The 144,179-nt window shown below is 33.3% G+C and overlaps 1 protein-coding gene across 1 annotated transcript; it reads left to right on the top strand.

Annotated features, from left to right (window-relative positions):
- The first annotated feature begins 38,722 nt into the window (after nucleotides 1-38,722).
- On the top strand, nucleotides 38,723-140,273 carry LOC118184471 (thyrostimulin beta-5 subunit-like). The gene is made up of 3 exons (XM_035354144.2): nucleotides 38,723-38,988; nucleotides 122,604-122,822; nucleotides 128,610-140,273. The coding sequence occupies exons 2-3, from the start codon at nucleotides 122,604-122,606 to the stop codon at nucleotides 128,871-128,873; spliced, it is 483 nt and encodes a 160-aa protein (XP_035210035.1). The 5' UTR covers nucleotides 38,723-38,988; the 3' UTR covers nucleotides 128,874-140,273.
- The last annotated feature ends 3,906 nt before the right edge of the window (nucleotides 140,274-144,179 follow it).

Here is a 144,179-nt window from a genome sequence, read left to right as displayed (position 1 = left end):
TCACAGAATCATCTTTAATCATGTGCTGCTTGCTGCGATATCCCATTGAAATTCCAGTCCATAACATAATGTTTGCCACTTCAGAATACATGATGTTCTATAAACCTTTGGGCTTCATTCAGCATGTCTCGGTTCCACCAGAACCTTGTATACTTATTAATGATTCTAAGACTAACCTGAACTCAATGTGCAAGAGGTTAATCTAAGATAATCTAACTGAAATTTCAACGTGGCCACTTTAAACTTAACGTTCTGCATTGGGCGGTTGATGGATCACAAACACTTGATAATCCGGCATACAATTCCATCATGTGAAAACTTCAGTGCTCCGTACTGACAGATATTGTCTTACCAAAGTGACATTGCAAATATAGGTGTAACAGTTATACAGATCCCTCTTCGTTTCCGCTTGGGTACTGTAGCAATGTAGACGGTGTTTGAAGGGCTGGACCTCTTGCTCAAACGGCTGTAGTATAAGATACTTGTCCACTCTCATCGGCATCCGCAATTTACAACCACTCAGATTTAACTATGCGTTGTAAAATTGCTGATTCCATTGCATGCGTAATATTTGGACCCCAATTTACACTATTGCATTGTTCTTGCGATGAAAGAGAAACAAGTGTCTGAAATATTTGGAAGATCTAGTCACAACGGCGCCAGTTTTATTCTTGGTCACTTGTGTGGCGGACGACGTCACATACTGTGCGCTTCAGGCATATTTTGATTCTGAAGTAACTTATACACTAAAAATGCAATGTGACACTGCTATTTCTATTTGCGCTGTACACAAAATGTAATATGTTAAATTAAAGATAATTAGGTGATTGTAAGTAATTTTTATTTAAATAGATAAAAGTGAAATAAATTTTTGCTTCCTCCAAATTTCCCTTTGGGACCCTGCTCGGGGTTGAGACCAGCATTTTCGACAGTTTAGGAAACGTTAATGTTAACTCTTGGATGTTAGAAAAAATATAATGTGGACAACATTTGACTTATGTAGGGCGTATTAAATTATAAACATTCTTTGCTGCACTTCATTTAATCGTATTTCCTCGAATTCTTTTAATTTAATTAACCAAATCTTCAAAGCAAGCTTAAAATGATATCTAAAACTGCAAATTTTTAAATTAAATATCCTTGTCAATTTTTGTTGTACTGTACTCAAACTTTTTATAATTTTATTTTTTTTATAATGAATATAAAAATTTCCCAAATGTAAGCATAGGAAATGGGAAACCGCATTTGAAAGTTCGATTTCGTTATTTGCCCAACTTTTTTTTAAATTTGCCATTGCCAAACCATGAATACTTTCACTGCTGTAATTAAAACACTTCTGTAATTAGAAGCATATGACTACGACAAACGACTTCGAAAATAAAGCCCGGGAAGGGCTTTTAAGCCGCCTAAGGAGGTGGTTTTATATATATTATATATATATATAACCATCTCCTTAACCGGCCTTCTTATATATATATATATATATATGAACCTCCTCCGTATATATATATATATATATATATAAACCTCCTCCGTGTATATATATATATAATATCTATATACTGACGCACAAAATTAAACCTTTCCCCATATATCTCGAGAAATACTGGATAGAAATAAATGAAATTGGATATGGTTATAGTTTATTTTGTGGCAATATACATCATTTGGATCATTTGATATGGGACAAAGAGGGCGAGAATTAAATACAGATTCAATTTGAACAATTAGAGTAAAAAATTCTTCATAAATTAAAATTGTTTTTCCCACCACACTTTAAATCGCTCTTAATTCTCTATGAACACCCACAAAATTTCTGCCATTATCACTTAAAATATCTGAGGGTTTACCTCGCCTGGCAATAAAGCGTTTAAGTGCTGCTATAAATGTTGCACTTGTTAAATCATTTACAATTTCAAAGTGCAAGGTCTTCGTAGTGAAACATACAAAAATACATACAAATACTTTTCTTACCTGTTTACTTCTACCTACAAAATGTTTTACCACAGATGGACCACAAAAATCGAGTCCTGTTTTAGCAAAAACTCTTGATACGGTCACTCTCGCAGCTGATAAATCAGCCATCTGTTGCTGCACAGACCTAGAATTTACCTTTTTACAAATCATACAATTAAATATAATTTTTCTAATTAAATTTCTTGCAGAAACAATCCAAAATTTACTCCTTATAACTGATAGGGTTGTTTCAGCACCTGCATGAAAATAAAGAACATGAAAATGATTAATCACAACTACAGTAAAATTATGCTTAGTTGGCAGAATCATAGGATGTTTTCTCATTTCACTTAAGTCACTGTTTTTCAATCTGCCACCCACTCTGAGTACTCCATCATGATCTAAAAATGAACACAAATTCAAGAGTTTACTACTATTAGGAATAGGAGCACCCTTTTCTAAGCAGTGGATTTCTGTCACAAATGAAGTCCTTTGAACGTTTTTCACAATACACAATAACGCACTTTCTAGTGCGTTATTGTGAACCAGTGAACTTTCTAGTTCACTGGTTGTCAACGTTCCGCGTGTAGCATGCAATGGATGCTTGATGTTATGCAAGAATCTTTTGCACCAAACCACTACTCTTAGCAATTTGTTGTAAGATGAACAATTACTGATGACATCTAATGCATCATAAGTGTTACTAAGTGCACATATTTCGCTTACTGCTGGTGGTTTTAATTCGCGAAGATACAGTTCTTCGGACTCCTCAGGGATATCATCTTGGCACTTAGTCATCACAGGTTGAAGAAGAAATGGGGGACCAAGTCACCACAGTTCACACAGTTGAAGTTTGACCCGATCAGCACCTCTGGATATGAGATCCGCAGGGTTCTGTTTAAATGGGACGTGATGCCACTGTCGCACCTCCGTCATTTCTTGAACCACCGCAACTCGATTAGCAACAAACGTTTTCATACAACAGGGCTCCTTTTTCAGCCAAGCCAAGACTATCGAAGAGTCACTCTGTAGAACTGCAGCTGCTAATGGAAAATTTGTGAACTCATCTATAGCAAGTTGACGTAATGTTCTCATGGCTAAAAAAGGTGCACTTACTGTGCCATAGGTGACCGTGTTCAACTCAAAAGTCTTAACTGGACCATTAACTGACTCTTTCCACAAAATTCTCTGTAGCTGCCGTTGAGTAGGATGAATCGATATCATTCGGTACATCTTTTTGATATCCGCTGTAAAAGCATAAAAGCATAAATATGTTTTCAGAAACGTACCATAATTGAAAACAAGTCCTCTTGAATTACACCACCATTATACTGAATTGAATTCAGTGAATTACCTTTTGACGTTGCAGTTGAAGCATTGAACACTACTCTCAAAGGTGTCGAACTTTTCTCAGGGCGATAAATACCAAGGTGTGGAATATAATATTTACCCCTTTGCTCATCTTCATCTTTCACTTCAGTCATGTGACCTAGTTCACTGTATTCATGTAGAAAATCAGAGTACAATAATAAGTAATTTTCATCCTTACTTAAACAAGTCCACAACGAGTTCAACCTCTTAAGCGCGATTTGTTTCGAATTCCCTAAACACATTGGATCTTCCTTAAACGGTATCTTGACTACATATTTTCCGGTTTCAGTCCTGTAATAGTTTTTGAGAAAATGCTGTTCACAAATTTCTGCTTCTTTACTCTTAGAAATCTCAGACTCTCTTTCTACGTTTTCGATTTCCCAAAACTCTCTTACTGCTCTTTCTAACTCCAAATTACCTGTAATAACCCCACAATGTAATTTACTTTCCCCTTTAGCAGGAAGAGTCCCACTTACAACATAGCCGAAAACACTATTTTGTAATCTTAAATTTGAATACTGAAGGGAAATTTGACCTGGTTTTAAAAGCTCATAGAAATGTTCTGCACCTATCAGAAATTCAATTGGGCCTGGCTCAAAAAATTTGTCATCTGCTAAATTGATATTATCTAAAGATGAAACATTAATTTCAAAAAGCCTAGAGGGTGTATATTCTGTTATTTTAGGGACCACCAAAAAATTTAAACCTAAATCAAAACTCTTGCCTCTATTTAAAATAGTTGCACTAACTCTAGATTTTATATTCAAAGACAAATTATTTATTCCTGAAACAGAAATGTTAGTATTTTCTCCCTTTAATTGAAGCAAATCTGCTAAAATTTTGCTCATGAAATTTGAATTAGCGTCGACATCTAACCAACCTCTAACCCTAAAAAAGTTACCCGATGCATCGTTAATTAAACAAACAAAAGTGCTGAGTAAGACAGCTTTTAATTCATTCGCGAGATTGCCCGTTGTTAATAATAAATTTTGATCAGTACTCGTTTTAGCTTGCAGAGGTTCAAATGATGGAGCCGAGGCGTCCAAATTCGAAGGAATATTTTTATTTTCATGACCCACCACCTGCTCAACTATGTCTTTGTTTATTTTTTGTTCACGAGGGAGAGTCACGTGATGTTTCCTTTTACAAATACCGCAAGAGAATTTATTGCCGCAATTAATCACCTTATGATTTCCCAAACAGTTGAAACATAGCTGTTTCGATTTCACTAGCCCAACTCTATCGCTAACTGTCATGGTTTTATATACAGGACATTTGTTCAAAGGATGAATTTCATTGCATGATAAAATACATTTCGAATTTTTTACATCAGTTAGAAAAACCTTTGACATATTTTTAGGATAACTGTTTTTATTACTCAACCTAGAATTATCCACTACAGGTTTCCCCTTTGATGTATAATATAAATCTACCTCCAGTGCCAATTCTACAGGTTTAAACCAAGAATTTCCTTGCCTTACATTTATAAAACACATAACCTCTTTATCAAGTGTTTGACATATTTTATCAGAAACCATTAATTGTTTTAATGTTTCAATGTCATTTACCTTTCTCATTTTCAAATAATAATCCCAACTCGTGGTTAATCTAGACGCGCACTGCACGTAAGTTTCATTCGTCATTCGTTGTGTCTTCCTAAAATTTTCTATAAAAATTTGGGGGGATGGTTCGAATTCTCTTAGCACTATTTCTTTAACCTTCGAATAATCTCCTAATTCGTCGTCTTTAATGTATGTAATAATATTTGTGTCTTTATCTACCAACAAATTTAGAAGAATTTCCGATTTAAATTTCTCTGGAACACTTTTTGAAATGAACGCCCTTTCTAATGATGAAAAGAAATAATCCCAACCTTCCGGTCTAATTGGAATTTTAGTTGTTAATGTGCGTATACATTTAATAAGAGAGTCAAGAGATTCTAAATTTTCTCTTTTCTCATATTCTATGAGGTTTTCACTCTTTGATTCTGCTCGCAACTTCGTCAGTTCTAGTTCTGATTTCGCTCGTTCCCTTTTCAATTTCTCAAGTTCGAGCAATCGGTTCTCGTCACTTTTCCTTTCGTCGATAATATTATTAGCTATACCTTCAACTAGTACAGGATCCTTCTTATAGCTTTCACTTTTTAAAATTATATCAGTTAAATCTGATATAGGTTTCGCTTCTGAAATGTCTAAACTCAGCTCTACAGCAATACGCTGATAATCTTCTTTTTTGCACTTTTAAACATTTTGAATCTACTTTTTCAATTACACAGTTATTACAATTAAGGCCACTTACCTTCTATTTAAGAGAAATCCACAAGTTTTTCTTCCACCACACTTCTCTTACGACTCTGATACATATTCGAGCTCCAGCTCGTTAAGGACCAACAATGGGCCCGTCAATAGCTCAGTAAAACTCAAAAGTAAATAAATCACTTTACACAAAAACTCAAAAATGGACTGAATACCAAAATTTATTAATTGCTCAAAAAGCCGCATAGTTAGTTCACATCTCTCGGCGGCGTCTCAGAACACACTCAAAAAACTCAATACAAGTGGCCGCCAGATGGCGCTGTAAAGACATCAGCGTCATCGTTTTAGACACAAATATTACATATTTTTCACAGATGGCGCCTCTGGCGTCAACAGGTCCAAATAGATATTTTTGTTGAATCGAAATTTTTCGCAATTACAATAATTCTTTACTTCGTATTATCAGGTTCAATGTTCCTTCTAACCTTCTTCGGGAACATGCAAGGACCTGACTCGGAACAGAGAGCTTACTAAAGCTATGTTCAGAACTGTGGGAAGTAAACAGGATACAAAAGAAGGGTATACAAAACCATTTTATTTTTCTCTATTTACAATGACTTCCGTATTTCGGAATACACCGACCCGCTACTTGGGGTCAAAACGTAAAAGTATAAAAATAAAACTAAACTCTAATTTAACTTTAGAAAAATAAACGTGGAAGATTGGCCTTATATTAACAGGAAGCGTATGTAGTACAGAGAACTGTGAACACTACAATACGTTTAAATTTATCAAGAGGATTAAAACCTCTGGCCTGGAAGGCAAACAGCAACTGCGTAACTTCTAAGGTAAGCGGCCTGCTTCGACTCACTGCTTCCTCTCTCTCGCTTGGCAAAAAGCCACAACTTAAATACTTGGCGTTCGCCAGACAAACTTTGCATAAAAACCTTAACGCTTATAATTCTGGCCGGAAGTAGAAAATAAGAAGTGATAGTAAAGTTTTAAAATAAAATAAACGTTAGTAAAACTTAAGATCCTTACATACTTCCCGCCAGAGTTAATTAGTTTGAAACTGAGGTCTAAAACGACCTTGTTGAAAACGTTTAGCTCTAGAATCTAACGCGAGGCCAATCTTTTACAAATATTTTTCGCTAGAAACTAGAAATTTAAAAAAAAAAATTGTTTTTACATAATCAGCTCCATGGACAATCATTTTTCATCTGTACTGCATCTAAACAGGAGCTTTTATTCAATTCTGGTTCCTTCCAGAGATCTGGAAGGAAAACTAGTTTAATGAAATGTTACACAATGAAATGGCAAGTAACATGTATAATTATATTTCTCTTAACATTCTTATTTCATTCATGACTATTTTAATTATCTCTCCCCGTGCTCTCTGACATGTGTTGTAAAAGAACACCAAACACGAATGTGTTTATGTCTATGTGTTCCACACTTCCTCCTACAATCAAAACACTAACGTGTTAAATTTCAACATAACAAGACCTCTTAACACACCCTAATTTCAACTCTAAACCCTGAGGTACTATTCTGAAAGTGTCTAACTCTAAAGTGTAGCGTCAGAGAGCCTAACTACATCATTCAACCTTTAACACATATTCGCCATGCTTTAGTCTTTTTACAGTCACACGAATAAAAAAATTTTAACATTCACTTTTACCATATCACGGTATTTCTTAACATTTAAAATAACAGTTCACATTGTATATAAGAACATATCAACATGCCGTTAATTTTACACATTTGAAAACATACATTAGTAGTACATTGTTAACTTCTATTCTTTTCAAAGCAAGTGCCAATTCTTTCTACATTGAAATACTACATTTCAAAAAGTCTTTCAGACTAAAACTTCTCTCTTGCTAGAATGTTTTAAATAAAATTTATACAATAACTTTTTTCAATATTTAAGTCTTTACACAACGCTATTATACATCAACTTTAGTTTTACGCGCGAGTAATTGAAAAACATAATACCAAAATCGGTAACAACTCATTTCTCGCCCTTTTGGCGATAAAGGTAGACATCGCATGAGGTGAAACTTCTTGAAATCTGCCACTTGCAGTAAGAATGAAAGATTAACTTAAGTTTGCAAAGTAACATAAAATTTTACTTATCTTTGTGATATTCGGACATCCTTTTCTGGGCCAGTCCTTAAAGGTATTGCAGATATTGGTTTGATTTATCCTCCTTCTTGTACGGGCTCGCCCTTCAGTGCCTTCCTCTGGAAGCTTCCTTTTTTCACCAGTTCGGTTACCCTTGAATACCTTCTTTTTCTCCTCTGCTTGTGGTCTTGGCCGTTTGATGGCAGCTGGTCTTGGCGGAACCGGGAACCTTCTTTCGTGTTCTTGCTTGGACCTCGTTGCTGGCCGTTCAAATTTGCACATTGCCACCTTTACAGTATTACCTTCTTCATCTATTTTTATTCTGGATAGGGCATCTGCTACGATATTTTCCTTTCCGGGGGTATGCTTGATTACCAGATTATATTCTTTTAGCTTGAGTGCCCATCTTATTAAACTTGGGGATAAGTTTTTCTCTGAGTACAATCTAGTTACCGCCGCATGATCAGAATACACTGTTATTGGCGCCTTTCCAAAATAGACTCGGAACTTTTGCACTGCTAACAGAACTGCAAGTGCCTCTCTCTCGGTCGCGGAATAATTTCTTTGTGTTTGATTTAAAGTTCGACTAAAAAATGCCACGGCATGCTGATTTTGCGAAAGTACCGCTCCTACCGCATAATCCGAAGCATCCGCTGAAATTTTTAAATTCTCATCCTTTTCAGGAAATTTCAACACAGGGGCTTGCGTTAATGCTTGTTTTAATTTTTCGAAAGCACTATTGGCTTCGGCCGTCCACGAGAATCTTTCCTTTTTCCTTTTTAATTTTAACAATGGCTCAGCGATAGCCTCAAAATCTTTTATAAAGGACCTATAATATGAACAAAGTCCTAGAAAAGAAGAGAGCTTCTTTGCCGTGTTTGGAGTCGGATACTTTTGCACAGCGATTATTTTTTATTCGTCTGTCTCGATTTCTTTTTGAGATATTTTGTAACCTAAATATTTTAATTCAGGGGCTGCAAATTTGCACTTTTCAACATTAACTTTTAGAGCGGCCTTATTTAATAAAGAAAACACCTGTCTTAAATCCTATACATGTTGGTCGAGATTATCACTAGTAATAATGATATCGTCTAAATAGATAAATGTGAACTTTCCAAGAACAGGTCTTAACACAATATCCATGCATCGCTGAAATGTTGCTGGGGCCCCTGAAAGGCCAAACGGCATACGCAAAAATGCATAAGTGCCAGACTTGGTTATAAAAGCAGTCTTAGGCACGTCCTCAGGCCTAACCCCTATTTGAAAATAACCAGTCGTTAAGTCTAAAGTCGTCATAAATTTGGTTGATTTTATGTTCCTTAGAATTTCTTCTATGATCGGTAACGGATATACCAGATATTTAGTTATGGAGTTTAATTTACGGTAATCAATCGCGAATCTCCACCTTTTCGGATGTGTCAAAGGATAGTCAATTTTTTTCTTACATAAAACCACCGGGCTAGCATAACTACTTGAGATGGGCGTTATGATCTTTTTACGTAGCATATCGGTAATATGCCATTCTATAATTTTTTCCTTATTCTTATCATACCGGTATGGTTTTTGACGAACTTTCATTGCATCTCCGGTGTCAATACTATGGTTAGTAACCTGAGTAAATCCTGGAATATCACTAAATAACGAAGCAAATTCACTTACCACTTGTCGGATTCTTCCTTGCTCGTCATTAGGGAGGTGGTCAAGTTTTAACATCGGCGGTTTAGCCTTTTCTGCACGCACTGGTTTCATTGTCAGCTTAAGGGACGCTTCATTAAAATCCAGTGTTGCTTGTGCGTCTGAAAGGAAATCTATTCCTAAGATTATATGTGCTTGCAGATTCTTTACTATAAAAAACATCACCTTTACTTGTTCGTCCTTGATACGGATATACAACGGTACTTTACCTATGCACTTACATTTTTCACCTTGCGCCGCTAACACTGTCGTATTATCCGAATTATATATGCGGTATTTGCAAAAATACTTCTTAAAAAAAACTTCTGCCACACAGGAACACTGCGCGCCTGTATCCAGGAGTGCGGTGGCTGGGATATTATTCACCAACACTTCAATCTTCGGAAGAGTCAAATTTTTCACCATTACTGTATTTAACTTGTAGGAAGAGGGGTTTTCGTGGCCTTCGGATTTCCGCACCCTCCCGTCAGCAGAAATCCGTTTTAGTTTAAATCCTTTTTTGTTTCCATGCTTTCCTTCTTTTTCCACTGGCCTTGAGACTTTTTTCCTGGGTTGCTATTGAACTCTCGACGTTCGCCGGCTGTTTTTGAATGCTCGGGTTTCCTTGCCCACTGATTCGCTTTTTCTCCGTAGCCGTGTGCTTGACTTTGCTGTAGTCTTGGCGTACCAAATTGGTTTCGCTGTTGATATTGGCGTTTTCGTTCGACGTCCGCCGTTCTTCTACTTTCAAACTGGATTGCTAGCTCAAATAACTTTTCCAGTGTAGTCGGATTTCTTAATTCAATAAAGTCTTGCACTTGGGGCAGTAACCTCGGCAAAATCACTTGAATTATTTCAGGATCCGGACGGTTTCCATACAAGAGCTTGAAGACGTGAATTTTTCTTAAAATAAAGCTTGAGAGGTTTTCGATTTTTTGTTGATATATACTAAAAAGTTCCGTTTTTAATTTCGCACGATTCCTTACAACAGGGAAGGCTTTTAGTAGGGCAGTCTTGAAATTCTCGTAAGTATAGGTGGGACTTCCTGCTTGACCCAAGAGACTTCTGCCTATACATTTGAACCAGTTAAGCGCTTGGCCCCTCAAAGCGCTGGTAGCTAAGGTAACTTTTTGAAACTCGTGCACGGGGTAGAGCATGAAGTGGTCATCCAATTTTTCCAAAAAACTGGTTACCGGTGAGTTTCCATTAAATGTTGCTTCTGGTTTCATCGAAGCGCGCATGGTCTGGACGATGTAACCAAATCCTTCCAGGGCGGCAGCTGGCATTTCTGGATTCTGAGCCGTTTCTGCAGGCAGCTCAGGTTCTTCTTGAAACTCGGCCATGGTTATTCTTCTTCGTTGGGCGCCACTATCAGGTTCAATGTTCCTTCTAACCTTCTTCGGGAACATGCAAGGACCCGACTCGGAACAGAGAGCTTACTAAAGCTATGTTCAGAACTGTGGGAAGTAAACAGGATAAAAAAGAAGGGTATACAAAACCCTTTATTTTTCTCTATATACAATAACTTCCGTACTTCGGAATACACTGACCCGCCACTTGGGGTCTAACGTAAAAGTATAAAAATAAAACTAAACTCTAATTTAACTTTAGAATAATACGCGTAGAAGATTGGCCTTATAATAACAGGAAGCGTATGTAGCACAGAGACTGTGAACACTACAATACGTTTAATTTATCAAGAGAATTAAAACCTCTGGCCTGGAAGGCAAACAGCAACTGCGTAACTTCTAAGGTAAGCGGCCTGCTTTGACTCACTGCTTCCTCTCTCTCGCTTGGCAAAAGGCCACACTTAAATACTTGGCGTTCGCCAGACAAACTTTGCATAAAAACCTTAACGCTTATAATTCTGGCCGGAAGTAGAAAATAAGAAGTGATAGTAAAGATTTAAAATAAAATAAACGTTAGTAAAACTTAAGATCCTTACAGTATTAGATGTAAAAATGAAATGTTTACGATGAGATACAAATGTTTGCTTATTGAAAAGAAAACAGAGCTTCATGTAAAAGAGATCTAAGTATATTCAATCAAGTTTGTTAAAGCTGTTGATTAACTCTAAATCAGCATTTCTAAATTCACATATTACCTTAAGATGTAATCGAGCGTGAAATTCATAGCAGATTTTATTTCCTTATTCAAAGTTTTTTCACTCTAGTATTTACATATCTTAACGGTGATTGCATTGCATTTTATTACCTCATGACTAAACACGATTGGATGTCTGTAAAATACTAAATTACATTTCCGAGACAAAAACCAAATTATACCTTTTCATTTGGCTACATTCTATTGCACAAGCATTTATTCTCATTTCCCCCTTAGGTGAATCAAAAAACTGCAAAAGATTAGATTATACTGCTTTTTATGTTTTCTACTAACATGCTTTTAAGGGCTGGTTAATCCAGGTATTCTTTTATTAGAAACATATTCGGGAAGAATATGCTTTTGGTGTCCATTTGTTTAGTTTTTTCGCTTTGAAAATATGTTACTGAGATGTGTTCTTCCCGTGCTGTATATTCACTGTATATCAGTAAAATATGAAGTATTTTTCCTAGCACGCATATCGCTATTTATGACTAGTACTTGTTTCACTCTCATTTTCATCTAAGACCCTTTTCCTCATCGAAATAGATATTCTTATTAAAAACAGTTAATGTATACAAATTGGATCAGAATGGGATGATGAATTCTTTTCCTGCGATGTAGAATATAGAAGTTGAATTTTTCAGAAGATTAATTCATATTAATTATGTCAAGGCGCTCCTTAATGGAGTTATTAATAATGTTAGTGCTTACACTGAAATCGTTTTTTATAAGCTTTTATTTAGTTCACTTATGGTATTTCATCATGAGTGGAGTTTTGTCATCGATTTTGAACTTACTTTCTGATAATGTGTCAAAGTTTCAGATGTTGTTTGATTTAATTAAACTATTTCTTGCACATATTTTCGTCGCATGAATGAAATAAGCATACCAAAATTAACTACTTGTACTATCGATAATCATTTAAATAAAACATTTATGAATTTGTAACTGAATTTCTGAAATTTTGGGGAATTTTAAAAATTGCTCAATTTTTTAGCCTATTTTACGTTTATGATTTCAAAATTTCGGCATCTAAAAATATATCGGATATAACGCTTCGAAATATTCACGTACAATAAAACAAAATTTTCGACTTTTCAAATCAAAATTACAAAAAGAAGGTTAATTGAAAGATTCTGTGCATTGTTTTAAAAACATATATTGCAGTTTTAAGCAGATGGAACAAAAAACAGTTTCTCGCGGAAAAATTGCTTTTTAATTTGTCCTCCTTGGAGCTCACCAGCCGCCGAGCGGTAAAATCGCTGAACACCGAACTTGTTTCTATTCCAGGAAAACGTTTTCATGTTTTTTTTCTATGTGTAACTTGTATACGAGCTCGTTTTTCCTAGAAGATCCTCCACGAAGGTATTCCTCTCCTTAAACAGATATTCTTAGTCTGCTTTGCTATAATCAACTAAAACCAACCAAACCAACCCTCTTAGGGCACTTAATGACGAATTTACGATATTCGTATTTTCATTTCAGCTTCAAGAAAAATGCTAGTATTGATTATGTTACATCATCCATTTTTCGAAATAGAATATTCATATCGATTTCTTCATTCTCAGACAGACGTTCAATTATTTTTCTTTATTTCATAATTTTCCTTCAAATTATTACTTGTGTTTCAAATAATGATTAAAAATAGCATCATTGAGTAACATGCAACTGATACTAAAAACAGAAAATAAAGTACAATTTAAAAAAGGATCTTTTACAATAAATGTTTTGTTATAATAGATGTGATAATTAATTCACTAAAGGGAGGAAACAATTTATCATAAGGCTTATTGGGAATAACATATTAAATAATTCTATTTGCAGAAATCTTCTACAATCGAGAATAATAAAAGAGTGAGGTGCCTAAATGACGAAATCTATTAATTTATTTGCTTTGCCAAGTGTATAAACCATTTTCTTTTTAAATCTATTGTGATTTAATTTATTAATTTTTTTCGCGATATAAAACTGCAAATATATTCTGTAAATAGAAATATTTAATCTGTTACCCCCTTTATACTATATAATAAGTTATCTTTTATCTTTTTGTGCATTAATTATAATATCCATGCAGCGCCATTTGGTTTTATGAATGCTGGAGCCAGAAAAATGTACAATGCCATCGCCCGAATTCGAACTCCGGACTTAACGAATACACGTAGTAGAGTCTACTTCCAGTTACACTACGAAGGATCGGGGAAAGAAGAGAGAAAATACACCAGCGTGGCATTGAAAATGCAACACTAAGAAGGAGTGGGGCGAAAGTTATGCAAATTTCAGGATAGATGCACGTCACCGAGTTATGTGAATGATGTGAAATGCGCAGCTCTCCAGCTCACATTGAAGACGATATAAGAGAAGGAACCTGCAGAATGTTCAATATTTGTGCTGTTATTTCTGCTTGTCACAAAGGACGAGTGTAATTACAAATAATGCCAGGCCGTCGTCAACAAAGGCAGTTCCAGCAGACGATTTTACGAGGTACATGGTGCCTGGACTGAGTTCCAAACGGCAAATACACTGGTGTGCAAAACTTAAGCAACAGATGTTCTTTTTTGTATAACTCTACGAGAAATCATCTGAGAGACATGAAATTCAGAATTAAGAGACATCATTTTGTATTTAAACGATGACGAAAGCATAATTGTGCTAAAAATGAATACAATGCATACAGTATGAAATCAAACAAAAATAGGCTTTATTGAACTAATAGTATCGTTATACATGACTGTCTGTACAAGAGGAAGAACAACAAGCAGATGTTCCTTAGTATGGGATATGCCCTCCCCTTACTGCAATGGTTGCTTCGAACGGTCTCTCCATACTCAGCACCAGATTGTCCAACAGATCTTGAGGTAAGAGTGCCCATTCCTCAATCAGCAACTGTTTCAGTTGCTGGGTGTTCCCCGGAGGATGTAATCGTACCACAAGGCATCTCCCCAAAGCATCCAACACATGTTCTATGGGATTCAAATCAGGGAAGCACGCTGGCCAATCCATTCGAGTAATATCATCACTTTTCAGCAGCTTCTGAACAGCAGGAGTCTGGTGCGGCCGTACATTGTTATCCATAAAAACGAAATCTGCTCCAATGGCACCTCGGAACAGAGGCACATGGAAAAGGATCACCTCCTGACAATAGCGATCTCCGGTTACAGAACTTCTGTCGAAAACGTGGAGCTCTGTCCGCTCGTTTAGCATAATGCATCTCCACCCGAGATCTTCAGGACACCGTAACGGTCTCTTTCCGTGATGTTACTAAGATTAAACCGTATCCCGATCTCTCTCCAAATCTGTGTTGTGAATCGCTTGTGGCACTACAACGACTCTCATCCGTAAGGAAGATACGACTCCATTGATGAGATGCTCAGTTTTTGCAATTCTTGCACCACTGTAAACGGTGACGCTGATGGCCCAACTTTCAAAGGAATGCAGCGTTCAGGACGGCAGGCGAATACGCCACCTTTGTGAAGGTGTCTGGACATAGTAAACCGCGACACTTGTCGCCCGTTGCTGTACACAGTTGTTGAACTATAGAGTGTGGTGACTGGTTTCGGGTTCTTTTTGCCTGCAGGACAATATATCGGTCATCCACTGCAGTTGGTTTCCTTGGGCAGCCACCACCAACCTTTCTAACAGCCGTACCTATGGTTTGTAAGGCTTTCCAAGCGCGCAAAACGACATTTTTGTTGATTCCTAACTCTTAAGCTATACTCGTAACAATTCGCCCCTACTCCAGATTTTCGATCATACTTCCACGTGTGAAGTCATCCAGATCATTTCCATCCAGTCATCCAGATCATTTGATAGCCAAATATTTCACGAAAGAACTCCTTGTACTTGCAGCGAATGTCTTTAATTGCGTCTCCATCCTTCCTTTTATGGTAGTCTCGAGTTGAGCGCGCCGACCGTACGCGTTTTGCGTACGCTCACGTAGCCTGTGACGTTTTTTTCTTGACATTTGCATACACATGACCTTTCTACTGAATTTCGTGTTCATTGTACTGAACGCAAGAACCCCTTTTCTACAATTTAATGACTATCTGATTAAAATTTACATTGTTGCTTAAGTTTTGCACACCAGTGTACTTTGCGATAATAATAAAAAAACCAAACCAGAAACAGCAAAAATTCACAATTTAATTTGTATTTTATTGGAGCAGGAAATGTGAGAAAATCAGCGACGTAACTACACTATGAAGGCACGTGGTAAGGAAAGAGACAATTTCTTACATTCTCCCCACTTAAAAGTCGTCTGAGGAGGACAGGAGCCAGTCGGCAAATACAGGTGAAGACGAATTATTTTCCACCACATTTGGGTTCTACCGGAAATTATAAAGAACTTATGGAGCAGGAAATGTGAAAATCGAGGATACCTTCACAGAAATTTTTAACTTAGGACCTGAACTTTGACAACTAATTCTTACTCAGAACTTTCAACTTCGAAAACATATTTTGTTCAATTAGAACAATGTTTTCATTTTACGAAATTAAATTAATCAAAGTCTTCTACTGAAAAACAATGTTTAGTATTGGTTTTTCCGTATCCATCAGCACATTCAGTTATGCATTATGTAAAAATAGTTTCTTTAGGCTGGCTTTTAGGTTGCTGTAATTGTTATAATTTACTAAATGTAGAAAGTTGTAATAATATTAAATGTTTTTCTGGATAATTTTACACCTACTGAGGTAAGAGTTTATTACACTATTGTGAAGAATAGACAGCGTAGGTTACACATTTTTAGGATGATTACGATAAAAAATTAAAAGTAAATATTTTTATATAATTTCTGGCAACATATTTTTATTTGAAACGAGAAAGGTTGTCTGCTTAAATTTTTTCTCCTTTCAATATGTCGCATGTAAACAAAAATTGGATGAAAGGACATAATTTTCAGCTTTCCGAAGAGAAATATTCCTATCCCGTAATTAAAAAAAGATCTGAAATGCATGATATTAAAATTTCTAAAATTTCTAAGCGCAATAAAAGTATAAATCGTAAAGGGGAAAACCATAAGTCATTACTTCTACATGGAAAGAAGTCTCCAAACGTATATCATGAATGTTTACTGTTTGTAATATTTCTAAAGTTAAATCGTTGGTAACACAAGAAAATTCACCGATACAGAAATCAATTGCAAGTATTTAAATACATGTGTAGCCACAATAAATAAAATAATAAACCAGGCTTTGCAGCTTAAAAACACCGGAAAGCATAATGTTCATCAGGTTTTGCTGAAGGTTGTGACTCAACACAAAACGGTAAAACCTCTGCAAAAAAAAAAAAAAAAAAAGTGGGGGGGAAAGAGTAATTAACAGGTCAGTGGAATATATCGTGACCTTTAATGAAGAATGGGTTTATCTAGATGACAGCAACAAAACAAGGTCTATTTATTTTCGCGAACGAGGAGAAAAATTGTACAAACCTTGATCCGTCAAAACAAAGAATGTTTCAGTAAAGGGTTTATGACTGTTGCTTAAAAATAACAATGGGAAAAAATTTTAAGATAAACTCAACGTATTATCTAGAGAAAGTTTTATATCCGATGTATCATGTCCGATATGTACATAGAAAATTCCATTTCTTTATCCCAATAACTTTCAAAGAGTGTAACGTCATCCAGACAAAGCAACGTTCGTTTTTCGAAAATCACCACTGCGTTCCTGGTAAAAATGAAGACTTCTGCCCGTATTGCATGTTTAAAGCCTTCCTGCTAAGTACCCTCCCGTTTCACCTAAGGACAACAGTGCCTCTAGTCTCTGAGAAAGATATTTTTTCAAGCGCAAATCCGCCACAATGGAACAAATGTTGAAAGCAGTGGAAAAGGAATGGAAATAAGTGACCCTGGAAATTTTATGAAACTCCCTTCCATCATGGAAACAACGATCAAGACTTTTAGTCATTTTTATTCTACAGAAAAGGCTTTCAGACTGAATATTTAAACAAATACTCTCTACCTTTTAAGCATAAATTAAATGGCCTCAAGTTCGTTCTAGAAATGTGTAAATACCCTCTCTATATCATATGAACATCACAAATGGAAAATTTCGATTTGATTTCGAATGGAAATATGCATAATAAATTTCATTTTCTGCTTTTCTTGAGACAGAAACTGAAGAGTAAAAAACGGGAGGACGTAGATATGCAATCGGTATGAAAGTGCAGTAGAGAAAGATATCATAAAGGCCAATGCACTTTAGCGTCAGATGTCCGAAATAAGTAACTCTATATCCCAAAATACATCTAAACTGAAATAAAATCCTGAATTTACAGATTAGGAATAAATAATTCAGTATAATAACTTTTTCGGGAAATATAATGATCCCAATACTGGAGAGTAGAACAAAACAGAAAGGCAGATTATGAGTCATTTGGAGTCACCAGGCAAATCCTTTGAAAAATAGATGAGTTCACTTCCAGATACCCTGAAACGCTTCAGCTGTTCTATTTCTGTCCTTTTAAGAAAGCGTAAAAGTCGCAGCCGAAGCTTTAAACCCTCAGCCATGATTTAAATGTTAAACCTATTTTTACCAAAGTATTTTTTCATACACTCTTTTTAAAATTTTCGCGATGAAGACGTAATTATTTTAATCATTCTTTAGTGTTTCTTTTCGCATCTGTATAAGATAACGTCTAGTATTTCGGCGAACATCTATGAAAAATTACGTTATTTATTAACACAATACAAAGGATGAAATTACTTTTAACTGCTCGCAAAACAGTCAAATTAATTAGCGTACTGGCCGGTTAATTTGTCGAAAGAAAAAAACAGATTTACTTTAAAAAAAACTTTATTTATTTAACCTTAACCTCCACCTTAACCTGGGCACATGCTAACCCTAATTTTGGATTTCGAGTTTCATATTTCGTATTTCGTGAACTTTTAAAAAACTCAATGATTTGAAAGCGAGCAGTGGTAATAAAATTTGTGTTATCTCCAGAGCTCAGAACTGTATACCGGAAATTGTAAAGATATGCTGTTTTTAAATATTTTGGGATTTTGCTATTCAACTGAATTTTATGTGGCGTAAGCGCGAAGAATAAGGTATTTAATTGAATTTAACACCCAAAAATAGATAAAAAGAAAACGAAAAAACGTTTTGTTAGCCATCTTAGTAAGATAACAGTAAACTGATATATTAAACTGAGAAATGCCTGAAAAGTAAAAAAATGTACGCCAACACTCAGCACTTAATCAAGAATTCTAAACTTATGCTACTTCTTAATTTTTCTAATTTTGCTGTTGAATTCTATATGGCGTAAGTGCTAAGAAAATTATACTTAATAATAAAGCTAAAATGACAAAACAAGTGGGTTGGTAGGAATGAGTGTAACAGCAGACTGGTAGGCTGCGAAGTGAGCAAAAGCATAAAAAACCTTAACAAACCCTTTGACAAACCCTTTGAGCGACCATCAAAATTGAAAACTTTCAGTTATTTTTTTTTATTCAAATTGCCACTAAAGGTTTTATTAGAGTCGGGTTTCACCTTTTGCCCTAGTTACATTTGGATTATCTGCTCTAGAACTAAATTAAAGAACCAATTGACTTTACTGAGCGAATTACTCTCATATACTCTCATTCCAGAAAAAGTATATATACTTCATTCTTTTCTCATATACTCTCATTCCAGAAAAAGAAGTTGTAGCTCTTTTACAGTTCAGTACAGCTCGTGTTGGAAGTATGCCCAGAACAGAGGTCTACTACTCTTTAACAAAATGACTCGCTCTACTACTGAGCAAGTTTGCGTCTGATTGGTGAAAAATGAACGGAGCTTTTGTGAAAGCGAACCAGGAAAGTTCTATTTTCATTTTAGAGCAGAATGTTTATCCTCCCATTTTAAAATCGAATTTAAGTTTTATAATTTTCAAACTTTTAGAAAAACTTTTATTCTAGAATTTTATGGCGAGTTCCTGTGTAGAAAGGATATATTAGGCAATCTCAAAGCTATAGTTGAATGAAATCACTTAAATTTTAATTGAGTCGACTCTTCCGATCCCATTTCTCGTTCGATACTTTTCTCTCTTCGCTCTAGTCTCCTAACCGGTCCTGATTCCGCCGATCATTCGATGTTTTTCCGCTCTTTGCTCCATCCTCGCGAAAATTTGTTGATCCACCTGTCTTTCCGCATAACTTTTCTTCAGCTTTTCCGTCTTTCCATTTTTTCGCTTCAAACCATGAAAATGAACCGATTCATTTCGGTGAGCGAATCGTTTTGATCCGATCCTATAAAAGTGCAGTTTTGCCTATCTCTAGTCCCCATCAGTCTTCAAACGTGTTCACAATCGACTAAGCCTAAGATATTTGTCTGAGTTTCAAAATAATCAGTGATTTAAAAGAAGTGGGCTGGAAGAAATATAGAGAATCACTTCTTTTATAATACGCCTGATATAAAATATTTTTAATTTCCACGCGCCAGTTTGTTGCGCGAACGCCATATACAGTTCAACAACAAAATTGCAAAATTTTAAAAGCAGCATATCTTTATATTCACGATGCAGCATTATATGTTGGCGTACATTTTTCTACTTTTTTCACTCTTTTCTCAGTTCGTCAGTTTTCTTATTAAATGATGGGTTATAAAAATCATTTTTTGTGTTTTTATTATTACGTTTTGTGCTTTAAATGTTTTAATTAAATATCATGTTCTTCGCGCTTACCATACATACAACTGAATCGAAAAGCAAAATCACAAAATATTTAGAAACGGTTTATTATTAGAATTTCCTATACACATTTTGGTGCGCTGGAGATAAAAATGTTTTTTTCAATGCACTAATTGCTTTTAGATCGTTGAGTTTGTTAACCAAAAATTCATTTAAGTTTTAAAAAATATTAAATATGCATTCAAAATTCAGGCTTCCAAGTGCACATGTTAGGTTGGAGGACTACGTTATTCAAAAGGATGATTCTAGGCAGCAAAAGTTTCCACAGTGCGATTAGCATACATACATACATACATAGTCCTTTATTGAATTTCGTTAAAGATAATAATATTTAGTAGCAACAATTTAAAAAATGAATCGCCGTTTTCAGTGGACGGCGCAACATCCCATTCGCGTTAACTCCCTCTTTTGGACTTAAAAACAAATTCAGATTGAGGGTATTACTATTTCTTCACCACATCCGCACAACAAAATTTTTATATTTCACCTCATATATTTCTTTATCTGAAACTATCTGAAACAGTAGCCAAAAACGTTTAATGTTCTCAATTATTAATCCCACTAGTATCGGAATGTTCAGAATACTTTCAAATAGCATGTTGTTCTTTCAAAGATGGTGATAAGCATTAGCGTCTAAAGCTTCTGTTGCCGAATGCAGACATTGAATTTACTGACCCTCTTGATATATGCAACCAAATAACAAAAAATGTCAAAATCACATGTAGAGAAATAAATTTATCTGTTTATTTTTGAAAGAAATTTTTAATTCCAACATTTTAATGTTATTAGTTCAAAGGGTAGTTGGCCCAGAATGGCTATTAGTCTCGAAACGGCATTTTCTGTTGAATCACTAAAAGCGTTGTATTACTTTTCACATTGTTTCCATCAAATATTATTGCTATGTAATATATTTAAAGAAATTAAATAATGATGAATCTGCATGAATGTATGTATGTTTCTCTCATTGTGAGAAATCGTTGATTTTAGAGCTGTCATGAATAACGTAGTTGAAAACTTTAATGAACTTTTTATTAACAAACTCAATGATTTCAAAGCGAGCATTGGACGGAACAATTCATTTTTATCTCCATCGCGTGAGACTGTCTATCGGAAATTCTAAAGATATATTACTTTTAAATATTTTTATCCCAAATGTTCAAGAGACATGAACCCAAATGTTATCGAAAAGTTTAAGTGTGTGTAAAATTGCATCTTTGGGCGTAATATAAAATCTGAAAGCTTTCAATCCATTTCTTTTAGAATTTTGCTTGTTTTGTAGTCTCAAAATCATTAAGGACTTCGTAGAGGTCTACTTGATTGCACTGATTGCTGTCATGAAGAGAGTATAGAAAGATTTCGTAAACCCAAAATAAAAATTTCTATTTCTTAAATGTTTCTGAAATGCAAAATAAGTATTTATAGCTCTAACACTATTTCTAAATGATTTTTATTTAGAAAATTCTTCTCACAACTGGCAGCGCTCACGACAATTGCTACGAAAGTTCGCAATAATATTACAATACATGGAACATTTTTCTAGAGATTTTATTTTAGAATAAATTACAAAAGTTCAAAACGATCGCGCTTCCACTTTCCCGTTTCATTTTCCCTAGCAATACGGAAATAAAACGTATGAAATACTTTTCTTTTAACAAGACATTCTTTGTTGATGTCACTATGATCATAATTATTTGATATTTGTAATTTGCATTTAAAAGTTTCGACAGAATAAAGAAAAGATATAACAACTATATCTAGCTATTGAAATCTCGTGGCGATGTCTTTGAATTCTTTACCTGTAGTAAAAACTATTCTTTTCTCTCAATTTAATTCGATATTAAATCCCTAGAAAATAATTTTTGACGAGAAAAATGACGTCTGCAAAAATGTGCCACCCAAGTAGGACCGCTATTTCTAGCTTCGGCACTTGTTTATAGTACATAGAAAATGTCCCACAGGATATGCTAAAAGTTTGCGTTTACAAGTGTATTCTTTGGACATATACTTTAACGTGCAACACTGGTGCTCTTCGAAGCGTTCTCAGCTTGTGCTATCAAATGCGTTCTACGTGACGTGCTTAAGTTGTACGTATTATAAGTGTGCTATTAAGATGTACATTTCAACACTGTGTAGTTTTTAAAACGTGATGCAGAAAGTTCCTTTAGAACGTTATGGGAACGTTATACAAGTGTGATAGTAGTACCATGGTTTGGCATTGTACTTTCCTATATTAAACTGTAACCTGTTCACGTGATTCAGAATGTTCTGCCAGAACATTAAACAAACTTTCTAGTTGAACGTTCTACGAACGTGTTGCATTATAGGAATTAATAGAACGTTTTAGGAACGTAGCTACTACAAAAGTGTTAGTAGTACTATATTTTGACGTCCCCACTGTCCGTTTATGAACTGTAAGTTCACCTATAACTGATGTGATTCCAAACGTTCTACCAAAAAGTTAGAGGAACGTTCTGCTAGCAAATTACAGGAATCATTATATAATGTTCTAGGAATTAAACAAAAGTGTGATAGTACCCATTTTGACGTATTGTGCATTATTGAAATGTAGATCTTCTGACATGACTCAGACTGTTAGAAAGTCCTATGACATAATGTTAAAGGAACCTTCATAGAACGTTCTAAGGACATCATACAAAAGTGTTAGTAGCACCAATTTTAACTTCCTTCGTTGAACTGTGATATATATACATTGCTTAGAACGGTATGTAACAAAAACGTTCCAGGAATTAATGTGCCATAAATGTTTTACTTGAATATTTGTAGGGTCTGCTTGTTTAACTTCTAAGCGCCAATTGTACGTGTAGTAACTGCACAGGAGAATGTTTAAAAGTACCCTATATTAACTCTTTAAAATTAACAATGCGTCAACTCGACTCTAACACAATGCGTCAACTCGACGACAACTCGACACTACGTCTCCTTTGGGCAGTAACTGAAATCACAGATCTAAACTAAAAATTCGAAGATGTGCACAAGTAGTAGAACTAAGCTACAGGGTTCAAGTATTCCTGTTTTTCAAAACCGCATCAAAACTAGTGGCAGGAAGTAAATGCAGTTACGCCATGTAAACCAGCAATAACTTCGGGAGCACAAGCTCACGCAACGGAGGTGACGGCAATAGACTAACTCTCTCTAACTTTCCTACTGAACCTCGGGTTTTAACTCTTTCTTCACAAGGTAGAATTTGCATTCCTTCACGCGCGCTACCAAATTTAAATATTCTGGCATTGACAATTAAGAGAATGAAGGCTTATAGAAAGTTTAAAATCAAACTTTGATTGCACCGATTGTTGTCATGTAGACAGTATAGAAAGATTTCTTAAACCCAAAATAAAAATCTATAGTTCTGAAATATTTCTGGAATGCATAAAATGAATTTATGTTAAAATAAACATAAATCCCTACACGTTCATGTCACGTTACATAAAAGTAGTACAAGCACAAGTATTTGAAATTCTATCAGAACTGTTCCATTTTCTATCAGAACTGTTCTATTTTATTTCCATTAAAAGGGAATTTTAATGGAAATAGGTCCACCAGCGGCCGAGCGGTAACGTCGTTGAACGCTGGTAGTTCGGTCCGAGGTTCGAATGCCGCGAACGGGCTGCCTGCATGGGCGTTTTCGTGGTTTTCCCCATGTGTAACGTGTATACGAGCCAGTTTCCCTTAGAAAGTCCTCCACGAAGGCATCCCTCCCTTAAGGCAGATAGCCCTCGAGTGCTTTGCCGTAATCTAATAAAACCAAAAACCAAAACCAGTTTTCGCCTTTGAATACCCCACATAGCACAAAAACATCATTGGGATATCCCAAGGATGTTGCTCGCGGGATATGCGCACATCCTCAGGACATCCCGCAATATCCCGCGAACCTCCTAAACACCTCCTCCCGAGTGCTTAATGTCACATCCCGGGATATCCTCAGGACATCCTAACCAAGTCTCATCGACAGCGTGCGGGATGTTATTAGGATATGAACTCCTACTTACTACATCCTCAGGACATCCCGGGATATCCCACAAACCTCCTAAGCACATCCCATTATATCCTAAAAACATCCTATCTATATCCCATCGACAGTGTATGGGATGTTATTAGGATTTAAAGTCCTACTTACTACATCCTCAGGACATCCCGTAATATCCCAATTTCCTCCTAAACTCATCCTCCCGAGCGCTTAATGTCACATCCCAGTATATCCTTAGGACATCCTATCTACGTCCCACCGACAGCGTATGGGATGTTATCAGGATTTGAAACACTAGTTACACTATCCCTTTAACCTCTTAAATACATACTCTCAACTGCTTAGTGTCACATCCCAGTATATATACAGAGGAAAATTCCAGTGAAAGTATGTGAAGGTGTGATGATCTAAAACCTACTTTTTTTACACAGTCTCAAATCCTTCTCCTATGGTTACTATGGAAAAATCAGAAATGTTGAAAATATTTATACAACTTATTTTATTTTTAAATCTGAATTTGTGAATGTATTAAAACTGAGCAAGGAAATTAAAATGAATTATTAATACAAAATATTAAAACTGAAAATTTTGCTTTTATTTTTAAGATATTAAAAATCTTTTGATCATTTTTAAACATCCAATAGCCCCCAAATTGAATTATTCATAATTAAATTGTTTTACAAAATCAGTTTCTAATTTCAGTTAATTTGTATTAAAAATTGAATAATAAAATTTGCCATTTAATAATCTTTACATAAATGAATCATCTTTCTTTAAAACATGTAAGGAATTTATAGTGTTTTGATGACACTGTTGGGAAATTGTTAAAAGGAATAAATTGTATTTTTAAAACTAAATCAATTCCTAGCCTCAGAATAAATAAATATGTTTTCGTAACATGAGAATGCTGCAGGCTTTTTTATATATTTAATATTTAGTTGTAAAAATTTGACATTATGTTAACAATTCTTTATATCATTCAAAAGGTAACTCAAGAAGCTCTTCTAAAATTCTATCTTTCTTCTTTACACAATTAAAAAAAAAATCTGAAAGGCCTCAGATTTTAGCAGTCACTCAAAGAGGCTAAAAGTTTATAAATGCATAGATTACCAATACAGATGGGGCAGTGGAAATAGCAAAACATTTTATAAGATACTGACACCAGAAAGTTATATATCTTCTATATATTTGAAAAATGAAGAAATATATCATGTAATTATGTAGAAATATTAAAATGTTTTCAATTAGATATATCATGAATTAAATGCATTTTAAATCAATCAGATTAAAAATTAAAAAGAGCATTGTTAAGAACTGTGTGTAATGCTTTTAAATAGCTTGGCTTGTTAGTCAATAATATATTAGGTTTTAAAGGTAAATATGTTAAATTTTGCCAAATGGCAAGACTTGAATGAAAAGCGAAACAAGTTTACGACTGACGATATGAAGTCACATTTCAAAACTAATAGCCCTTTTAGATTAAAAAAAAAAGTTCTGAAAATAATTTGCAATGGTTCATTGGTATTATTTTACGCAAAATTCAGTAAAATGAAATTTACCCATTGAAATCAGCACCAAATTAAACTTTGTAAATTCTACCGCATGTTAAAGGTTGTCTCATCCAGAATTTTATTACTAACCATTCATTTCAGAGCAAAATAAAACAGTAATTGCCATTTATATGACAATCAATATCAAAAATTTAAATCTGCATTTTACGCAACATAGAAAAACTTCAAAAGATCTACTGTTTACCATGCAATTAAGGCATTTTATTCTGCAATCAACTCTACCAATTATTAATTCCATTAAGTATATTCAGTTTACTCTTTCTGCTCAATATATGCTATGTAAAATTTTCCATAAATTTATTAATTCATTTTATTTTGAGGTGAGCTTTTATTCAACTCTCAATGTCAACGAGAATGTTTAGTTCATTTTTTATTCGGTCTCAAAAGAGAAATCAAAATAAGTGGATTTATGAATCAAAATACAAGAGAAATCACAGTGAGAAAAGCACTGCTACCTTAAATTGTGATTATATATAACAAATGCAGTGAATTATAGTTAAAAAATAGTGAAAATATTTATATTTCTGAACTATTTCATATATAACATTTTCAGTTTCGCATATGTGGCAATTTAAGAACTTTTTTACGTATACCATTTTTTTGAAATATCTGCAAATTTTTGTATCTTCAAGGAAAGCTTATTCTTTCACCTTTAGTATATAAGTAATGGTAATTTACCAGATAAAATTACTTAATGGGGAATACAGAAAAATATCTAACCACTTACCTTTGTGACTTCATCTGCAGAGAGACTAAAAAAGTAGTTCAGCTAAATCTGCTATAATAAATATTTATAATAATGCTAAATTATGCAATATCTATTAATATGACAAATTTTTGTAAAGCTATTTATTTGGATGAAAAATAAACACATTCAGAAATTTATGGCACTATATTATGATTAACAGAGGAAAAACACTTTTCAAAATTCAAAATAGTTTTTATTAATCCAATTTATCACATTTTATTTGAATTCATGAAAAACAATCTTATATCCATGTATTCTTATGTATATAAGAACTCTTGATAAATTGGATCTCTGTCATTGCCTTTCACAGCACCTAAAATAAAAAAACACTTACAATTACTATATGTGAATATAATTCATAATTAAATTTAAACAAATGACTATTAGAATGCAAATTAAAGGAAGCGTTTAAAATATTTTAACATTTAATACCTATAAACAGAGTAGCAATTATTTGATTTTTCGATTATAGTAAAATAAACATGGGGGATGCCTTTTAAAATTTTTTATGTCAGAAAATAAACTCAAACCACCAGCTGAACATATGAGCAGTTTTATCAATCAGCCACTGGTAGGTAACCTGGATACTGAATCAACATATAAAGTTGCCAAGATAAGGAAAGAAACAAAATTATGATAATCACATCTTACCTATTCATAAAACTATTTTAAATTTAATGTGTAGGCAAGTCCAAACAGAATGAGAATGAATTTATTTTGCAACACAAAGTAAAGTCTTGCAGGAGCAAAAAAAACTTGTCTCATGAGATTGGCAAGTAAAAAATAATTAACTGCATCTGGTAACATTTATCTGACAACACATAAGTAATTGTTAGCTACGTGCAGAAAATAAAATCTGATCAGGGGCGTAGCTAGAGGGGGGGGAAGGAGGGGCATCTGTCCCCGGGCGCAGAATCCAAGGGGCGCCAAACTGATGTTAGAACATTTTAGAATTAAATGTTTTCCATCCTTGGCAAGCAGTAGGGGGTGCGAAATCTTCAGTTGTCCCTGAGCGCTGAAAACCCTAACTATGACTCTGAATCTGATCATGTTAATGCAATTTTAAACTTTTGAATTTAACCGCAGAAATTTACCAAAGAAGTACTTGTAACAGTAGTAAATGAAGATGTGGCTAATCTTTACTGTATGGTACACCTTGGTTTCTGTCTGAAAAAAAATCGCAAAGTGGTTGTTTGTGAAATGTGGAAGCCCATTGCGTCAAATAAGTTTTTCGGTAACCCTAATGTTGATAATGTTGGCGAAAGTAGCCTTTAGGGGGGAAAAAAAAAAAAAAAAAAAAAAAAAATTTTTTTTTTTTGTCAATAAAAAGGAGTTATTTCAAATATTGCCAACGTGTTGTGATAAATTTAGTTTTGAGCTACTTTTTTTAATAGTAAACCTTTTGTACGGTCCCAGGTTTTTGGTTCTTACCATTCTTTTCAATTGCTGTGTTTGGTTGCACGGAAGTGGTATGGTCTTGTATTTTGAACATGCTATTTATTATTTTGGTGTGGGTACCATCGTTTGAGTATGTCTGAGGTGACTAAGAGACGAAAAATTGAATTGAATTGCTTACCTGGAGGATGGTGGTGGGAAGCCTAAACATATGCATGTGAAAAAAAAGGTACGTGAAAAAAATGACGTTTCATTTATTTTTTTGTCTCTGTGTGTTAATTTTTGTTAGAAGATTTGTTGTTTAATGTTTTTATGTTAGGAAATATGTATTTTTGGTAACTTATTCCTCTCTGTTTGTGTATTTTTGGTTGTCTGTGTGTTAAGACAGTGATGAATATTTTCTGGTAACTATGATATTTTTAACTTTCTGATTTTCTTAAAGTGAAAATAGATCAATGTGTACATGGACAAAGTTAAGGCAGTGCACAATGCCCAGTTTGTGCAGTTCTCTGTTTTAATAGGTCGATGTGTACATGGACACAGAGTTTGTGTATGTCTTTGACTTCTTATTTTGGTTTTGTGTAGCGGCCACCTTGAAATTGGTGCCGATCCTCTCAGGTGACGATCTTGATATAAAAAAAAGAAACGATTCACCAAGGGTTACAGTAGAGTAAATTTTTACCAAAGATGTTCTACCATAATCACCATTTCAGTGGTTTAAACACTAGTGGAGCAGTATGCAGAGATGAAGATTTGAGTTTTGTTTACACAGCATGATGGTTTAGGCACTCCAGCCATTACAGTGAACAAAATTATAATAAACATAGCCACAATAATTGTCTATAAATATTGATGTATAACACTGCATTAACTAATATATTTCTTATGCTAGTATATACAGAATCCTTAATCGAAGGGAAAATCAGAAGACTGTGCATGCATTTTCCTTTAACTGAAACATGGATTTGACCATACAAATCTCAGTCTTACGGGACATGCCACACTATGCAGATAGACAGTAAAAAGTGCTTGCGTTGTTTTTATTTGTTAGAGGTATGAAATAAATATACTTCTAGATTTTAATTTTTTCTTTTCTTGTTTTACATTTGGATTACCTATCAAAAAGTAAGGAATTTTGATATTATTACAATATCGGAGTTAAAATAACAATTATTGGACATGTTAAAGTAATGAAAATTTTAAATTAGGTTAAAAAGTAACCCTTAATGTGGCATATTTTTGAATTAAACTCTATCGACATTAAAAACAACAAAACGTCCCTCTTTATTAAGGACTTTAATTAACTAATTTTAAATACGGAGATATGAATGAATTTTTTCCCTTGCATGTTATAATAACTGAAACAAAATTACTCTGATACAGTCAAAATTCCTAAATGCAAGTACATAAAATTTATTTTAGCAATTTAAAGAGATGAGACACACTGAACACATGAATAAATTTCTATCAAAGAATAATTTATTAAATTTGGCCCGTTCCATAATAAACTTTAACCATTAGATTACATTATTACACCATGTTATCAGTTTGAAAAGCAAGTCATATGCCAGATCTTGCATGTAAATGAAATGCACAAAATAATATACAGATTATTGAAAAATGATGTATACCAATGTTTATAGATATGATTAAATGTAACAGAAAATTTACTGTCACAACCACATTTTTAAGTGAAATGTATTATTTTAACATTTTACAGTATTTAAGGTATGGCATTAAATGCAACATTATGTGCCTGGACATAAGTTAGTAAATTAAAAAATAATAATAATAATAATAATCAAAGAATGAATGTCATAAAAAATTTCAAAAACAAGCAGAATTTAATTTAGAAGACCTTTAGACACTTATGATAAATAAATTTGAGAATTCTTCACCCAAAATTAAATTATAATTAACTAAAACCAGTTTGACTGACCTTCTACAAAATCCTTCAGCTGCAATTTTTTCTAGCTTGAAAACCAAATTCTTCTCCACATGGTAATAACATCTTAACCAGTTGAAATTCCTGCAGAAAGTTTGATAACACAGTAATAGAATTAATAGAATAGAAAAATTAACACAAAAGTATAGAACATCATTTAAACTTAACATTATTACAAATTTTGGTGCTTTCTGACTATCTGCAAAGCTGTGAAAATTGGCAAAATTGTTAGTTTATGGTTCATATCTACTGCTCTGTTCACAAGTAGTAATTCAAATAAGCACTTTATAAGAAACAAGAAATTTTAGGATGCACACACACACAAAAATATATACATTGGGTCAATATTCACATATTTTTTATCCAATGGAATACCATTCAGAAATAAAGATTAAATATAAAGCATGTAAATACATGTGTGTGGTATGCATATTCATAGTTTGCTATTATCGTGTGCATACTCTTGCTGTTTTAGCATAAGTTGAAGCTGTGAGGGCAGATGATAAGAAAGTATCAGAATTTTTCATGTATAAGAAAAGATTGCCCTGACAATAGTATCTCAATTGTTTAGCACTGACATTTACATAGCGCATTAGAAATATATAGTAATATATGTATAATAAAAAGATAATTGCATATTATTAATTCATTTTTTTAAATGCCAAACTTTAACAATTCTTTCACATATAATTAAACAGAATTCTTTCACATGAACATCTAAAATCCCTTCTTAACTAAAGAATAAATAATAAAACCATGTAAATTTCTTATCAAGCCCATCATTTCCGAAATGTCTACTTCTGAAAGTTCCCAGCATTTCTCAATATATTATTAAATTACTAAACTAAGCATCAATGATCGTCATGTTCGCTAATGTGGCAATATCTGTCACACTTCTTTGTTACCACAAGTAACAAGTAGGCTTCAATAAATCTTTAACTGTTACATGCTACTTTTGTCTAAAATTTGTACAAATAATAAAATTAAATGAGCTCTTTATAATATGCTAAAAGAAATAATTTTGTATGAAAATTTGTATGTTATATATTGGCCTGATTAATGATTCTGGAAATAATTCGGGTTTTCAAAGTGCTTCCAATAATTCAAATTTCAGCTTGTGTCAAAACAAAATCTATAACACAAAGATAAGCAAATTTCCTTATGAACAATGCATTTTAACATTATTCAATCACTGGCAATCACACAGTACTGATTGCTTCAATAAACATTACTGTAACTGTGTTATTTAAAAAACTGTAATGTTTTAATTATTTCCTTAATTAAAACATTACAGTCTTTTCCTCCTTCTAACACCAAAAGAAAACCCAGATAAGAAATATAAAAATATCAGTAAAAATAAATTATATTATTGAATGACACTTTACATTAATTACACTTATGCATATATTATTTTATTATAAATTATTTCAAAATCAAAGAAGAGAAGGAGGAGAAACTTTAATATTGACATTTCTAAAATGATATAAACATTAATCATTTAGCACAATTTGTTATTTCAGGCAAAAAGAATTCACTTTTCTGGATAGCATTTATATTTCCATCTCACTTTCAATGAAACATTAAGAGAAATGCATATAATTTAAACACCAGTTTATTTTATTTATCCGACAGATTATGTCAACTCGAAAAAACCTATCAGTAAAATTCGGTAGTAATAATTCTGAATGTTAGGCAACTTGCAAGATTCAACAAAAATTATCAATACTTTTACTATAATGACATTACTACAGTAACATGAACATAAAATTAAACTGCATATAACTATAAAATAAGCCAGCATATAATAATGGTGCATTGGTTACTAAAACAATGGGCTCAATGAAAAAATACATGTATTATGGTAGCTATTCATATTCTTCAGCTTTCCTAATATTCTCAGGTTCACTTTACATAACTAAAGTATCTAAAATACAATAAAAATGCAAACAATATTTATGAGAAAATGATAAAAGCATTCATAAGCATTTGATTGAATGACCATATTTTGTCTTCCTGCAAGTCGAATCTTAAAATGATATGCAGTTTGAAAAATGCTTAATCCTTTTATAAAATATTCAAAAAAGATTAAAAAAAGGTACTGTTCTGTTACCAGGACCGGGTTCAGAAATGTATTTATGTATGCTTGTATATTTGTATGTTTGTGTGTCTACATATACACATCTATGCACATACTTACGAACACAGGTTCATACATTTCCGATTCTGGTAAAGAACAGTACCCCCAAAAAAACTTGAATTACAAACTAGATTAAGATAATGTTTCAACCATACATATTTTGGACAAAACAATGCAAACTCTTATTTTTATACAATTGTTCAAACTATTTAACATAAATTTATTGCTGCAATAAAATAATAAGCAATCTGATCACACATATTATTTTGAAACTGAATGCATAAACTAGACTAAAAAAAATTCAGTCATAAACATTTGGATAGCAGGGCAAATTAGATATTTGAAAAGACAGCCAGCCATTGAGATACACGTAATTCACGACAGAATGGTAACAATTCATAAAGCTGTGAAACATTTAACTGTCAAAATGACATAAATAACATAAATTCGAAAAGCAAAAAAAGTAAACATACAAGTATTGCAACTGAACTTACCTTTCATGCAACAAAAAATATCCATACAAGTTAACCTCATGGCGCAGCCATTTTGGATTTCGTTTCAAATCAGACAGATGTTTACGGATTTGCGGAAGAATACGAGGAACTAGTAGTTTGCCGGATACAATGTGCAATGAAGCGAAAGAATATAGTTCTGTAGAACTTCCTACATTATTCCGTAATAAACAGTACTATTTCCTAATTTTTTCTTTATCTAATTAATTAATTAATAGGGAAATAGTTAAATAACGCCGAATTCATTTTTAATGAAATGTAAAATTTTGCATGTATGGGACGACCACCTTTCATCCAATATTTCTGAGAATATAAACAAATTTTGGAATCTGAGAGTATCAGTAAATAAATATATAGAATATCGCCTCTCAAACGACCACTTCTGAAAGTGACCAATAGTTCTGAGATTATAAATAAATATTGATATTAAGCATTATTTCTATAAGACAACCATCTCTATATAAGACCAAAGTTTCTAGAATCTTGGATAGTCATCAGAGATGTATCTTTACTGCGAAATTATCGCACGACTGTAATTCAATATCAATAACAGATCGCGCGATTGAAAAACATTTTCTGTCCTGTAATTAGAGGAAAAAAATTTTCCTTATGAGGTATTTCTCCCGCTTTCCTAGCGTGCCTTCGTGGTGTAATAGTTCTGCACGCTGGGCCGGTATTTCAGAGGTTCGTGGTTCGATTCACGGCGAAGGCGGTTGCTAATTTTTCATCTCTACGGCTTCCCAAAAAATCTTAATGTCTCTACAGTCGTGCCCGAACTAAAAAGGTGTTGGATGAGGTATATCCACACCCAGGATTTAGTGATTGGATCCCCTTAAAAAAAAAGTCGGCCTTTAAAAAGAGAAGTAATATAAGGTATTTCTCCCACTTTCCTAGCGTGTCTTCGGCCCACCAGCGGCCGAGCGGTAAAGTCGCTGAACCCTGGTAGTGCGATCCGAGGTTCGAATCCCGCGAACGGGCTGGCTGCATGGGTGTTTTCGTGGTTTTCCCCACGTGTAACGTGTATACGAGCCACTTTCCCTTAGAAAGTCTTCCACGAAGACATCCCTTCCCTTAGGCAGATAGCCCTAGTGTGCTTTGCCATAATTAAATACACCACCACCACACCTAGCGTGTCTTCGTGGTGTAGTGGTTCTGCACACTGGGCCGGTATTCCAGAGGTCCGTCCTTCTATTCCCGGCGAAGGCAGTTGCTAATTTTTCATGTTTCCTGCTTCCAAAAAAATACCTAATGTCTCTATACCCAAATTTAAAAAAAAATTCGTTTCCGTAATTAAATATATATATATATCTAATTTTACCTATATTTGTAGTAGGGTTTGTAATCTGTAAGTAATTATACATGTAATTTATACATTTTTTATTAAAAAAATATGTTATTTAGAATTTTGCAAATATTCTAGAAAATGCTAATCCATTGAAAAAAATCTTTTCCATAACTATATAAATTTTTAAAAACGTCAGAAAAAATAGCAGTTAAAATTAATAACAAAATAACAAGAATAAATCATCAATCATATCAATATTTTTAATGTACAGCATTTAGAAACAACTTAGTAAAATACATATGAAAAATAAAATAATGTGCAAGTTTCAGATGTGCAATGTCAAAAAATTAAAACTGGTAAATTTGAGAACAAATATCCTCAAAATGTTTGACAACGAAAGTCCTCCGGACAATGCAGAATGAATGTCCTCAGGATGTGAAATTGGTGAACTCCTCAGGACATCTGAGAATCAACATCTTCAGGACATCCTGTCATATCCCGGGACATAGCGACTTAAATAAGACATCCTCAGGATGTTAAATTACGATCTCCTCATGACATCTGAGAATCAACCTCCTTAGGACATCCTAAGTATGTCCCGGGATATTGCGACTTAAATAGGACATCCCGAGGATGTTTTGTGCTATGGGGGACATGGAGAAAAAGCATTTGAGTAAAACTTGCATGAAATTTAAACTAAATTTATGAATTTTTGCCTATTTGTTTTAAAAATCGCTCGATATTTTAGACTGTTTGACGTTTATGATTTTGAAGTTACAACATCTAAAAATGCTTCGATTATAAAATTTTAGAACGTTTCGCAGGAATAGATTACAAAGCAAAAATTTCGCCCTCTTTTAAAACAAGAATGATAAAAAAATTACTCGGACCATTTTCTATATTTTCTAACATGTATGCTGCAGCCTGCTGAAGATGGAAGAAAAAAGAAATTTTGAGTTTGCCATACTGGTACATTTAAGAACGAATTGGTGATATTCTTCTTTTTTTCAATTTTAGTTTCAAACAAAATGCTCGTTATAACATTGTTACCTTATCCAATTTCCGAAATTGAATATTCAAAGCAATTTCTATAATCGCTGGATGATGTTCAATTATTTTCTTATAATTTATTGCTTTGTGATTTAATAATAACTAAGATTTACATCATAGATAAAATGTAGGTGACTGAAAATCAGAAAATTAAGTACAATTAGCTTGTATAATAAGCTTACATTTAAAATAAATGATATAATTAATGCACTTAAAGGAGAAAAATAAAAATAATTTATCATACAGTTTTATAGAAATAATAGATTAAAGAATTCTATTTGCAGAATTTATCTACAATTTTGTTTCGCTATTAATAAAATCGTTGGGTATTTTAATAACGAAATCTTTTGATTGCATTGCATTGTCAAATGTATAGACTATTATCTTTTTTAGCTTAACTGGCTCCTCACGGTTTTATTATTAGCGATATAAAAATATACGAATTATGTCAATAGAATTATTTAGTCCACTGTAAAATAATATTAATCTACTATGTAATAAATATAATGTGTCTAATAATAATCTATATATAACATTTCTACTACATAAAAAAAAAAATTTTAAATCTGAAGGGTTTCAGATTTTAAATTTCGTCCAAAGGAGAGTTTTTTTAACATTTTGTCCGTTACCTTTACTTATTAAATTTCGCGTTCTTCGCACTTAAACTATAAAATCAAGTTCAAGATCAATATCGCAAAATAGTTTTAAATTCAAAATATCTTTAGAATTTCCGATACAGAGTCTCGCGCGCTGGAGATAATTTATTTTTTTTTCTGTACAACGTTGCCATTGTTCGCTTTGAAATCCTTGGGCTTGTTAATCAAAAATTCGTTAAAGTTTTACAAATATGAAATCGATAATAAAACAAATTCCAGATTTCAAACTTGGACTTCCACATGCCCATATTCACAGTAGGATTACGTCATTAAAAATTGGATGGCTCTAGGTACCGTTGTTTTATCACAATGCGAGAAACATATATACATTTATGCAGATCCCTCATTTCTTCAAATTTAATTTCTTCAAATATAACGCAGGCTCTAACATTTGGTGACAACAGTTTGAAAAGTGAAACGAACATTTATAGTGAACCAACGCAAAATCGCAAAACAAAAACAATAGTCCTTCAGGGACAAAGCCCCTTTGGACTAATAATTCTACTATATAATAATAATCTACTATGTAAAAATAACATTTACTTACTATATGAGAAACTATCTTTCTCATTTTAATGCATTAATTATGATATTCATTTTAAGCAAAAGCTTTTTATGAGGACTATTTTATCTTATCTATACTCATTCATAAACTAAAATACCTAACTGCTAAATAAAAGGTTATGACATTTACCCTAGGGGTAATTTCATAATCCAACCTGGGTATGAAAATTTTCCCTAAGAGGGACTTCTTCCTTGTTGAGAATCCCTGCTATAGTGTTTCTAATATTTGTTCTTGTGCTTGGTTAATATACATATAGTGTTAAGAAAATCAAAACACCTGTATAAAATTTCAATGAAATTAAAGAGAAAACAAAGAAATAGCAAGCAAAATACAAAACAAAAATTTACAGAGCTAGCTAATAATATTCTAATAAAGCCTAAAAGTAATAACTAGAATTAAAAAATAGGAAAAAAACAAAAACACAATAGGTACATTAAAATAAAAATGTTGTTAGAAAGTTCAGTCAAAAGTAAAAAGAAAAAGAACTGAAGGGTAGTATGACTGAAGGAATCCCTCTAGAATAAAGGCAAATATTCGATTTTTTGTTTTCTCTTTATTAGTGTATTCTGTATTCAGAGGAATAAGAATGAGTAGGCAATAGAATCTAAGTAGTGGCTTTCCTCATTAAAATAAATTTTTAAGATATTTAGAGGTTTGCCATTAATCTACAGACGGCGTTTAATAATTTTAGAATAATTTCGGTGTTGTTTAATTAAATTTTAAAATGTAAAGAGTGTTTTTCAAATGCTAAATCATACAGCCACTTTTCCGTTCTATAACTCTGCATCGTGATTTTCTATGATGGAATGTCATTTTGTAATATTTCTAGGATTTCTTTCGATTTCCTTCCTCTTTCACTGTTTTCAAGACTCCATTAAAAACGCACAAGCTTTGGAATAAAAGCTCCTGGAAAACTTTAGTATTTGATAATTGATGTAAGAAATATCGTCTGTTACTTTAAAATTTATTATTCTTTTAAAATGTCATGTGTAACTAAACTGTGATTGAAAGATATGTTTCTGCGCCTTCGAAGGGGAAATGTTCTTATTCCATGATTTCGAAAATGTTGTCAACTACATGCAATTAAAATTTCGAAGTGCAAAATAAGGAAAATTACTTATAAGAAGGAAAAAACCGCCTATCTTTAAAACGAATACCCGAAATAGGTACATATTTTCTTAATGTTTTTTAAGTCAAAGCGTTGCTAAGGAGAAAAAATCCGCCGACGTAAACTCAGTTGCAGAGTCTTTTAAATGCATCTCTAGCAATAATAAATATAACAATACAACAAGATTTACAACTTAAATAAGCTAACAAAAATTATTTTCAATAACTTCTGCCGAGGCATATGCCTCAATGCAAAACAATTCGTACAAACCTGCATAAAAACTATTTAGTGAAAGATAAATGAAGATATATACATTGTGACCCTTGCGGAAGATGAGTTTGCTTAAATGACCGCTACAACAAAATATGTATTTTTTATGGGAAAATAAGAGACCAAATCGTAGTAAACTGGTTCTGTAATTGTAAAGAAAGATTCAATAAAGGGTTTATGCTTGTGGGCAAGATTATCTTACAATAGAAAATTAAAAATAAGAAAGTGGAAAAAAATGTTTAAATCAAGAGAAAGTTTTACGCTCGATAATTACAAAACAAATTCCATTTTTTGTCCGAATGGCTTTCAGAGAAAGAAACTTCAGCAAGATAAAGCAACAGGCATACTTCGGAACTTACCACTGCATTTCTCTAAAAATTGAAGACTGATACAGATATTGCATGTATACCTTTTCAATGTATTCCTGCTAAGTGTTTTGATGTTTCTCCTATGGACATCTGTGCTTTGTTCTTTTCAAAAGAGCTCTTTCTAAGCGCAAACCCACCACGATGGATAAACGCTGGAAAGTAATGGAAGAAGAATATATAATCAATAGGTCTGGAAATGTTACGAAAAGCCCATCTATTACGGAAATCGCAATGCAGACTTTTAATCCAGAGAAAAGGTTCTCAACTTGAACCTTGAAAAAATATTCTTTAAACATTAATTAAATAGCCCCGAAATTGTGCTAAAAATGTGTAAACATCCTGTATATGTCGGAGTATAGTTCTGATAAAAAGTGTAAATTTTAACATGAGTCATTGTTCATCGCAGATATCAGTTAGAGTAATTATAGACATCTAAACTTAATGCATAAATGTTTTCTTTAATTTTATCGAGCATGTTTTTATAATTTAAATCTTTCATTTGCATCATAATTAAATATAAAAAGAGTATTTTATTTACTAAAATAGCAAACCCTTTCGAAAATCTTTTTCCCAGCTTATCGTTCAAACCCTGAGATTTTCTGATTGCTTTTAAAATTAAGTACTCCTTTCATTCTTTCTTGCTATTGAAGATATGAGCTAAAAATAGCTCCGAAATGAGTATATTTCAAAACATACTTTTAGAACTGCACTTAAAAGTTTAATTTTAGGGTTTTAAATTGCTTTTCCTTTCGCTCTGAGGAAAAAAGTAAGTTTTGATGAGTGAACTTATGTATCGGGTAACTCCATAGCTAATTTCAGTATAATAACTATGTTCTTCAACCGCATCACTATTCCATCTTCTTGTTTCTATGAAAAATAATAAAGAAGGAGCGTAATAAAAGAGTTCCTAAACCGCTAACTCCATTGACTAGAGTGACTTCGTTTGAAGCAACGTCACAGGCGTGGGAGTCGGCTTCCGACCAATGGCATGGAAGGAAGTGTGTTCTCCTTTGCCGCGGGTTACGGCGGATCGTCGTAAGGGTTTCAGATAAGTTCGAATTTTTCATCCAAGCTACGACGCCGCCATGCATAACAAAGCTGGTTGCGGTTTACCACGATTTTAAAAGACGAAGGTATCACGTTCTTTCGAATTTTAATTCCAAACAATTTTAGTTTCTGCTATTCTAACTCTGATTTAGAAGCGACATTTTGCTAATTACACTGTACTGAAGAATTTTTAAGGTAAGTGGAGATTAAAGAAATTATTAAAATTATTATCAAACAGAATTTTCGCTCAGACTAAAATTACAGATATAAATTTTAAGTTTCACAATTCTTGTTTTTTTATTATTATTTATTTATCTATTTATTAAAAAATTCCTGTGTATATTTTTTCTTACACTTTATTCATGATTTGATATCCAGCTAGAAAATAGATGTCTTATTAACATTTAACAATGTTTTAACTTTTTTCAGATCATAATAAACTCTTACCTCGTTACAGAATGTAATTTTTAAATTTTAAATGGCTCTATTCAGTTTAAATTTGTATTCTATTCAATAAAGTTGGGTTAACTTACAGCGTGTCAATGCAACTTATTGAAATGCATATATATTTTGAATCGTACGCATTAAATGAAGGTTTTGATGCAATATTTTGTGTACTAAAATATGTTTAGTTATGTGCTTTGTTTTTTATTTTACGTTTATACTGCTTAAGAATCTATCATCATAAGAGCTTGATTGCGATTATATTGGCTGGCAATTTGTTTGCTTTTATATTCCTTACGTGAGTTACCCATCCTTCAAATGGTTTCAAAAAATTTTCCTGAAGTTTCCTTAATATTTTTTCTCATTTAAATATACGGATTTATCAATGTTTTACTCCTTCACTGCTTCTTTCAGTACTGCAGCTAGTAGTAGCATACCTTTAAATCATGTTTCACTGCATTAACACTAATATGAAGGGAAACAAAACGTTACATCAATCGGAGCATAAAGTGAAACGATTGAGTAATTTAAATGATGAGACTTTGGGTACATTTTTTTCCATTCCCACATTTTTATAAAAATAATTTAACCTTCTAAAATATAATTTCAAATAAACTATGTTCATATTACATTTATTTATATAACATATATAATACATGAATTACTATTATATTAAACATTAAGAAATTTGTGTTTTCTAAATTAGAACTAAAATTCAATATTTTTTTTTTTACAAATATACGAATTACATTTTCAACTATTTAAGTAAATAAAATTAGTCAGCAAGTATTTCAGAGTTCTTTAGAATGTATTTAGCAGATACGAAAGAATATTATTTCTTGACATTATATTAATGCCATGAATAATATATCTAAGTAATATGTTTCAAATTGCGGCAACTCATAACACGAGGCATTTTTAATTTTTCCCCCTTGAATCGGAGATAAAAGCATATTATGTACAGAAATAAAAACTTTTCAGAAATAAATTTTGAATAATTTAGTTTCATGAAACTAGAAATATTATGAAAGTGTTACTAGAAATCTCGATGGGAGATATTAATTACTTTCGAATACTTAAAAAAGAGCTTAAAAAAAACCACAAAAAATTTTAAATAAATTACCATATCCTATGAAAATTTAGAAATTCAAAAATGCGACTCTAGCGATAGCAGCAACAAGTGGTGGTAATAATGCAAAACAAATTTAATTAATGCCTTTAAAATCCATGCCGTATTTAATTCGAAATAAAGCTTATGCAATAATAAAATACCAGAAGCACTGTGATAAACTGCATGAGAGGTACAAGAAATGCTAAAATCAAAATGGAAGAAGGAAGAAAATGATTTGCATCTTCTTCAGGGTGTCAGTGCAAGGAAAGATTGGATTGAATTGGATTATTTAATTATGGCAAAGCACACGAGGGCTATCTGCCTAAAGGGGGGGGGATGACTTCGTGGATGATTTTCTAAGGGAAACTCGTATACACGTTACACATGGAGAAAAGCATGAAACCTCCCATGCAGCCAGCCCGTTCGGTGGGATTCGAACCTCGGACCGAATTTCCAGTGTTCAGCGTCTTTACCGCTCGGCCGCTGGTGGGCCCCACAAGGAAAGAAATAAATACATCAGCCTGTTTCTGAACCAATAATAAAGCAAATTAAAAATTACAATTTAATACTTAAAATAATAAGATATATATATATGTATGGTATCAGTTAGTTCAACACAGTCACCAGAGGCGATCACGTGTGCGCCGACATTGAGAGCGAGGTGAAGGATAGACAAATGTTGATTCTACGCAAAGGTGGAAACAAACGAATTCTGTTAAAATAGCAAGCACGAGTAGGCGCTGTGTAGCTATTAAAATACGTAATAAGTCCTGCAGAACTGTATTTGTATCTAACAAGCGCGAGAACGCGCAACGGAACTGTTATTTTAATTCAAATTTGTAGCTATTCTATTATCAATTATTATTCATTAAATGTCTGTGGTGTGGAAGTGTTATTTACTTAAGGATATCATCTCCCCACCCGCATATATATATATATATATATATATATGATCAGATTCAATTTTCAAAAGGTAAACATAGGGGCTTTAAGATAAAAAAGCGGTTTTGATTTAATTGTTATCTTGTAGAATCATCAAGATTTTTGAAGTAGGAAACACACGAAAAATGAGCAACGCCGTCGCCGGGAATCGAACCTAGACCTCTCGAATACGCGCCGAGGGTGCTGACGTTACACCACGAAGGCATGCTGAAAGGTGGTAGTAAATACCTGTACTTTTTCGTTTCGCCTGCGCAAATCTCGCCAAGCAGACTTTATTGGCGACAACACACAGTACACACATAAAAAATGTAAACAAATGTTAGTTCTAAGTATTTTTTATTTTGAAGCCATAAACATTTTAATATCGTTTAAAATTTTGTAAAAAGACAATAAGTAAAGATAATATATTTGTAAAAAGAAATTAATTTAAGAATTTACTATGCTTTCATGGTACAGCATCCTGATTCGCCGGTTCATATCACGTGACTCCAAGTGATCTCATCTCACGTAAACTACGCTACAAAAATCTAATTCTCTCATTAATTTCAAGTTATTAAATTTCAAGTTATCAAGTTATTAGTTCATTCTTCATTAATTTCAAGTTAAAACGCAATATGGAATAAAAGTTTAAATGCAAGAATCATTTTAATTTGTACGACTAGCCTACTCAGAAATCATGTACGTAAAACTGCAGTGCTTTACTTCGCTAGTGCATTCTCATTAGAACTGATGAATTTAACCCTTGACTTTGCCTTTTTTTATATTTTCGCCTTCGGATGAGCGGTGTGATTGCATCCTAATTGACTTAATTACCGCGAATTACCGTAGGGCATAAAACTGAAGTATCTGGTAAAACTTCTATGCACTTTTATGCCAGTATTGAAAGAAACAATCAATCTGATAAGAAATGGCTGCGACTTGTTTTTGAAAATGAGGCGTAAAAAGGTTACTAGCGAGGATATTCCGTTTGGCATCGGTTGTACCATTTTTGGCGACTTTGTCGCCAGCGCCGCCAAAACGGAAAAGTACCAAAATACCTTATAATCTCTTGAATATAATAAATTTCGCATCACTGAACGACTATAATAATTTATAATCTTAATTTGAATTTTGTGAACATTTATACTGACAATTTGTGCTTATAAATATAGTATGTTGCTATTATATATACATAATTGTATTACAATTTTAAAAAATATCTTAATCTTATTTCCGCGCAATGTGCTGCTGAAAATTTAATCAGTTATTAACAAATAGTAAGAAATTTAGAACCTAATTCACCAAGACATGAAAGAAATGAAATTCAAAGCTAGTAAAATCCCAAAAATTCCCAATAAAATGTAATAAACCAACAATTATTTTCAAACCACAAGAATTGCCTAAAACAACAGAAAATATAGAAAACAAAAAATAGGAAGACGATACATTCAAAATCTGATTCAACATTATGAAGAGGAGGTGTATCAGATTTAGCTGAATCTGTCCTCCCAGGGAAACTACTGAGTATCTCTTCATCCAAAATCAGCTGATGAAATATCACAATAGTTCATCCGAAAATTCTGAACGCCTCTCCGACGCGGAAGCCCTCCATTGATATGAAGTAAAAGTATACCAAAACAAAGCTAAGTGAAGTAAATTCAGTGCCCAAAATGCAAAAGAAATATAGACACTATTTACTAATATTAAAATTCAAATTTAAATGTAATAATAATTGTTACATTTTCACAAATTCTCTCGAAAAAATTTATTTCAAATAGATTTGATTTCGTATATTTTTAGTTCATATGAATGGAAGGCTTCTGTGTCGGAGAGCAGTTCAGAATTTTCAGTTCAACTGTTGTAATTAAATTATTTAATATCGGCTAATTTTGGAGAAATAGAAACGCAGTGTTATCTCTGGGAGAAAGGATTCATTTAAATCTTATCTATCTCCTTTTGATAACGTTGAATCAGATTAAATTGTATTCCTCCTCCTATTTTTTTGAATTTTTAGATTTTTTTATTATTTCATTTTTTATATTTCTCTTGTTTTCGACAATTCTTCTGGTTTGAAATCAAATGTTTTACATTTGATTTCAAACCAGAAGTTAAGATTTCAAACCAGAAGATTTGAAACCAGAAGTGCATTTCTGAAGATTTGAAACCATTTGATTTCAAACCAGAAGTGCTGATGTTTTACATTCTTATTGGGAATTTTTGGAATTTTGCTGATTTTGAATTTGGATTCTTTCACCTTCTTGTGAATTAGGTTTTAAATTTCTTAATATTTTGTCTATCTATCAGGTAGATAGTATATATATATATATAATTTACACAGATATATAGTATATATATATACACTATATTGCTACATATATACTATATGTAAAATATAAAAAAATACGATGGCTTTGAATTTCGAGAACACGCACCCTTTAATTAATTTTCTGCAATTTAGGATCTTTCCCCTAGACGAGTACCTTCTAGAATTGGCTAGCCTATTACGTAACCGCTACTATAAATACTGTGTACGCGTCATTTTTCAGTCAGATTGCTTTCTAATCTCGCTGCTACAAGACTCTGCGGCGCCCTGTCTATCTTTTCTTCCTTTGTTAGAATTAGTTATGACGCATAAAGTTTAAATTCAATCATTCTTAGTTAAAATCACTATGGATATGTAATTTAGAGAGTGTCATCTAAAAGGAAAATGATCTGCTAATTAGAGTAAATAAAATTGTGCAGTTAAAATCTAAATCAATTGGTGTCGTCTTTGGATATCCTCCTTACCACTCTGAAAAACGCCATGCCTGAACTTTGATGCCGAGTTTCACGACTGCAAAAATATCATATATATATATATGATATTTTAATATATATATATATATGTGTGGGGGGTGTATTTAAATATAATTGTATGTTCGAAAAGGGTGGTAGAGAGTATATACTTTAAAAGGTATTAAGGTATTTTTCCCGCCTTCCTAGCGTGCCTTCGTGGTCTAGTGGTTCTGCACGCTGGGCCGGTATGCCAGAGGTCCGCCGTTCGATTCCCGGCCAAGGCGATTGCTCATTTTTCATTATGCCTGCTTCCAAAATACCTAATGTCTCTACAACTTTACCTTAGACATGATCTTATAGACCTAAGATATGCACCTCCATTGTCAGTTGTTCAAAGAAGTTAAGAGATTTTAAGAAAATAGTTTTAATAATTTTATCATTCACAGTCTTTCTCATACAAACGCAATTCCCGGAAAAAGAATTAAAGTTATTAATATATACATTTTGTTTTAACTAGATGTTTACAATAGTTCATGCTAATATCAGCAGCAACATCTCAATACTTATATTTAAGAATTTAACCATAATTTTTATAACCAGCGCTGTTTGATTAAAGGTTGCAACATATATAACAAAATCGAATGACTCTTAATTTTAGATTCCCTACTATTACCGTTACTGTTAAGTTGGTATCATGCGAAAAAAATACCGCAGTCGCTAAATTGTTTGTGAATTTTATTTTGATATAATTTTACATTATTTAAGTTAATTTCTGTAATTCAGAATCACCCGTATATTTTATACTAGTTCAAATATATTATGATTGTATAGATTATTTATGCATTTTATCCATATTACTCTAGCACATTTTTAATTAGTAACAGTGCTTTTGCTCACGTACGGGAGTGCATTTTGTCTTCGTTTATTTCACTACTACATAAAAGAAGATTTAGTTTTCATTAAAGTTGAAACTGAACGTCGTAAAATCATCCTTTTCCCATAAAGCAATGCTTTTATTTAGTTCCTGCTTATATATACTGCGCAAAAAATAAATGGGACAATCTTATATCTCCCGTTCTAGTGGGCCAATTAACGAAATTCAACTTGAGTTTCTCAAGTTTCGAAAGCGCGACTTAAGATATGTATTAGATTTATATATAGTATTGTTCTAATACAAGTATTTGACACAAAATCCGACATTTTCTGAAACAACATGCCAAATCTTTTCCATATTTCGATTCTATGACTCAAATTATGTCAAACTGCCAAAGTCTGTTCAAATCGCACGAGTAGTTTTTTAAAAATTAGCTCCTCAGTGTCAACTGAATTAGATATATATTTATTAATGTCTCTTTTATTATTAAACTTACTTGATTCCTTCCCCAGAATTCGGAATTTAGTCTTAATCCAAATATAATTCGCATACAGTATAGTGGCTAGGGGAGTCGACTGCGATACTGACGAGCCCGGGTTCGAGTCCTGGAGATGGCATGGATGTCCTGTAGGATTCTCCATAGTGTATTTCTAAGTTACAGTTGAAAGTTAAGAATCTTAAGAACTAGTAAGCGAATAAGTTCGTGAGATAGAAAACAACAAGTAAGAAGGGTGAAATAACCCTTAATTATTCCAACTAAAGTTTAACAAAACTCCGTCTTGGAGTTGTACAGTAAAGCCGACACTTGGGCTTGAACTTAAGAGACTAAGAATGAAAATAAACTAATCTTAACTAAAGAGATATAGCCGAACCTATCAAAATCCTAACAGAGTTGGCCACTTAACGATAATTGACTGCGAAGCTATCGAGGGCCTAACATACGGCCGAGCGTAATAATACCTTACGAGAGAATAGCCTAAAAAGGCGGACGCGTGCAGCCAGAATATCTGGTATCGCTCTCACTAAGTCAATAGAACTTCGCGGTTAAATACCACTCTTTTTCATTAGCATTCAGACGTCATTCTAAAACTACGTTCTGGTCGGGAGTGGTAAGTTGAAATTAAGAATTGATAGGAAAGGAAGTTTAAAATTTAACTGTTAATAAAATTAACATAATCCTTACAGTACATTGCCTGTCCCCTCATAGGAAGTAACTGTGGCCCCCATTAAGTGCCTCCATCATAAAATGATCACCACTTCCTAAAAATGGATAAAGCCCGCCATTAAAAAGATATTTTTATTACATTTTACGTAACACATTTATTAAATTATATACATTTTTTGCTTCGCTACATTTAATTTACTTCCTCAAATAAGTGTCACTTAATTAACTGGTCTCTTGAGGCAATTTGAAAATGACATCAAAAACTGCAAATTTTGAAATTAAATATCCCGGTCAATTTTTGTTGTACAAGAGTCAAACTTCTTGTACTTTGTTTATTCATAACGAGTATAAAACGTTCCTAAATATACGTACAGGGACAGGGACACCACAATAAAAGTTAGATTTCGTTATCAGTTCAAAATTATTTCTTTTTTAATTTGACATGGCCTAAGCATGAATATTTTCTTCATTTAAAACACTTCTGTAACTGGGAATATATATCACCACTACCAACGATTGTGCAAATAAAAGCCGCATAAAGACTTTTAAGTTTGGTAAGAGAGTCGGCATACATACAAATATATGATGTGTATATAATATGTGTATACACTTAGGTACTACCGATTACAATAAAGGGACAAGTGACTCTTATTAAAATCTCATATATAATATTCCAACGTTCTCCAGCTAATAATTTTTGAGTTGTTGAGATACAAACGTACGTATGTAGAAATGTCACTAAAAAAATCCACTTTACAATCCACTTAGGAATAAAAAGTCCTTTCTTGTGTCCGTACGTAGAGACGACACACAAAAAATAGTCAAATTTACTTTCACTGAAATTTGATAACCGAAATTTTTTGCAGTTAAATACTTCCTTTACTTAGTACAATGAAATAAGTATTAGAGATATTTCCAAAACTTTGTTTTCATTTTACATTAATGAATATGTCTTGCCTAGTTTAGCATTTGACATTCAAATTTAATTTGCCCTATAATTTATAAATATTTGTTACCTTAGGTTACTGATTTGAAAGTGGACTGGCGCAGCAGTTTGCTATACTAGAATATATTTCGATATAAATTTTATAAAAAAAATATTAAATGTATTACTGCAGCCTATTTAAAATAACTTATTAGTCAAATTAATTACTCTCACGCATAACTGATGGTGACACTGATAAATACTATCGCTACTAATATTGAGTTAATTACCCTTACATCCGGCAGACGCAGTAAACTAATATCTAATGAAAATTCCCGAGATTTGATTAAGCGGACTCAATCTCTCACGAATATTCCCGAGGCTTATACGGAATATATAAACGGGATGAGCTCTTTTGCCGCTCATTTGATTTTGCAGAGAATGAAATAAATTTCTGTGCTTATTAATGAGACGGATTTATAATCTCTGCAATAGTACCACGCTTAAAGGTAACTTCACTGAAAGGAAAGCATCGGATTTTTTTTCTTTTCGGAGCTGCAGAAGAGTATTCTTATAAGGTATTTTCACCCTCTTTTCGCATGCTTCTGTGGTATAATCAGAAACATACTTGGCGCATATTCTAAACCTCGGGAGTTCGAATCCTGTCGAGGCATTGCAAAATCGTCGCGTCTCCAGCATTAAAATAAACCTAATGATTCTACAAGTGGTTCTCGAACTAAAAGGTGGTAGAGGATAAATAGTCACCACCAGGATTTGGCGACTGGGTTCAGTCTCCAGTACTTATGTACTCCATCTTTTCAAAATACCTTATGTACTCCACCTTTTCATTTTCTCCCTCCTTTCCACATTCCTTCCTGGTGTTATTAGAAGCATACTCGACGAGTATTCCGGAAATCCAGAGCTCGAAACACAGCGAGGGCACTACACATTTTTCATGTCTCCAGCATCAAAAAAACCTGATGACTCTACGTTCTAGCCTAACGAATAAAGCGATAGATATATTTTATCCTTTTCGATTTCCTGATTGTTCGTGCAATACTCTGGCGATAGTAAAATTCAGAGCAACAAAATAGACTGCAGAACCTCGAAACAGGTGTGAATGTTTCCATTTCAACTACACAAACATCCACTAATTCTAAGCATCAAATGCTAACCTTACATTAACCACGAAAATATTTCAGTCATTTCTTTTCTAGTAAAATGCATCCTGTTATTCTGTTTTTACTTGCATTATCTTTCAAGAAATGATAATGCAAGTAAGAAATAGTTAAAATTAATAAGGACAAGTTATTGTTTAAATAGAAACCTAACTTGCCTTTCATAAGGTTTCATCACTGCATATTTAATTAGGATTAAATACCAGATTTTTCTAGAATGCTTTAAGTTTTTAGTTTCATTCCTGGAAATGCTGCGAACTTCAGTACAGGAAAAAATGAATTCCGCAAAAAATGAATTTGCCTCATCATTTGATATCAGCTTCAGTAGTTTTGATAGGCACCAAGATTTGTCAAACTGTTTCTTCCAACAGTTTGTAGAAACCATCAATGTTATCGAAGAAAAAATGAAAAATCAGGAATGCGTTTGAACTCCTGATGCTACCCGGACGTGTTTTCATAAGACTCCCTCTGTCCCGTAATAATAATAGCAAGTGAATATGTAAACGAGAATTATTTGCAAATGCAGCCGTAAGTTATGCTACGGCATAAAATTGCAAAGCCTTTAATCAAAATTAATGTTTCATCATATTTGCCATTTGTTTCGGCACATCTTCCAAATTTTAAGTTAACTTAATTATTGCGAATTGTAATTATTTTTCTAATTCATTCACTGATCGAAATTAAAATTCTTTTATTTCAATTGAATATCAACCGTTTGTAAATTTAAGACAAAACAAAATAGAGCATTTTCGTGCAAAAAGGTCGATTTGCGATTTTCAGTATTTGATGTATCAAACGAAAAGCGAAATTTGAAGAAAGGTGCAATTACGTTAACTGCAAAACAATTTAAGTGAAACGGGATGATTATATCAAGAATTTAGAAACGTGCTTGCGAAACTAATTGTTAATGTCCATTTTATTATAATGTCAGTTCTTTACAAACGCAAAACTGTAAAATAAATAATTGTAAAATAAATAATAAACTGTAAAAACTTAAATGTAAAGGTTGTGGAGCAAACATAACAAATTTAGATATATTTTCCTCAGCAGAAAAGGCACTACAGACAGAAGCAATAAATATAGCCTTTGATAATATTTATCTCGAAATAGTAATGCGTTTCTGTGACTTTGAAAAGTTATGCTGCAAGCAATGAAGAACAACAGCTCAATAATTTTAAGCTGAAGCATATAGAGAAAACGAAACTTTGCGGCCAAAGCATCCTACCTACAAGTTTAAAATGCAGCAAAGAAATTATTGAAAAATCCAGAAACTATCTAAACACTCAGAATAAGAATTGGGAATAACACTTTTAATTTATTTTTTAATTTAATCTAGATTTTGACAATAAATGTAGCTTTTTACGCTAAGTTCCTTTTGCTACTATTTGTATGGGACGAATTAATTTATCAACTGTTACTGTTATTATGGGATAGAAGGATTACCAAGAGGACAGGAGGTAAGAACGGAAAAGGTTTTTTTAACTTTTCGACACTTAAAGGGCAACTGGAGAGGAGCTGATGCAGTCACCAAATCCCGATAATGAGGAATTATCGTCCACGAAATATTTGCTAGACGCCACTCGTAGAGTTAATTAGGGTTATCAAACCAAAAAACATGAAAAAAATGGCGATGTTCTCGCCGTGATTCCAACTACAGAACTTTCAGTCTAGATGTGCTTCTGGTTACGCCACGAAGGCATTCTATAAGGAAGAAGAAACTACCTTGCATTATCTTAGCCTTATTGCTTAGGAAGATAGCGGAGCCAGTTGGTGACGAACTGTCCTCGCCATATATATAGATACATATAATAAAGGCTGGGTAAACGGGTGTGTGTGTGTGTGTGTATCTATATACATATATATATATATATATATACCTACATATGTAAAGGCCGAGTAAGAGGGTGGGGGTATATATATATATATATTATACAATGCACGTAAACTTATGTCCATTATATACATGCATATCTCAACTCTACCCTGCCTTTAACCCATTAGCCGCTGGTGTTGCGTTGACGCAACGGTCAAAATAAATGCGTATGTAAATATAACTACCTAAGATATTTTATACCAGCAGATGATTTTGTGTAGGGAATATTATGAAGATTATTTCTGTAAAAAAAATATTTGCCTTCAACAATCATTTTGTTTATAATAATTAATCTCATACTTTAAGCAAAATTTTCGACCGGATATTTTTGCTGAAAATATTTAACGAAAGAATCGCCGTCTTTATGAGTGATCTATTTTTAGTCAAAGTCACCGTTTATCAGAACATTACATTAGTCAGATGTTTATATTTGTGTTGGGAAGGAATGGAAAATAGTTGTTGCTTTGACGCAACGTCAGTAGGAAACGGGTAGTCAATCTCCTTTTTCACTCATTCCTTTCGATGTTCTGGTTGTTTAAAAATGTCTAGAACGAGATATCTTACATTAGAAGAAGCCCTTCAAAGATTTTTTGATGAAGAAACAGATTTTGATAATGTTAATAATGACCAGAATGAAACTGATATTGTTGTTGTTCCAACAGAAATTGCAGAGGCTAGTGACGAAGAAGAAAGGAATGGCAATGTTTGAAATAATGATAATGATATTTTAACAAATGATACTGCTGGGGAAGTTGAAATTCACGTATGAAGTAAGTTTCAGCCTCCTAAAAGCAGTTATAGTCATACTAAAGATTTAAAAGCAGAAAACTGAAATCTTGAAGTGGATAAAAAAGGAACTGTTAGTTATGTCTCAGGAAGAACATGAAGAAAGAGATAGAAGAAAAATTATAAAAGACAAAACACAAGGTAAAACTAGTGCACAGATTTTCGATTTTCTTTTCCCACATAGCACAAAAACATCTTTGGGATATCCCGAGGATGTTGCTCGCGGGATATGCGCACATCCTCAGGACATCCCGGAATATCCCGTGAACCTCCTAAACACCTCCTCCCGAGTGCTTAATGTCCCATCCCGGGATATCCTCAGGACATCCTAACTAAGTCCCATTGACAGCGTGCGGGATGTTATTAGGATATGAACTCCTACTTACTACATCCTCAGGACATCCCGGGATATCCCACTAACCTCCTAAACACAGCCCATTATATCCTAAAAACATCCTATCTATATCCCATCGACAGTGTATGGGATGTTATTAGGATTTAAAGTCCTACTTACTACATCCTCAGGACATCCCGTAATAACCCAGTTTCCTCCTAAACTCATCCTCCCGAGTGCTTAATGTCACATCCCAGTATATCCTTAGGACATCCTATCTAGGTCCGTGAACATTATGAGCAATATACTGTTTTTCATAATAAAGCCTAAAATTTACTACGAAGAGTTTTAATAGAGACTGTGCTTATTCATCAATTGCCGTCTGATTCTGTATTTTGCATAAGAGTCTAATCGAAATATGAAGTAGTAAAAAATGATCATGTAGCTTTTTGTTAAATTAAAAAAAATAATAATAAATAAGTGGACTAGTGTACAGTAAAAATTGACGGTATTCTGTAGCTTTCCAGTGTTTCAATTCTTTTAGAGTTGGTTCCTTGGTTTTCTTGCAAATTCAATTGGTACATAAGGCTTTAAAAACTGGTCATTTAAAAAAAAATTAGTTCAACATTTTTATGTGGTAATCGTGCTTGTAAGGTGCCTCCGCCTATCCTAATAGTAATCATTTTTTGTACTACTCCTAAGCACACAAGGGACATAGTCTAATGGAATATTTATTAGTCCTATATTTGGAATATTCCTTAAAATGGAATAATCGTTTTGGTAATCGTCATCAGTCAGTTCTTCTTGAGACATAAAAGTTCATATTTCGAATCACAGTTTGAAATGGAACTTAAAGAATATTTGCTAGCGCGAAAATTCGACACAGTCCTTTTTCATAATTAAATACTATTTCATCTTCTGACGATTCCGATAATATACGTTGATTTATTCTGCTGTAAATCCGTCTTTTAGATATCTGAGATAATTTTTTTTAGTTCTGATCATTTTTGTAGAATAAAGGAAACATTTAGAAACTTACTTTTCACACTCTGTCAATGTAACGCTTGCAAGCGTCAGCAAGTCAGTTCGTAACTGAAAGAGAATTTGGAACGACGGCTATTAACGTTTAGCAGAATAGCTGAATTCTGGAAATCAGAAAGTAAGTACGTGTACTTTCCACTTTGGGGGGTTCTTCAAGGATATCACTATTACGGAGCAATTAAAACCGTTGGGGGTGTTCTACGTCCTTTGTTGTGAATGGATGTGAAGGGATGTTTCCCTTGTAGGGGGATACAAAAGAAAGGAAGGTTTGACACATAAATCTGCCACGTTAACAAAAGAGAAATCTTCTTGGGGCATCGGCTACAGAAAAAGTGCTCAGAGGTGTTACATTCTGAGCGGAGCTCGGTTTCTCAAAAGCAAAGAAAATTTGAGAAGCAGTTTTACGGACAATGACAATGATGGAAACGAAACTTTAAGATTTTCAACTTCAATTGTTATTTATAGTATAAAATAAAGTAATAAAAGTGCTGAGTTTAAAGAACGCGTTTAATTTAAAAATTAAATCATTTTAATTTAAAGTTTGAACATCTATTTAATCCGTTATCTAATTTTGAGTTTTCATAACAACATTTAACTTTGTGTTATATACCTTGAAGAAACGTGTTTACTGCATTTTCTGGATGTTACAAATAAATTAATAAAGCAGCAATTATTGTTAAATTATGAGGAGTCATGTAGCATTGTCGGCATAACGTATAAGACTGCAGAGCGCTGGATATATTTTTTTCGCGCTTTGTTTAGCAAAGACCGAATATTTGTATGGTTAAAGAGGTAGCAAAGTGAGGTTTGAGGAGAGTAAGAACTTAATGTTAGTTCTTCCCATTCTCAAACCTTATTTTCCTATTACAGAGAGGTAAAAAATAAGTTACTTCTTACCTCAGTCGCTTTGAAAGACTAATTCTCATTATTAAAGAACTTACCAGAAAATGAACGAAGAAACTGCAATGAATTTTTTAGCCCAATAAAATTATTCTTCTGTTTATAAATTATTTTTATTTTTATAAATTCAAATTAAAGGAGCTTAAACCTCGTACAGACTAGTTTTTAACTGCGTCTGTAAACTAAAATTTCGTTTGTTAAAAAAAAAATATTGTTACTTATTACTGCACAGCACTAAACATCATTCATTACTAATATAATAGTGTAACAGATCAAAAAGTATTTTTTTCTTTTACAGTTTCAAAGTATAGTTATTTCTATGCTAAGAACTATCGATGAATTTAATAGAATACTTTTCTAACTTGATATTTCTGATTAGTGCCTCAGAGACGGGTAAGTGATTATAGTGACTGATTGCCGTACAGAAGGGCTCAAGTTCGAATGCCATATAAGGCATGGATGCACATCATGCCCATCTGTTCATAGGATAAATGTCTTCGTAAAAGATTTTCTGAGTTAACCTGTAACGTAAATAATATTTGTGTTCAAAGATATTAGAAAAGTATCTAAAATAATGTTTACAAAATATATTATGTAGCAATTAGAATTTAATCGTAAACACACTTTCAATATGAAACTCAAAACGGATGAAAACACGTGCCTATAATTTGTAAGAAAGTACTCTGATCAATAGGCACCGTGAAACGACAACAAAAATTTGAAAATATTATTACTTAATACTTACAGCCAACATATACGAAAACCAGTGTAAGCATAACAATTAAATTTTCATATGCAGAATAGGTAATCCATAGAGTAAGATTTCGATTCTTATAACATGACTTGCGTGTGGTACAAGGTTACTTTAATATTTTCAGATATGAGCTTCCATAAAAAGTAAGTACCGAAGATATCTGAGAAACAACATCCTCAGGAGATCTTTATATATCCCGGGACATTACGACTTGAACAGGACATCCTTAAGATGTTGATTTACGAACTCCTCAGGATATCTGAAAATCAACATCCTGAGGAGATCTTCATATATCCCGGGACATTGAGACTTGAATAGGATATCCTCAGGATGTTGACTTAAGAAGTCCTCAGGATATCTGAGAATCAACATCCTTAGGATATCCTAACTGCTTCCCGGGACATTGCAACTTAAATAGGATATCCTGAGGATGTCTTGTGTTATGGGGGTTTGGTTTAGACATTTACTCTCTTCTCGTTGAACAGACCAATATATACGCTCAGAAAAAAAAAATGCCAGAATTTATTACATCTGAAGCCTATATGAGAAGATTTATTGGAATATTATTGCTTACAGGATATCATTCTTTACCTCAAGAAAAAATGTATTGGTCTTTTGATAAGGACATTTTTGTTCCTGTTGTACGAGAATCGATATCACGTTTGCAATACAGGAATATGAAACATAATTTACATTTGACAATAGTCAAATTGACAATACTAATAAATTATATGAGGTGAGACTAATAATTATATGACTAAACTTATTAAATATCACCACTTTTTACTACTGGAAATATAAAGTCTCTTTTAGATTTCAGACGCGAGAATGCATTATTCCTTTTGCAAACTCCTATTGAGAGTGTAGAATTAGCCAGAAATAGATCAGCAACAGGAAGACCTAGTAAATTCAGCATTCAAAAACATTGCATGGAGATGGTAGACATTTTATCTTAAAGTCCGTTAATAAAAAAAGACTTTGTTGTAAAGAGTATCATAGCCAGACTGTTTCTAGATGCAAAGTATGTAATGTAGCTTTACGTCATGATTGTAATCAAGCTTTTCATGCTTGAATCTTTCAAATGAAATAATCTGTATTTGTTAAAGAAATAAAATGTATATTTTAATATTAAATTAATTACAAGTAAAGTGATTTGTAGATTTATAAAACATTATACAGCTAAAAGGTAATCCTGCGCTCCACTCAAAAGAAACATCACACGAGTAAAATCGCACTCACTAAACATCCTTAGTCATATTCCGCTGACGTTGCGCGAACGCAACACTCGCTTTTTCCACAGGTAAGAGCATTGGTTTTTTTTTTCAATGTAAATTTATGTTATAAATGCTTAATTTAATATTTGTTATTTATTTCATGAGAAAAGAAACACTCCTTGTAGTTTTGGCGGTTAATTGGTTAATTTCGCAATCGTTGGTCGTATTCATATACTTCCAGTTACAGAAGTGTTTTAAATGACAAAAATATTCATGTTTGGGTAACATCAAGTTAAAATGAAAATTGGACAAATAACAAAATCTAAGTTTTAATCTGGTCTTCTTGTTCCTATACTTTTATTGGGGGAAATTATGTACTCGTTATTGAAAAAATAATATTATAAGACCTGTTACTTATGTAAGAAAAAACTGACTGGGATCTTTAATTTCCAAATTTGCAATTTTTGTTGTCATTTTCAACTTACTTTTAGGGCTTGTTTAATTAAGCTAGAATAATTCGAGGAAATAGGTTTAAGTTTAACAAAAAAAAATATGCTTAATTTAATAGGTAGCACAAAGAAGTTATGTGGTGTCTGCATCAGATCTGGTTTAATAACGATTACAAATGTTTCCTAAGTTCCTAAGTTTGGGGACCACGGGAAAGCATTAAAAGTTACAGTTCGTAATTTTGGAAATTGATTTCCTTATTTTTAAAATTTCGAAACCACGAATCTTTGCATCATTAAAAACATTTTAAAACTAGAATTGTATATCTACTATAAACGGCTTCGAAAAAAAGGTCAGGCAAGGTCATGTCTGGATAAGGTGAATCGTTTTTTAAGACTTCTGAATTCTTAAGCCTTAGAAATCATTTTTAAGATTTTATTGAGTTCCAAATTATCTATTTAAATCCTAGAATTGAAGACAGATTTATTAGGAAAGTTACAATAGTCAAATAACTCGAGGAATAACTGCGTGACGTATCTCATGTACTCCACGTATTTGCACAAAATGTTAACAATCAAGAAATACGATTTTAGGTCATTTTCACTGCATAACTTTGCACTTTATAGAAAGTGATGATGCATATTATTGCACTGTATTTCCATTATATCACTTTATGTTATATATTATGTATCACTTTATGTTATATAGTTAGTTTCCAATAGAGTTATACTAAATAAATAAGCTTAAAATGTCAGTTAATATAATTTATCAAATGAATATGTGAACAACATCTGAATTAGGTTCTCCAAAGAGCTAAGGAAAACTTCAAAGCATTTATCATCCAAGACAAGAGATGTTAACGTAAGAATTTTGAAATTTTAAAGGTCATTCTCTATGAGGAAGCCACTGATAAAACGCCTTCCTTGAAATCTGAATCTCGTTTTAAGGTTTCCTATTCAGTGATATTCATTGTCTACTGGAGCAATACTTCTAAATAATTCACAATCAACTATTTACATTAGTTAAAATGCAAAACTTTAACGTTTCCAATTCTCGAAGATTGAAGAATCATTTCATAGTGGTATCGTGTCAGTTTATGTCTGACTTCTCGAAGCGTTATTACTGGATTCTTCGTACCTAAATCCATGTTGCATTAAACCTTAAATAATTCTACTAGCTTAAGAGAAATAACATATGAAAGTTTGTAACTAAACTAAGGAGACTTCAAATATTTCATATCAAAAACTAAATGATTAATTATGTTTGCCGATTCCATTAAAATATTCCATTAAAACTTAAATAATGAAACCATATTACAGAATATTTTAATTAAAATTTTGTGTAAATAATTAAAATAAAACAATAAATGTTATAGTTAAAATACATTCCATATACTTATTTTTCTTTCGAATTTAATAAACCAACTCAGTAATTTTGAGAAATGCTTTGTCATTTCCTGAACTAAAATATTTTTATATTCAAGCGGCAGTGTACTGTGGTGCATGAAAGCGTAAGATATATAATTTTTCTGTCAAATTCATTCTGTTACTAATTAGCAATCTAATTTAATTAAGTTTTCCAATCTAAGTTTCACTAAGTTAACCAATCTATGTGATTTAAAATTAATTAACGTAGATTCATTTCAATTGAATTTATTAAAATAATCTCTCTCTCTCTATATATATATATGAACAGGAGTGGCAATTGTTTGTTTGTGCACGTGCTATTCATAGAAATCTGTAATTTTATAAGGATCTTGATGAAATGCTTCACACCTAAACTTGAAAAGAAGAGGAAGGTCACTGTCCAGATAAGACGAAAATCCACTCCATGGGGTCTGCACTCAAAACACATCATAGATTCACTTTACGTTATTGCAGTTCCGCTATCAGCTTACTATAATCTTCAAATGTCACCATTTTGTTTCCTCTTTAGAAGAGTGTAGAACTTTCCAGAACATTGCAGAATTTTAAAATTTGTACTCTTTGTTATACTGGCTTTCAGCTACAAATGTAGCTCTTGCCAGTAATCTAACATAGTTCCTATTTAGACATGAAGGTATAAAAATACATAAGATGCATTCTCGGAGAGTACCTTAAAGCACTCTTCGTAAGGGTTTCGGGAATATTTCGAAACCGGTGAAGAAATTGGCCATAGGAGGCAGTGATTTTTCGAAAGCTTATTTCCGAATAAAAACATAACCAATAACAAAGCAAGTATAAATTATTATTAAAGCAGTGCATGGCGCCATGTTAATTTTACACTGTTCTATATTTTTTAATAGAGCATGATATACAATTTTTCACAATTCACCTCGGATCAAAGTAGGAGGAAAATCACTTTCTACCTGAGATTTCGAAAACACTACTTCCATCCAGTAAATGAAACCTCATCACTCTCCGTAAAAGAGGGCTACGTCGGTTGCTTCAGCTAGTACAGTTGTAAGTGTAGCAGTTAATATATTGTAATGAGATATTTCAGATTTTTAAAGCAATAAGTTTTCACATTTTGAATAATATTTGGTTGCTCTGGAAAGATACCTATTCATACTATCATAACTTAAGAAAAACTAATTTTCGTGTTTTTAATGTGATTAGAAACTCGGTTAGCTAAAGAGTACTATTCACGAATTCTCAAAATCCAAGTTTCAGTTCCAATATAGTGCTTCAGCTACTTTTTTCTTCTCTTTATTTTAAGGTGCAACAAATTTTAAAATATTCCTTGTATAGCAATTTTAATGATTAGCAGTACCTTGAAGTACAGAACTAATTTAATTTTGGAATCCCCCCGAGGGTTGACGTAGAGAACTTTGCGAAGCTAATTGCTAGGATATGTACCTAGACAGTCTCGGCCACGGGGTCTAACGGCGGTCTGACCGGTCCTTGAGCGGTGTGGCTCTAGTAGCCCAGGAGGTAACGCCCTCAGGTTCACTGGGGAATGTCCCACTGTAACGGGCAGCCCAAGCGACTGGCAGGTAGCAAATCTGACGTTTAGTGCCGCCTTAGGCAGTGCGTCCTTCTTTTCAATGTGCGAGGGCGGAGGTTGAACCTCTGTGCCTGATTCTGCGCGACGAGGGAACATGTAGTGCGTTTCAGTCTCGCGAGGCAGGGAAGCCTAAATCTTACTTACTTCTCTTTGAAATGAGAGACAACAGTCCGCAACCTGCAAATGCACCAGCCAAGATCTATGGTACATTAGTTACCTGACTGTACATGAGTAGACATATGTCATACATGTACACGACGTTTCTGAGACAACTGCCATCTGCAACTGGTAGATAAAAAATGTGCTATCCTATAGTACCTGGCGAAAGTTTATTAGTACTTTTCCCTATTCAGGCTATCTTTGCCTCATATGCAGAAACGAGTAAAATTAGGTGCCAACCAATCTTATACGCACGACAGATGTAAATAGACGTAATATCTATAGATTTTCGTTTACATCAATACATAATTCATTTATTCAATATTCATCAATTTTCATATGATTTATGCCCAATTTTATATTATTTTATATTAGCGTGTTTATCTTCCATGTACAATAATATGCCTCAACAATAAATCCCATAGTCCGATTTGAGACGGAAAATGTTCAGTTTTTATATCTCACAGTCATTATTTATAGGTAACTGAAAGCTTTCAATGAAAGCCGTTGAAAACAGCCTGCTGAAATTCCAAGCTACTTGGGTAAAGTACAAACGTTGCTGTTTATTTTACACTTAAAAACCGCGTTATATCGATTCGCATTAATCCAGATAGTGCTAATCCGTAACTGATTTCACATATTTTCTATGTTCAGTTTAGAAGAGTCGTTAGGACCGTCGTATCAAAAAGGGTACCTATTGTATGTTCTAGTTTATGTACGAAAACCCGTCAATTGTTTTTGTAAAACTGTTTCTTTCCAGCACTCCGGTTTCTTTAAATACCCCATAAGCAAGAGATCGAACTTTTCACATCCGTCAGGATTACAGTGAAGCACAACGACTAATGCCTTTCTTTACTTTGCTGTCTTGATAGGTTTCACTCGTTAAAAAAAGAAAAAGGGGAAAAAATGGTGTTTACCTTGGAAAAAAAGAATACAAGTTTTTTCAACGCGTGAATACTCACTTCGTGTGCGTGTTTTTAAAATCATGAATAAATTAAAAATAAGTGTTTTAAAGTAAAATTTAAGAAATATTACTTGCTACGAAAATTTAGTTTTGTTTACCATTTACATATGTTGAATATATTTGAATGAAACAGTTTGTATAGAATATAGAATCTTCTCTTCTGAGAGTGTTTTAAGGTGACCCTATATTGAATCCTGTCATAGCAGCTGCGTCTCCTCTGAACGTAACTGTGTTCTATAAGTATTAGTAATGAATATTATCTGTCTAAAACCATCATCTCTACAGAAATCAAATTCCTCAGCCAAATCAATTTCAGAGTCTTTAAATACATCTGCAGCCACAATAAATAAAATAATTTTCCATGATTTATAACTTAAAAACTAGAAAATGTTATGTTCACCAGATTTTGCTGAGGCATGTGGCTCAACGCAGAGCAGTTTATAAATCCCTATTTGAGAACTATTTAGCAGGAGATAGAAGGAAATAGATTGTTATCCTCGATGAAGCGTGGCTAAGCGTTTGCAACAAAATAAAGGTCTAACTATTATCGAAAACGAAGAGAAAACATTATACATACTAGTTTCCCTTAATGCAAAAAGCATTTCAGTAAGGAATTTATGATGGTCGCACGATTCACTTACAATGAAGAATTAAAAATAAGACCAATGGAAACAAATCTTAAAATCAGCTCAACATTTGAAGAGAATATGTTACGTCCAATATTTAAAAAAGAAATTCCATTTCTTTATCCGAATAACTTTCAAAGAGTGAAACTTCATCTAAACAAAGCAACAAGTCATCCTTCGAAACGTACCACTGCATTCCTGAAAAAAAACTGCAGACTGATATAGATATTGCATATATACCCTTTCAAAGTATTTCTGTTAAGTCTTCCGGAGTTACATTTAGGGACTATAGCGCGTTTTTCTCTCTTGAAAAGATCCCTTTCTTAACGCAAACCAACCACGACGGATGAATTCTGGAAAATAGTTAAAGAGGAATGGAAATCAGTTTACATTTTATGAAACGCCCTTATTTGAAGATCGAGTTTACATTCTTTTCATTAATATTAAAATGAACATGAACAAAGTATCAAAAGTTATATAAATAAAGATAATTAACATTCAATGATATCCAGATCTTATTGGAAGCTTTGAAGGTATAGACTTTGATTAACTTTCATTCGTACTTGCCAAAATATAAGTACGCTCTGTTGAGAATTTTTGAACTGAAAATAATTGCTTTATCTGGGAGCACAGTTGTATGCTAACAGTATTTTTACAGTTGAAAGTCGGTTAAAAATGACCCCATTGGCTTATAAATATCTGCAATCCGTAAAGATAATTTTTAGTAATTTTTCGCCAAGGTTACAAACTTTTTGAGAATAAAAATGCCGTAGAATATCCAGCAATAGTAAGAAATAAAATAGTTTATAATTAATTGCCTACAAACACCTTTACCTGTCATTTTCTTTGTCCAGCCATACAAGCATCCTGCAAACGAATGATTAAACTGGATTTGACAACGGTTAAAATGAATATTTCCTTTGAAATCTGAAAACCAAAATTTTTGCAATTACAATACTTCTTTACTTCGTGCTTGGAAGAAAAAATAAGTTTTAAATGCTGTCATGAAGGTTCATTACATTAGATTCATAATCTGATAGTCTTAAAAATTTTTTAAAGTATAAATATTTAAAATTTTTAATGAATGCAAATAATATTATGATTTGGCTGTGAAGGAATATTGAGGGTTCTATTAAAATTTAATAGAACATGGATTATATTAGATTTTGAGAATATTTTCATTTTAAAAACGAAAAAACGTATTTTTCATTATGTTTCAGGGTCATCATCATAGAAATGCTCTTCATATAATCAATTAACACCATAATCTTTTTCTAAGTGATACTTTACTTTTAGTTACATACAAAGGCAAACATTTCACTCTTCAATTTTTTATCGCCTCTGAATAGTATTTCCTATTTTTATATCAAATTTTGTCCTACGGGAGAGAAACGTTTTGTGTTTTATTTTTTCAAACGAGTACAAAATTCTCCTAAATATAAATGCAGCGACCAGACGAACGTATAAAGTTACGCTTTTTAAAAATTGATTTCGTATATTTAAAAATGCCAAAAGATGGGGTTTGCATTATTTCAAACATTTTTGGTACTGAAAATCCATGTCTACGACTAATTGTTGTGAAATTAAAGACCGAAAGGTTACTTTTACAGAAACTGTGTATAATGATCATGGGCTTTAATAAGAATGTTTGAAGATCTTTTAATTTTATAACCGCATTTGTTAAACTATAAGAACTTGGAATGTTTTAAATTCCTCCAAACTTTTATTATTATCCAAAAATTTTTATTTAACCGCAACTCGGTGTTTTCCATATAATTTTTACAATTTGTATTTATTATCCCATTATGGTTTAACATAGCAGACGAATATTAAGTTTACTTGTTTCCAATATTTTGAATCGTATTACGTTGAGATGCAATTACCTTGACGTCTATATAAATTAATGAATAGATAAAAAATACGGAGAAGGAAGGAAATACGAAAGGATTCGTAATTTATACTCGCATCAAAGAGTTTGGTAGTAGTGCATTTTACGGCGCATAATATGGACAGTACTAGAGCAAGACGTATGATAATTAAACACCAGTTACACTTAAATCCACACATTAATTACATACAATCACATATTAATTACATACAATAAATTTTAAAACAGCAACTGACTTCTAAATTCAAAAGAAGTAATAAAATGATGAAAGTTTAGATGAAGTTACTTATAATTTAGATAAAGATATCAGATGTTAAGCAGGTGTAAAATTATAAAACGTGAGACACATTAGAATATATAGCACTGAAATACAAAGATACAATATCAAAAGAAAATCAGAATAAATGACAAATACTAGTCTCCCTCAAGTGCTGACATAAATTACTAGAATTACCTTCTTTCCCGATTATGTGGTCAAGAGGCAAATCATAGTCATTAAAGTATGTCAATCTAAGTGTAATAAACTACAAATATTCAAGTTAAAAATAATGCACTATCAGAACAATATCAAAGTGGTAACAAATAGGTTCACTCTCGGCCTTCAAAAGAAAACTATGTATGTCTCGAGAGTGTCAAACACGGAGATGAGTTAATATTACTTTCTCTCTGCGGTTTCTAATTGACTCCCAGTGTTATACTACAGATTTTACATTTTTAAGCTCATTATTGACTGAGAATTCCGTACTAGCTCCCATTTACTTGGAACTTTTGCTTGACGAACTTGTGGATTATCTTAAGTGGAACATGCTGGCTGGACATATCAACAGCAAATTCATCTGTGATACCTGCGAGCTCATTTCCATTGATGCCAACATCAGTGGGAACCCAGAAGTATAGAACTTGGTATTCACACATCTATAAGTTTATACTTAACTTTAGAAATTCAACAAATATAGGATTGTGAACCTTGGAAAACATTTTTATAGCTTTCAATGCACTAATCGACTCTGTATAAGTTATGAACTTTCTTTAACATAGCTTCGAAAGAAACAAAAGCGCATAATATAAAGCAGCCAGTTCAGATGTCAAGGCTGAGCAAGCGTAGTGAAAGTGTCTGCCCTCCATATGATCACCTATTACTAATGCTATCTAACATGACTAGTTGTTTTTGTATCTGTATGTATGGGAATATAGCGTCTATAATTATATCTGTGCTAAAAAGCTGTTTGTATAAGATTCGCTAGTGTTTCTCCTATCGTGATAGGAGGAGCGACATGAAGAATTTAGATATGTGCATATTCCTATGGTGGGATTTTAAAACTCTGTACTTCTTGGATTGACATATCAGACATAGAATGCTCTTTTATCAAAGAGCGATTTCTAATTAAAACAGAAGGCACACAAGATGGTCATGCTTTCAGTAGAAAGCCACACATATCATCAAGCAAACATAGCTTATTGGGATGGTCAGTTTGAGGTAATATAATAAAATAATGCAGAAGAGACAGTGCTCCCGCCTTAATTGTAGTGACCGTTCATAACAATCAATATAACGTGTCTCGTCAGGGGATGTCCTGAATGCTCCAGAACAAAGAGTCAGTTCCTGATGATGAAGTGGATTTAGTTCCAACTAAACTGAAGGCCGTGCAGCTTCATAAATGACACAGCCATAGTCCAGACTAGAGCGGACAAGTGCTCTGAAAATGCGAAGTTAAGAGTGACTCTCTCCGCCCGAGGAGGTGTTCGCCAAAACTTTTAAAAGATTTAATAATATGTTGGTACATTTCTTCCTCAGATGTAGGACATACGCAAGGGAGGACAGTTTTCGGTCGAACGGATCCACGAAGATGCAACTCAGGCTCAGGGTGGAGACCTCGCTTCTTACAAAAGTGTACACAATCTTCTTAAAACATAAACCCTGTTTGTCTCCGAAATTCTGAATCCTAATCAGAGCAATCTGTAACTGCCTTTCTACATGTTTCATATCGGCCTCATGACAGCTAATTTGCATGTCATCAACACATAAAAATCCTAAAACGTTGGAAGAAGTTCATTTAAGACAGACTTTATTTCTAAACTGAACAAAGTAACGCAAAGCTTCAGACATGCCCTGTTGTTCTAAAAGACATCTCATAAAACAGAGTCAGTCCTGAATCCTGCTCAAAGCAATCTGCAATTGCTTCGCTGTATGTTTCATATCTGCTCCATAACAGCTAATTTGCAGCTCATCAACATATAAAGATCCTAAAACGGTGGGAGGAAGTTCCTTTGAAACATAGTTTATTTTTAAACTGAACAAAGTAATTCTGAGCACACAGCCTTTAGACACACCCTCTTCGGATAAAAAGAAATCTGATAAAATATATACAGTTCTGACCTGAAAAGTTCTTGACCTCAAAACATTTGTAATGAAAATATACAGATTGCCACGCAAGCCACTGGCGTGAAGATCAAGAAATATACCATATCTCCATGTCTTACCATAAGATTTCTATATGTCAAAAAAGACAGAGATAAGATGAATTCTTTTCACGAAGGCTTTACGAATAGGTGTTTACAAAAGGAGCATATTATCCATGTTCGTTCTTCCTTTATGAAAACCGCTCTGATAAGGGGATATAATATTCTTTTCAAAGAAACGAACCAGGCGGCTATTTACCGTTCTTTCAAAGACATTGCACACGGAACTTGTAAATGCAATGGGCCGATAGTTGGGGGGGGATTCTTCGGATGTTTCCCTGGGTTAGACATAAGAACATCGACGGTGCTTCAGACAGAAGCTTCGTCGGCGATAAAACTCTTTTCAGCATCGTAAAATCCTCTTTAACACTCTGAGCTAAAAGCGTTGAATGCAGTGCTTTTTTTTTTCCAAAGCGTAGCTTAATAGAAATGCTGGGGGATAATTTATAATGGAAAAAATGACAGCAAATGCCTCACCAATAGTGTTCGCAATTTCTACTGTGAAGCTTATCACTCGTCCATCCTTTTCCAGAAAGGAAAATGAGTGGTCATTATATATTTTACATGCTTTTCTAACTCTTTCTCATACTCATTTATTTGGCGAAGACACGTAGAATCCCAGACACGTAGAATATCCATGAATCTTTCTGGCTCTTACGTCTTACACTTTCCTTGCCTTTGCCTTGGCTCTTTTGAAAGCTATAAAATTTGGCAGAAGTTTCCCAAGCTTTTCTTTGCTGTCTCAGGTATTCAAAAGCTGAAAGTAGTAATGATGGTGCAGTTGCTCTGTTGATGGTCTCCTGTCTCAGGTATTCCCGACACTCACAGTTCCACCATGCTTTTGGTTATTTTCGTGGCTTCCCGAAAATCATAGGCATCGAGACTACAGTTTTCTGCATAATAATCTCAGTTGCCAATTTCATTGTTTCGTTGATTGACACATCTTTAACCATTTCTTCTGTGAATTATGCAAAACTTGAGAAGCGTTCCCATTCTGCCTTGAAAAATATGAAACGAGGAATCGTGACATGAGATTTATTCCTTCTCGTGCAAGAGTTACAAAATTGGGAAAATGATCGATATTATAAGGATCATTCCCTACGCTGAATGAAAAGAAATGGCAAGATCAATAGAATGAAACTTTCTTGTAGGCTTGCGGAAGCCTGAGTTGCATCTTCGTGGATCCGTTCGACCGAAAACTGTCCTCCCTTGCGTATGTATCTTATCCATCATTCAGGAGAGAGAGAGGCAGTGATCATGAACCATTTTCTCATCAGATTGCGTCTAGGATTTGTGTCCTTGCGTTCCCAGAGTGGGCTATGGCCATTAAAGTCTCCTATTATGATAAAGGTCTTAGGCAGCTGTTTGATTAAATAAGCTAAGTCTCGTTGATCGATATGATGATGCGGACGCAGGTAAAGAAAACAAACGGAAAACAAATTACATATATTATCTCTTATGGCTACATCTTGAAGGCTCGTTCTTAATGAGATTGAGATAGTCAAGTATAGTCAAGGATGGATAGTTAAGTGAGGCTGTACCTATTACGTCTCCACAGACACGATCACAACCAGGATTATCTTTCTTGTTCGAACAATACCTCTGGAACTTAATCTATTGCTCTGATTTCAATAAAGATTCCTAGACTGACAAGTATACACGGTGACAAACATCGATCATGTCTTTGATGTAACTGAGATTTTTATGGAACCTGTGACAGTTCCATGATATGGGAGAGGCCATTATGAGTGGAGTTTCTTCTTTCTGTGTTGCATTTTGGTTTTGCGTGCAATAGATGATTAGGTATTTCTAACCCTTGCTCTACTTCCATCTTATCTGAAACAACACAGTCTGAAATCATACTATCAAATGAACTAGTACCAACTCTTTTATGTTTTTTGTTATTTTGGGGACTTTTTGATTTTTTTTTTTTTTTTTTTTTTGGACTGCTGTTTCCGTTTTTTACATTGTGTGAGTTGCTTTGTCGTGTTTGGGATTACTTGTTGGTTTTAGAAGAAATTACTTGGGTTTTAGGGAAATTTGCTGGGTTATAGAGAATGGTATTTTTGTGTCACTGATGTGTTCCGATAGACCGAGTTTATTTAGCAGCACTAGCGAATGACATGCCTGTTCCTGGCTATGTGTCGGAAGAAAACATCGCGGACGAAAACGCTGCGAAGAAAACAACGCAAGGCGAAAACGTCTTAGTACAAAACATCATGGGATTAAAGAAAGCAAAGAGGAAAAAAAACCGCAGTACAAAATATCGTAGTCGAAAATAAAGCAATTTAAAAACTTCACATTTAAAAACATCGTCGTCGAAAATATCGTGTTAAAAAGTAAACCGACTGAATGGCTAAATTTGTGTCAATAAGCAAGTCTCCAGAACGGAGACGCTTTATGTTTCTTTCTTCTTCTCTAGTTCTTTTTCTTCCCTTATATTTCTCTATATTTCCTTCTTTCTCTTTCTTCGCTTCTATATTCTTCTTCTCTTTATATTTCTTTCTTCTCTTCATCAATGCAAGAATAAATAGACTTATTAATTACGAATGGAGATATCTTTTACATTTCGCCAGAACAGCTTGAGACTACAAGGAAACCTGCATAGATATTAGATATATTTTCAATTCCATCAGTACGCATTGTTTTGACAGTAGATTTTTTAGGATGCTCAGTTTTCAGAAATACATCTCTAGATTCTCGGTTTTTATTTATATAAACATTTGCAGACGCCATATTTGAAAGAAAAAAGATTCGAGTCAGACCGAGCAACTCACCACGGAGCCCAACAAAGGAAGACAGATGCCTGTGTTAGGAATGACGCGAGAGCTTATCCCAAACCACCGCAATTAAGGTAGGGAGAGCAGCCGAATGACATCCGTGGAAACGAAACCGTGCCTCCCATTTAGCTGAAGCAGAAGCCAAAGTAGTGTGTTGGGGATAGTTCCTCGTCTTTCAACTACCAGGACCCTCCTTTCCAACGACGCAGGTTTTCAAGCACGGCAAACTCGAGCAGTTTTCTCGCTACTCGAAAACTGGACACAAAGCTGTACCAGTTTCTCATGATGAGCTCTAACCTCCAAAGAGGGAAAACACAAGCGGGATAGGAAGAAAAATGCAGCTAAAAATAGGAGAGACAGAAAAGAGGATAGATCATTGGGACTCCAGAATCGTGACATCCGTCTCACCAAGAAGATGATCCCCTGAATGGCTAGGGTACTGAAGGGCTCGGGATGGCTATACTGGTACTCGCAAAAAGTAAACCCATAAGTGGCCACAGAATTTATTAAGGTTTTTAATCTCTCCTTGAGCTCGTATTTTAGGAATCTTCGTCTCCAAGTGCAAAAATCTCTCCTGCTAATGTTTTTTTTGTCTTTTTACCTTAATATCGTTTACTTCGCGCTTATGGTGCATAAAATTGAGCAGTGAAATCGCAAAATTTTTAAAAGCAATATAAGTTTTGAATTTACGATACACTGCTTAAATGTTGCCATACATTTTTCAGTATTGCTGAGTCTTCTGTCAGTTTACCATATAAATGTTCCTCTGTCTTAACAAAATGACATACACAACGTTTCTTTTTTTTGTCATGTTCACTTTATTATTAAGAGTACTTTCTCCGTATTCACACCACATAAAATTTAGTAGCAAAATCACAAAATATTTAAAAACAGCATCCCTTTAGAATTCCCGATACAGTGTTAAATATTGTCATTATTATTTTTTTTATTCGCTGTATTATTTCTTTGAAAATAATTGCTGACCATTTGGGAGCAACGCTTTTTATTTGTGTTATCATACATTTTTGTATTCACTGTATTATACATCTATTATTATATATTTAAAAAAATACACGTTGATGACATTTATGACGTTTGGTGGTTCTTTTATTCTGAAGGTAACACAGACACAAAAGTGACACCAAAAAGGGGGATGTGAAAACTAACAGGCGCTTCTGGTGCTAATAAACTTGATTGTTATCTATCATTAAACTACCAACTGTACAATTTTTCTTAACTTTTAATTTTAGCGTCAAAGCTATGCTTAGCTCCTGAGAGTACATCGAGAATATGTTAGAGGCAGCGTTTCTTAAACTGTGGGTCGCGACTCCCAGGGGGTCGTGGGACCAGCAGCAGAGGATCGTCAAAAATGTAGCAGTTTTGATAATTCTTTAACTTATTATAATAATTTTACAATTACCAAACATTTTTACACAATGTATCTGAAAATAAATAAAGATAATACATTACAGACAAAGAAAAAAGAAAACGCATTCTTTTTATAATAGAAACATTCATTTTACTTGCTTTGCACGTGATGCTGTCATTTCGTCTGTTACACTTATTTAAAATTTTCCCATTGTTCTATGTCTTAAAATTATAAATTAATGACCTAAAACTGCAATAGTATATTACAGTACAAGTGGAAAAATTGACAGTTTAACACACGCGAGTGTCGGATTTGCGCAATGCTTATAGGGTCTCACAAAATTTTCGTAAATATTATGGGGTCCCTGAGGGTCGCGATGAAATCTCAGTAAGGAAAAGGAGTCGCGACAGAAAAAAGTTTAAGAAACTCTGTGTTAGAGAAAGAAATTCATTTAACCCTTTCAGTCCCAATTTATTTGTTTCTTTGTACTGACTGGATTTTTTATGTATTCTTGATAATTATCAAAACGAACTAAAAATATAATTTTAAAGGAACTTACCATTAGAACACCTATACCACTGGGACATATATGACCCGTTGACAAATTTTATAAAAAATATTTATTGTACGCCATCTGTACATAAAAAAATATATATATTCTATAAGTAGTAATCGAATGTCAAGAAACTTACTAGACATTTTTACACGTATTTTATGCAAAACCAGAAACTAAACAAGTCTAAAGACGTAGTACATTTCGTCTTATAATAAACAAATTCACTAAGCTTCTATAAGAAGGTGCGCGCGAAACTTTTGTGGTGGGGATGTTAGAAAAGATGCTTACAACCACTGGGACATCCGTTGCGTAGTAACGTGATGCGTGTAATTCCTTTTAGGTTTCTCTAGGCTTGTTTAAACATCTACTGGGACTTAATACAACCCATTGGGACTGAAAGGGTTAAAAAGCATATAACTAGAACAAAAATAATTTATTTCTGATTCAGGTACTTTCTAACAAAAACTCACTAATGGATAATCTTGAAAAACAATTATATTAAATATAGATATATAGAAAACTTAATGTTTCAGTAAACCTCATTTTATCACAGAAGGTGAGTGAAAATTCTTCTTTATCTAAATTTTATCGAGATCAGTATAGCTGCCATTCTGCGGAAGCTGTTGCAATTGTCCTACAACATGCTGTCTTTGCAAGATTGAAAGAATCACTATAAAATATCCATTAAAATGGTAAAGAGGAAGTTATACGTTCTCTGGGACAATCGTTGCGAGCATCAGCAAGAGTGGACGTACTGATGGTGCAAGCTGTCTTCCAGTAATTTGAGATGTGGAGGTAGAAACAGATGGGATACTAGAATTTCCTCACTAGCATAGCACACTAGTGACCCACCACTCTAAAGTGCATCTAAAGGTATCTTGGGGCCCGCATCCGAAGATCTCTTACTAAACCACTCTCACTAAACCCTGCCACTAAACCACTCGAGAGGATTTACAAACACTGCAGCTGCAGCAGAGGTCTCAACAAAAGACGAATTTCATACTTTTAAGGGGGAAAGTAATCAGCCTTTTATTTAGCTGTTAAATATTTAGTTTTAGTTTATGAATATAAAAAAACACTTTTATTCAAGTTTGTGCATTTGTCTACATTTCCTATACTTTTGTTGTTTAATTTATTGAAATATGTGAAAAGATAATCTAAACTGAAATAAATGTGTATGCATTTTTTTTCCACTTGGGAAAGGAGGGGGTCGGAATAATCTTCTAGTAATGGTGAAAGGGGTGCATGGAGCAAGGAAGCTGAGAACCAATGCGCTACACCAATCAAGGCAGTACCTGCGCTGTACCAATCAGTGTAACAGAAGGTGGTAAACATGGCAGGCTGTTATTATATTGAACGATTGTTTTCCATCTCCTGGTAGTAAAATCTCTTAAGAGACATGGACGTGTTGTCACTTCTTATCCAGCCCATGTGGATTCTTTTTCTAGAAAATTTCTCTTAAATGAAACAGGCTCTTAGTTTCACGATTGTTAATTTACACTTCTTTTTAGGTTTTAATGGACAATTTAGCTGCCGCAAGGTGCTCTCTAGGTTGGGGAAAAATATGCTTTTTAACTAAAAGATTAAATTTATTAATTGACATTTTATAGCATAAATCAGCGATTCTCAATCCCTGTGACACTGCCTTTTAGGCCGCGAGATTCTTAAAACATGCAGCCAATTTTCAAGTATGCATAGAATAAAAATTATTTTGTACGCACTTCTATATACACTGGTGTGCAAAAATTAAGGACGAGACGGTTTTTTCAATATAACTTTGTACAAAAGCTTTCCAAATCAACACATTTAATACTGTAAGATCCCCAATACGTAAGGACATAAGTAATGTAAGCAACATTTACTAAAAGAGAAACCAGAGGGATAAAAAGAAGCTTTATTGAAAAAGTAGCATGTAGCGCAATGCGACTGAAGGCCGAAACATCCCTGTGATGGGTGTCCAGCAAGAAACATCCGGTCTTTAATAGGGGATATGACCTCCCCTGACTGCTAGACAGGTTTCACAGCGTCTGCCCATGCTGAGAATGAGGGTGTCAATGAGTTGTTGAGGTATTGCTGCCCATTCATCTTGCAGCGCCAATCGAAGCTCCGGAATCGTTACTGGTGGTAAGGTACGAGCTGCCAAGCGTCTGCATAGAAAATACCATACATGCTCGATGGGATTGAGATCCGGAGATCCTGCCGGCCAATCCATACGTTCAATATCCTCAGTCTGTAAGAGCTGTTCGGCAGCTACTGTGCGATGACATGGTGCATTGTCGTCCATGAAAAGGAACTGCGGACCCATAGCGCCTCTAAAAAGACGCACATATGGAAGAAGAATCTCGTTACAATAACGGGTCCCGTTGACTGAACCTGCGTGGAAGATGTAAAGGTCTGTACGACTACCAAGCATGATGCCTCCCCAAACGAGAACACCGCCACCTCCATACCTGTCCCTTTCAATGATGTTCGAGGAATGATTGCGGCTTCCCCGCTCTCTCCAGATGAGTATGCGATGAGAATCGCTACTCAGACTGAATCTGCTCTCATCTGTAAAGAGTACTCGTCCCCATTCATTGTCTCTCCAATTCCGGTGTTCCCGGCACCACAGAGAACGCCTTCTCCGATGGGCAGGCGTTAGAGGTACACACCGTACAGGGCGTCGTGCAAACAGACCACCACCGTGCAGTCTTCTGGCCACGGTAAAACACGATATCGGTGGTCCAGTCGCCTGTGTCGTGTGTCTAGCGATTTCTCCCGCTGTCTGCCGCCTGTTTCTTCTGGCCTGTAAGGCAATATACCGGTCATCTGCGGGTGTGGTTCCTCGTGGACGACCACTACTAAACCCCCGGATAGCCGTTCCTGTAGTTTGAAATTGTCTCGAAAGTCGTGAAACGATGCTGTGAGTAATTCCGAACTCTGCAGCCACACTTGTCACACTGCGGCCTTCCTCCAACTTCCCAATGATTCGACCTCGGGTAAAAGCATCCAGATGTCGTCTAACAGATTAATTATTCGCCATTTCTCGCTGAGGCAGCAACTCGGTGTGATTTTAACTACTATACGGCGTGCAATCTGTTTGCCAGAAATACTGATCTTACACCGACAACATGCTTTATACTACTCAGACACTCCCCCATTACGTCTACCTGCATATCTGCGCATGTGCTACCGTACATCACCTTACTTAATCTCCTGATTGGTCTTTCTGTCCGCTCTGCCTCTTCGTTCAGCTGATATGCTAATTTTTCGACTTCGTCCTTAATTTTCGCACACTAGTGTAGTGTGATTTCTGTGGTGCAGTTCAGCTGCTTTTCTTATATACTGGTGTACGATTTGCTTACATCTTAACGTCAAGAGACTCCTCTGCGAATATCTACACATAATCGATGTAAGACAGGTAGTTCAGTCGTTCCAACATTTTTTAACAATTTTGTACGATAATTCATAGAATAGTTTTATCATTAGACATTACTAAAGAATTCTTCATTCCTTTCCAAATTTAAAAATTAAGACTTTTGATTGGGTTCGAAATCCATTTATGTAAAATAAGAGGAAAAATAGTTAAATGCATAATAACAGAGATTTAATTCCTAAACATTCAAAGGAATCAATTAGTTCTGTATTAATCTTATATACGATTATCCAATAACATCAAGAAAATCTTTAAATAAGTTATTAAAATTTCGCACATCTTATTTATGCAAATTTGAATCTTCGGAAATCTGGATCCCGAAACGAAAGTAGCATTATCATTTATTTTTACTCTAAAATATAATTGAAATTATCAAAAAACAAAGCTCAAATTTCGTATTAAATGTAATTTGAAGTTTATCATTAATTAAACATTTTCCTTATTTTGTAATGAAATTTTATTTCAAATGTCACTAAACATTTCCACAGTATGCTATTTTAACGAAATATTTTTATAGGTACATTAATCTATTAACCAAGTTAAACTCTCCTAATTTTTCTTACTGCTAGTGCACCCCCAAATTTTTAAATTAGTTAAAGTGTGCCGTGACTAAACAAAAGTTGAGAATCATTGATATAAGTAATTCCATTTTAGTTACTAATAAACTTTACTTATTCCTAACCCCTTTTTTTTACAAATTTTTACATTAATAATTCTAATGACAAATACCTTGATGGTACTAATTTGATATTCATATAAAATTAGCCAAAATTCTAACTAGTACAATTTTACCGTATAATAATTATACAAATCTTTATTCGATTTACATGATCAGATTGGAAATATTTAATTTTGTAGAGCAGGAAATCCCAAACTTTTCTTGCATTGATTCCTTAACGGTTTTATTCATTGAGCTAATTGCATTTTTTTGCATTATATCCACCATGCAACATAATCATAATCCAAAAAAGTGCACAGATATAACTTAAAGATAATAATTAGACTAAGAATATTAATAAGAATTTTTCGAAAAAAAATGATTTATTAGCTTTATGCTTAATTATTTTTTGCATTATTTTAATTTTGAACTTTACAAATATACCAAGTTTTCGGAAACAAAATCACATACTATAATTTACAGAAAATTTCGATTTTAATTAACGTTACGGCTGCTCTTAATGTTTAACTGCTAATTTATTCAGAATAATTGCAGTGACACAAGATGTGATCAGCCGTGCGTTTACCAGGATTCGAATGACGAATCTTCCGTTTGGTGACCGAACGTGCTATATTATAATAATACGCACGGAAGAAAGCTATAATTTTTTACATTCTCCCCATTTTCGGAGCAAATAGGGTGAATGGAGCGAGAACCAGTCAGTCAAATACAGGCGATGACGAATAATCTTCCACCACATTTTACTGTAATTCTCCATAGAGCTATTAGGTTATTTGAACCAGTAATATTGCAAATTCAGCAAAGCCCTCGTTGGTGTTTCAAATAAGCATCTTCTGATTTCAATGCGACATGATACTTATACGCTACAAAATCACTCACGCGGGAAGGAAATAATTCGGTATAACGCTAAAATATTAACTTGCATAAATTTTACTTTGTATTGAGGCTTTCGGGAACGTGTAACATAACCAGTCCTCTCTGCTTTTGCTGTCATTTGAACAACGGAATTTTTTTTTTACCAAGCTAGACGTGCTAACTTTACATACCATAACGAACACACTTGGCAGAATGGAACAATTTCTTACAACCTATCTGTATCTCCTATGTTAAATATAAATTTTTCTATCAAATGATATTTGGTTTTTTGTATTTTAGCAATGAACGTGCTACATATCTCTAAGCTTCGAGAATAAAATGTCAATAGTTCACGTAATAACTAGGATCATCTTGAACTAAGCTTTGCACTAAAAATAGCATAATGTCATTTAATTCCCTCTAATCATCTCTCAAAGCATTCTCTCGCTGATTTTAAATTAAAAAGATACAAGATAAGTAGCGTAATTTGGTTGGCGCTAAGAATAAATCTCATAACGTTAAACTTAATATGTGAAGTCTGCTTCATTAAGGATGATAAAATGTTTTCATATCATTTCATGCAATAACTGTATGATAGCCGATTGTACTATGTATACTAAATAACTTCTTCCCAGTAGACATAGTAACAAAGCGAATAAAGTCTTTCGAGTAATATCGATGTACTTTACGAACATCCTTTGGAGTAACATCTTTAGTCGTTGCACGCTACATTCCTCAGAAATCGGGAAATGACAAAGCTTCATTTAACACTCTAACAGAAACTCTAATGATATATTGTTTTTTAATATTGTGATATTTTGTTCTTGAATTTTATGCGGCGTAACTGCGAAGAAGTCGATGCATACTAATGAAGCTAAAAAAACTAAAAAACTGCGTTAGCAGGAGTGAGTACAAGAGCATACTGGAAATCTGAGATAATTGCAGAGAACATTTTTTTTTTCTAGAACGGCGGGCACTATTATTTGATTTTATATAGTCATTATTTAAATCGGTAACAGAATGAGCTATAAAAACAGATCAGAAATTTAATAAAAGAAATTTTAATATTCTTTCGTATTTTCAAGAGAAATACCCACATCCAAACAGAATAAAAATCTTATATGGACACTGACTGACTTCCTCGTAAGACCTGTTACAGTTTTTGCTGCACTTCATTTTAACTTATTTCCTTGAATTACTCTGATTTAATTAACTAGTCCCTCAAGGGATGCTGAAAATAACATCAAAATTGCAAATTTTAAAATCAATATCCCTTTCAAATTTTGTCATACGGGAGTAAAACTTCTAATTTTATTTTTTCATGACGAGTGTAAAATTTTCCCGAATATAAGTATGGGAAACGGAGACCGCATTAAAATATACATTTTGATATTTGTCCAAAGTTACTTTTTTAAAATTTGACATTACCGAAATATGAATATTTTCGTCATTTAAAATAATTCTGCATTTGAAAATACATGACTACCACCGACGATTGCGAAAAATCGTCCAAATACATTCAGGAACCGTTAAAATGGATATTTCCGTTGAAACCTGAAACCTGAAATCTTTTACGATTACAAGATTTCCTTTACTATGACAAGGAAATAAAAGAACTTTCTGATATTCACCAGTTGTTCAATGCTAATTTTAACATTTGTTTTTACCTTCAACGCGCATAGTTTAATTCTTGCGCTTTATTTGAGACTACTTACTTGTTTTATTTCAGAAAATTTTAATTCAGAATAGTCTACGACGTTTGTAAAACCGACTTGTGTGTTTAGTACTTATGTATTGTGTTCTGCACCTTATGTGATACCTAATCACGTTTTAAAGAATTTAAACTCAAGCGTTCAATTCCTAACAATTCACCTTACTTGGGAGACATTTGGAGCTCTTCAACTTCCTTCATTTCATCATTTGTTAAAGAGATTCGCAAGCTTAACAGTTCTTTGTTGTCTTTTCTAACTTAATCTTATTGACTCTTTCTAACTGAAGGCTCCAAGACTTAAAATGTTGCCTTAAATCAATGATTGATGAATTAATATGGTACTTAGCGACATGTCTCTGCCATTTGGCAATTTTCATACTTTATTTTGACTTTATTTGGCGATTTTACTTGGCGAATTTAATAAATGCATTCTGTATTATTTCGATGACATTAACCGAATGGTTGAGCACAATAATTGATGTATTTTTCATGTTTTGATATACAATTTGGCGGGACTTTCTCGGCAATTTGATAACAACGATGATGACTGCACTTGACGATGACTTTCCACTTGCATGAAACACTACTCTCGGTTTTAAGACAAAAAAAAAAACTTTCATTCTCCAATTTACAATCTACTGATGAAATTAATTCTATATGACCCAACACTAAGTATTTATGTATGAACTTTCTGTTCTGGTTATAAATTTTCGGCAATGAAGAAGGTATTTTCAAAACAAAATCTACGGAAAGCTATTTCCTGCGATTCTTCTAAAGTTTTTTGTTAAAATTGAAAGGACGCTCAGCTGATTAATTAACTAGTCCTGTTAGTAATTAATTAATTAAGTCAGAGCAAGTTCATCACGAGTAAGCGAATTTTGTAAATTAACCCCATATGATCTTTCTTCCGTTGTAAAAGGCTGTGACTTTGAGATAATCTCTAATTTCGAAAATGAATTAACCATTTCTTCAGTATTTAACCTTACGTGGTTTATTAATACTAGATGACTCTGTTTAGAGATCTCAAAAGCTATTGCCTCTGCAATAATCCAAAATAGTTTTGAACTCACGGTAAAATAAATTTTTACCATTCTTAAAAATGTTCACATTTATTAAAGTTAAAAAAGATTTATCCCTAATATGTAAACTTTGCTTAATTTATAAAATGAAGGATTAGCTAAAAACAAATCACCAAAATTACTACTAATATCTTTAGGTAAAGACACAAAATGGAGATGGCCATTAATATTTTCTGTAACGAAAGTCGTAGTTCAAATTTTAAAATCACTATTAAAATAGGAAATAAGCAATAAATCACCTCCTCCGTTTTTCACAGTCCTAAACCTGCCTAGACATGAAACAAAAATTGAACTTTCACTTCCAAATCCAATTTTTCTGCGCACTCTGAGGTAGCGAATGTCCTTTGACTTTCAGTATCCAATAAACATCAGCATTTTACTAACCTTTCCTTTGCATCCTGAATTTTTATCACTGTCGAACAGTAAAATCTGACTATGCTTAATGTTCGAAGCGCTTGCACGGGCTACAGTGGATTTCTGCGATTCTTTTGAGTCTTTATCTGGATCTGACTCTTCATGAGTGGGTAGGCTTGTATTGAAGGAAAGGATTTGAATGCTGGTTTGTTTTAGCTCTTTATATGTATTACATTTCATCTCTCTATACATATGATAATGTTTTCCACAATATTTACATTTATGTACACTTTTACTATTTTTAAACTTAAGAGTGTTTGAAAGACAATCGAAACACAAATTATTACCTTTTGCAAATTAAATTCTCTTTTGAAAGACTAGTTGAAAGAAATGTTACGCATTTTAGCAAACTGTGATTTTCTTGACAGTAGATGCATTTAGTGTTTGCCATAAACGTTATCAATCTTGTGACCCATTCCGAATCACACAATACAGCATTGTTATACCCTTGTATAATGTTTTAAAAATTCAATCATTTCTCTTAATTTTGGAATTTCATCTTTTTTTAACTGTCTTTTCCATCAGAATTTAGTTGATAAATCTAATTTTTACAAAATAAACCAATAACATATCACCAAAGTTCTCTATTTTCTCTTATAGCCCATCTAAACCAAGAACACCTTCACTCATTGTATCCACTAAGCTTAGAATTGCTGAAGCTGATTCATTTTGAGTTATACGTAATGAAAATAATCTTTTAAATGTGTGCAAATATTAACTCACGCTTTCCAAGCTACGACATAATTGTTATTTATTATCACTACTGCCTGAACAATACGATATACATCTCATTTTAATGAGGAATTTAAATGCTGTAATTATTTAGAGGATATTCCAAATTAATTTTGGTAGTTACCAATTCTGAAGAAGCCTGATTTAGTCTTTATCTCTGACATCAAACCCAAATTAAAGAACCTCAAATTTCCTATTTAATTTTAAGATTACATCATCTAGCCTTTCTTGAATGCTAAAACGTTCCTCAGTATACTTCTCAATATCAGTTTTCTCCCTTTACATTCAACTGATGAAGTATTTTTTTTTATTTTACTACTATATAAGTTATACTTCTTTAAATGTTATTCACAAGCGCGTAAGTCTATATTTTCTATTCTAACTTTGTCTCTGTAATTCGTTATTTGCGATTTTAATACTCTCTTTCATTTTAACAAATCTTCCAGATTCATATTTAAGATAGTTGAAAACACAACTTACCACTATAGATTGATCAGCTAGCTGCCCCTTTACAGGAACATTTACATACAAGAAGTGTCCGCTATAGACGGACCAACAACATGGTGTTTCTTTAAAGGTGTTGTGTAGCGAATTTAATTTAATTAAGTGATTCATAAAAATCAAAATTTTAATTTGTAATTATTCAAAATTTGAGCTACACAAGTTTGGTTATATTCTTTTTTTCGGCTTATTAATTCTAGTGTAATATATTTTGGCTTTCCGAGTTTACGCGAACTGCGTCTTCAATCTTGTACACGCAAACAATGGATAGGTGATTTTTTTCACGTAATAAACTCAGTTTTTCATGTCAAAAATTAATTTGATTTCTTAGTATTTAATATCAGTAGTTGCAGAAAAATTAACTCTTTAATTTGACATAACTTTCGTTTTTCTAACTTTAATTGCATTTCAGTTATGAGCTATAATTAGTAGATTTTTCTTCGTTTGCTTGTGATTTAGTTAAAGGGGGATGAAATGCCCTCTTTCCGGTTGAAAAGTCACTTTTTGAGAGTTTCTGCGTTCTTTCGTTGGGACCGTTTGCAGGGTTGTTGAAATTCCTAATTTCCCCCTTCCACAGGTGGTGTGTTTTTGGTGACATAGAATTTCCGTTGAGGTTTCAAAGTAGTGGATTTGGCGAGTTTGCTAACATGAGGGAATGCTGTTGTTGCAACTATTTTAACTTTTGGCGAAGAGTGGATTGTGCCAACTTGGCAGTCCAGCGTCCTCCCTTTTAACGGGTTGTTTTGGGGGACGAGCACTCTTTTTTGACACTATTTTTGACTGTTTCCACTTGCCGTGAAGTTGTGCTGGCGGACAGCTGAATTTGTTTGGAATCATGTTCAAGAGAATGAAAAGTGTGGTAGGGCCCTGGTTAGGCCGTTGCTTCTCGAGTTTTACTTAAATGAATTGGCTTAAGTAGCCGTTTCTCGTGGCCTTCGGCCCGAGAAAATGTTCGGCATCTCTATCAAGTGAATTCCGTCAGCATAGATAGATCCGTCAGCACTTAAAATGTTGGATCTGCAACTTGTGAATAACTTCAGCATCGATAATAGCTCTTATAAAAGTTTGAACTGCAACTTCTGAATAACTTCAGCATCGATAATAGCCCTTAAAAATGTTTGATCTTCAACTTCAGCATCGATAATAGCGATTAAAAAAGTTATGATCTTCAACTTCAGCATCGATAATAGCGCTTAAAAAAGGTATGATCTTCAACTTCAGCATCGATAATAGCGCTTAAAAAAGGTATGATCTTCAACTTCAGCATCGATTCAGTGCGTTTTTTTTTTTTTTTTTTTTTTTCAAGAAAATTTTAAAGCTTCTAATTAAGGACATTCCATGGCCATAGCATTCAAGAACTTTTCTATTAGACTTCTGGGACTCGAAAAATTTTAAAAATACTATTTCAAGAAATTCCGTGTCCGTAGCCACACGAACTTTTTCCTAATGTCTCTTTTGGTGTGTCAACAGTTGATTTCAAGAAATTGGTTTGGAGTTCCACCGCCTCTTACTCGCCAACCAGGCTCCTGTGAAGTTTCAGCTAAGTGATTTGTATTTTTTTTCTCTTTTCTAATAGTTAATGGTTAGGGAATTAATTCTGTTTGTTGAGTTGAAGTAAAGTATTAAATTGACTAAGGATTTAAAGATTATTTTTTTAAATTATTGTAACTTAATTATAAAAGAAAAATAAGTTCTTCGTGAAATTATTTAATTGAATTTTTTTGGAGTTTCCTTCATGGTGAAGATTGATTTGTAATAGTACCAGTATCTGAGCATTTTTGCTCCTCTCAGGGATTTACTTTGTTTGTTGAATTGTAATAACAAAACTACTTAACTTTTATCCGGTTAAACAATACTTTATTAATCAAATGAAAAAAAAATGAAAATTATTATGTGCAATAACTATTTTATTTTGTTGGATGGTATTGAGTGCAATAATATTTCTTCTGTATTGATTATTCTGTGTGAAGTGGAAGGTGTAACTTGTTAAAATTTATATTTTTCTTTTTTCTCTTCGGGGAGGGTACTGTTCATTAATTTATAGTTTATTTTTGGTATGTTTACATGATTGCAAAAGTAACTATAATAGAGATTCTAAAGACTAATGTTAAAGAAATAATCACTCAGTAATAGTTTGACTTGTAAAACAATAGTACAAAATTTGTTGAATATATTTTGATTTTCCAAGTAATGGATAATATATATATATAAATTTACAATAAGAGTTAAATAAATAATTTTTTTTTCTAGATCAATCAATGGTTAATTTATTTTGTGTGCTTATGATTTTCAGCAGTCTTTACTCAAATGAATTTAAGGGTTAATCCGGAATAAACACAACGCAAAATTTTCAACTTTATTGTTACTAGTATTTTTCTGTGCTAAGAGTATTCTGGTGTTATGGTCAATTAGTAGGGTACCTTTTGGTAACTTAGGAAAATTTAGAAGGTAAAAAATTCAAAAACACCATAACAAAGGTATTGGTTCGAAAAACTAAAATTAGACCACGTTGAGATGAAATAATCCTTTTTTTCTGTTAGAAGACTCTAGGGTTACACAGGTTCTTTTCCTCCAACGCTACATTCCTCGTAACTGCTACTTACCACAGTGCAAATTGCAATTCACACCGTGTTACCAACAGATGGTAGACTTTGCGGCCTCTCACTCACTTTCTTCCTTCTCTGTAAACTTTGCCCACCACACACCTCAGCGCTTCTTTGTAAGTGTATATATCAGAAAATCTCCTGAAATAACTGCTTCTGACGTAACAGGGAACTTTAGTGAAACATGCTCGAGAAATGATTAATTAAACACATATTTTAAGGAAAGATGCTCCAGAAAAGTTTAACCAAATGCATCTTTAGTGAAAGGAGCTTCAGAAAGGATTAATCAAAGACACATGTAATGAAAGATGTTCCAAGAAGGACTACTCAGAGGAAAGTTTGATGAAAGTTGATCTAGGAAGGCATAATCAAAGGAACATTTACGTTTAAAGAGAAGTCATTTACCGTACAGTGGCCTTCACCTTGTGTCGCTATTCATTCCTCCATGATGAGAAACGGAAAATGTAGCTAAATATTGTCCAGTATGCGACAAATCCAATGCAAATTGTATTTTAATCAACCAATATTTGTAAACAGATATGAGATGTTCTTGCCTCAAGATAACGTACGGCTAACTCATACTGCAAAATAACATTTGAAATACAAAATTGTATCTCATCCTCCAAACCCTCCTAACGTTACCGCATTAATATACGATTTTCCAGCACTTGAGCCATTTTTTCCCAAGAAATATTACGCCAGCCACGCATTTAAAAGTTCACCCCTACCAGGGACAATGATTTTTATAAATGGGGCAAAAACGATCTTCCCACACACTAGCAACAAAGCTTTACCCTGCTGGATTTGGCTTAGTTTATTTGATTATAGCACAGCACGAAGGAACTACCTGCCTAAGAAGAGTGAGGACTTTCTGGGAGAAACTGGCTCGTATCTAGGTTATGCATGGGAAAAACCATAAAAACGCTTATGCAACATGCCCATTTGTCTGAAATCCAACAGAGGACGATTTAGCATTGTTCCGCTAGATTACAGGGCTGCATTTCTACTAGAATTACATTTGGTTAAACAAATATTATTTTTCTGTTTATTTCCTTCTCTTTCAATCGTCCTTAAAATCAGATATTTCATTCGCAACAACTTGATATAAAGAGTTACCTCATACTTTCGTGCATGCTCTTGTGGTGTAAATGATCGATAAGTGCAGTTAACAACAGGATGATTTTCGAGTCACTATGAGGGGAGGTCTTAATAGACTCTTTAAAAGTCTTTTTCAGGGAACAGTAAAATAAATTTCATGAATTCAACCAGAAAGTAAGTGCAAAAAGACCAACGAATTTTCAACTTGTAGGGTTTATATTTATTTTAACTAACATTTATTTTAAGTTATCTTTCCTGTCCAGCCTTTACTTTCCCCTAGAATTGCCAATGCTAGAGTATGTAAATTGTAGTAGAGCGCGCAGTTTATTCAAATTTAGCGGAAGTAAGTTGAGTTTAAATAGAAAGGAAACGAGATTGTAGGTGTGCTTCTTGAATCGCGAACGTGAATGTCGCTAGGTAGAATTTAAGAACCGCGCGTGTCGGCCTGTGTGTCTATCTCGGCAGATATTGCTGGATCTTTCAACTGCTTAATCAGTAGGCTCGCTGAATCTCAGCGGTAATGTCAGAACGCTGTTAGGTTAGTTTAAGATCTCAGAGCCTCGTGGATAGTGATCTCGCTATTTATTCATCCAGTCCTTATTTTTCAATTCTAAATTGTGTTTCAGTTAAACCGCCGGGTTGGCGTAATTTCTAAGCGTAAAGTGGACGCAGCTGTTATTTTAAAAGTTGAATAAAAAGGGCTTTAAACCCTTCTTACGTGTCTGTGTAAATTCACACTTAGTAGCAGTCACTACCACAGTTGCTGACAAGTTGGGGCCACACCATATTACAAACTATTTGTTTTATTATTAAAATATTATATTTTTTCATCATGCTTTTGTTTCATGTTGTTAGCAAGAAGAAATTTTCGTCTCAAAACTCCTTTTTGTCCGTATTATTTCCCAGTCCGAATCAGTTTTCAAACTGACACCACAAAATGTTATCTCAATGAATTAAGAAATATAAGATAATTCGTTATTTAAGATAAAAATTGACGGGAGGTTGTCTGTTCCAAACGGACGCTCGAGTTTAAAGCGTAAACTTACTGTTTCTTTCATGAACATTTCTGTGGAAAAAAATAAATATTTATTCATGTTTGTATACAAGTTCTATTCGGAACTATTTTATGTAATATAGGACGATGATACCGTAGAGACATTAGGATTTTTTTTTGAAGCAGGCAAGATGAAAAATTAACAACGCCTTCGCCGGGAGTCGAACCACAGAACTCTGGAATACCGGCCCAGCGTGCAGAACCACTACACCACGAAGGCACGCTAAGAAAGAGGGAGAAATACCTTATATACTCCCCCTTTTAAAGGGCGACTGCGGTTTTTTAGGGAGCCAATCGCCAAATTCTGGGTGAGGAGAATCATCATCCAGCACCCTTTTAGTTCAGACGCCACTGTAGAGACATTATATATTTTTTGGAAGCAGACAAGATAAAAAATAAGCATTCGTCTTCGCCGGGAATCGAACCACGGACCTCTGAAATACCGGCTCAGTGTGCTGACTACTACACCACGAAGGCACGCTAGGAAGGCGGGAGAAATACCTTATAATAAAGAAATAACAAGCAAAATTCAATAAATGTGTAGTAATATTTCGTGCGAATGTAAGGTCTGTAAGCGAGTTGCTAAGTGTTCTTGGATAATTCCAAGGTACCATGTTCGGATTAAAGTGCAGTGTTTTAGGAGATTCGAAAGTTTTTTTCATTTATTTTCGTGTCTACATTAAAAATCTCCCTTGATGATAACCAGTACGTCTATAATAATCAGTTGATAATAATCAAACGAGCATATTTGACACTTAAAATTGTTTCTGTTCAGAGCGCTTATGAGATAAGCGCTCTAAACAGAAACAATTTTAAATTGGCTGAATTAACTGACGGATGAAAGACATTTATTTCTATATAAAATGTGACTGTCCACTAATTTTAACATCCACCATATTACATATCAACCACCCCCATTTTTTCCATCTTCTTCTAAGAGTTGTTTGTGAAAATATTATTTGTGATCAATCCCATCTATGCCTGAATGATAATGAACTGGATAAAATTGAAGTTTTTCATTTATTTGAAAATATTCTGTGATGTTGAAATTATTTCCCTTTTTTCTTCTCATAGCATCACTCCTTCACTTATCTGTACAGCTCCTAACTCTCTTCTCCGTTTCAACAAATCTTTTTGTTGACTCATTTTAAAATTTTATTAATTTCAATGAAACAAATTTCATAAACTGTACAACCATTTACAACCGCTTTTAACAAGCAACTGAACGTGAGCCGCCCACCAAACGATTATGGGCAGAGTGGGGATGCATCGTCATTCACTGTGTGTGTACTCAGCGTGTGATCGCAAAACATTCCCTTGATTTTCGCTAAGTTTGTCACTCAGCTGTGACGAACCAAAATAACAAATTCCAAAATTCTTTTTCCATTTTCTAAGGTACACTATTGTCTATGAAACGAAAAACAAACCAATTCTTTATGTTTTGTAGTTGCGGAGATCGAAATATTTCCGTAACCCTCAAAAACGTCAAAATTTGTCCATTCCACATACCACCATGGAAGAAGGTATGTCTCGGTTAAAAATTAAATAATGAAGAATTTATATCAGTTGAGCGTATGTTCCTCGTATTGTGGTTCAACGTTACCTAGAGCCACCGAAGATTTAATACGTGTAATCTTCCATCCGAACGTCGGCACTTCCAAGCCGGAAATTTTTTAACTATTTCATATTTTATATAAATATTAAAACTTTCTGTTAACCAATTTAATGAACTTAAGGCAATGCTACACGTATATTACGATCATCACATCATAAGATAGGAAATGAATCGGAAAAGGGGCAATGGAAACATCACTCTAATAAAGGGTAGTCTAACCTCTAGATGAAATGCATGCTTGACAATGGCGACGCAAGCTGCCAGTATTTTTGATCATTTGTTCTCACAGTAGCGACCAGTCCTGTAGCAATGCATTACGGAGTTCGTGGAAAGATCCAGTATCACAACATGGCCAAGACAGCTGTATCCAACATGCTGTAGAGGATTCAAGTCCGGTAACTTAGCAAACCACGGCAGATGTGGAATAGTTTCATTTTCTAGATAACTCCGCACCACTTGCTCTATGCGGGCTGGAGTTATTGTCCAAGAATAACATGCTGATACCTATTGCAAAGACAAAAGGGCACACAAGAGAGTGTACAATTTCGTCGCGATATCGGACGGCTGTAACGAAACCACCAGGAATTACTTAGAGGTCGGTGCGGCCGCTCGTTGCTATCTTACTTCATACAAGTAAGTCTCCTCTTCTGTAATGGTCTCTTACGATAATGTTTGACACCCAGGGTCTGCCTGGCTCTCACCATATCATTTCCCTTCGGAAATCTTTCTAGATGTTAAATCGAGAATCATCTGTAAAGAGTACATGACATGCGACGGAGACAAAGCAGCACAAATCACACTTCGTGGGGCGCACAGTCCACATTCACGTAGTCGATGCGATACTTTTTGCCGGGATATGGGCTGTTCTGTAGCAGCAGAGAGATGCGACGCCAGTTGTCGCGCTGTTAGTGATCTAAGAAGCCTTCGCGCATAGCAACAAGAAGCAGTGATCTGTCGTTTCGATAATCCCCCGGCGTCTAGATGCACTTCTTTTACAGACCTTTTGACCCCTTTAACGCCTCTACAGCCTGTTGATGACACTACGATACACATTCAACTCTCTTACAACAGCGGATATCTTGCACCAGCTTGCAACGTCTCGATAGTCCATGCATTTCATCGGGCAAATGGTGTCTTCGGCTCACGCTTTCCGCTTTGGTTATCTCGGATTATAAGAAACTGTCGCTGGTTACGAACTGACGCATAGGTCCGGCAAATCCTTTTTAATGCATTGTGGTGTTGCTACGGGATTGCATAGCATGCTAATTTTGGCTGCCTATTTGCATTCGGCGATGAAACCTCATATATAAATTGTATGCTCTAATTCCCCTTTTTACATTCATACCTTTTTTTAGGCTTTGTTTCTTACGTTTTACGTTTTGAGTACGAGTATATTATCCTCATCTAAAAAGTATATTACCTTTAAAATAATATATTAAAAGCATATTAAGCATAGCTTTCAGATTTAATCTTTCTGTTACTGAATAGCAAATTAAGTGACTGAAAAAGACTGAAAGCAGTTCTTAAAAAATATATTTCTGTTTTTTAATCTGATTAGTTTAAATAAAAATTCATTTAAATCATACGATGCGTAATTAGAAATATTAAACTTTTTTTCATAAGACACTAGATAGATTCATTAAAATCATTATATATTTAAGATTAATAAAATGCAATGCTCTGTTTTCATTGGTCTTTTAGGCGAATTCAGCAGAATTAGCTACAACCGCCTACTTAATGCGACACAGGCGTGTAATTTCAGTTTACCTCCGCTACGTGATGATTCAATTAGCAGAAGTGCTTTGAAATTGCTCTGTTCCCTTCCGGATAAGAAAGGGTAATAAATTCATAAGTCGACTTGTTTAAAGAATTAAGTACGTTTAATGCTCCTTTTGTTTGTTCTGCACTTTTATATTTAGACCTTTCAAATAATATTTTAATTTTAATTCGAAAATTTGTTAAAATGACTTTATGTTTTTTCCAAAATTCTTAATTCTTCTGCTAAGCCGGTACCTGTTTAACCTGTTTTTCAAATGTTGTCGCTAAATGCTATCACCATCGCCATTTATTATTTTTAAAGAAGAAACACAGAGAACACAAAAATATATGGGAACGCAAAGAAGAGAATGTTGCCCCCCAATGTTAATTTTATGTATCATTCTTAAAGAAATATTATAGCGAATTAAAAAAAATATTGCAGTATTTAACACTTTATCAGGAATCCTAAAGATATGCAATATAAAATATGGGCAATTCACATGTCCTACCATTCGAGCCGGTGTTTCACGGGCGTCCGTCCTTGGGACCTAACATTTATGTGAACGACATTTCAGCGACACAAACACTACAATACCAATGTACCCCAATGATAGAGCAAATCCTTTCACAAAATGCATTTCTAAGCCAGTCAAACGACATTTACAAAAATTACATTTACGCGCTTGAGGCCTGGTTAATGAAGTGAAACATATTAGTAAATACAAATAAATATACTGAAAATTCACTGGAAATCCTATTTGCAAAAAGATCAAAGATAAAATGTAATTTAGAGCTTCATGGGAATAATCTCCTCTAGGCTAAGCAAGTTCCTTATCTCGGGTTGATCCTCATGCTAGCTATGAAATTTCTTAAAAATTCTTCTTTAATTAATAATTAAAGTATTAGCAGTTATGAGTCTGTATAATGCTCTGTATATATATAAATGATGCTCGTACTCTTAAAATGCTTCAGGGCGAACGTTAATGTAAATATGATCTAAGGGCAGCAATTATTAGCTGTCTTACTTCCTTCTATTAAATGGAAACCTGTGAAACTTCTAATATTTTTACTTGACTATTGAGAACTTATATTTGTTTGATGGACATTATTTAAATTCACATGATTCGCAGAAACAAATTTTCGCTGAGATACGGCCTTGTTGACAGTCAGCCCGGTGACAGCACCATTCCAGTCCGAAGTCAGTATAAAAATAATTTTAATTTCCACGCCCCAATTTATTACCATTTGGTGAACCGCAAGATTTTTTTAATTTCTTTTAAATTTAATCTGATTGCCGTTGACTAACAGACAATTCAATTTAAAAACAATTGGCTTAATTGTTTATCTTTCTTATAAATTACCAGCTGGACTCGTAAATGCCACTAGTTGAATTTGTTAAAAGAATTATATAATTATTTCTCCTTTATATAGTAATTACCTCAGACGACCGGCAGCAACAGCAGCTAGTTATTCGAAAAGTTAAACAGACAGCAAACGCGATTCGACGCTAAAGTGATGTGCGACAATAATAGCTCTTCTGGGCTCAGAAGTGTATGGCGACTCTTTACACTTTATTTGGAATTCTACATATTTACAGCGTTTAAACTTTTGTGATTTTTCTGTTGAATTTTATGTGGCTAACTCCGAAGAAAGTGATGTTTAATGATGAAGTTAAAAATACAGTTAAAACAGGGGGTTGTGTTTAATATGCTACTATTTAAAATGAATATGATCAGGAATGCATTAAAAGGAAAAAATAATTTATCACATAGTTTAATCGGAGTAATAAATGAAATAATTCTATCGACAGAATTTTTCTACAATTTTATATCTTGAATAATAAAAACTCGAGGTGCCTAAATACTTTAATTACATTTCTTAATGTATAATACATTATCCTTTTAATTTTCTATTATGTTTACTTCATTAGCAGTTGTTCAGTACACAATAAAGACAGATAAGGATGAGACTCTGAATCTGAAAAGTAGTATAACTATGGCATATAAATAGAAAGGTTGAACACCTGGAAAAATATGTGAAAAAGATTTAGCGTCTGGCCAGGTAACGAAGCTGTTATATGGAGTGCGTACACAAAGAAAATTCTAAATATATTCTCTACAGCATGTGAAAGCAATTACATTCCTGTTAAAAAAATAAGCAACAAAAGCAAAATATGAAATAAAACGAAAACTATTTAACAGATATGCATGAAATTGAACCAAGAAGTTGTTGTGGATTTACTAGACTATCCAGCAAACAATAACGGGAAGATGTACAAAAACATATGTATTATGACCATCACATTGCGAAAGACCATATGTGTTTGAAGAATGTACAATGAAAAAATCACACTAATAACGGGTATGTCGAAATGCAAGCTTTACAACGGCGAAGCCAGTTGCCAATCGTGTCATGGATTGCCAGTTGTGACAGTAGCGCCCATTCCTGCATGTCAGAGCACGTGGAGGGTGCTCAGCGGCACACTGCGGTTTGTTAACCATCGTCCCAACGTGTCTAAAACATGCTTTATGTGATCTAGGTCCGGTGATCTAACAGGCTAAGGAAGATGTGGAATGGTTTAGACTTTCCAGATAGCTTAACACTATTCGAGCTCTATGCGGAAGGTATTAAGTCTGTAAATATCGCGTCGCTACCTATTGCAGAGTTAATGGTACGCACAAGAGGGTGTAAAACAGTGGTGCCCAACCTTTGCCCTCTTGCGAGCACATTTTGGCCTAACGCGAGCACATTTCCAAAACATTAACATTTTTGTTAAACATATTTCCAATCTTATGTCATGCATCTGAAATATTAATCTCGGAAAATGAGGTTTGAGATGAATAATAATATTGAGCTTTATGGAAATCAGAGAGTGGAGTTACCCATTTTTTTCAATGCATTTAGGTTTTCCGAGTATTTCTCTGTTTCAATTGCCGCGTGGTTATTAATATGGCTTGATAAATTCTGAAAATAGGTGAAATTTGTTTCTTTCATCTGATTTATCCAAAAATTTAACTTTATCTGAAAAGCAGTTTGCAGTCCCAGTCAATTGAAAAAGGTTTTTTTCCTTTTCCCTGGAGATCTTTGTTCAGTTTTTTTTTTTTTCAGCTTAGCAGTTATATCCTTGAGAAAATACAAATCGGATAACCAATTATTATCGTCCAATTCTTTATAACTTTCGTTACCGGATTCCAAAAACTGCTTTATTGGCGAATCGTTGAGTACAAATCGTTGAAGTTTCTACAAATCGTTGAAGTACTTTTACCCTGCTGACCCATCTAACATCGGAATGAATTAATAAGATTCATGTTCGCTATCAAGTTCATCAGTCAGCAACCAATTATTTTATAACGTGTTGCAAGATATCTCTTATAACTATGAATGCTTACCATAATTTAACGATTAAGAAATATAAATGAATGGTTATTTTTAAAATATTTTTTGTTCATAGTACCTAATCGGGTTGGCGAGCCCATACAAAACGATCGGCGAGCACATTTGTGCTCGCGAGCACAAAAGCACGAGCAATTTTACATCAGAGGTACTCAACCTTGTGTTTGTGAGCACAAGGTTGGGCACCGCTGCTGTAAAATTTCAATTTGATATAGAACGGCTGTGACACAACCACTAGGAATCACGTACACGTGAATGCGGCCGTTCATTGGTATCCCAGTTCATACAATAAGCCTCCTCCTCTGTAATGGTCTCTTTCGACAATGTTTGGCGCCTGATAGCGTGTACGTGGCTCTTGCCATATCATTAACCTTCCGAAGTCGCTCTGGATGTTAAATTCAGACCCATTCATAAAGAATACATGGCTGCACTGCTCTGGTATCCAACTGCGATGTTCACTGGCCCAAATCAACCGCGGTCTGTCATGCGTTGAAGTCAAGGAGCGCAAATCACAGGTCGTCGGGCGCACAGACCGCTTTCATGCGGTCGATGTGTAAGCAGTTTGGTCGATCTGCTGCATAAGAGATATGCGACGCCAACTGTCGTGCGGCTAGCGATCTTCAGCGTCTTTCACATAAAAGGAAGCTATCGTCTGTAGTTGCAATAATCATCCGGCGTCCATACCCCACGTCTACTACTGGGGGTTTTGGATCCTTTGTTATCAATTCCGCAGCCTATTAATGACACTACCATACACATTCAACTCCCTCGCAATAGCGCATGTCTTGCACCAGCCTGCAACATCCCTATAGTTTTCCAATGCATTTCATTCTGCAGATGGTATCCTCGCTCATGCTTCCTGCTTTGGTCATTTGGGATTATACGGAAATAAGTCTGCTTATGAAGTGATGCACAAGTCCAGCATGCCTCTTTTCAAGGCGTTGTGGTGTGACTGCGGGATTACGTTTTATGCTAACTTTGAATGCCTCTTTGCATTCGGCGATGCAACTTCATATGCAAAATTTATGTTTTAATTCCTCTTTTTACATTCGTACCTTTTCTGTTAGCTTTTGTTGCTTATTTTTAACACTAATGTATTATGCAATTTGTTACAATATTTATTATAACGTACAAGTGCTTGCTTTATGTAATTTTTATACATATATATAACCCTAGAACAATTCCATAATAATCAGCATTTTACCATATTATGCAGCCGCCCAGATGAAAACATGATTAGTGATACTGACTGCCGTAACTGAAGGTCCCGGGTACGAGTCCCGGAGAAGACTTGGATGTAGATTATCTCTTGTTGCATAAGAAGTAACGGTGGCTGCCTACAAGGTGCGTCCATAATAAAAAGACCACCGTTTCTGGTCTTAGTAGTGGCCCAAACCTAAAATGTTTAGCACCGTTCATTAAAAAAAATATTATACATTGCATTTTCAATGATAGCGAAACTACTTGCGACTACTTTACACCAGATTCTAAGTCCGAACTACTAAGGACATGTTTCCCTTCCTTTTTGTCTTCAATTTGCCTGAACGAAAGGCATCTTCTGGTACTATAGCTTCGTTGAGTTGTATTTGTTTCCTTACTCGAAACGAAGTTTTTCAGTGCACTTCCTTCAACACTCACATGCGTACCTCATATTACACACGCCCACGTTATTTCTCACGAGAACTGATAGCAGTATAAGCCATTATTTTTTCTTTAATTTTTTATTCATTTCATTGCATTGTCAAATGTATAAACCATTATCTTTTTTAATTTATCATGGAAACCCTACACCTTTATCATTCACGATTGAAAATCGTAGATAATCATGCAAATAAAATTATTTCATTTATTATCCCTATTAAACTATATGATAAACTATTTTCCCTTTTCTAGAATATTGATCTAGTGCATTATCATAAATATTTTAAATATAAGCTTATTGTATAAAAACCATTTTACTTTGTCTTTTTTCTAGTCTTAATTACACGTTACAAAGAAGTTTCTTCCTCCTTTCCGCATGCTTTAATGGTGTAATTGGAAGCATACTCGACGCGTATTCGTGAAGTCCAGGGTTCGAATACCGGCTAGGGCACTGCACGTTTTTTGCGTCTCCTGTTCAAAGTAACCAATGACTCTGCAGTGGCGCCCCAACTAAAAGGTTCGAGTTCCGGCTCGAGAACTTCACGTTTTTCATGTCTCCTGCTTTAAAAAAACCTACAAGCTCTACAACGTTATCAGTGATTAATTTTGTTTCTCATTATTAAAACACAAGCAATACATTATTCGTCATTAAGTGCATCTTAAGGGTATTATTCCTTTGTCATTATGTAAGCTTTTAATCAATAAACTATTTGTCATTAAGATGGCAGACTACCGCCTTTCTCCCCCTTCTGTTTCAAACTGGGTTAAAAAAAGGTGCAGAACTTATGTTTAAAAAATGCGCTCAATTAATATTTTTTACCTCAGTTTAAAAGAAGGGAAAAAATTTGCTTTATAAGCTGTGAAAATTTCAAAACTTTATGGCTGACACATTTTTACGTGTTGAAATTTTAATATTAATGTCAAATAGTTTAAAATTCAAGAATTTTAAAAAATTTGCCAAAGTTTCAGCAAATTAATTACAATCATCTTACAAATTTTTTAATGAAAATATTTTTCCCACTGTATTCGATGGTAGAAAAAGTAAAATTTTGATTTATTTAGTTTATTCTTTACGTGAAATGATGTGTGAAAATTTCGCTTAAATATCAAATAAGATATTCTAAATTGAATTTTTAAAAAGCTTCACGACATTGCAGTCTCGTCTACCAATAATGCGTTTATTTGAACTTGCGGTTTTACCAGGAAATAGGTTTAAAACCGAGAACAAAATTCTACTCACAGTGAAACACTTATCATGAATGAATTTAAAAGCCTATTAAAAATGTGTCTAAGAGCAAATTAGTAGACTGTTATGCTCAAAAAGGTATAAAAAACTTTAACTAACCCTCTGGTGTGACTTTAAAATAAGAATACTATCAAGTTTTGTCGTTTATTTCCTTCTATTTCAGATTCTTTTGTCATTTTGTAACGTTTTATGCTAATCAACCAATTGTCTTATGATTTTGAACTATACTATAAGTTCTAATTTTCATTAGCTTTCACCAAGATAGAAATGAAGTACAGGTGCTTAACCTTTAGAAGGCCAAGACATTTGCCTGAAGTTAAATTTGAGATTATTCATTCTTAGTGCAAAAATTCATTCTTAGTGCAAAAATTCATGACTGAACTTATATATTTTTTGAAATTTGGTTTGACTCATTACGGCTATCTGCCTAAGGATAGGGATACCTTCGTGAAAGACTTTCTAAAGGAAGCTGGCTTGTATACATCATACACATCAGAAAAACCACGAAAACGTTCATGCAACCAGCCTGGAATCGAACCTATGTTGGTGCTATCAGTATTCAGCTAGTCTATCGCTTCTGATGGTGGACCATATATATATATATGTTTGTATATATATATATAGAGAGAAAAATACGAATTAAAGCTAATAAAATATGTTTCTTCAATTCGGATCTTTCAACTAGGCTTGTATAACTATGTAAATTAATAGGTGCGCTATTATCGTTTTTAATAGAAATAAAAATAATGAAAAGTCATACTTTCAGTAATTAAAATTTTGAAATCTTTATAACATCATATTTGCAAAATATACGTAACTGAAATGTTTTCGCGAGTACCATAAAATGAATTCGAGGATCGCCAGTTTGAGACATCGGATATTCATTACAAAAATTATTGAATTTTCTCTTTCGATCTCTACGTATCTTAAGCAAAAGTTAAATATTAAGTCGCGGTTGTTTTTTGCTATTCATTTTCATTAGAACGAAAAATACATTGTTTCCACATTTTTGTGAGATAATCTTATATCTCCCTTTCATGAAGTGAAGGAGGTTTCAGATTTTAAAAAAGTGTCATATTTAAAGGAAAATAACAATTTTGGTCGCTCTTGTATAAATATAAACCATTTTTTGATTGACATCTGTACGTATGAACAGAATAAAGAACAGTTTTTTCCTAAACGGATAGCAAAGTGGATTTAAAATGGATTCAGAAGAAATGTTTCTTGACATCTATACACACGTACGTATGCATATCGCATTACTCACCTAGTCGCCGTAAGACGCTGAAATTTTGTTCATGTGATTCTCATAGTCTGTAGATGAGAACCTCCTCTTTTTCGTTGCAATCGTCATAAAACATAAATAGTCTTACCCTGTTACCCCACATGGTGAGTTTATTATTTTTATTTTTATATGTTGGTAAATTGTGCATTTTTTGCTGTAAAGTGGTTGACCGTTACTGTTGTTCTTATGTTTTTGTTACGATTTTGGTCCCTTTAGTTACTCCGCATGCAATAGCTGTAGAATTATCAATAATTTAAAAGTTAAAGTGGCATCAACAATTTAAAAGTAAAGTGGCATTAGGCCAAACGAGCTCACTATTTGTTTATATTTTAAAACTCTTAATAGAATAGTGAATTAAGTCAATGTGTGCACCAACCTCGGTGTTTTTTTGCATAATAGGACTGAAAGTTAACTTTAATTTTGTGCATCAAAAATTTGGTATTCCTGCCCGTTGGCCGAAGTGTTCCTTTTGGCGTACAAACAGTAATTTTAATGAAAACAAATTAATCTGTTTTTATCTGCATTTGCGAACTTGCATTCCTATTTCGCATTTCTGCATTCCCTGCTAAATTTACATGCGATTTCGCTTATCTGGCAGACAACTTAGGTACATTTCCGTTAGCCAGAAGCAAGTGATTATTGACGAGTATTGCATTTTTTATTTTTTATTTATATTTCTTGAATTTGTGAAAAAGATTTCATGAAATGAGATTTTTTTTTATTATAAAAATAATCTGTTTTATTTTCGATACTCTTTAAAACGCTAGTTTGGAGCGACGTCGCCAACTCGAAAAATGTGATATTGGTGAAACTTGCAACTCGTTTTCACCATTATAGAACATATTTTTCATTAATGCCGAGCAGCCATTTCATTATTAGAGTTTCATCAAACGCGATCACCAGTAGTTTAAAATTTATCATATAACATTTTCTTTTCTCACTCATCTTTCCGACAAAAAAATTAAATGGCACAGAAAGTAAGGCTAACACTAATACTTCAGATCGTATGCAAGACAGACGACCAGCGGCAGAGCGGTAAAGTCGCTGAATCTGGGGTTCGAATCTCGGCGAACGGGTTGGCTGCATGGGCGTTTTCTTGATTTTTCCGATCTGTAACGTGTAAGCCAGTCAGTTTCCGTTAGAAAATCCTTCACCAAGACATCTCTTCCCTTAGGTAGATAGTCCTTGTGGCCATTACAAGGCATATACAAGACAAATTATTAATGAAAATGTTCTAATTTCAGATAGGGTTGCTAGAATTAAACTATCGTTTTTGGCATTTGGAATTTTTGTATTTTTTGAAATTTGATTGGTATTTTTTTAAATTTGATTGGTATTTTTTGCAATTTGATTGGAAAGTAATCGTCACATTTCATCAGCTTGGCTATATTTTCGCGCTCATAGTGACATATATAAACCCATTTCGGCTTATACAAGGATTTTGAATTTTGGGTAAATTGTTCAGGAAAAAGTGCACTCTTGACTTACACACGGATCGGCTATTCCAAAATGTACGATTTATAATAATCTATTTAGAGAGATGTCATGGCGGTGAACATCGAAGTAAAACTTCTCCTGTTTATGAGAAATTATTGCAAAAACGTTGTGGTAAAATTAATCTAGCTTTTAAATTAGAGAATTTTCTGTACACAATGTGGCTCAGCTCACAAAAAGATGGACCGATACAGCAGTGCCGTTATTTCTTCTCCAGATCCTACAATCGGATAACGAAGAGAAAAATCTGCGACTTAAAGACCATCTAGTTTTTCTCGGTCGAAACTGAGAAATTTGTCTAAAAAATAAAATACCTCAGTGCGTGGCACCATTCATCTGAAAGTTTGCACCTGAGCACTATATGTGTGAAGAGCTCCCTAGGATGCAGAACTAAAGATTGTCCTAAAAAATTAACCTTTCGTAACTGTGGGGGCGGAAGATATTCCCCTTCAATCTCTATTTATCAAAACCAAAGTGTCAAATAATCATACACCAGCACTGAAATACCGAACAAACAAAATAATCATACACCAGCACTGAAATACAACAAAATAATCATACAAACAAAATAATCATACACCAGCACTGAAATACCGAATTTTACTCCAAATGACGGCAGAAATAAACGATAGCACCACTGAATTATTTTCTTAGCACTTTAGAAATCTTTAAGTTTATTCCTTACTGTAAAATTTAAAACTCGCCCCCCTTTATAGGCCTTCTATTTAAAAATTATGTATGGTAATAAGAAGAGTCCCCGTTGTCCATGATCAAATCTCCTTTTAATTTATATACATTGCATTAATTAACTCCTTGTTTTGGTATATTTTATTCTTATTTCCAAGTCCTCAGTCTATCTTCTCAAATGTGCTACCGTCTAGCAATCACTATCTTAATTTTCCGCTTTTTCCCCAAACATACTTTACTCTAGTTCGTTATACCAACAGCCAATCGTTAAGCTTAGCATACCCAGCCAACCCCTGACTCCTTGTTGTCACTCGGCTATGCCTGTACCTGCTTCAGCTCTATTTGCGCGTTCATTTGAGCTTCTAACTTTCCATATGATGTTCGCTTGCATTCAACACCTCAGCGACATAGCTGAATATCATTTACAGTTATTGCTTAACGTTCTTCATTACTGTTTATCGAAAACGAGGTTTATGCGGAAATGAATTTTATGCTCATATTCAGGTAATGTCATGTAGGTATTTAGAAAGTATATGTATGTAACAGTGCTGGATTGTATGTCAGCAAATATGTATTAACAGAAGCATGTAAATAACTACTAATGTATATCTGCCCTTGTTTAGCCATGTACAATGCTATTCTTGAAGATTCAAAATCACTGGACCCGGGCACTTTGGACGGGTGTCTGCCCGGTGGCATTTGGTTCGCGGAACTGCCAACCGGATGGTCCAGCCGTTGGATTTGGGCGCCTTGTGCAAGCCTCCCATGTGGCCTCTCTGGCTTTACTCTGGATAAGGGCGGACGTGGCCCTATATGCTAATTAACTTAATAGTAAAGGGGTGGTGGCCACGTCCTCCGTTCACTATCACTATCACTATGCTCATACTCAGTGCTATATTAAAGTTATGGATTTTTTCTACTATGTTTCACAGGGATAGGCTTCGGCCCAGGAACCCGAACCTTGTGGCCTCCAGCCACCTAATTACATAGTAAAGAGAGCCTATTAAATTAATGAAACTGAATCCCGGAAGAAATGTCGTTGCATAGTTGTCTTATCCACTTTGGCTACTAATGAAGTGAAATAACAGAATTTTAATCCTTTAGCAGGAAACAGAATATATAAAGTTGCAATCATACATCCATTTTTTGGACGAACAAGTTTTTCAAAGAATTTTTCTACCTGCTTTTTTCTTTGAAAGAAAGTTTTGTAATGGAGAACGAGTTTCCTCTTTACATGGTAACCTAAGTAATCCGTGGTGATTAGGCTGTTTTGTATCATGTCACAAAGCAGAAAAAAATGAAGTAAGGGAGTTGTTCCGCCAGAATGGCTTGATTCTATGATACGACCTTAAGAAGCCTAAGCTTGCTGTTTAGGTATTGCTCTAGAGGCTTCGCTTCGGGTAGGTTACTGTAATATGAGAAAGTGTAGGTGAACCACATACCTTAGTGTAGGGATGCCTTCTTGGAAGGCTTTCTAAGGGAAACTGGTGGGTATTGACGTTACATATAAATAAAACCACAAAATCTAATCATACATCCAGTGCGTTTGCCTAAACATGACTGGATTAAATCTTTCTCAATATGGCCTGACTGATAAAATATTATTATTAAAGTTAAAACTGATTAAAAAAATTATCCTTAAAATAAGTTCTCTAAAGAAAATATAAAAAAAAAAAACATGTCCACAGTGCTATCGTTGCTGAGTTTGTTATTAATAAAGGGATTTGATTGCTGTTGACAAGACGTATAAATTTTATATCATTCACATAAATAGAGACGACTAAGCATCAGATTTTCAGAAATATATTGCATGTATCAATTTTCACTTAAATTATGTGATGTCTGATTAGAAATATTAAATATTTTTATAAAATGCCTCAATCTGTGTTCATTAAAAATCAGTACATATTTTTTTTTTCTTTTCCTAATAACTCTTTTAGACGGCTCGAATGTCGAGCGGCAAGTTTTCAAAGAAATAATATAGCAAATGTAAGGAAATAATGAAAATCCCATACACTATATCAGAAATTCTAAATCTATGCTGTTTTTAAAGATTTTCTAATTTTGCTGCTCTATTTTGTCTGGCGTAAATATGGAGAAACTGGTGCTTAATTATAAAAGCTAAAAAAACAAAAATCCGTATGTTAGCAGGAGTGATCCCAAGCGCAGCTTGGTAGTGATAATTTTAAATGCGAAGCGAGAATGCCAGAGAAGTATTTAAAATTCTCGCTTGCAATGCTAAGCGAGAATTTTAAACACCTCTCTGGTGTGACGTTAAAATCTGATACTTTTTAGATTTTCTTTTTTCTTTTAATTTGGCACATTTTGAATTCTTTATAAAAACTCTTTTAACATTTGAAGAACGTATTTTTTACTATTGTGAACCCAAATTTGATCTCCAAAAGTTCCCATGGGCAATTTCGCAGAGCAAGAAGACATATGGCCCTAGCAATGCAGATTACACTTACATAGCAGTATGCATACTCAATCATTTCTTGAGCTCTTTTCCCTAACAAAAACTTAAAACGTGTTTTTCTTGAGACACATGATTTTCGCGCGGTGCCATGCAGCAAAAATATCCTACTTTAGATTTCACACAGATATTCTTTAACTTGTTGATCACATCTTGAACTTAGCATGTCCTTAAAAATCAATAAATATTTTCAATAAAAAATTGTTTGTGAAAACAATTTTTTAAAGTGTCTTAAATTTTTAATTTTAGATTCTTTATCATAAATTTAGATTAAAAATATGTGCAAGATCATATGTTAATGAAAAGTTTCTGAACTTTTTATTTCAGATAACTTGAATGACCTGTAGCCTGCTCTGCCTCAAATCAAACAGTTGTAGAGCAGCTATTTTAATTTTTTTACTCATTTTTTTTTTCATTACACTATTTATTTTCAAAATAATGATGTTTTTTACCAAAATTTAATAAAACTTTTAGATTTTTATAAATAAATTCACAAAAAACCGTTATTTATATGACTCTCCCCCTTAAATATAAATATTAATAATATTAATATTCTTAAATATTATATTAATAATTCTTAAATGTAAATATTATAAAATATTATAATATTATGATAATTATAATATAATTTATATATTATAATATTAATATTTATAAATTATAATGTATAAATATTAATATTATAATATATAAATTTTATTTTAAATGTAAATAATTTTTCTAAGATAAATAATCTAATTTTACCTTAATTAAAAACTCTGTCACCGGAAGTTCAATATTATGGCTGTTTATGAAGCTAATTAAACAGTCAGACAATAACAAAAGAACTTGCTTAACACTGCAGGATATTTAGCGTTGCACTCTAGGATCATCGATTTCTGGTATTTTAAATATACATTCCGATAGTCTGAATTATTCTGAACTGAATGCACTCCTTAAAGCTCACAAAAGTGCTTTGTTATTCGTTTCTTATTTTTAACGAAAACTCTACTTCATATCTGTTAACCAAACATTTATTCACACAGGTTTTCACTGTTATTCTGTACTGCTATTTGAATTATAATAACTTTAAGTTTCGCTCCAGACTCAAACAATCCCACTCCTGGTAATTCTGTTATCATTAAAATCCATTACTGATAAATGCTTTGCTTCTCTGAGCATTGAAGCTGCTCGAAAAATATCCCTAAGAAATTCGTTTCTCCGTGCGCTTGAAGTGTTAATTAATCCTCCCCAGCGCACTAAACTTTCTCTAAAGTAAATGTGCTTTAGTTTCGAAAATAATTGCATTAGTTAACATGTTTTTTGACTCATAGATCTGAAAAGGTGCATGAGTCAATTTTCGTATATTGTTCGGAAATAGTAATGTAAAAATGTTTCTTTGATCTCCAGGTTTATAGTAAATCCATAACGTTCTTTCATACCCAAATACTGCAAAAGAAAGTTAAATATGTGTTATCTTTGTCTTCCTAAATCGATGGTAGTGCTTTAGAAAATTCAAACGGTATTTACACATTTTTAGAATGATTTCGATAAAGAATTAATAAAATCAAATGCTTTGGAATAAAATTTTCAGGAGACATATTATTATTTGAAGTGAGATATATCGTCTGCTGCTTTTGAATTTACTCTTCTTCCAAAATGTCGCATCTAAACAAGCTGGAGAATGAAGAAAAGAAATATTCCTATTCTATAGTTCAAAAAGTTGTAAAATGCACGATATTAAAATTTCTAAATGAAAATTACGTGACATTACCCAATCGGAAAAAGGAAAATCGTCAATCATTACTTTTCCGTGAAAAGGAGACTCCAAACGAATACCCGAAAAAGGTACGCGTTGTTTTAAATATTTCTAAAAATAATCTTTGCTAACATGAGAATGCTAAAAAACATGCATGCTAAAAAAACATAATGTTCAACAGCTTTTGCCGAGGTTTGAGCCTCAACGCACATCAATTTGTAGAACCTTGTATGAAAACTATTTAGCAGGAGATAAATTGAAGTATACATTGTAACCCTTCTGTGAAGCGTGATATTACCTAAATGATTGCAAACTGCTTATTACAGGAAACGAAGAGGAAAAGATATAAAAATCTAGTGCCATCAGCTGAAAGAAATTGTCTGTAAGGGGCTTATAATTGCTTACAGTGAGAAATAACAACAAGAAGTGGAAAATATTTTTAAATCGAGAGAAAGTGTTACGTCCGAGATTTACAAAATAAATTCTATTCCTTTACACCAATAACTTCCAAAGAGTGAAACTTAATCAAGATAAAGAAGTAGTCATACTTCGAAAAGTACAACTGCATTCCTTGAAGACAAAAATAAGCCTGATACAAGGCGCTTCAAATATACATTTTCAGGATATTACTGCGAAATATCATGCCATTTCATTTATGGACTGTCATAGCTGTTGTCTGTCTAAAAGAGCTTTTGCTAATCACTAATCCACTACGATGGATGGACTTCGGGAAGCAGTGGAAGGGGAGTGGAAATCAATACCCTTGGAAGTTTTACGGAAAGTTCTTCTGTCATGGCAGGTCAAATAATCTGTAATGTCCTAGTTTATTTGGATGTTCTTGAGGGCTGGAATATAAGAACTGTGTAGTGACATATTGCAGAGTTCTAGTAAGCATTCTAAACAAGGATTCAAACTACCCTTTACTCCAACTCAAAATAATGAACAGATTTCTTACTTCTTGGACTTTTATTGGCCTCCAATTGGGCTTCAACTTAAGATAGAAAATAAGAACTAATTTAATACTAGCTAAAATAAGACAAGCCGAAGCTGTACAGAATTAACTAACGGAGTTCGCCCTTATTTAAGATCACCGGCGGATACTAGAAGGCATGTAACAATACGGCCTAAGATCACACTATGAGCGACAACATGGCCAGAAAGCAGAACGTGCTCTCCTAAGCTCGACTAGGCTCTTTTAGTGAAATGATGAAGACTTCAGCTTAAATACTTGTTTCTACTTCATTTACATAAGACGTATTCTTAAAAATTCATTCTGGAAGGGAATCGTAGGTGAACGAGAAAATAAAGGGATGAAGGCTTATTAAAAAATAAAAATACTTATTAGAAAGTTAAAATAAACCCCTACTATTCAAAAACTACGCTTTATATTTAACACTAATTAAAAGTCCCCGAAATCGTTCCAAAATTGTTTAAACATGCTCTCAGTGTTAAAATAGTTTCTATTTCCTGAAAAAAGTATTTATTGGACCACTTTTGCTGGTACACCCTATAGATGTGTCACATCAGCTAGTTAATCCGCAGGTTATCTAGATATTATATATATTGCAGCACATAGTACGCAAAACTTAGAGAAAAATAAAATGAGATATTTGCTTGAATAGCAACAGCGATTTTATGTGCTTAAGTAAATACTAAGACAAACAGCCCAGAAATAATAGGTACCACTAATTAAAACCACGCTACATATTATTCTATAAAGTTGCAAGTATCCATAAAACAATTAGCAGATTGAAAATAAAATGTATAGGAAATTGTTAAAACATAATAATATTTATTTACCGATTAATTTGGCTTAATGGTCAGTAGACTGGAAGTAAATAATACTGACAGTTACTGAAAGAAAATCCTACTTATTTATTTTTCGATATCTAAAGAATCAAGATATAGAATCAATCAAATGAATAAAAAAGACTACAAAAGTAAATTAAATGATTTGATAATATTATTAAAGGAAAGAACGAAATCTGAAAGAATTCAGATTTTAACATCACGCCAGAGGGTTTGTTTAGGTTTTTTATACTCTCGTTGAGCATCGCACTTTATCAAACTGTTCTTGGACTCACAATTGCTAACGCAATGTTTTTTGTTCTTTTTAGCTTTTTTATTTAACTTTTTTTTGGCACTTACATCAAATAAAATTCAAAAGGAAAATTGCAGAAATTTTAAAATCAGGTGTCTTATTAGAATTCTTTTTGTCTTTCTATTATTAACATTTTGAGTGTTTAACTTTATTCATTAAATATAACGTTCTTTGCATATACGCCAAAAGACATTCAACAGCGACATGACAAACAAAATCACAAAATATTTAAACTTTGGAAACGAAATCTTTAGTAACAGATTTCCTTGAGAAACTAAAGTAGTACCTCGCTTACGCCTCAATTGGAAACAAGATGAAGCTATTTGGAAGCTTCTTCTAAGCATCATTATACCTAAAATATTAATATAGTTGGAACCCTATATAACGAATTTCAAAGTCTTTTAGCTCGTATATCGGATGAGTGGGAAAAAATGGATCATCTCACAAAATAGGGCCGAAATTGATTGATGAATCCCACAAAATGAGCCAATAGTACTGTCGCATCTTCCAAAAGATGTTAAGACAAATTTTAATTTTAAAAAAGTATTAAATGAGCTTCGATGAAATTTTCAGGGAAATCACTGACGACCAGGATGCTAACTGGGATCGAAACTGAATATAGTCGCTTTTTTTAAACTGTAAGTGCAATATAAAAAGAGAAACTCATAAATACAAAAAACGCAATGAAAAAATAAGGCCGAAAGCAAAACTAACAGTCTTCGTCAATTCTTTCACCCATAATTGCCGTTGAAACTTGTTATATTTAAATGGCAGTTACGTCACCAATATGTTACTGTATCATTTACATATCACAAGAGTATTACATGTATAATTTGTTTTCAGAAACTTATTTATATTTGTAAAATAATAATAATACAAATTAATAAGACATAAATCTAATAAACTAAAATTTTTCTTCAAAATTTGTGTTTATACTCTTAATTTAATTTTTACCTTTAAGCTGACCCAAGAATTTACTCCCGTGGTATTAATAAAACCCTTTAACAAATTTTTATTTTTACTTAAGATGGACAATCCACTAAACTAAAAATGTGTTAACGTTTCGCATGAAGGAACACGAATCGTATGTCCGAAAAGGCGAAAACTAACAAGGCTTCAAACGAGGCTCAACAAGGCTTCCATAGTTATAAATTTAATTACTGTTTTGATTTTGGGTATGCAAAAATTATCCAAAACGTTCCTTCCGTTGACGAGTTGGACTTTCTTGGAACTACTTACTTTATATTCGCAAAGAGTTATCTTGTTACGTAGATGACTTTAATTCCAATACAGTCCTTCCTAGTTTTTTAATTCTATTAACTTAGTTACTATAATTTAATTCTATTAACTTAGTTTCACGAATTAGAATGTTGTCGGCTACCTTTAAATTGTAACACTCGCAGAGACATTAGGTATTTTTTGAAGTAGGATTAATGAAAAATGAGCAACGCCTTCGCCGGGAATCGAACCACGGACCTCTGGAATACGCGCCCAGAGTGCAGACCATCACACCACGAAGGCATGCCAAGAAAGCGGGAGAAATATCCTGTTTAAATATACTTTATTAATCTGAATTACACCTAATACATTTTATCCATAAATAGCTGACTTCGAGGATGGAGGTTTTGCCGTACGCGCAGTATATTAACAACGTAATCCCCTCGTTCGGCAAAGTTTGACATATATCAGTGCAGATGGAAAAGGAAAGATGATCATGAATATAAATGAAATGGGAAAACTGCAAGACGTGTGAATGAGTTATAGTTATCTCATCCATATTATATAAATCTTTTTTCTTCCAGTCGGCTTTAAAACTTAATTTTTTTCATCACGTAAGGCACAAAAGTGTTGCATATCAAATAAAACTGTGATGTACTTTCTAGTAGTAACCTTTTCGCCTCTAAAAACATCAATGGATTCTGTTTATTATCTGTTTTATTTACCCACAAAGTGAAAATCTTTTTAGAGCCATTCAACTTAACAAATATCGCAAGAAACTCTTATATTGAGATTTCGAGCGAACGGATATCCAAAGCGTGAACTCTAATACAGATTCATTTTTTTTCTTTGAAAGAGGAATGTAATTTTGATCTTGTTTCTATTTCAGAAAGTAACATTTGACATTTTCAAAAGGGAAATGCTCTTAAGCCCGAATTATATCAACAAAATAAAAAGATAAAATTTATTAAATTGAGTATCTCTTCGCTTCAACACTTGCAACAAGGTTTCTTACCTCCAGAGTTCGAAATATGAGAATTTTCTTGAATTATACCACGTATAAAATAAAAAAACTATCACACATATTGCTGAACATTGGAGTTAAAAATAGTTGAATTTAGTTTCTTCTCCTTTAATAAAATATGAAAATTCGTATACGAAAAAGTTATTTTTGCTGTGCTGAAGCAGCAAAAAAATATTTTTGGAACCTCAATATTGTAAGACATAGAAAAAGAAAAGCAAACTCTGAAGCATTTAAAAAAATTTTAAATACTTTGTATTAGGATCGTACGTCTACGAATTTTAAAGGATGTTAGCTTATACTTTATATCTTGTGACTTTTGAACGGAAATTAAAGAAACTAGAAACTAAAATATTACGTTAAAAAATTACATGTAATATGCAACTTTAATATATGAGTTGCATTTCATTGGATATGTTAAAAATGGAAAGTGCTGTTTAACTGTTTACCATACAATCAAGTTACAAGATGCAGAGCATTTAAAAAAACACTGGAAAACAAAATGTCTTCTTGGTTGAAGATCTAAATGCACCATTTTAATCAACAGGTAAATAAGCTAAGCATTTAGATCAAAAAGCAAAGCTATCGGACTTAGAGATGACAATCCCTAGAAACGTGATCAACTCATCAAATTAATCAAAAACTTCACTGTACACAGTGTTTCGGATAAATACAAGGTTAAACATTAAGACTGATGAGTTGCGTATGTCCACGCCACACACATTGTTTGCTCAACGTCTTTTTTAATATAAGATAAATATGCTAGTGAAGCAATAATAATTCATAAATAACTGTCATATTGCATTTCAATTAAAGTTTCACAATACAGTAAGACCCCGCTTAAGGCTGTTTCGTTTAGCGCTGTTTTGGTTTAACGCTCTTTTATTTCAACCCGGGGATTCCCCAAAATTGCTCGCAGCATTACGGGTATTCCCCGAAATTGTGCGCAGCGCTAGGTTTCCAAATAACATATCCGAAACAGTATAGTTGTGTTTCTTGTTTGGTGCGGTGCTGTACGGACGCATTTTTATCATTTAAAACATTTGTTGACATGATTATAAGTATAAATTTATATAATACTATAACGATTAATACAGTGACAAATATTATGATCTTTAGTTTTTATCATAGGTGATAATAAAAAACAAGAAAAGAAAGAAACCAGAAAAAGCATTTCACTGGACACTAAAATGCAAGTGATTAGATGATTAGATTCTGGTGAAAGTCAATCTCAAATTAGTGCTGCATTGAATTTGGCAACTTCAACAATAAGGACAATTTTTAAGAATAAAGAAAAAAAAACTGTCATCGGTAACTGCAACTACGTCAAGCTCTGCAACTAGAATTATCAGTTCTAGAAATAACATTATAGAGGAAATGGAAAAACGACTGTCTATATGGATTGACGACGAAATTGAACGCAATATGCCATTAAGCCAATCTATCATAATGCCTTCTTGACAAAAAGGCAGAAAATTGGAAACACAAATGACTGAATGATCTGACTGACTGAGAATTTTATTTGTTTTTATGAGTATATTCGTTTACATCGTTTTCATTTTTGTAAGAAAAAAATGTTTGGTTTTATTTTTATTAAAAAAACATTATTAAATTTAATACCTAACCAATTTTCTTATCCATCTTCCCCTAAACCCATTATTTTGCATGTTAAGATAGCTTCGTTTAGCGCTGTTTCGCATTACGCTCTACTTTGATGGAACGTATACCCCGCGTTAAGCGGGGTCTTACTGTATATCAAAAATGCGCTTAGTGTAGAATTTATAAACTGTAATACATTACTATCTAATTAACTAAAATCTTCATAATATTTACGATAAATTATGTTTAATAAGTAGTTTGTTTATTAAATTTATTATCTCTAAAAATTAAATTATATTCATTAAATACTAATTATATTAATTTTAATGTAAGTGAAGAATTAAACTGTACATAATTTAATAAATATAATATAGAGCAAATACTGCGCAAGTTATTAGTTTTGTTAAAGATTCACAAAAATTAGTTTCGTGATATATTTATTAAAATTTATGAAAGATTAACATGTATTTTAAAATTTTTGACAATTATTTTGATTATTTATTTACCATTTTAAAGCTTGGGATAATTTAAGAGAAAGGAATTTAAATTTTATTGGACGTAATTTAAGAGTCGAATTTTATTACGGTTGATTTAGAAACCACCAAAAGAGCGATAAAAGGCCAAATGAGGTTAATATTATTTTCCTCCAATTTGGTTTGATTCGGTTTATGTGATTATGGCGAAGTCTCAAGAGCTATCTACCTAAGAGGAAGGTCTTTCTAAGAGACACTTGTTCGTATATACGTTACACATACGGAAAAACACGAAAATGCTCATGCAGCGAGACCGTTCGCGGGATTCGAACCTAGGACCGAACTATCAGTATTCAGCGACTTTACCGCTAGGCCACTAGTGGGCTTATTTTTCCCAACCCTTCTGAAGTTCATCCACGCGCACACATTTTTTTGACTTCAACTTCCCTAATATAAGATTAGTGAATTCGGTACCATAGAGGTGTCCAACAGTAAACTTGAATCCTAAATACCTTACATACATTTTTTAAGAATATTTAAGCGTTTTGCTCACCACACAAGAATTACAGAGGTAAGAAACAAAAAACCCGCTACAACGTAACACAAAAGGCCGCACAAAGGGGAAAGTGGTTAGTGAGTCTGACTGCGACACCAAAGGGCCCGGGTTAGAATCCCGGAAAAAACACGTCTCTAATTTGTCTGTCCGTTCATAGGACACAACAGTGGGTCACCTATGGTGCCTCCATAACAAAGAGACCACCGCTTCGAGCCTTAGTTGTGCTAACGCCTATAAATGGCTATACCCCCGCCATTGGAAAAATAAATAAAATAAAGTTACAAATATAATTTACATTTAAACTTAAACAGATGAGTAAGAAACTTGATAATTAAAGAGTTTATGAATTCGTTTCTTCCCTCCATAAGATTTGAACAGTACACAAACAAATGTTCGAACTTTCGCATCCCCCCATAGCCACACGAGCCTGTATCATATAGCTCGAATTTCTTCAGATTGAAATTCAAATTACCATACCCAGTTAGAAATTTAGTAATTTTAAAATTTCAGAAAAGATGTTTAGAAGGAAAAAATAATTAGTCAGAGACACGGTGGAAGAATTTATGTATAGATCTTTTCAGTTGAGCATTGTTTTATTCCAACTTTATTTCTTGAAGAATGAGTTAAACAGTGTCATTGTGGTGGTAACGTGAAGGTTTATAGCTTGTTTTATCAACCAATCAACAATTTCATTTCCTGAATCGCCGTTGTGGCCACGTACATGACAAAAGAGGACAGCAACACCTTTATTATTACGATCTTTAAGAATCGCATGAGAAATGGATGATTAATTATCACATTACTAATTTATTACAGGAGAAATTAAATAGTAATGCAACCATCTTGACTCAATCTAGCGAACTTGTTACGGATGAAATGTTACTTATCGAGTGCAAGTTGGTGGTTTACGCGAATTCTCTTATAGAAAAGATTCCCAAACTATAAGTATTTATCGTAAGTCGGCAAAAATACGAATGAAATGTATGTAAGTCAACATACGAAAAGAAAACACTCGTCAGTGTTGCGTTGATGGGCCAAGTGCTATGGCAAAAGTTATATTTTGTATATAAGATAGAATTTCCAAGTACTTAATGAATATTTCTGAGTGTGTCCAATAAGCAAACGAATTTCAACTCAAATCCACATCTACTGAGTTGAGTATGCAATAAACCATTAATTAATAACAATTATTAAAAATACTGAATTATCCTTCATATGACTTATCCCTTAATTTTATCAAAAGCGTTTTGCTTGTATAGTGCAGGTCGATTTTCATTTATAATCACAAAATAAATAAAATTATAAAATTGCTCATTTTATTTATTAGTAGCTACTAAGCCATTTTGCGCTATAAGGTATTTCTCCCGCCTTCATAGCATGGCTTCGTAGCGTAGTGATAAGCACGCTCGATTCGTATTCGTGAAATCCGTGGTTCGAGCCCCGCCAAGCCATTGCTCATTTTTTCACGTCTTACTGCTTTAAATTAGCCTAATGTCTCTACAACGCAATTCTTGATTATATATAGGATCTCCACAGTCCACAATGCACAAAAGTTGATGTTAATACTTCGATCAATTTTCACGATTATAGCCCAACACCATTACTGATCGAAGCATATGCAACAACAATAAATCCTATTTCATCTTCATAATGAATTTTATCGACACAATGTAGACATGGCAAAATTATGGCGAAGGACTCGTACTTTAAACCACATAGATTATTTTCTACACGCACTAATTTCCTCGACACTACACCAGAAGAATTCCACACAACGGCGCATGAGGATGGATAGACAATACCGGTCAAACACGTTTTGTTGAACGCACTCCCTTCCCCATTGTCCTGACGCTATTTTCGTGGAATGTAGTTAATCGCTGACAGTTCTGTAGGGTTTTAATTTTACACACTAATGCATTACAAATAGCAGGATAATTTTGCAAACAAAATTGGAAAAGCCTCTACCGTTGCAGCGCGAAGTGGAATAGCATCGAAAAACCGGTTCAGTCAGACTTTATACACTCGCGTTAAGCAATGATGATTATTTCATCAAAATATTAGAATTAATGAAGATTATTTCGTCAAAAATGCAGTGTATAAGCTTGCTTTTACAGTCAGGTATTTAAAATATAAATTTTAACAAAGACACCTTTTCATTGTTCCCTTTAAAGATTTTGCGAAAAAATTTTGCATTCTTGCTAGCATGTTTTGCTCAAAAAAGTAGGAATTTTACCACAGTTTATTCCAATACTGGCAGACTCAATAAGAGCATTTTTTAAAATTACGTTGAAGGAAAAAAGTATCATGATTTATAAAAACTGGAATACAATAAAAGAACGCATGTGAAAATAACGACGTGTGTTGACTAGAGGATTATAATACTTACGGTTGCCTGAAGAATGGATATGTGCATGGTTGCTATGGTTTAGCCCTTTCTGAAAATTTTGCGACTTCTACTAAGGTAATTGCTCTAATATTTATGCACCAAAAATTTTAAGTTTCTGTTTAATGCCTTATATTAGTTACCTTCAATGCGTTTGATTGACACGATTTGTTTACTTCTTTCAATCCTAATATTCTAATCTAAATGTAAATAGCTGCGCTCAAGATGCAATCTCCATAAATCTCTAAATTAGCAAGAAAATCTTTCCTCAGAATTTTTGCATTTTAAAACTCTGAAATACCGTGTTCTCGAGAAAACAATGTTAGGAAACTGATTTTGCTTATCTTATAAGTCCTAGCTTTCTATCACAATGGAAGCGACGTATCTCATGAACGCAATCGCGAAATTTCTTAAAATTAGCATCAAAAATCTCCGACTCCCGGTTATCGAGCAGTTTTGTTTTACGTATTCTAAAATTTCCTGTCCTCGAAAATACATTCGTAGAGAATTAAGAAATGAAACATACAAGGGTCTGTACGAATGAAGTTCGCTTAACGTATGTGAAAGGGACTGTGTCTGTGTGATTATGGCAAAGCCTCGAGGGCTATCTGCCTAAAGTGAGGGATGCCTTTCGTGGAGGACTTTCTAAGGGAAACTGGCTCGTATACACGTTGCACATGGGGAAAACCATGTGAAAGGGACTGAAAGAGATTTGTTTAACTTAGTCACTCAGTATGACCAGGACCAAAATTAATATGTTTCAAAATGTGGTCTATTAGCAGTACGCTAGACAGCACTGCAAAATTCAATTTCAGTCCACACTTTGGCAAGAACTGTTTGTAAGATCCTTTCCTAGAAGTTATCAAGATCATGAATTCTGCCACATTTTCTGCCACATGTATGAAGAAGAGCACTGGATAAGGTCAAATGGTCTTCAAACCACGGAATAACTAGATTTTTGCCAGTCCACCATGTTAGAAATCGACGATTCAACAGATCTCCATTTCGTTGGGGATGGTATACAACTTCGCATTCCTCTTTAATTTGTTCATTTTGAGGGAAGATAGAAATTTGTAGCATGTGCAGGTATGCATAAAACATTATATTATATTCAACAACAAATAAAAGGATGCAAAACATATTACTAATTATGCAGCAGCAGATTGTGGTTTTATAAGAATTTTCCAACATGTTTGTGCGGCCCATGCGTATTTTCAAAGGCAGCTTATAGATTAATGTAAGGCTTGTATGGCTCCTGCGGTCTTCAACAATGAGGTCGACTTCGCATGCATCAAGTGCACGTACTAGTACACTGAATGACTTGGTTAAGTAAAAGCATTTTTAAACCATTTCACATGTTGCAGGCTTTGGAAAACCGCATGAAATCCCATCACTAATTCTTGGAGACTTTTTATATGTACATGCATATATATTTCCTCTTTTGACAAATTATGAACTTTTAAATCTAAAAAGTGTTCTCTTTCCCCTGTGCACGCGAAGTGCAATGCTTCGTGGAACCAACACGGCGTCATATAAAAGTTTCAGAAAGAACTGATACCTGTTATCGGTTGTGAAATGAAAATGTGCTTTCGAAAAATTACCATTCACTTTGGCAGATTTCTTCATGCTTTCAAAATATTCGCGAAAAGGGATTAGAGATTCTTAATTCTCCTTTAAAGCTTCGACACTGTTCTGGAAAGTTCTACATTCTTCTAGAGTGGACGAACTCAGTGCCATCTAACGGTTTTAGTAAGAACTTAAAGCGGAAAAGCAATAACGGCGACAGAAACCTAAGATGGGTGATATTTTTACAACGTTCTAACATAAATGCTCCGAGTTTGGACTCCGTTGGGTAGTTCTTCGAAATTCTTATGTTGACAATGATTCTCTCTCTCTTTTGTTTGCGCAAAATTTCATCACGATCGGAATAAAATTGTACATTTTTATGAATAACTCACATATAAACAAACAAACAGATACTTTTCTTTGCATATGCATACATGTTTTTGATGAATCCAGCTAGTGTCATTTCATGGGTTCAGGTCGTAATTAATTATAATTGAAATGAATCGATACTTATCGGTTTTAAAATCGCTAACTTGTTAAATAAATAACTGAATCAATTTGAAAGAAATGTTAACTATCTTACGTTTTGCCGAAAGACAGCTTACAGCCCCTGAAAGAAATATATTTTTAGGTAAGTAACAATACATTTCTTTTAAATTGCTGATTTTGTTTTTTAGATTCAGAAGACAAATATTTTGCTTTCAGCTGAGTGACAGTAATCTTCGTTTACACCGCTGTGTTTTCTGATTCATTGTGAAACATAAATGTCTTGCAAAGCAGCAACACACAGCTCTTAAACCTTTAAGTTTTTAAGCAAAATCATGTATTAATTAAACTAGCACAAAATGTCTCTATTTCTAAAGAGTGTGAAGCCCGTGGGATAATTTTTCTAGACCGTACGTAGAGAGTGACATTTCTTCGCACATACACACGCAGATACACCTGAATAACTCTTCCTTTTGTTCCGCTGCTGGGAATGTTGGCGAGATGACGTTTAATGGATTGACAGTTAACAGTTACTTAGCGCGGATTGAGCGAGCTTCTTCAGTTGTTTTTTCATAGTAATGTTACTGTAAGAAACTATCAAATATTTCAAAATAAATACTATTATTTTTTAACGTAATTAAAGAAACAGAATAAAAAAAAATATGAAAGTAAATTTAACAACCAAATATGCACGTAAAGTAACCCGATATTATCTGTTTCCCTTTTTCAGAGGCTACGACTTATGGCCGAAGCGGTAAAGCTGCTGAACTCTGGTAGTTCAGTTCGTGGTTCGAATCCCAGAGATTGGGCTGGCCCCTTGGGTATTCTCGCGGTTTTCTTCACGGGTAACGTGGCTATGGAACAGTCTTCCAATGAATGTCTACCTCCCTTTAGGCAAATAGTCATCGTGTGCTTTGTCATAATCAAACAAGCCCAACATTATTTTTTTTTATTTTTTTCGCCACCTCATTTTTATTTTATTTTTTAAATCAACAATTTTGAAATTTCGGATTTCGACAAGTTCAATTTTTAAGAGCTGTTCTTAACTTAATATAATAAATTTCTTCAAAAGTTTCCTTTTTCTGCTTTAATTAATGGTATCTATCTTACAGACCTTTTTTTCTGCTATGGGCACATTCCATTTTTTATACTGTAAAAATGCCGCAATTAAAATTTTGTTGAATCTCCTTTGTCTGTAGACTGCTCATTTTTAAGAAGTTTATAGAATCCATCACGATTTTCAAATCAGGAAACACGAAAAATCAGCTAAGCCTTCGTGAGGATTCGAAATTCAGATCTCTTGATTCCTATCAAGACGGACTTCCGGTTGCAGAATGAAGGCACGCGATAATAAAGAAGAGCATTCCTTACCCTTTTTCCCGTTTAAAATGCCAGTGAGGAAGACCCATTCGCGAAATTCAGGTGATAACAAATTATCATCCTCCTAATTTTTTTTTTTTTTAATTCGGGCGCCATTATGTGAGGCTATTAGTTTTTTGGGAGCAGGAATCAACAATGCCCTTGACTTTATTTAATGTATAGAAGGAGACAAAACATCGAGGGTTGTTTTAAATCGCTGTACATAAATGCCTCAAATTTCAATTTTCCCTCGTATGAGAAAGATACAAGATAATCATATTACATAGGGTGATTCAAATAGTCTTTGTCGATCTTTAAAGTAAGTAATAAAAAAAGCAAACCATATTTGGAATAGAAACATCTAGCCGCAATAGGACTCAAATTATTTTCCAGCTCTTACAACTTACAATCAGAATGTACTTTAATCAGATCAGCTGCAAGAATATTATCGTCTTCAAGAGACAAATAGCTTTGGAGCTCGAGAGTCTTATGAGGTCAGTAGCCTCAAACTGGTTGACCGCGAACTGCATGCGGCTTCCTAAGCAATATGAACTGCAAATTAATTAGTCTCACTGTGACAAGAACTTGCAGAAGAGGAACAAGATTTAAATAATTTGAGCCTAATTTTACACTGTGTCCCTTACCAAAATTGAACGTGAGTAAAGCTCTTGAAAATCTACAAATGGCACTAATTAATACACTCTCTTATTCAAAGATTTGAATGTACAAATTTGATTCGCTTTTATTAAATGATTGTCAAAAGATAATGATCCTTTGTTACGAAATTTCCCCAGCAAGAATATTCGCTTTGTTTGGGTATGCATTTATATATGAACCGTAGCTGAAAATTAATACGTTTATGAAAAACACCGGACTTCCCATGAGCATCTGCAATTTTTGATGAAGATCCTCTCTAATAATTTTACTCTAAGGTTACAAACTTTAGAAAATTCGAAACGTCATGATGTGTGTTGCTGAACTTTATAATAAGAAACAAAGAATTTTATCATTATTTACATACATTTATTGCGAATATTGCAAATATACGAATTGTATAATCACTTACAAGTGAAATGCATTTTGCTAAATGCGCCGTAGAAAAATGTAATAAAGAAAAGAAAGAGAATATGTTTTAATTATTTATTCTCAAGCTTTGTCTCTTTTAAAAAGTTTTCGTATATTTATTTTTAGTTTGGATTAGAAGTAAATTGCTTAGTAGTTACATCAATATATTACAATTACATGAATAAATGCCAAACTAAAAATTTTAATATTTATCTGTCAGGACGTTAAACGATTATAAATTATGACCAACAAAAAGTATTTCAGATACATTTAGATTTCCTTAGATAGAACCTGCAGATTTCAGGCAGAAAATTAACATAAATTTGAATTTTCGCTTTGGGTCTATTTTATATGTACATTCTAGCAAATACGAGTTTTTTTTTAATTTAGTTGACAAATTTTTGTTTTGTTAATTAGAGAATTTTTTTAATATTTCCGGACGTCACCTACTTTCAGACGGTGCATTTAGCCCTCTTGCAATCTGAGTTTGAGACCATTGCTGTAACTGACAGTACAAGTTTGCCGAACTCTGTCACAGATTTGTCAAAACATGCTTCAAAGGAAGATTTGGGAGGGGGGGGGGTATTCTACTTTTTACCCTTATCACCAAACTTCCGAAAATATTTTCGTCTCGACATATTTCAGATGCCCCTATGCCGCAAAGACTCTATACAAGGAATTTTCTCCTTCCTCAGCTAAGGTTTTCGGGAAGTTGTTGGAGACACTTCGGGCTATCACAGTCAGATTTCAAATCCGATGAATCCCAGCAAGGGCATAGTCATTTTCTTATGCATTTTGTTTCTAAAAACTCTACTTTATAGGCCTTCATGACTTTTCCGAGATTTGTAACATCAAGCTAACAAAGCAGCACATGGCATGGATAGAATGCTTCCTCATAGCAAAATTCAAATGGCTGATATCTATTTTCTTTATTGAATAGCATTTTATGAGGATTCCTTTATTAACTTTTAACATTTCTTTTGAAAATATACTAAGTTCAAGAATAATTATCACACTGTATTTACCTTCTAGGCCTTTATCTTTTACTCTTCAACTTATAAATAACAGTACTTATAAACACTAGTGTGGCGTTTACCATTACAATTTTTAATCTATAATCACAAAGAATGTTTACAAATTTTTATAAACGACTTGCTGATAAAGAACTAAAAACAAGTGAACGCTTTGAAATGCCTTTTCTGACAATGGTTTATTACTGAAAATGAAAACTATCGACTGCTTTTTTTAAATTGATTCCTCATTCAAAATGTCACACAAAAACAAACTGCGGATAGAAACACGAATTTATGCGCTTTCTGAAGAGAAATATTCGTATACCATAATTCAAAAACGTTGTAAACTGCGTGGGATTAAAATTTCTAACAGCAAAAGAAGCAAAACAGTTAATTGGAAAATGAAAAACTGTAAATCATTATTTCTAAATGTAAAGAAAACTCCCAACGAAAACTCGAAAAAGGTACGTACTCTTTGTAAAGTGAAATCGTTGGTAACAAGAGAAAACTTGCCTGCTTTTGCTGAGGCACGTAGCTCAACGTAAAACAATTTGTAAAACCTCGTATGAAAACTATTTAGCAGAAGATAACTGCGTGGGATTAAAATTTCTAACAGCAAAAGAAGCAAAACAATTAATTGGAAAATGAAAAACTGTAAATCATTATTTCTAAATGTAAAGAAAACTCCCAACGAATACTCGAAAAAAGTACGTACTCTTTGTAAAGTGAAATCGTTGGTAACAAGAAAAAATTTGCCTGCTTTTGCTGAGGCACGTAGCTCAACGTAAAACAATTTGTAAAACCTCGTATGAAAACTATTTAGCAGAAGATAAATGAAAATACATTAGGACCTTGAAAGAAATGATGAAGCATAGGTTTGCCTAAATGACTGAAACAAAATGATTATACAAAGGGAAAAAATATAATCTAGGTTCTGTAATTGCAAAGAAAGTTTAACTAAAGGCTTTACGATTGTCATAGGATTCCGTTACTGTAATAAAATAAAAATAAAAGGAGAAGGAAAAATATTGACATCATCTCAACATACTGTCAACATAAGAAAGCGTTTTACGTCGGCTCAAGCAATTTGTACGTTGCATGTAGGTACCCGCGCGTGAAGCGCTACCCTGGTCGAATATTATAGCCAATTTTCGATTTTATAATGTTCCGAAACATGTGCGTGGCACAGCATACATGGGAGATATGAAATATGAACGTAGATCTGTAAGTATGTTTATGAAGAACAAAATAAACGAGTCCGAACGAGACTGACTTGACACTACGACTGTAACTGATATACCATGTTGAGCGAAGATAAAGTGTGAGGCAGTGCGGTGTTAAAGAAACACCAGTGATTGCAGGAGAGTCCGAGATTCCAAATATGTGACACAATAGATATGATACTAATACATATGATACAAATACAACAGGACGACAACGGTGTATAGCAAAAGGTAATATCGGACGTAAATTCCATATCTTTATAACGATCACTTTCAAAGAGAGAAACTTCACCAAGATCAAGGAAGAAGTCATAATTCGAAAACTAGCACTTGATTACTTGAAGAAATGAAGACTGATACAGATACTGCATATATACCTTTTCTCAACGTATTATTGCGAAACCTCTGATGTTTCACCTCTACACTATTGTGCCTTTGGTCTCTCGAAAAGAAATCTTACTAGGCGCAAACCCAACACCATCGATTCATTCTAGAAAGTAGAGGAAGAGGAATGGAAATCAATACCAGTGAAAATTTTACAAAAATCCTTCCTGTCACAAAAATTACGATGCAGACTTATACTTCAGTAAAACGGCTATCAGATCGAATATTTAAAAAAATATTCTTTCGATATTTAACATTAATTAAACGATTCTGAAATCGTTCTAAAAATTTGTAAATATATTTACTTGTCTATTCCTGAATTGTTTTCAAATATTTTCTATGGAATTTTGAATCACTGTGCTTGTTCCTTTTTTCTATTGTAAAGTCCCATCCCAATTTAGGTTTCGAAACCTATTTACAAACCTGCGTTCAGCAATAATGTAAAAGTTAGCCAAATTGTTTTAACTAAAATTATCTGGGACAATGTTGATCATATGAATTTTGGGTACTGTTTATGAGCCTTATTTGTCAATAAAAAAATTCTTCCCAGAGTGCATAAGGCCCATTCTAAAGTACTCTGTTCGATTTTACCTCTTTGTAAGAAGTAAAGGAAGTGTTTGTTGTAGTCGCGAAAATTTTCGAGTTTCAAATTTCAAAGGATATCCATTTTGACCGATCCCGAATCCATTTTGACTAATTATTTATGTTATGTCTGCACGTAGAGAGGAAATAAAGGACTTTTTATTCAAAAACAGATTATAAAATGGATTCAAAATGGATTCTTTTGTGATATTTCTACGTACGCATCTCGCATAACTCAAAACTGATTAGCTGTAAAGCACTGAAATTTTTTGTATGGGACACCTTTAATATCTAATCTTAATATCTATTTTTCATTGCAATCTGTTTTAGCAAAAATATTACACACACCAATCTCTCCTTACCCGGGCTTTATTTTTTCAATCGTTGGTCGTAGATATATACTTTCAATTACAGAAATGTTTTAAATGAAGAAAATATTCATGTTTTGAAATTCCAAATTAAAAAGAAATTACTTTTGGATAAAAAATGAAACGTAACTTTTAATGCGGTCTTCCGGTTCCTATAATCATATCTGGAAAATTTTCATACTCATTATGAAAAAATAAAAATACAAAAAGTTCGAATCTTATATGCCTAAAATTGACCGGGAAATTTCATTTTAACGTTAGCATTTTTTTATATCATTTCAACTTGCCTTCAAGGATCGTTTAATTATATAAGAATAAATCCAAAGTAAGTTTAAATGAAATGCGGCAAAGAATGTGCATAAAGTAATAAGCATAAAAGGACATCATGTGGAGCCCACTTCAGATGTGTTACATTTTAATCAGACAGATTTGAATAAAACGTATTTAATTTTATATATAAGTTAAAACATTCAATATTTTTAAAGAATTACACTGCATATTTTTTTTCACTTTTTAAATGTACAAAAGATGTAGAACGTTCCGAAATTAGTCCATATGCCTCTTCAGCTCATATCTTATATTATGTTTCCCTATTCCACGTGGGCCATCTCTATCGATAATCCCTACTAATACACCACATTAAACTTTAAACGAGTCCTTTGCGAGACTGGTCAAATATGAATTCTTTCAGATCTTTCTAGTTTTATTTATTTTATATTATTTCTTTTTCATTGTTCATTTATTTTTATTTCCTTTTAAAGCTTATAATATAACTTTCTTCGTACTTGCGCCACATAAAATTTAAAAGCAAAATCACAGAGTTTTTAAAAGCAGTACATCTTTAGAATTTCCTACAAAGTGTTAAATGTTGTCACGTACCTTTCTCCAGTCTTATCTCAGTCGTCATATCAATACTCAAGATAATAACTTAGACAACTTTTTATCCTATTAACTACATTATTAAACATATTTTTTTTCGTTCTTACACAACAGAAAATTCAACAACAAAACCACAAAACTTTTAAAAACAACATATCTTTACGTATTTGCGAATAAAGTGTCAAGTGTTGCCATTGAGGAGCTCAGCAGTTGTGAAATGTAGTGCAATGCAGCGTAAAGCCGATTATAGAATGATTAGACTAAGATAATTCTAGACTGCAATATATATTTTAGACACACCAATACATAATTTATCTCTAAAGTTTAAAGATTAAGTTTGTGAGAAATGGAAAGTTGAAAAGAACAATAGTTTTGCATCTTAGCATTTAATACATAATTTTTGTAAGCCTGTAAAATATCAGGCTTGTCCACGTAAATGCTTGAAGTTTTCGCAAAATTCATCTTTTAAAATAACGTTTAAATCGCGCCTACAGTTTTCTGAATTATTTTACTGCTATAAAAATAATGACCTTTGAAGTGAGGTGGCACTTTGCGGAAAAGAGGGTTATATTCAAGGGTCAAATCTGGTGAACAAAGTAGGTGGCTGAGAACTATGATCTAAACTGGTGAATTGTCGTTCAGCAGAAGCCAGTTATTTTGTTGAAACTATTTCCAGGTCTAAAGGGTTGAATTCTTTACGGAAGCCTGTCCATTACATTGTCATAAAATCTGCCTTCAGGAAAACAGGAATCTTGTTTTTATTGACTATCCTTTTCTAGACAAAAATGCTTATCACAAAGGTCTTTACCCGAGATTTCCTAAACCGCCATTTTTCTGGCCGTAGTGAATTTTCTCCAGTCCATAAACCATTAATAGTGCGAAAGTTTCTATTTGCAAGCAGATCATATTTTAAGAAACGCAAGTTGAAATGTCACAATAATAATAAATGCTGTCAATTATCTTTTGACAAATTTTCTGGAATTTCGCAAGGGTAATTTTGTCACAAATTTCTTTAGAATTATTTTTTAATAAAAATATCAATTTAATCACTAAACAATTACATTTTTTATGTTCGTGTATGAGATAAAGAAGGCTTAAACATTTTTATAGAAAAACGTTGAAAGCATTTTCCGTGCAACCGCAAATATTACCAAATTTTACAGTTTACTTGAGAAAGCTGTAGTAACTCTTGAAACCGTCTGCGAATATATGTCACTATTCTGGAACTAAATATATTACAAAAGACAGTACAAAAAGCATGTAAACTTTTGGCCAAACAACTCATATCTGTCTTTATATATTATGTAACTCAGGCAAAGAAACTTGAATTTTTTCTGAAATTTGCTTATTTTTTAAATCAGTTTTGGCAACATTCAAGCGTTATTTCTTCTATCTGTCATAAACAATATCGTTCCAGAAAACACAACTCTTTTTGAACAAATAATTTCCATGTTTCCGACAAAACACAGCAGAGGCATACTAGCAAGAAATTTTCGAAATTGATCTTAGATAGCTTAAATACCATTTAAGAGTAAAAATAATATTTCAGTTAATACATATAGTATAGAACTTCTTTTCATAGACATTCAGACTTTTCCTTTAACAATTTTTCAACAACGTTGGTCGTTAAGGAATGGTTAAACTTCATACGTTATCGACTTTTCTAGCATTGTCTTGAACCGCTAAGTTAAATTCTCATTTCAGCTACAATAAATATTAGAAAAAGCAAATTTGAGCATAATTAACTTATTCGCAAAGTTATTAAAGGGCTATTAGTCTCGAAACAAAATTTGCAATTTCCACTATACATGGCTGCATCAATTTTCAAATTGTTGCCACCAAATATTATCGCCCTGTATTATTTTTAAGGTAATTAGATGATGAAAAATTTGCATGAATCTATGTATGTTTTTCTCACTGTGAAAGAAGACAGTGCTTAGGGCCAGTTTTGTATAACATAGTCCTCCACTCGAACATGTGCACCTGGAAGCCCGAATTTTGAATTTCGAATATTATAATTCCTATTTTATAAAATTTTAATGAATTTTTTATTACCGAACTCAACGATCTGAAAGCTAGCAATGGCAGCACCTTACGCAATAAAGCAGTTTTATCTCCAGAGCACGAGACTGTAACCTGGAAATTCTAAAGGTTTAAATATTTTCTGGTTTGGCTGTTGAATTGAATTTTATGAGGTGTAAGTACAAAGGACATAAATAATTAATATACTTAACACCTAAAATGTTAAGAAAAAAAGACAAAAAAAAAATGTTTCGCAAAACATCTTATTAAGAAAATTGAACATTCATAGGATAAACTGAAAAAAATAGAATAATATGTACCTGTTGGTACATATTCACTGTTGTTCACTGTTGTGAACACCGCATCGGGAATTCTAAACATATGCCCCTATGCCGCTTTCAAGTTTTTTTTTTAAATTTTGCTGTTGATTTGTATATGGCGTAAGTGCGGGGCTATTTAAGATTTGAAAATGTATTTTACTTTTAATTTTTATTCAGCTGTAGCGCCACAGTAAAAATATAATTAACATGGCCTAGAAATAGATTATCAGTGGTAAAGCGGCAGATAATCTATTTCTAGGCCATATTAATTACATTTTTACTGGTAGTTTGATAGAATTCAAATCACGAAGAAACGGCTGGTTACATTGGAAGTTTCGCGGATTTTTCCAAGTGTAACGTGTATACGACCCACTTTCCCTTTAAAGGTCTTCATCTTGCCATGGCTGAGAGCTCTTCTTAAATTCTGGAAATCATTCAAAACTCTTTATATGACTGGTTCATGACAATGACGTAAATATTAGAGAATTGCAGAGACTCGGCATCGTGCAAACCTGAGCAAAACCGGCTATTTACCTATCTCATATCCTCGGTGTTCTCCTTCGAAAGTTTGAGGCACATTTCTGTGGTTCTGACAATTTCACAAGTGCATATTTTAAAATAAAGGTAAAAAAGAATTCGCGATTTGTTTATAATATCAACTGGAATTTTCTCCAGAAAATTCACTGCAGTTTCTTTCATTGCTGACAATTTCACAAGTGCATATTTTAAAATAAATGTAAAAAAGAATTCGCGATTTGTTTATAATATCAACTGGAATTTTAATTACAATAAGAACGCATACGGAAATGGCGATCTTCCTTGACTGAAAAATTCTTATGAGCATGGTTGTCTGAAAAACAGTTTATCGCATGGTTGCCACAGTTTGACGCATTCTGAAAATTTCTCGACTTCTTCTAAGTTGATTGCACTAATACATAAGTATTCGTTAAATTATTATTATACAAAAGAAAGACTATATATTAAGTTAGGAATTTTCTTCGCCAGCAATTTAGTATAGCTTGCTTTCAAATTTAAAAGTGGCCAAGTATGAATATTTTCTTTAAAATATTTTTTAACTGGAAGTATATATTTAGAATCATTGTTTACATAAATAAAGGACTTTTACCGATAGGATGTACAGTTTCTTGTTTTCATTTCACTTTACTATATTTTGCAGTGTATTCTTTTTCAGATGCCGATACGGTACTCAGAATGTCTGCTTTGTGTCCTGGCTCTCGCGGGTATCGTCAGTGCAAAGGAGACTAGAGATGAGCCGCTCAATCTCAAGAACGTGCTCATGTGCCTAAGAAGAGAATACACGCTCAAAGCAACACGCTCCGATGCATTCGGAAGACAGTGTTGGGACATTATTCGTGTCACATCTTGTTGGGGACGTTGCGATTCCTTTGAGGTACGTTAATCTTAATTCATCTCTGAGTAAATTAGAGTAATTATTTTCTTTTATTTGTTAACCATTCATTTGAAAACAAAGGTTCTATTGTTGTAAAGCGACTTCCTTGGGCTAGTTACAGGTGACAATATGAATATGCCCAGCTCCGTTCCGCATTTAGAGAAGAATCCTTCCAAGGACGGATCCGGTTGTTGTCTTTGGAAATCCTTTCTAAAGGAAAACTTTCGGTTCTATTGGATTTTAAACGTTTCCCGGCCACAAAGAACACTGTTACTTGCAAATATCCTAGCCCATTCTGCGATTAGAAACCGGAACCATGGCAATCGCAACCGACTCCCCTACCATATTGCCTACTAGTGGAACCACTTTAGCCGGCTCCCTTTACCATTCCTCCAGTTGGTGGAGTTACTGTATTTTACCCGTTCCACCAAATAATGAGACAGCCATCCTGTGAGTTTAGTTAGCTTTTTGCCCAAAATACTCCTTATCGGAACTATATTATAGCTATGAGTGCATGACATTTTCCTTAGATTTTCCCCTGGGTCAAAAAGCAAATATGCATTTCCGAACATATACAACTCGTCAGACAGTTAATGGTATGAGGTCTAGTGAGGAAAGAGGGCATGCCTTAATTTTAATCCGTACGCACAGAAACAATTATGATTGAAGTTTCCTTATAATGTTAGAAGACAGGGAAGAAACTTCACTGGTGGAACAGGCTAATCGAATATGGAAAAAAATTCCAGGGCTATCTGAGCAACGAAAGCTACGCCTTTAATGGAGGACATTTTAAAGTAAACTAGCTCGTATTCACTTTATGCAGGCTAGGAAGCACATATGTAGTACCATACATGAATAAGATATTTCTTATCCTAGCTGCTAAGCTTACGCGATAATGTTTTGAGAGAACACCCTGGGGGCTCACATCTCTTCCTTTACTATCAGTCTCTCGAAAGGATTTCGGTTTGCCATGTATTTTGAGTGTCCTTTTGCTGTATAGACACTATACACTATACAAACACACTATAAAAAGGGTTAAATTCAACTCAACGTAGTATCAACAGAACGTTTTATGTCTGATATCTACAGAAGAAATTCCATTTCTTTATGCGAATGATTTTCAAAGTGTCAAACAGACAACGTCAGAAGTCATACTTCGAGCAGTACCACTGCATTCATTGAAAAACGAAGACTTATACAGATATTGCATATATACATTTTTAATGTATTCCTGGACAGCCCCTTGATATTTCATCTTTGAAATATCGGACGTCGGATCTCTAAACCCAAGATCTTTCTAAGTAAAAACTACCCACGATGAATGGAAAGTAGTGGAAACATTTTATGAAAAGCGCTTCTATGTTAAAAACCACGATGCAGAGTTATAGTCCATAAAAAAGACTATTAGATCGAACATCTGAAAGGGTACTCTTTACATTTCGAACATTAGCTAAACGGCTCCTAAACCGTTCTAAAAAATTGTAAACACTCTCTGTAGATTACAACTGTATTCTGCTACCAATAAATTTGGCGTATTCTAATCAGAAATTTTTATCATTAGGAAAGTAAACATACCAAAATTTTAGCAAATTACAGGCAACTGAATCCTTGCCTTACATCACAGGGCAACTATAATCATCGAAAGTTTACAGCGGAAGGATCCGTTATCTAATTGTCTCAATTATTTAAATATTGTCTAACTATAAATTAAACTAACACCCGAGTAACAACTATTGAAGGTGCTAAGTTAACACAAATCGGAGTAATATTCATAAACTTCCAGGACTTGTTTCGCAGGTTTAAATGTAGAACATTCTTCATCAACTGCAGATGTGCAAATGACGAAAGAGAAGCCAATGCGCAGACGATAACAGTGATAGTAAGGAATTATATTACGGTTTACAGTTTCCCCGTATGTCCCATAATTTAAAATGTAAGCTGAGATAGATTAATTTTATTAATATCAGTCACTCAGTGTGTTATGTTTCCAACAGAAATGTTTAACATTTATACTACGAAGGTAGGAATGAGCTTGTATCAAAACCCTGCAAACCCTACTAGACTGGAAGCGAGTTATCGCTTTAATTTGTAACATATAACCAAGCCTTAAAAAGGTTCAAGTAATCTTTTTATTTAATTCTTAAGCGGAAAGAAAGGCACTGCTTGTGTGATAAACGAACCTCCGCTTCTTGCGGGTATTTAAAATAAAATAATGTTAAATTCAAATGCAGGTAACGTAATCGGAGACTACACATAAAGTAAACTAATTAAGCTCTTCAAGATTATTACCGGCGAGTATTTTAAATGTCGGTTAGCAAGATGCCAAAGCCGGAAATGAATTTACGTAGAGTTGATGCTAGTAAGTAGAGAGAGATTAGATGAGACAAGCTGCCAGAATCTTACTCGGAACATTCAAACTCTCGTCTTAAATACACAAATACGCGACTCATGAATATAACGCACGACAAAAAAGTCCGCCGGAAAACAGCCCATGACACATAAATATCTTATTTCTAATTTCAGTTCTAAAAACTTTTTATGCGAATATAGACTTTTTAAATCATCCGGCAATATTCACATTTACCTTTACTTCCAAAAAATAAATAAAAGTATCTTCTATATTTTATACACTTTTAAAATAAAAACAAGGTATGTAGGACCAGAAAAAACAATAAATAAGTGTTTATTGACATCTCTATTTCAAGATCATTGCAGCACTGCATAACATTTGGATACATTTTTCCCCCAAACATGTAAATCTTGCGTAAATAATATAGCAGTTATAATTTAGAATGCAAGTTAGAGTATACCAAACCATTTTATGCCACAGCAACCAGTATATGGAAATTATTATTAGGCATCCTTCTTGACCGAGATTGTAAAACATTTTTTAATAAACCAGCCTATGTAAGCATGTGTACAACATTAGATTCGAAAGTGTATACTTTTAATAGTGCGTTTGCGTGCAAGATTGTAATTACTGATTTATATATATATATACCGTGGCATTCTTTTATTGCACCTGCATACATTTAGATACTAAAAAATTCATCGTTGGACCCAGTTCAGAAGCCATTGATTTAAGCTATTTTGTTATGGGCTGTTTGGACGTAGGCTATTTTGTCGTGAGATATTTTGTTTCGGGCTCTTTTAACGGGTACCAAGCAAACAACTAAATTGAATTCTGGTTAGGACTAAGAAGATGTTATTGTAACAGGTTTAATTAACACTGGATATTTTACTGGATATTACTGAATATTTTACAGGTATCTGACTCCTTAAAGTGTTTATAATTCTTTGCACGTTAACACATAAATATTACAAACATTTTGTTAAAATCTATATTCGTGCAGTCCAGTAGCTTAAAATTTTGTAAAGCCAACAATATTCAAAGTCGCTGTTCAAGTTATCGGAACGTAATCCAGAAGATGTGGTTTTGTGCCATGACTGCTACTAAACTATACAAACTGCTATTACTCTTCCAGCAACCATTGACGGAATATTCTGGTCATTTTATGGATAATAAATACCTTACAAAGCACAAAGTTCTCTTCGGAATACTCTGAAGTAGTTACTCATGGAACAAGAACAGATCTTCAGTACATCTCTGAATATCTTCCCACACACATCCTCCCAAGTTTTAAATGTTACATACGAGTATATCCACAGGACATCCTGTCTAGTTCCCACTGGCACTTTGCAGGATGTTATTGGGAATTAAAATACTATTTACCATTTCTTGGGATGACTCTTAATATCTTCTAGACCTTCCAAAAGTCAATGCCACTTCTGTCTTTACAATGTTAAATGTCACTGAGCATACTCTCAGGACATCCTCCTTAGGTCCCACAGGCTGTTTTCAGGATGTTATGATTATTTAAATTCTTATTTATCATTCATCGGGATACCTCGGAATATCTCCTAAACCTCTTAAACACATCTTTCCAAATATTTATATTTATCCTAGTAAATCCTCAGGACATCCCAGATAGGTCCAAATGGCATCTATGAGATGTTATGAGGATTTGAATTTATTCCTACCACATCCCCTTTGTATCTCAAATACGTCCTCGGGAATGTTTAACGTCACATCCCAGTGTATTGTCAGGACATTCTCACTAGGTACCACCGGTACTCAAAAAATGTAAAGAGGGTTTAAAATACTTAACTACTTATCATATCCTCAGGACATCCTTGAATATTCGTGTACTCCATCATCTCGATTGTATAATATTTCAACTCAATACTTTCCAAAATCATCCTACCTAGAAGACATTTTCGAAAAATTATAATTTGCTTGATGAGCGGAAAATAGACATTCTCAGCTTTATGATGTAAATCATCTGAAAACTTCAACATGATTATGTTGGGAATTTAAATGACAAAAACTGTAATATGATTACCTTCAGAATTTAAATGACAAAGTCCTCACGACATCACAGAGTCCGCATCTTCAGGACATCTTTAGGGACACAGTTCCTTAAACAGGAGATCCTCAGGATGATAACTTGCAGTCTATAGAAGTCCAAAATTATGAAAATTACATTTTAATTTAAAAATAAAGAAAAAGGTAAAAGCACCCTGTAAAATCCCAATAATTTAAAATTACTATTAAATACCAGATGTATATAATCAATTATTCTGTCGGTGGGCTGTTTCTGAAACATAAGCTTCATAAATAACAAATGAAATTCAGTAGAATTAAAACAAATATGCCAGTGACAATTCAACCTAATTTTCTTAACAGACTAACGTCCACGTATGTGGGCTCATACACATTTCCATGCATTGCCATAAAAAATCGCGTTTAAACAAAAGCTTTAACCTAAGTAGCTCTAAATATTCATTATAAACATTAATTAAGTAATTAATTAATTAATTATTACTTACGTTTTCAGAGATTCTTCGACAGTGCCATTTTTTTCACAAAAATCAGCTCGTAGCTCTGATTTCTTCAAAACTATGAACTTGCGCTGTCCTCCGACGATAAAAGTGAAAAGCTGAAACATCCCGGTACGTGCTAATCAGGTTGCCATTGAATGCAAGTGTACTGGAATCTTTCCAGCAGCGTAAAATTGTAGGTCCACATATGTGGACATCTGAAGTCAAGAAGTTAATGTATTAATGTTATTTTTTTTTGTTACGATACTTTCCTATACTTTTGAATTGGGTTTTACAAATAATTGATTTATATACAGACTGCCTGAACTAGTTTTGTATACAGACGAAAAATAGGCTTCTGGAAGGTTTCTTTCCACTGATCTAAATCGAATATAGCACTTAATTTAGTAGGATTTTTTATTCGACAGTAGTTCTATTAAACTATAGGTTTAGTAGACACGTTCTTGTTAGACATATTTAGTTAAAAAAGGAGGTTTGTTTAAAAAGAAAGACAGGATGATAATAACAAATTCAGAAATTTCATAGGGCAGTCTGCTCTTCTAGACCCTCCACCGTTGTAATGGAAGTAGACTGTCCTGTTTTTTTAACTAAACTGCGTAGTGGATAATGCTGTCCGCGGTTGTTGCGTAGTGGAAGCGTCTGGAGAGAGGATATTTAAATGCTGAGAGACTGAAATTATTCTTGGCAATAAGGTCAGCAGTCTTCTTCTGCAGTGTACCAGTGTTTTCGGGGCATTGAGAACCCACATATGTGCCAGAACACTGTGAATTTAATAGGATATCTAAGGATATTCTGAGATGCGTGGGGCATTCTCGACTGCCTTACTAAAATGTCTAAAAGTGAATTAGAGTTTTGATTTCTAATTAAGAAATGTTTTCCTTTCAGATACCTGACTGGAGATTTCCCTACAAAATATCTGTTCACCCAGTTTGCATACATGACCAGAAGAAGCTCCGAAGAGTCTTACTGCGCAACTGCGATCCAGGTGCCGATCCTCATTTGCGTATCTATGAATATTATGAGGCCGAAACTTGTTCCTGCAGCACATGCAACAGCTCCGACACTTTCTGCGACTGGAAAAACCATATTTCTACCAGCCACAACTTGCCTGCTTTGACTCGGAAACCGTCACTAGAAGGTTCGGACTAGTAAAATACTTTGTGTATGTGGAACATTGAACCCAATTGTTTCTGGACGTTTCTGCATTTCGGAAATAGAACTACTTCGATCAGCAAACGTCATTTAAAGAAACGTTTAAGTCTGTGAGATGGAAACGACTCCAGTGATTGACACAAGCATAACTAATTATTATCTTTGATCTTAAACAATTATTCAGTTTGATGACAGAGCCATTCAGTATGATCAAATTATTATCCAGTTTGATAGTATGGTCTTTCGTATGCAAACCTGCTTGTTGTTTTATTAACTTTTTTGCAATACTAAACAAGCTCTATATTATGATATTTTAAATAAATTAGAACTTTATTTTTATACCATCAGGTTTATTAAACCCATTTCTGTCGATATAAATACAAATGTTAATCCTTAAAACTAGCTAATTATAATTCGTTTGCAATATTTTCATTTGTATTTATTCATTTCTTACTTCTGTCCCATAAAATATACTGGGTATATGTATCTTTGAAGAAACATTTATAATTTCAACAGTGAAATTAAACCTTGTACTTGCTCCTAATGATCCATTAATGTAGTTTCGAATTCATTTCGTAAGTAACATATCAATGACTCGTTGAAAATTAAAAAACAGTGTATAAAGTAATCAAAAACAATCAAATTTATAAAGAAGCTAATAATGTAAAACCACTTTTATTCTCCTGTTTCTTTATGTCTTATCTCACCATTTTTTGATTATTTGTTGATGATATTAAATGAGAATAATTAATTTAGCAAGTACTTCAGAGAAGTTAAGTTTGTTCATTCTTCACGTAAACAAGCTTGTTTATAAACTAGTTTTAACAATTTCCATATTTCAGTTGTGTCAACCACTGGTGCAGTTATCTAACAAAGCGAATTTCTAACTTACTTGTGACCGATTACTCCTTAAGCGTAGTTATTGTTATTTCTTAAAAATTATTGTAAAGCGGCACAATCACAGTTAAAGAGAGTAATTATTCTGTGTAATAACCCATATGTTGTAAAGATTCATACCATATTTCTTTTTTCTCTGCTTTTCATCCATCATATTTATACTTTGTTTATTTGTCAAGTCGGTCATTTTTATTGAAGTTTTTTAATCAAAGCTTCTGTGCTAATTTTATTTTCTGATATAATATTTCTTTATATGCTATAAATGTGTACTCATTTTTCTCACCTCTAACTGCGTATCTTCAATATATTAAGTTTCCTAAGCATACTAATTCATGAATAGTACTTTTACATAAATGTAGACCAGTGGAATATACTGTATACTCTCGATTACCCGGCCTTATGCGAGGGAAGCAGGGAACGGGCAACTGAAAAATACGGATAATCCAAACTATCGATTTTCATGCATAATTTATGCGTTTATTTTTTATAAAATCAGTAATCTTTTATAAATCAGTAATCTTAGTTTTAAATATTTGAGAACTTTTGAATATTTTCAGAATTTTACTGCGTTTGTTTTGAAGTGCTATTTTATTATGGTATTCGATTTAACTTTGGTGACGATATCTAACAGAATTTCAACAGAAGTCATTCTTTGTCTCGTGACTAATGCAATTGTCAGTATTTTCTTCGCCTCTACGCACGGATAACCCGCAAACCGGATAATCGGGAGTCACTCTACTGGGAATCCTAACAAGCTGCTACCCTAAAAAGAAAAAACCTTCATTTTGCTGATTGCATTTAAGCTCTTTTAAATGATTTTTCAATTAAAATTAATGCAGAAAAATTATTGAATTTTGAAATTTATTAAACACAATTTACATTTATGGTAGAAATTTTTTGCATAATTCAGGGTTAGATTAGGCATTAGACAAAGAATTCATTGTATATTTTAAAAATAAACCTTACCTGCTGAGCATATATGATATGTATGACTGCAATTTATGCTAGCTTTATAAAGATTAATAATAATGACTTTTAATAGCCAAATCATTTTGCGAATCTATATACTTCAAATGTTTTATCAGACGCAACAATTTAATTTAAGATTTTGGTAACTTATTTAAGAAGAATAAATCAACAAAACAAAATTTTAAAATACATAAAAGTTTAAAAAAAAGAATTCAGAACATTAATGCAACTGAATGGAAACTAATAATAATTATATTCAAGAATATACAAAAAAATTCGGAACATAACCAAATCTAAAATATAGGTGCTAAGAACTGGTCTTATACAGTTATGCCAACATTCCCAGTTAAAGCTCGGCCTCTTCCAAACTAGACGAAGCTATTTTTATTCGGAGGGGCTGTAAAATATGAGCGTATTGTAGGCGAAAACAAAGCATATTATTTATACAAAGGGGGGACCTCTCAGTCTTTATTTAGTTTATTCGTCGTGTTTTACTGAGAGTAGAATTTTGTCATCGATTTTTAACTTACTACCTAATAAGTTAGTGAGTTAAAACTTTGTACATGCACTGTTTGCCAATGACAAAGCAATCAGGTGAAGAGATATTTTTAATTCGGTTTACAGTTTTTTCATTCTGTATTTAGATGAATGTTTGCATATATTTTCGTCTTTTGCAAGAGGCTCCTACATAACGTCTATGGCAAAAGTAACTTAGAATTATTAGAATTACTTATCCTGTGGTGGCTGTGACTTATCTCACTTGTCTGATAGAAGCATCACAACAAGCCTAAGAATATTATGGTTGGGAGAGGGGAAAGATTGTGTCTGCCGTTTTGGCACATATCTTTATTTAACAAAAATATTAAGCAAAAATTAAACAAAAAATTAAGCATCAGAATTTCGCTGTTTGCACCATAGAATACAGTGGAAAACAATCTTTCTGATGAAACTTGTATGAAAATTGTAACTTCATTTCTGATTTTTTAAAATTGCTCAATTTTTTAGACTGTTCGACATTTACGATTTAAAATTTCAGCGTCTCAAATGTAGCAGATATAAAGTTTTGAAATTTTCACAGATTATTAAACAAACTGCTTCCGCTCTTTTAAAATGAAAATAGTTGAAAATTATTAATTGAGCGATTTTCTACATTTTAAAAAAATGTATTGCTGTCTGAAGCATACGGGGAAGAAAAGTTTTGATTTTTCCATCTTGAAGCACTTAATGACTAAGTTTGAAATCTTGACCCACTCAGTGATAAATTAGCGATATTTGTTTTCTCATTTTAGCTTTGAGGCCTGTTGTTGAGTGGAAGTGAGTGGGCCTGTGAAGACCCGTTATAGCTTCGTCCCACTCTTTTTGCCAGATCTTTTGAATGTGCATATTTAGTAAATTCCTCAGGTAGGTCTTGGGAAAATGGCACATCAAAGGATTCTTCAGTTTGCTTTTATGCTACCTTCTTTGCAAGTACATCTATAGCGTCATAATCTGAGTTACCATTCTAGCCTTTTATCCACATGAGTGCAAGTTTTTGTATTTTGCGTATTTTTTTAGTATTGATTAATTTCGAACCTCGATTTAAGACTTGTTGACTGAGTTAGAAGTGATAATATTGCTGCCTGACTCTGTGATTTAATTCTGAGGTGGGAGATTCTCTGGTTATTTTCAGTTTTCACTGCTGCTTTTATGGCTGAAACTTCTGCCTGATGAAATCTGTTATTGGATTTTAGGTATCCCTATCATTTTGTACAATTATTGAAGTTCTTTCGCATGGGAAAGTACACTGCACTTCCAACTTGTCCATCTATTTTTGTGTCATCCGTGAATGCTGTGGTTTTGTTGTTGATGGACTGTGCTGTTTCTCGTTGAAGTTTTATCTTTATATACGGTACAGCAAGATCTCTGTTGTAGGTACGGAGACGGCATTTATATTCTATAATTTTATTAAGATGGCCATTAAAGGAAATGTTCTATTTTAACTGCATGATTGTTGTAAGCTTTATATTTTGTTTGTAGATGTAAAGGGTTTGTTCCAGCAAAGATGCTGAGTGCAGCACTTGAAGTTGTACGAAATTCGCGAGTTACGCATAAAGTAAGCTGCCTTTGAGTTGAGGATAAAATTTTGCTTTTGCTTTCAGCCGCAGGTATTTTCAAATGGCGGAGCCATAAGTAACTATTTTGGTTATTACGGTATGATATAAAATTTTCGTAATATAGGGGTTTAGTCCCAGTGTTTATCCAAGCATTTGCCTTAAATTGTGTGCTAGTTCGTGAGTGCGGTCTTGGATCTCCTTGAGATAATGGATAAAATTTTGCTTTGGTCAATATGGACTCTTAGGTAACGTTTTTAATTCTTCCTTTGTCGATTTTCAGAGAGAGAGGTTTGGCAAAAGCCTGGCCTGCTTTGCGTATTACAATGGCTTGTGACTAGGGTACCGAAACTTTCAGTTTGTGCTTTTTACATATTTTTCTGAATATTTCATTTGTGGTTCTGCAGTTTTCAGAGTATCGCTTGCGAGCGGCCGTTCACAACAAATGCATCCAACTTACAAATCACTACAAATTCATACAGCTTAGATAAATTTATCATACGAACTTGAAAGCTAGTGCTAAATTCTTATCGTTCAAAAAATGGAGAATAAAGCATGATAGAATAAGAAGGGTGCTTTTATATACAAATGTTTCTTTTTTCAGTTCTCCCAGATTTCGCACATGCACATCTTTACAGCTTTCATAATTGACAAATTTCACTTTTTTTCAGTTATGGTAATCATTCTATGCAATCATGAAACAATTTTCATGCTTACGTATCATCCCGTCTACTGTCAAACAGTCTCCAAGTAATGCGATTTAGCTACAGTTATGGCAAGTGTGACGTAACTTCGGAAATTACCTGCACTTCCGCCTCATGTAACCCCGACTCATTATTTTATTTTTATAAATAAGAATATAAACTACTTGTTATTGCTGTAGTTTTTCCTTGCATTTTGAAAGAAAAGTTAAAATATGTAATCTATCTTCTACAAAACAGTAAGCAGTGGACTATTTTTAAAGTAATGGGTTCCTGCCATCAAAAAGAAGTGTGTATTAGTGGCAACCATATCGCCAACTGAAATTGGCCTACAAAACAGTACTAGATAAGAATTATCTGCCAGAAATTTACGCTTGTTATGCTCTAAGTAGTAGTGGCATAACTAAAAAATGAAGAGGCGGTCCACACTGGGGCTACATTTTTAGGACGGCATATTTCGAGAGAAATATTATTTTATAGGAGTTAATCAGACTTAGTGGAAGCAGGTGAAGAATAATTTATATTCTAAATTGCCACACGGAATTAAATTGAGAAGTATAAGTTTATTTTCCAATGAACTTCATTATTTAAAATCATTTGCCATTGGAAGAGAATTTTCTCCCATCATTATTGGTAAAGTCTTTAAGCATTTTTTATCTTACCATCAAAGAAGGCATTCCGCTGTTATTAGCAATAACATTAAGAGCTTGGTCGTGCTTACGCTTTCTCCATTTGTCAGTTACAAAATTGTACGGTTTCTCCATTAGTTCAATTTTCAAATCAATTTCTCGCCTATCAATAAAATCCATTGTTCAATTTATAAATATTCCATGTCTGAGTTTAATTCTTGGGAAATTTATAGCATATCTTGTTAACGTGATGTGAGATATATCGCGGCTAAATTAAAACAGATTTAAATTTTTGCATCAAGGAGCAAGAATCTTATGTCTGGAGAGAAGAAATAAACAAATCTTCGATACCTAATCACAGTTATAAATTTAATCACAGTTTTGACTTTGAATCTGTAAAAATAATCCTGAAAACTTCTTCAATTTGTGATTGCATTTGAGGCTTTGCACACTCACAGAGTTTTATGTTACTTAGTTAGTGACTTAAGTTCCAGCCCACTTCTTCCCGATGACGAGGGACCTCCACCTGTGCGTCATCGAAATCGATGCAGTCTTGGATAAAATATACTTCGAACAGAAGGTTATTATTTGCTTAATTTTATATTTTAATGTCTGCTTTTCGTTTTCCCGACCAATGAAAACCAAATCTAAAAATGGAAACGATTGTCCAATCGTTCAAAAAATTTCATCTGCAGCGGTATTTACGGAATCACCTACGGGCAAACGACAATTATGAAATGAGCAAGGATGACATTCAAGTGGTCTTGTCTATAGCATGGAGACTCATCAGAGAATTTCTAGAAAATTCCGAAATGGATATCACTTTTTAGAGATTGACTAATGTATATAAGAATCAATAAAGTAAAAATGACTTTTTTTTCAATTATTTAGTGTATAACGCCATGGTTGTGATCGAATAATTTGTAAATCCCTTTGAATTAGTATAACTCAGTATAATAACAAATATATAATTAGTATAACTCAGTTTAATAAATCTGTTTTATAATCTGTGAAAAATTGAAAACCTTTTATCCGATATATTTTTTTATGTTAAATTTTTCGAATTATAAATGTCAAATAATATAAAAACCGAGAGATTTTCAAAAAATCAGATATTTAGTTAAAATTTACATAAAACTTTGATGAAAAGACTTTTTTTCTATATTCTGTGATATGTAAACAGTAAAATTCTGATATGTTTAGTTTGCTTTCTAAATAAAGATATGTGCGGAAAATTGTTTAAACGTTAAATGAAAAAAAATCTAAATCGAATTTTGAAAAAGTGCTTCACCACATTGCTGTTTCATCTACAAACAGTGCGTGTACAAAATTTGAACTCGATAGCTTATCAGAAAATAGGCTAAAATCAATGACAACAGTTCCATTAATAAAACACCCCGATTTGAAATAAATAAAAGCTTATATAAAAAATGAGATCTCTCTGTATACAAAATACTTTTTTCGCCAACAATACACTAGTACTTCAAAGCCCGTTCCAAGTAATAGTAGATTTTCCTTAGTTTGGAGAGGTTGAGCTTTAAACAGTGCACCTTAGTAAAAGAATTCAGCAAACGAAAAAGGAACATCGGTCTGAATAAATTTCACACTGCATATCAAAATATCTTTTGACTAACTAGGTTCTTTATATAAATTTCTAAAACTCTTATATAACTTCTTCCAGTAAATTTCGAAAAACCAGAAAAACCTGCATTTTATTGCAGTTACAACTGATCTATGGTTTCTAAATATATTCCACACATAATCTTCAAATTTTAATTTCCACCTTTTAAAATATTCCTTTTTCGAATACAGTGAGTACCCCTTAATGTAATCATGTTTATCCACGGCTATCTTGATAACATTAACCAAATGATAACATTAAACGATGAGAAAAATTACCTTTCAAACGAGCAATGAAATGTAACTAATTTAATACAAAAATAACCAAAACATAAGGTGAAAACTGTTTTTTTTTCTATTTTGGGGAAGAAACGCTAAATAAAAAAGTCTAACTTTATGAATCAAGATCTCGGAGCAAGTTATATCACTGTAAAACTTGTCCCATCCTATGGTTTAGAACATTTTTGTTGATTTATAAAAAAATACATTGATTAGTAAAACATTGAAGCAGCATTTTAAAACTTAATACATACATTAAAGGAATAGGTAAAGCCATTTTAATAAGATCGGTTAAGTTACTTTATATCAAAATTTGCGAAATACTTCTTTCCCTAAAACTAGTTAATATGCAGCACGTGAACGCAACCCCTCACTATCTGTTTCGGCGGAGCACTGACTGTACATACGCAAGAGGACCCATCATAACAATTGTTTTTAGTAAAGATTCTGATCAAAAATTTTAAAAACGTGCATGCTGCTATTAAAACTAGCCCCTAGCTACCCTATACAAATTTCTTTGACATGAAATTTAAAATAGTTTTTATTTACTTTTCAGCTTTACATTTCCGCCGACAGGATACTTAGTTCACTCGGGAGATGTTTCCCACCTACACTGGGAAAGCTTTCTGTCTTAAAAGGATTGAGACAAATAACTGCAATATTATTAAAATTTAGCTGCTGCTTCGGCATAGCCATCTATAGTCTGATCCGAAAAAAAAAAGATTTCGAACACATATTTAAAATTGTTTCAAAAGTTCTTTGTAGTTTTAAAAGAATACATAAAATATGTAAATAACGTGAAAAAGCATAGCACATATATTTACCGAGAGCTACATTTTATTACCATTTTCGGGAAAGATAATTAACGCATCAGAAAGGACATTTATTCCCAGAAGCTTATAAATAACCGAATGTTCGCAAACATAAATGCAAATATTTTACTCTTATTTCTTAACTCCGTGACATTAAAAGAGTCCTTCTTTTAACTTTCCAAGCGTATTTCAACTTGTTGCATTGACGAAAAACATTATAACATTGGCATAGTATAATTTATTTGGTTTATCATTTCTAATTATTTTTTGGCAGTTTAATGTGTGCTGCACAAAATAATTTCATTTATTTGGTTTTTCATTTTGCTGCTTACAAAAATTAAAATTTTGTTACTTACGTTATCCCGTTTCGGTTGCATAGTTTAAAAAATGTTTAAACCCTAGGCAATTCACTGTCAAATAGCACATATGAAGATATCAACTAAATTTATGGTTAAAAAAGGTTTCGAAAAATAAATGTTTTATAATAGCGTGATTGGGTAATAATATGCGTTTTAATGTTAAACTTTAAAACATATATTTTCATTTTTGAAGAAACCTTTTGAACTCATTTAAAAAAAACAAAGAAAGCTCTTTAACGATATATTCTTTTAACAATATTATTGTTTTACCAAAGTTTAATTTACAGAACAAAAAAAATTGAAAAGCATACAGACTTTTATTCTTAAAACAGAAATATACAAAATGATGACTCTGAAACCCAGTAGAGTTACAAAACTTGATTCTTTTTCAGACTTTTACGCTAAGTATTTATGAAATTTTTAACTCATACACGATTTAAATTTTATGGAAAAACCTTGCGATCAGATCTTTATTAGTTATCTTTAATTAAAATATATATCACTAAATTTGAAGGGATATATTTCTTTTAAATTTGTACTTCTGCTGCAGCTGCATATACAAACGTCGCTACATATGAGTACATGCATATTAACCAATATTTACATACATGCATATTAACCAATATTTACATACATGCATATTAACCATATTTAAATAAGGCAAAGCACACGAGGGCTATCTGACTAACGGGAGGAATGCCTATATTGAGGGCTCTCTAAGGGAAACTGGATCTTATCTACGTAAAATTTTGAGAATTATATGATCTCTCGCTAAAGACAGATATACAAGTATGTTTCCGACTGAAAATTTTTAAAAGATGCTTTGCACGTCGGGCAGAAAACAAATAATTAACACGGAATATCAGATCTCCATTCCGTGAAATCCTAAAATTCGGAAACTTTTATTTTACATATTTAATCTTTTATATCGTTGATTTCATCCAGAAAACTAATTTAAGTAATACAGTTTTCATAATGTTTTCAGTATTAGCTTTGCACATTATAGAAATAAAGCATCTTTAAATGTGCATTTTAAAGCGAGACTTTACGATTTAAAATAATCCTGTAAAGGTTCTATAAAACATCTATGTTTCGTTATTTTTTTAATGAAATGCACCACGTGAAAACTTATATCCTTTATTCAATTGCTTCCTCAAATTCAAAATATTACCTTACTGCCAAGGATATTTAATTGTGCAAGCTTCTAAAATGCACGGTAGAATCTTCAGTTAATTTAACCGGGTTCTAAGACTATTTCGTGGAGAAACAAGAACGAAAAAGTAAAATAATCTCACTGAATAACACGGAGAGGATTTCCCCGCCAATTTTCCAGTTTTTATAGTAGATTTTCCAATCTTAATAGATGCTAATAGATGCATTTCGAAAAGTCCTTGTTAAACGTAGTGAAAGCTGTGGGAGAAATACTATCTAGCCTCCGAATAACACAAAGTTAAGTAAAGGTATTCTAAGCTAAGTAAAGATAAAGCCCAAACAAAATATTACTAATTTCATCGTAAGGATAAGTTAGTGTCGATTTCTTTTACAAAATTCCCTTCGCCCATAGATTTCCACAAAAACGAGTTACTTTTCAAAGCAACAATAAAACTTAATTTCCAAAATTTATTAATTGATTAAAATTAATGTATAATTATCTTACGAAATAAGTTATTCTACCTGATAAATGATGAACCTAATATATCTCTTACACATAGTGCGCAAATTCAAAAGCTCACAAGATAGTAAGTATTTTATTGGGCTTTACAAGAAATTAAATTAAGACAGATTAAACGCTCAGTTTGTAAATGAATTAATGAAAACAGCAGCACAAATAAACGCAATGGCTCACCTTTTTTAATAATATTTAGATTTTTGTAAAATTTTCATAACTGTGAAATTTCAGATATAATATTCAGTTACATAATACATTCGTTGGTATGAATCCAATAATATTCTGAAGCTTTCTGAAAAATCTTTTATCATTATTTAAAAAATAAAACTTGAAAAACATAACTTCCCTCCTAAGTTATATAATTGAAAACTAATAATCTGGAGCTTACATTTAAAGTTAAAAAAATTGATTATAGTTTTTTAGCATGAAGTTTTCAGTAATAATATGCAATTCTGTAGATGGTGCCTAAGTCCCTTGAAAATTTCTACACAAATACTTAATTATAATTTATGTAGAAGTATAAAAAATCATTGTAATATTTTAAATGCTGAAGGGGAGTAAAACGTTTTAATCTGCTATAAATTATTAAATAAATAATCCATGTATAATGAAAATAAATAAGCATTTTTTCTTAGCTTAAAACGCATATTCAAACAGCAGCAAAAATATTTTCTAATTAATGTCAAGAATGACATTTCAAGACCTAACTTTTTTATTAAGTGTACTACCAATTTAAACTCTCTACTTTCAAACCAGTTCCATCTCGAGTTTTAGTATATCTTCTGATTAGAAAATTGGGTTAGTATTCAAGTTCTTTTTACCGGTTAGTTTTGCTTTTGATGCACTGCGAGTTAATGTCAATATGATAATCTTAACTGACACTATTTTTGTGCTTCTCTGTATACTTTTAAATAAATATTAAATAAATAAATCATATAAAATGTGTTATGCTATTCCATCTCTAATTTTTGCAATGCAATAAAATTTTCCTTTCCCGTAATTGAATAACTTAAGATATGTATATAATTGCCAGGTATAAAAAATTAAAAAAATATAATTTTTCTATAATATATGTGCCGTTATGAAACTTCTGAGAATTAGAACATTTAGATGTAATCGAAAGAAAAACACGTCTAGTGTTCTAAATTTATGGTTTCATAAGACAATCAGAAACTTTCCAACTGGTATTAGAGTTATTTATGTCTAACTTACCATGTAATGAAGAAAGTTCGCTTTTCTTTTTACATTTAGTCCGTTTATTATGTTTTAAGTGGATTTATAAAATATAAAAATGTATATGTATGTATCCTTTCCTTGTTGATCAATAAAAAGAAAAAAGATTCAGCTTCGATATTTTTTTTCCTTTATTAAAATCCTTTTTCAAACAACTAACTCATTTTTTAAAAAAAATCCGATGTGGAAGGAAAGAAAGAAGTGACACATTCCACGTCACTTGCTTGTACGCATATTAAATTGCACAATTTAATAGAAACCTCGCTTAAATTGCACATAAATTAAAAGCACACACAACACAATTGCTATTAAATTACACAAATTTTTTGCTGCACTTCACTAAAACTTATTTCATTCGAAAGTGAGATACTGTCTTCCAATTCCTTAATAAAGCGGACACTTACACAAATAAATTAATGTTGAAATATTAGTTTTTATCAACATCAGATATATATACAATCCCTAATTAAATGATCGTACCTGAAATATTAGGATAGAGTAAAAGTCCCTTTATTATACTTTAAATAAATGGTACGTCTTACCCATCTAATACTATTTTTTTTAATTATTATGATATAACTACCAACGAAATAATTAACGCAAACCAAATACTGGAAGTTACTAAATTTTGAATTTACATTTGCATTATTACAACAGGTTCAAAAACCTTTCGAGTGATATGTCTACTTGGCACTGCTGATTGCAACCCAAAAGGGAGGTGCACAACTAGATACTATAAGAGCCCAAATACGAGATGCGGACATCTTGTGACCAACCGTTTTTCAGTTATAGGACATACGTTTGTACAAACATTATGTCGCAACTATTCAAAATGCATCTAGGAAAGTTAAAAATGGATATTTCAGGTAAAATCTAAAAAGCGAAATTTTTCGAGATTACAATTCTGTCTTTTCTTCCTGCAAGGAAGTAAAAACTGCAGTTCTGATTTGAGGCTCTACAGCACATCTGACACAACTTACATTATCTATACTATCCCATAAGTTTATATTTTCGATTGTAATTCCATTATTTGAAAATCATGTTACCTTTTACATTAGTGGGTCAACTGGCGCAACGCGGGCCGCATGGGAACTCAAAAGCAATTTTATGCGGCCCGCGAATACACTTCAGTTACGTTATTTGTTTCAAATATAGTGCTGCAAAGATTTTTCAAGATATATTTAAGTCCGAGTTTGCATTGTTTTTATTACCATCAGAAACGAACATCAGCAATGCACCATAAATTCTGTAAATGAAGCTAATTAATTTACAATGTGATATAAATCTTATTCAAATATTTGAAGATTCAGATTTTATTAGCCTTTATTTTAACTTGTCAAAAAATAAATAAGATAAGTTACGAATTTTTTTAGCTAAGAATAATCATATTGCTTGGGAACATAACTGTATTTCGAATAGCTTTTTTCGTAGCTGAAAATTAATAAAAAAAGCCCTATCGACAGAAAATCTCTGATGAAGGTAATTTCTAGTAATTTCTTGTCATCCAGCGTCAAGCTGCAGTATGAAGTTTATCATTATTTATATACAAAACATCTGTATTTTGGAAGAATCATTTAATAAATAAGAAAACAAGACTAGGCTGTCATTATTTTTCTCAAATTCTTGGAACATTTCCTCTTAAAACGTTTTTATAATTTGTTTATTTGTATCTTAAACTAAAGTAAGTTATTTAAAATGCTCTGGCCGGCACATGGATTTGTTAAGAATGCTCAGATTTCCCAAAACTGCTCTGAGAAAGAGGTATTTTCTTGATTCACGTACCTGGTGCTAATAGCTGGATTTATATACTTTTACACCTGGTACTAATACCCGGATTTATGCACTTTTAATATATTGCTATAAATTTTTGGACATATTCCACGACGCACGTATTTATAGTTTCTTTCTTAAAGACGTCACAAAAATATTCTAAGCCGTATATATACGGTTTTGCCGATCAGAGGGTTAATGATCAATTAAACATGTTAGAATAAACTTCATTCAGTGTCAGTCTAAAAATTTAATATTTTATTATCACTATATTTTTCAAACCAACAGAAATGTCTTTCAGCTACCAGATTTAAGATTTCAATCAGAAAATGTATAAATTTGAATTTTTCTCTTTGGCGACTTTACTATTATTGTTTATGTACGTTTCGATAAAATTTAGTAAAGCAAAATTTAAAATTTATTTAAAATGTTTTTTAATTCGTTGATAAAAATCTTTCATTTTTCTAAAAACAAAATATCAGTAAGTTGTTTCCAGACCGTGCGTTGGTCCCGCATGCAGTTTGTGCTTTAGACCACTGAGTTATATATCAGTAAAATGAATTCAACTTTAAATGCTAATATTCTGCAAGGATAAAAAGGAAACTTAAAGGAATTCGCGACTGCTGTGAGCAACAATACTTTCAAACATGGATAAGTGTGCGAACAATAAACAAATAAGATGTGTTCTCTATCGTCAGGAAAAAAAAAGAGGAGCGACAAGACTGAAAAGCAACTACAATTTTTCCGTTAAACTGCTTATGGTCACCTACTCTAAATATATAGGAGTGACCTTAAATCTCTCAAAAACGTGGTCTACATACATATAATAAGTCAGAGGGAAAACTGACTGACTCATGCTTATATGTTGTAGCAGTAGTGTCACTTTTCGAGTACGAACAAAAACCTCTCAATAGCTAGTCACCTAGATAAATGATGAAACGTTTAAATTAACCGCTAGATTTCGGTCACCGATAGATTCGGCTCTATCAAATGGATTATTAATAAAAAAGAACTTTAAATCCGAAATTTAAAGATGTGAAACCTTAATGCAAACTGTTCAGAGAAATATTGTGAATAGAATACATACCTAAGTTATAATAAGTGAAACATATAATAATACTATCAATGAATAGGATGGTTAACTGTTAAACGCATGACTATTCTTCTTCAGGAATAAAATGCACCCGAGATGGACATTTATCTGTGATGGGCTTTTGTTTTTGTTTCTGGTAACCGGTATGCATTTTTATTCTACCATGCAAGGTTTTACAGTCCATCATATACAAGTAAAAGAATTCATTGTTGAGTAGCAATAGATTGTATTCATAAATTTCTTCAAGCACAGTGCCACCAGTTAGCTTATTATAAACACAGGATAGATACATTACTATATGCTGAGTTGTCTAAAACAGCGGTCGTCAAACCTAAGATCTTCGCGGACCAGTATATATATAATTTTATATTCGGCGGACCACTAATATGAATTAAAAAAAACTTAAATCAGACCTTAAAAACAACATATTAATACGCAAAAACAATTTTCAATTTTCCAATACATGTAATTCTAATTTTTATTTATTAATATAATTTTCGAAACGTTGGGTGTTCAGCAGCATGCCTTTATGGAAATTCAGGCTACGCCCCTAATTATGAGTAACAATTAAACACTATTAATATCTCATTGTTACACATATTTTGTGTCACATTGGAAAATTATATGAAAAGTACAAAAATCTTACTTTCTTGTACAGAAAGCTTCACATTTTCATATCACTGAAAAGGAACTTCACAAAATGCAAGAACAAACCAGCAAACATAAAGTAATATCAATAAACTGAAAGTGTTATGCCGCCAGTTTTTAATTATTGTAAACATAATAATCATCACTTACTCAGCAATGGCGTCATCGATCAACAGTTAGACAAAACTAAAACGAAAACTTTCAGTGATGCTATTATAAACAAGAATGTAGATGGTTCTCATAAAAATCCACCAAGTTGCCTATTGACACGGAGAAAAACTGTGTTATTAACAACTACAATAGCATATGTTGTAATTCAAAAGGAAACATAATTCCAGTTCGCGCTATTATTGATAACAGCAGAATATCCATGGATGTCAACTTTCACTTTCAAATGTCGCTAGATACATGCAAAAGTAGCTAAATTCAGGAGGGAATTTCGTTAAAAATAGTAGCTAAAATTTAAAAAAAAAGTATAATCCATATTCCATAATAGGTTTTGCTACTTGTCCTTTTTAACTGAATCTTCATAAA

The sequence above is a fragment of the Stegodyphus dumicola genome, chromosome 9, assembly GCF_044657685.1.
Source record: "Stegodyphus dumicola isolate Sdum_Otavi_A_Nest chromosome 9, ASM4465768v1".
NCBI lineage: Eukaryota > Metazoa > Arthropoda > Arachnida > Araneae > Eresidae > Stegodyphus > Stegodyphus dumicola.
Note: the sequence above shows the minus strand (reverse complement) of the source record. Positions and strands in the feature narration are given on the sequence as shown.

What these genes read in the sequence shown, in the direction of transcription:
- LOC118184471 (XM_035354144.2), top strand. Translation starts at nt 122,604, where the DNA reads ATGCCGATACGGTACTCAGAATGTCTGCTTTGTGTCCTGGCTCTCGCG. An exon ending in GACGTTGCGATTCCTTTGAG is followed by an intron (nt 122,823 to 128,609) that starts GTACGTTAATCT and finishes TTTTCCTTTCAG; the next exon opens with ATACCTGACTGGAGATTTCC.